Consider the following 144,179-nt stretch of genomic DNA (forward strand, 5'->3'; position numbering starts at 1 on the left):
TATGACAACACATAAAACTCCATAGCCAGTTACGTCTCTGAGAAAAATATACATGAATTCAAAACAAAAACTTTGGGTAGGGCTCAATAAAATGAAGGAAGAAATATTACTTTGCATTCCTGCAGCAGTTTGGTCAATATACTCCGGTAGCTCGGCTTCTGAAACGGATCGTTCCTGGCAATACAACTATATTAGGTGTATCGTACTTACAGGCTACTTCTGTGCTATACACCCGAGGTTGTAGATCCCCAGTTGGTCAGTTGCTTTTCGTTTTTTTGTTTTTTTTGTTAGTTTTTTTAAAACCACAGAATCATTTCATAAAAATACTCAGAATTATGCCAAAAAGGTCATACTTGCTTGATCATTTATTGAAAATCCACAACAAGCCAAGACCAGTAGGGATACCACCATAAACCACACTGGATGTTACCATTAGTCTCCTCACCAAACTAAACCACCAGGGATGTTTTCTTTATCCCCTTTACCACCCTAGACCACCAGGGTTATTGCCATTAACCCCTTTAGCACCTAAGGGTATGTGCACACGTGAACTGTCTTTTACGTCTGAAAAGACAGACTGTTTTCAGGAGAAAACAGCTGCGTCGTTTCAGACGTAAAAGCTCCTCCTCGCATTATGCGCGGCGTCTGTTACGCTGTCAAACGACGACGCGTAAATGACAGGTTGTCTGCACAGTACGTCGGCAAACCCATTCAAATGAATGGGCAGATGTTTGCCAACGTATTGTAGCCCTATTTTCAGACGTAAATCGAGGCATAATACGCCTCGTTTACGCCTGAAAATAGGTCGTGTGAACCCAGCCTTAGACTTTTAGGGAGGTCTCCATTAACCGTTTCACTACCCTAGATCACCAAACGGTATTGCCATTGACTTCAATATTCTAAAACCACCTGGGATTAAAATAATCCTAAAACTACTCAGTATTATGTAGTGGTGTATATTATTTGGGCACTATGTGGTGATATTATGTGGGCACTGAATGGTGATATTATGTGGGTAATACATGGTAATATTATTTGGACACTATGGCAGTATTATTTGAACAATGAACGGCAGTATTTTTTGGGCACTGAATGTCAGTATTGTATGGGCATCGTATGGGAGTATTATTTAGAATTTTATGTTTGTATGTGGGTATAAACATACATGGAAAACGTGCATATAGAATTGAAACTTTATTATTTCCTGTCACTTGTATAGTTCCAAAATATTCTGCAGTGCGGTTACAGAATGCCACCATTCACATCTGTCCCTTTCCCCAGTGGGGCTCACAATTGAATTGCCCTTACTCAAACACACAAATATACACTAGGCCCAATGTCAAAGTAAAATAATTAACCTATCATTGTTTTTGGAGTGTGGAAGGCAATAGAAGTACCTGGAGGAAACCCAGGCAAACATGGGGAGAACATACAAACTCAATGCCACCCCAGGACCATAAATAAAAAGTCTGGTTTCTGCATGAGTGCTGAGGAAAGAACTGTAACACAGGGTCATTCAAGTGAAAAGTGCCAAATTGCATTTCACGTACAGCACAGCATTGGTGTAAGGCGGATATATTTATATCGGTGTACACTGAAATGCATTGACATTGATCTTAAAGCTGGTACTAAAGATGTACTATTCCTAAAAGACTAAGCTAGAATACACCTGCTCCACAGTTCTGACGACATAAATGACTACAGGGTAAGGCGAGATCGTCTTACTCCGGTCTCTGTTTGTCCAGCTGAAACTTACTCAAGACCTGGGATATTCCATTTTTCTTGCTAGACATATTTTAAACAGGGGATCTCTTCTTTACCTTACCGAGTAGCTTGTGGACTCCTGGCAGGCCAATACAGACAGTAAATATTGACCTCAGGATGTCGAGTCTGGAAGACCGTACCAATCTCTCCCCCGTGAAGATACCGGGTTCCATGTTGACTAAGACTATACAGGAGATGGTTGTAGAGGTTCTAATATGCATTGAATTAGACATATTGTTTCAAGCACCCTCAACACAAAAATAAAAATGGGATAATTAAATATAATGCACATGTAGATCATGATGAAGTTCATCTGTCTCCTTTTCCTCTAGGAGAATGTGCTAAAGGTGACCATATACATTAGATATACAATGGCCAAATCCCACAGTTTCAGTGAAACTGGCTGACAATCTAATGTGTATGGGGGTGCCTCGATTCTCCCCCGAGAGCAAATGTCAAGGAGACAGGGATCCGACAACGATCGGGCATGTTTGATTCAATAAGCCTGATATTTTATTGTCACGGGAGATAAGCCAAAGGTGTTTGGCAGTGGCTTAATCCCATAAGTGTTTGGTGGAGGTCAAGAGGAATAGCTGTCAGTCGAACGAGCATTCGGCCGACACACCTTAAAAAAAGGTATGGCCGAATTTATACTGTGACCACTTACATCATAAGTGTCGAACTGGAATAAACAATAAAGACTTAAAAATATAGTAAGCAATTGCATCAATGAATACACCTAATTGTTTAGTTATCTGTACACAACCTCAAGAGAATCACATTAGTAACTGCTCAAACACAAGGATGGTACATTTTCTGCAGGATATAGATTTCATTTTGAAAGACGTTTACTCTGGAAAGATGCTTAGTGCTCTACATGGGTTCATAAGTAACACACGGGAAACCTGAAGCGTCTCCATCTTTCATAATTTATAAATGGTTTAACAGAAGTGGCTAGCATACTTATCAATTGTGAGACTTGGATCATTACTATAATTATAGCATGCGTGCGATCTTCCTTGGTATTGATAATATATTTTACCATTGCTCATACTGTAATATGATGTAAGGTAAGTTATTTGGAATTGGATAAATACTTCATGGATATTCATGGACTGGAATAAGATTCTTACATGGTATCTGTAGCTATTGGGCTTATGGTTCTTTCGATATGTCTTGACTAGTGATTGGCCATAAATTGGTGGTAGACACGAAATGTGAGGGGCACTATTGTTACTTTACAAAAAGGGATTTGTGCAACCGAGTCAGGGGTCCTTGGGTAGAAAGTTCCATTTTTTTTATCCAAGGAATGGTATGTTTATATTCAGCTTCTTTTAAATGATGCTTGGCATGGTGTCACGATGCGGGGTGTGGACCCACTGGGCCGTACCGTGTAGGGGGATGGCAACTGGCCAAACAGGTATAGTACAGAGTCTAGTCCAGAAAGGGTACCTGTGGCAACTCGGACAGTAGCAAGGCAGGCTTGGCTAGGACCAGGCTTCAGGTAGACGTCAGGCGTGGAGTAGCAGAACACGACAACAGCTTCAGCACGGCACTTGGCCAGGACAGCACGGGATACAGGATACAGGAAACACTTGGGAACTGGAAGACACTAGACGACCATTTGCAAGACAAACTTTGGGTAACGAACAACGCTCAGGCAAAGAACAAGAGGACAGAGCCCTTTTTATAGTCCAGTAGCATTCTGGGCTTGATTGCAGACTTCCTGCAATTATACGCGCACTGGCCCTTTAAGATCGTGCGCACGCGCCCTCCGGAGACAGTCTCGATTCCAGGAAGTGAGTGCCGGCGCCTCACAGGAGGACGACGCTGCAGGGAACTCACATGTCCATGGCCGCGGCCGTCGAGGGGTATGTCAGAATGACGGACCGCGGCCATAGACGTTACACATGGGTTGGATAAAAACGTCTACGAGCTTGAACCATTTAATATTTTCCATGCCCTTAATTTGACTGGCTATGAGATAAGTGAGGTAAACATTATGGTAAATTTGGCCCAATATTCTGATGTACTGTAGGAAGGAGTATGAGTAGTGTATTCTCTATAATGGGGTTTGAAGTGTGTATGATAGTGGTGGAAAACATTTTTTAAGGAGTTCCCTTATGGTAAAAAAGGTTGGGAGATACTGGTATAACTTCAAAATCAATGAGCCCAGGGAGGGCTTATGGATCTCCATTTGGTGGTCTGTCTAATGTGTCAATATTTTACTTGTGCATGATATGCAATGAGGGGGCAGCAGCAGATATAGTTAGGGAGTTGGGGGGGGGGGGGCTATAATGTGTTCTATAGTTTTCTTTTACATAGTGTCCTTTAGTTTTTTCAGAGTGCAAATTATTACCAATCCGACATGTCATAAAATTCTGATGGGTGGAGGCTCGGCAGCTGAGACACCCGTGGACCCCGAATGGGCTGGTCCTGGTGACAATCATTAATTTGAGATGTGGACAGATATGTACAACCCATTGATATAATAATTAGGTTGTTTTATGAAAATCTCAGACTGCTCCCACTTATCAGATTTATAATGACATTTATGAATGGCATGTCATAAAAATCTTTTTGGATCAACCTAATGTTTTAATAAGAGTAAATATCATTATTTTACTTTAAAACACAATTCCCCTCAAAGGGATTGCTCATATAGAAAACACCTTTTCATATTGAAGTCAGCCTGGTAATCAGCTGATTAAGAAACCCCCCTGTCTAACTGAGTGGGGTCCTTAGCACGGAACCCATTCTATTATGCCCACATGCCCTAAAAGGGTACCTGGAAAAGGGTTGTCTTCATGAGACACTCCTTTAATATAATGATCTTTTTCAAAACGCCATGTCTAATATCATAACATTGGTATCAATTTACCCTCAGGTGAAGGTAACATTTGCAACTTTATGATTTAGCACTTAAAGGGTAAAAGTTTGCATATGCTCTGTGAATGAGAAGGAGACTGACAATTTTATGCCAAGCTGTAATGAGCAACCAGGTTTCACAATTAGAATTGTAGAGGAAAAGGTCAGCCCGAGAGGAGAGCTCTGACTATGTTGTCACCTGACAGCTCTTATGGTTCAGTTTAACAGACTGTGACAGCGCTGTTAATAAATCGCAGTGCCTGGAGCTTGCTTTCCGCTTGGTAACAGCTCTCAGAAGACTAGTGATGGAAGAATAAATCTCTTGTGCTTGCTAAATACATCCAGTCTCGGCTTGGAAGCCTCGACCATGCTGGCAACTAGGATGTAGCACATGTACATTTCACATTGCAAAAACACTGGGACTTCATTTTAGTAAGGCCTTAAGCACAGAATAGGTCTTTTTTTAATTTAATCTAGACATTTGTTATTGTATTTAATTAACTAAAGTGGTTTCCACATAACCAACCAAAAAGCAGAAAAAAGACATGAATTAAAACCCAATGCCCAAGACTTGAATTCAAGAACTGGGAAATAATTAGTTAACACAGTGTATGGCTCATCCATTTATGTGGTACCTGCAGATTTATTGAGTGCAAACATTATCGTCAATGGAGAAATGTATATAAAGGACTTCTTTAGCTTCGGGTGACGTATTAGGGTGTCAGACAGGAAAATATTGTGGTCACATTATATTGACGATGTAAACTCCCATAGAAGACCTATTCTTAGTGAGCGCATCAGTGCCTCCTTTCTGCTGACAGGTGACATCAGACCTTTACTGATTATGTATTGATGGCTTATATGGATAGGCCATCAGTGTTATATTCTGGAAAATCCCTTTAAACCAGAACACATATATTATTATGCATTGATCAAAGTTAGGGGAGGTCTCTCATATCAATAAAAGAGCTAGTATGTTATTCCAATCCCACAAAGTATGTTTTCTATCCATTGGGAGCGCATTTAGATCCAGCCTTGTTTGACAAGTTTGTTTTAGCATATTTACTTTTAGCTTAATGTGCTCAAAAGCAGACTCTCTGGATTAGGAGTATTAAATCATTGTAGCAAGTTCTCATTTTCCCTCGTCCTCACTTTGTTTACTCTCTCAAAATAAAACGTCTGCATTGGATTAAGAAAGAAGCACCTGCAACTTGGAGAAATCATCAATGGTGGAGTTTAAAGTAGGGAATAATTAAAAACCTATCCTAGGGATTCTCAACTACATCATATATCAGACCTTCTTATGTTTAACAGTGTTTTCCATATATCATCTATTAGATAAAAGTTCTGTGCCATCAAGACAGTCAGAATATAATACTGGCAGCGGTCCAGGCTCATTGCCATGACTCGACATCGCCACGACGAGAGGTTTACATAAATTTACTCAATAGTTTTTTTGATCTCGTCCCCTGCATTACAGGTTAAGATTAATGGAAAACTCCAACAAGAACCATAGGCGTTTGGGTGGATTTAACAGCTATGGGGTACCAGTCATTCAAGGAGTTGGTAGCGATACCACATTACAGGCCTCCTCCAATATTCTGAAGTATCCTAATGGCATGATATAAGGTTGATTAATGTGGAATTTCCTTTAACTTGCAATATATGTTAAGTATCTCTCAAAGAATTAAAAAATAAAAATAAATAATAGATATTTCTATGCCAAATGTACTAAAAAAATATTTCAATATTTCACAATTTCACCTATAGCCCTCCCTTTCTTAAGATTTCAGTTAAAGTCGAGGTACTTGAGCGTGCATGGGGCGGCGGCAGCCTGAAAATGAATTTTATTGCATGCCAATTGCTCATTTAATAAAAAATAAAAAAAAGCTGATGGGTACGTCTTGCTGCTAGAACCAGAGAATAGTCTAGTGCCAACTATCAATGGAGAAGTGACCATGCCTATGTGGTCATTCACCATTGAAATGAACAGGAGTTACAAAAAGTGTGCGCTCTTATTTGGAGGCTATCCCAACTCCCACTCTTTACAATGGAGGGGAACCAATGAAGCGTAGTCACTTCTCCTTATTGTTGTTTGCACAGGCCTGTTGTATGGATCAGGAAAGCCAGCTCAATCCATACGATCACATATACATTTTTAGGGCAACCCCTTTAAACCTGACCTGCAATGTTTCAGAAGACTCCCCACCACATTCAGTCCCTAAAGTTCAGCATGATAGCTGTCTGATGGAAAATCATTCATTTAATTGTCCTCTGTTATGGCTTTTACACCAAATCCCTATCCCCACCACTGATTGGTAAAACATTTAATAGGGCAGAATATTGACTTTTTTAATCCATAAATTGGGTACACTTCTAAATGACGCCTTAGGCATTGGGGCATTGGGGCATTGAAAACCTTATTCACATATATTGTATGTGGATCTGCGGTGTGGAAATATAAACATATTTGCTCCCAGACCAATATGTGATTGTTTATTTAGCTGTATGGTTAGGATTGTAATATTTTTATAAACATATATTGTAAATCAAGTTCATATTGGACTTGGAGAAATGTTGAATCGCAATAAAACTTGGAAAGAACTCCGCAGCAATACAACAGTCATTACTGGACTATAACTTATCCACATCACTTGCATGTCACATGCTACCGGTATGTTGTTGTGAATATTGACTTGTCTATTGCTCCTAACGTGAGTTAAAGAAGCTCTCGTTGTACTGTTAATCTGCTCCTTCTCTTCTACCAAAACATCTTACTGTGTATATTCAGTATTAATAGCACTTGTTAAGCCATTCCAAAACCCATGATACTTGGGCTGCATTCTATGCCCCTGCTGCGTTCTGCGGACTCAGTAACAGGCTGTGTAGTGTTTTCTAACTTTGATTTTAGCTACTGAAGCCATAAGACTTTCCTAAAAAAAAACAAAAAATAAAAAACTGGCTTTAGGAGGTTGGTCTGCTTGAGGAAAAACCCTTTCCAGAAGTCCTATTGGGACTCGCTAAGCTAATAGAAGAGGTACCTTGCTTGAAACACAATTTTTCCGTTTTAGAGGTTCCGCAATGCCTATTAAATAAAAATATACATCAATTAATTTTCATGGGCATCATGCTAGGTTTCAATTTCCCTGTAGGAGGATGCAGGGGAAATAAGCAATTACAAAGAGGTTCCTTCACCAAAAGACCTCATGCAATAAGCGGTTGTTTGGTGGACCTGCAAATGGCCTTATCCAAATGGGACAGCCCTCTTTAAGGTATTCAAAGTAATGACAATTTCTTGCACTTGCCTAAAAGCACTGCTTGACTAGTTGGAGAGGTTTCCATACATAAATTGTGCAAATGGGGTACCAAAAGCGGACATCCCATTAACCCCTTTTAAGTATATGTTCTTAATAATTTAGATGTGCCATATTGCTTGAATTTCTAGATCACTATGTCTCAATGAAAGGAAAATCCAGAAAGTAGTACATCAGTTTGTAAGCTATGTCGCAGGATTTCCTATGGGGTGGTTCGACCTTATAGGTGTCTGCCCTGGGGGGGTCTATAGGGTGTGTGTGGCCATGAGGTTAATTACCGACTGAATCTGGTGGAGCTAAACCTAGAATTTTGTGCTAGTAGTATGTTTATTTATTTATTTCAGTTACTTATATAGCGCCAACATATTACGCAGCGCTGTACAGAGGTCCTCTTTTATTTACTGTCCCCATTGGGGCTCATAATCTAAATTCCCTATTTGTATTTTTTTTTTGTTGTTTTTTTTTGGGGTGTGGGAGGAAACCGGAGTACCCGGAGGAAACCCACGCAAACACGGGGAGAACATACAAACTCCATGCAGATGTTGTCCTTGGTTGGATTTGAACCCAGGACCCCAGCGCTGCAAGGCAATAGTGCTATGTTGGGACGAAGCATGGGTAGACACTAGATCACAGACAGGTCTCCTTAAAGGCGTTTTTCCATAATCAATATTTATCATCTATCCACAAAATAGGTGATAAATATCTGATCGGGGTGGTCCGACCGCTGGGACCCCAACGGATCTCGTGAACGGGCTCACCGTGGCGTTCCTTGGTGCTCCATAAGAATGGAACAGTAGTACGCTTGCTGGACCACCACTCCATTCATTTCTATGGGGCTGTCGAGCGCTATCTTCGGCAGCCCCATCGAAATGAATGCAGCGGTTGCCAAGCATGAGCACTACCACTCCATTCCTATGGGGCTCCCAGGAATGGCAATGTAAGCCCCAGTGTTGGAACTCCCACCAATCAGTTATTTATCACCTATCCTTATGGGAAAACCCTTTAAAGGGGTATTCCGGAACTAAAAAATTACATTTATTTAAATAAAACAATGAAAAAGATATAACTTTCCAATGTACTTACGTTTCATCAGATGGCTGTAGCGTCGTATATCCTCCTCCGTCGCCGTCCCCTTAGCAATGCAAAATCTGCACTTCCTGTGCAGACCCGTCCATTTGGTCTTCTGCCTTGCTTCCGGTTTCCGGCTTACACACTGTACGGTTACGTCAAAAATGACGTAACCGTACCACGTGCTTCTTTATTGAATTAGAGCATGCGTGGTGAACACACTCCACCGCGCATGCTCTGTGAAATTATGTGGCTGCGTCTTCAGCGGCCGTGTATATTACACTGCGCATGCGCAAGGTTGAAGGTGTGTAGCGGTGTGTATACGAAGTTGCAGGAATAACGGCCGTTTCGGCCGTCTTCCCGACAGGTGCAGGAGCTGTGACAGCTGCTGTCTCGTACAGCAGCTGCCGCAGCTCCTACAGCGGGGACCGATCGCTGTGTCCCCGCTGTCTAACCCCTTAAAAGCCGCGTTCTATAGAGATCGCGGGTTTTTAGGGGTTAAGTTACCATCGCCGGCCTGCTACACGATAGCGGCCGGCGATGGTTACTATGGCAACCGGACACCAAACAAAAGGCGTCCGGCTATGCCATCGACGGAAGCCTAGTGGGTCCTGACAAAGTCAGGACCCACTATGCTTGCTGTCAGTGAATAGCTGACAGTTCTAATACACTGCACTACGGATGTAGTGCAGTGTATTAGAATAGCGATCAGGGCCTCCTGCCCTCAAGTCCCCTAGTGGGACAAAGTAATAAAGTAAAAAAAAAAGTTAAAAAAGATGTGTAAAAATAAGAAATTAAAAGTTAAAAAAATCCCCCTTTTTTTCCCTTATCAGTCCTTTTTTATTAATAAAAATATATAAATAAACGATACATAATTGGTATCGCCGCGTCCGTAACGGCCTGAACTACAAAATTATTTCGTTATTTATCCCGCGCGGTGAACGCCGTAAAAGAAAATAATAATAAACCGTACCACAATCACAATTGTTTGGTCACTTCACCTCCCAAAAAATGTATTAAAAATAGATCAAAAAGTTGCATTTACCGAAAAATGGTACTGATGGAAACTACAGTTCGTTACGCAAAAAATAAGTCCTCGCACGGCTTTATTGATGGAAAAATTATAAAGTTCTGGCTCTTAGAATAAGGTAACAAAAAGTGAATGATTTTTTACAAAACGTATTTTATTGTGCAAACGCCATAAGACATAAAAAAACTATAAACATCTGGTGTCACCGTAAGGCCGAGTTTACACGAGCGTGTGCGTTTTGTGCAAGCAAAAAGCGCGGCGTTTTGCGTGCGCAAAAAGCACTTAACAGCTCCGTGTGTCAGCCCTTTATGATGCGCGGCTGCGTGCTTTTCGCGCAGCCGCCATCATTATGACACTCCGTTTGGATGTTTGTAAACAGAAAAGAACGTGGTGCTTTTCTGTTTTCATTCATCCTTTACAGTGCTGTTGCGTGAATCACGCGCGTCCCACGGAATTGCTTCCGTGCGACATGCGTGGTTTTCACACACCCATTGACTTCAATGGGTGCGTGATGCGCGAACAGCGCACAAATATAGGACGTCGTGCGTTTCACGCAGCGGACATACGCTGCGTGAAAATCACGTACCTGTCTGCACGGCCCCATAGAGTAACATAGGTCCCTGCGACGCGCGTTGCAAAAACGTATAATACGCTCGTGTAAATGAGCCCTAATCGTATCGCCCCATAGAATAAAGTGAATATGTCATTTATAGCGCACGGTGAACGCTGTAACAAAAATAGAATTAAAAAACAATAGAATTGCTGTTTATTAGTCACCGCGCCACTTAAAAATAGAATAAAAACTGATCAAAAAGCTGCATGCACCCCAAGAAAACTACAATGTATTCCTCAAGGGGTCTAGTTTCCAAAATGGGATCACCTTTTGGGGGTTTCCACTATTTTGGTACCACAAGACCTATTCAAACCGGACATGGTGCCTAATAAAAAGGCGGCCTCAAAATCCTCTGGGTGCTCCTTTGCTTCTGAGGCCGGTGCTTCAGTCCATTACCGCCCGAGGGCCACATGTGGGATATTTCTACTGCAGAATCTGGACAATAAGTATTGAGTTGCGTTTCTCTGGTAAAACATTTTGTGCATAAACTTTCTAAATGCTGTTGTGAATACTTTGAGGGGTCTAGTTTCTAAAATGTCGTGTTTCATAGGGGTGTCTAATATATAGGCCCCTCAAAGCCACTTCAGAACTGAACTGGAAGCCCAAAAAAAATAATTAGGCAATACTTCGCTTCTATACGAACTAGTTAGCGATTCACAGTGTGATGAAGTAAGGGGAAGCAGCGCTTATACGAGCGGTGCACCCCCTTCAAACAGCCGATGACTTTTCAGTTCACAGGTAGCAGAGTTACATGATGGGGAATTTGTTTTCCTGTTGTGTAACTCTGCTACCTGTCAATGGAAAAATCAGCTGCCAGAGTGAAAAATGTTTCCACACAGAGGAGTACCGCAAAGAAACACCTGGGAATCAGACATGATGGACTAACATTTTTCCCTGTGGTGGATGACTTTTCAGTTGACAGGTAGCAGAGTTACATGAAGGGGAATTATTTTTCATCGATGGCTAGTTAGGAGCGCTGCTTCCCTTTAGTTTTTTCTTGCTCACTGTGAATCTCCGACACAGGATGCAGCGGCGATCCACAGGTATTGCTCCTTTTATCCCAATTCACATGTTAGAATTCAATTTTTTTTATTTTATATATATATATATAAAATACAGTATTTAAAACTAAGACTGTATAAACAGTTAATATACATTTAGAAAACGTATAATTATAAAGACCAAACTTTACGTATCATCATATAGGGTCAGTGTTGTTTAAAAACGCAGATATCCAGTGATTTCAGCTTGTGCTAGCAGTAATAGAATGAGAGCACCAAAATGAAGACTGGGATTGCAGAAGTTAGTAGAGCTGGGTGTAGTAGGCGGAGCAAGTGCACTGCTGCATGCACATTGCATGCTGGGACTAGAGCAGTGCATGCAGGGAGGAGAAACACAGGAAGAGAAGAGGAATGAACTTACTGAGCAAAACAAACCTCTCCAGGTAAACAATAGGGAGTAATGTTACTAAAACCATTTATTATCAAGAAAAAGCTAGACAGAGTGCACTAATATCTTAATAGAGGAACATTGCATTGATTTAAGAAATAAAAAAAAGTATTGGAAAACCCCTTTAAGCTTCGGTAATGACAGATTGGCAGGTCCTGGCTTGGAGTATTAGTGAGGACGTGCAATAGAACGTATCCGTGTGAGCACTTTATTGTGTGCAAAATTAGACTTAATATAAATGCATATATCAAGATAATGATACAAGATTTATAAGGCTGCAAAAAGCGATAGAAAAAAAAAGCTGTGCACGCTGCAAAATACATTCTGCTGCTTTATTTTCAAATAGCCGAAATGTTGATAAAATCACCGCTTTTGACTTAGAAACCCATAATTATCTCCCAGCCAGTTCAGCGATAAGAAATAAGAAACCAAATGACTGCCTGCATGGCTCAGACAGCAACCAGAGAAAAGGGAGGCGAGAAGAAAAATGAAGTGAGAAAACAGCAGAAGCAGTCGTGAGTGGGAAAGAAGTGGCATTCAGTAGATAATGTGTTGCTGTACTGACACACGACAGACGCTCAGATCCCTGCACTGCGTGGGAGGCTGCACAAGTCTTGTAGGCCTCCCTCTCTTTTCCCAGGCAGGAAGCACACAGCCTACAATAGAAGCAGTCATTCTGCTCTGGTGGCCAGCCAGAACCTAACTCCCTCAATTTCCTCCTAGCAACACATGCTCTATGCCCCTCAGGTCTCTTCTAGATTAACCCCTTCACACAGGCTTCACATAACTCAGCTATGTGCAGGAATGCAAAGCGCACAGAAATAATAGACAATGACTCCTATTACAGAATGTAATATTCCTAAAGTGGCGTACATAGACAGGACGGGGATTAAATTGGGCCCTCATTTTAGTGCCGGGATTGTCACCCAAGATGTTGATTTCCCACTCCATGCCCTTTCCATGACCCTTGGGCCAATTGCTTGCTCCTGTGGACAAGGGAGTCCTGCACTGGTTCTCGACACCCAATAACGAGGGTTGTGCCCCCTCTGTCCAAAGGCCTCATAGCAGCCACATGGTCTGCGTCTATGGTACCTACATCCTTGTATTCCTATAATGCATCTGTGATTATGAATTAGCAAGTGGCATTGTGGTCCTCTTTAGATATTAAAGATCAAGATTATGATAAGCATTTTGTTTTATTTTCTATGTACAAAGCAGGGGTTATAGAATGAGGCACAGGAGTGTAAAAAAGAAATAAAATAGTGGGGTCCCGTTCACTTCATTCATGGACTAACTGATGCAGAAAGTATATTAAGTGCATGCAGTCTCCATGCAAGGAACAATCTGACAACATATTTATTCCATCCGCAATACCATGCATTTAGCCATATGATCTAAACATCTGCGCAGTCCCCCAAAACACAATATTTGGCGGCTTCCCCAAAAGGCTTCAAAACATTCAAAATGCAGTTTACTAAACAACCAGATATTCAGAATTTCTAAGAAATCATTGTCCAACTCCAAAACGTAATGGGAATAGACCGACTAGATACGGAGAGACAAACAGTAGGAGGACCCGACCGCTTGAAGTGGAGAAAATTCATTATTACCCACTTAAATTGTAGGGAGATTATTGACCGTTTCCCATTCCAACAAACATCTTCGTATAATAAGGAGAACCTGAGAGGTTCTCTCTGTCTACTCAGAGTATGACAAATCCCAGAGACAGGGAGAAGGAATGGGGTATAAGTAGTCGCACTCTCACATGCTTCTATGTAATAGTCATATCTCCAATGAACTCCTGGACAACCCGGGACGTCCACTAGAACTTGAATTATATCAGGAAATATAAAAGTGAAGTGCTTGGTGCTTTTGTAACACCAATTTGCTCAATATTGTACCTTAGTTTTTGTAATGGGCCGTATCACAAAATAAATGTTTGATTTTGTGTTTTTATATATACTCCGATTTTGCTGTTGTGTAATGGCAAAGACCTATTAAAAACAGGATATAAAAAAAAAGACCATGACTTGTCTAATCCCTCAAAGAATCCTTTGGAGATAGGCAAACCAATAGATTTTATTAATTTTCCTGCTAATTAAATCAAAGGAATATATTCGAAGCTACAATTGTTTCAAACGTAAAAATTTTTTGAAAAATGCTCTAAGATTCTATAATTTTAGAAACACATTTCAGACGGAGGATCCACCTCTCATTTCTATAATGAAGACCTTGTATGGAATTTAGGCAATTTTGTGTGTACTAGTTGTCACACCCATGGCCACGGGCAGGCGGGATTACTCACCTCCCGACGGCCACAGCCATGGATCTGTGAGCACTGGCCCACATCTCCTCCTCAGGAGATGCCAGCACTCACTTTTGCTTCATTCTGCTGTGTCCCGTAGGGGGCGCGCATGCACGCTCGTGCCCGGTCTTAAAGGGCCAGCGCACGCACGTGAATTTAATATGTAATTAGCCCATACTTACCCTGGACTATAAGAAGGGCCCTGCCCCTTCCCTCATTGCCTGAGCATTGTTGTGTTTACCCGTGTTAGTCTTAGCAAACGGTCCCTTAGTATTCCCGTACCTGCTACCTGTATCCCGTGCTACCTTGTTCCTGTGCCATAGAGAGTTGGAGTCGTGTTACACTGTGCAAGGTCCCATCCAGGCCTACCATCGCTACTCTCTGAATTACCACAAGTACCTTTATCTCATATCCTGTATCCTGTATCCTGTACAGCGGTACGGCCCAGTGGGTCCACATACCCACAGATCGTGACAGTAGTCCTTCTCAATGAATTTGAATATCATCAAAACGTTAATTTCAGTAATTCAATTCAAAAAGTGAAACTCATTATATAGATTCATTGCACACAGAGGGATCTATTTCCGGCATTTTTTTCTTTTAATGTTGAAGGTTATGGCTAACCGTTAATGAAAACCTAAACTTTAGTGTCTCAGAAAATTTGAGTATTATATAAGCCCAATTTAAAAAATGATTTTGAATACCGAAATGTTGCCCTACTGAAAAGTCTGTACAGTATATGCCCTCAATACTTGGTTGGGGCTCCTTTTGCAGGAATTACTGCATCCATGCGGCGTGGCATGGAGGCGATCAGCCGGTGGCACTGCTGAGGTGTTATCAATGCGGCGTGGCATGGGGGTGATCAGCCTGTGGCACTGCTGAGGTGTTATCAATGCGGCGTGGCATGGGGGCGATCAGCCTGTGGCACTGCTAAGGTGTTATGGAAGCCCAGGTTGCTTTGAGAGTGGCCTTCAGCTCGTCTGCATTGTTGGGTCTGGTGTCTCTCATCTTCCTCTTGACAATACCCTATATATTCTCTATGGGGTTTAGGTCAGGCGAGTTTGCTGGCCAATCAAGCGCAGTGATATTGTGGTCATTAAACCAGGTATTGGTACTTTTGTCAGTGCGGGCAGGTGCCACGTCCTGCTGGAAAATGTAATCAGCATCTCCATAAAGCTTGACAGCAGAGGGAAGCATGAAGTGCTCGAAAATGTCCTGCTAGACGCTGCGTGGACTCTAGACTAGATATAACACAGTGGACTAACACCAGCAGATGACAAGGCCCCCAAACCATCACTGACTGTGGAAACTCCACATTGGACCACAAGCAACTTGGATTGAGCCTCTCCACTCTTCCTCCAGACTCTGAGACCTTGATTTCCAAATGAAATGCAAAATTTACTTTCATCTGGAAACAGGACTTTGGACACGGAGCAGCAGTGTTGGTCCACTGAGACACTAAATTTTGGGTTTTCATTAACGGTCAGCCATAAATCATCAACATTAAAATAAAAAATGCTGGAAATAGATCACTCTGTGTGTAATGAATCTATATTATATAGGAGTTTCACTTTTTGAATTGAATTACTGAAATAAACTTTTTGATGATATTCTAATTCATTGAGAAGGACTAGTATATATGGGGACATTCATGTATTTGGTGATACTAGGTTTACCTGGGTTGTTATAGAACTTGACTTAGTGTATCTCATTATTGCCTTTAACCTGTTGAAGAATAACAGTACAGGGCAGAATAATCCTACAAATGCAGATGTCCATGTCTTATCACTTATCAGTGTCCGCATATAATAAACGTATTGTCGCTGCGTAAATTTCTAATCCGGGAAATCTCACAAGTCAGAATCATGAGTCATTATCAGAAGCTCTGCGGTAAGTTCTACTTGATAAAAAGGAACCAGGACTTTCCTTGACCTCATTTTCTAAGATGACATCAGTTAATGTGGCTCACTCACGAAATACCAGACAAGTTGAGGAGAATGTCCTAGTTATTTAAAAATTAAGCAGGAACAACTTCCTCATAGCTAAATAAATCAAGCAAAACTATGACGAATGACAGATCTTTTAATCAGTGCTCCTTAACATTCTGGCCAGCATGGAGCTCCACTTCCCACATTGACTCCTATCTGGTAGCGATACGTGAGCTCCATTTGGATCTTGCACTTCTTCATATCATAGAGGCCATGGGTTTAAATCCGAATCCAACAAGGTCAACATCTTAACATATTTTACTTAAAACGGATGTCCACTTTGGATCATCTCTGTTTGGTAGAAGGGTCCTCCAACGAAAAGCGGATCACAGGGTTCTAGGTTCATCAGCGATCAGCAGTAATCTGCACAGGAACCTGACAAGTGTTCAGTGTCCCTGCTGCACCACCAGGGGCAAATGAAGCATTACACAGTTCTCATTAAAATTAGATATATAATATATGGACAAGCCAGGTCCTCCAGAATGACATGCTCTTTGTAGCCACTCAGTACTCTGGCTAACAGATGAGGGTCTTGAATTGGGGACTTTCCTCTATTAACCCAAAATTACCTAAATGGGCATTTGAAAATTGAGTTTTCTAAACCAGACAAGCCCTTTACCGTTAGTTGTACCATTGAAGAACACTAAACTCTGCTTCCTGGCTCCAGTCAAAGATTAGCGACCGAGCTGCAGTACTGCAGCTCTGCCCCTATTCAAGTGAATAGGAGCAGAGGCGCAGTTCCGCCAAACGGCCGCTATGCAGTGGTCGGAGCCATCAAGTTCCGGCTCCAACTACTGCATCCCATTCAAAACATGTGGTGCCCAGAGACAGCAGGATCAGCTGATCGGTGCGGGGTCCGGGTGTTGGACCTGCACCAATCATATACTGATGACCTATCTGGTGGATAGGTCATCAGCTATCAGAACGTGGAAAACCCCTTTGAAACAATGCTGTACAAAAAATATCATAAATTACTAGACTCCTATAGAGAGAGAGAGAAACCGCAGCACACTAATGTATGAAACACTCTTGACTCCTATTTGACTTTCATACGCATGGCAACCATCTATGGCGTATATCATAGGTCCTGTGCCATTTCTCTTTTTTGCCTTGCCCTCTTGGTGCATTTTCTGAGAACCGATCTGACTAATACAGGCAAGAGGGAACTATACTATAAATGAGATAATGTATTAGATAACTAGATGTTATAATAATTTGCACATTTGCCAAGTAGGGCAGCCATGCAATTTCAGCATGAGTTAAATGATTCATACAAGAACGAATGCCAAAGTAGAACATTTATAGGGAGGAACATGTTTAGTAACATCACAGTATAAAAAGCATTGTTCTGAGGTCATCATGTCTGCAGAGGAGTATCGGTGTGATATGTACTGTAAGAATTAAGGAGATCAGCTGACGTTCGACTTTAATATTTATAAAAACCTGCACATGATCTAATTCTAATTCATAGGGGTAGAACAGCTGGTGAACATTGGATGGACACAGACAAAAGACGGCCTCCATGCCAGAACAGTATATGGCCCCGACTATAGAGTAGCACAGGTTACACATATTGCATGTCCGCCCCTGCTGGTGTGTCTATACCTAATCCACATATCCACCCTCCGCCCCAATCTTATAACACCATAAGCATCATATCCTTTGAATTAGCTTCTCCTTAAATTGTCACCATGTAATGATAGAACATGCTGACAAATAAATGGCACTTCCAATAGGGCTGAACTTCTGCTTGTCACATATGAATAGAAAATTGTATCTCTCTGTAAATACAACATTACCACCAAATTGGTCCACTGCTCAAACGTCTGCTTTACCAACATGTACACGTTTACATTTTGGGTAACAACCCTATTTCAAGGCCTCTTCAAGAACCGAAGCACTCAAGATCATCAAGAGATTTTCCAAGATGTTGGAAAAATCTCTTTGCAACCTGTGTAGCTGGTTCAGATACACAGGGGCCCGAGGAGAGAGTGGGGTGCTAATGTAAGGACTGCAGAATACCGCATGGGACCTGGACATCAGAAGTAAGATGCAGGGAGTGGGCTCAGCAGGATTTGCCCATGAAAAAGTGGAGGGAGCTGCTCTACAATGTCACATTAGTACGGTCATGTTAGAAATTTTAGCTTTGGTTTCATGTCCCTTTAAGAGTAGTGAGGTCTTACTGTATATTTTAGGCGGTATATATTCTTTCCTCTACATCTGGCTGTAGACAGCAGAGTACATGGTTCTGTAGCCTATATGCTGTAATTGTTCCCGAAATCTCCTGTGTCAGCAGGAGAATTGTGTCGTGTATTTTTCCAGCCAGATGTGAATTCCACACCTGCTCTCGTGCTATCCAAGAAGGTGAGAGCCGTGCTTGGATTCTACTGCTTGGGATTTATTCCTCTTTTTTTTTTGTAATATGTATGCACCCATATAAATCTGTTTTTCGGTTCTATCATCATGAGCCTCAAAAAAAAATGTACAAAAATTTCTTTTTTAAAGGAACATTCTTTAAATGGTGTTCTTTGATGGGTCCAATTTATTCCAATTGGAGGCAAACTGATGCAATAATGTATCAATTTGTATCAATTCTGACAGGAGGTTTTTACACAGCATGCTGCATTTTTACGTTCTGTGATTAAGATTTTATGAAAAATTTTGGATCATTTGCAACAAAAAGACAAGTCTGTGAACTTTACTGTGTTTAGTCTTCACCACCAGACTGACAACTTCTTCTCTTTTTGAAGCCGGTTGGATCGCTGCAAAGAAAGGGGCTTTGTATTTAATTTTAAACGGTAGTTTCCAAATTTGTAAACTGCATATGGATTAAAATAACAAATAATGACTTACTCACTTCTCAAATCCCCCTCCACATCATTGGTTTCATGGTCCGGCACAGTGCTGGTTTACAACATTGCAGCAATGACCGACATGTGATGACAGTAGCCAATCACTGGCATCAGTGGTGATGTATAAACTTTATTGAATCGCCACTGCGGCCAGCGATTGGCTGCCACGGTCATGTGTTGGGACAACTCGTCATCATTGCAGCGATACAAGCAAAGATCATCCGGGGACAGCACAAGAAAGTCGAGTAAATCGTTTTTTGTCATTCTAACTCATATCCAGGTTATTTGAACGTTTTTTAGAGCCTTTAAAAACCCTTTAAGATTATAGTGAATATTGCTTGAAGTGGAAACACCTCAGTCATTTTATAGACTTGTTTTCTTCATGTTCTATGTAACTTTTATTTTATATGCAGTGGTTTATACATTTAAAACCAGTAAAAGGTAGTGCAAGTGATGGATACTGCTCAAAAGAAGCCAATAAGTAAGAGCATATCATTGTTACTAGAATGCACTAAGAACATTGTATGGCTGAGTTCATATGTGTCAATTCTGTTTTTTCTAAACCATCATAAGAGCAGAAAAACGAAATGACGGAGTGCCGGATCTGTTGCACGTCAGACTCCAACGGTGCCCGACGAAGTGACGGAGCCTCTAGAGCAGATATAAACACAGCATATGTTATATTTCATCCTCATCTTTTTATTTACATATTTAGCCTAAGGGCCTGTTCACATCAGCGCTGGCTTCCGTTCATGGGTTCCGTTCGACCATTCCGTCAGATGAACCGAAGAACGGAAAGCCAAACGAAAACCATAGCTTCCATCTGCATTACCATTGATTACAATTAGTTTACATTTGTTTACGTTGCGTAAGGTTTTCGGTTTTCTTTAAAAAACAATAGCGTAGTCGACTACAGAAGCTATGGTTTTCATTTGGCTTTGCATTCATCGGTTGCTTTGACGGAAATATCGAACGGAACCAATGAACGGCAACTGGTGTGAACAGGCCATTATTGACATGTTTTCAGCGCTTCTAATCGAATAGGGTAAATTTAGACATACTGAATGTCACTGGGGTAACATCTGCAGCAAAATGTTGTATTGTAGTTAATGGGACTTTAATACCTCTAATGCAGCAGAAAGTTATATGTATCAAAATGTACTAACAGATTAGACTTCAATGGGGGAAAAAAACACATGTATGTAGAGTTTTTTTGGTGTGGAAGTGGCGTGGGTACCACTTTCAGTACTTGCGGACGAATCCAACCATTGTAAAAAAAAAAAAGGAAGAAGGAGGCCTACAAATATAACATGATGGATTTTCCATGTCCTACTTGAGATGCAGCCAGTCTCGGTGTTATGTTGCTAGGACACTATACTGATTAGTAATGTACTGTGAGTCTGGTTTCCGGATGCTTGGATAGGTGATTATTTGGGTTGCATAATGGCACATTGCCCTGTAGGTATCAGCAGTATAATTAGATGTACATATGGAATATATAGAGGAACTGGGGCTAGACTAACTGGGCAATGTGACCCGCAATGTCAAAATGGGTTGTCCAAACCAGATAACCGAATTGATATGTTGAGGATATTAGAGGATTGATTTAGAATGAAGCCAGGATTTGACATATTGGATTGCCCGTTTTAATCTAGAAGAGTTTTTCTCATTACAACCAGGACGAAATATTACTGATAAAACTGCTCTATTCCATTTACAATTTGTGGCTATATTATAAAAGGGTATTACACCTTAATGTCCATCATCCATAGCCCTTCCAGATCCAATAAATAGACTTCTGAATCTATACAACTATAGTAATGATAACACTCCAGCTTCTGGTTGTTGTCCAAAAGTTTGGCTATGTAGGATCTATAGGAGTTAACCTGGTTGTTTTTGATGCATTTTGCATGCAATTCATCATCATGTCTCTCTTCTTAATGAAGGAAAAAAAACTTAGCATAACTCCCACCGAGTCATTGCCAGTGAGGTAAATAGACTTATGGGTCCTTCTAGTGATGTAATAATACACCTCCACCTCCTGCTTTTGGTCCAAAGCATTGCTATCCCATCCACAGACTTGTTAATTGTTGAAACTCCGTTTCTGCAATAAAGGATTATTCTACTCTTTTTAGACTGCTATTAGAGAGAAGATATATTATCTGCATCTGCTCAATAACCAGGTGTGAAGACTACGCAGAGTGCATGCTCCTGGCACGACCTGTCCTTTCTGCCGTTGATGCCAGCAGTGGTAAGATTTATGGCTTCATATACATAAGGTGCATTGGAGTGGGATGCACCAACTATGCATTTTCCCTTTATTAATACAAACTCCCTAATATTTTATCATAGATGATTAACTGTACTGTATTGACATCAGATCCATATAGTATTTAAATTACTCTTTTCATTTTCCATATTTCCTATGTATAAGGTCTCGCATTAATCATGGTCCTGTATGTATATAGGTTCTTTAACACTACACATTTATATCCACAACTAAGAATACATGTATTTTGTTTACGTGGCAAGCTGTAATATTCTTCTTATTAGCATGCTGCACATTGGGACAGGCTTGGGAGGATAGCAACCTTGGAGACACTATGGTTACTCTTCATTGATCTGATGCCTTTTCATCCCTTTCTAATATATTTTTAAAGGTTACGGTGATCCTATAATTAAAATTTTTATATTTCAACGCTACAGGCTGTGAGAAGCGCATCTAGTTTTCATTTCTTTTTTTGTTTCCTTTGTGTTGTAGCTGTAGACTAGTGCCAAATCTTCCATATGATACTGCTCTGTATTCCTCCAGAGAATGGCAACGTCAGCCAATGCTAGACACATAAATAGTTGGAAATATCGATTGTAGGTGGTTTACATATTTGTTTTGCTTGTAGTCCTGTATAAGGAATCTAATCACATTGTTTCATGTCCTCAGTATGGCTGAACTTCAAGTATGTCTGTGGTTTAGCAATAGAGGCAGCAGTGGTACCAACTGCGCCAGTGCCCAGAGGTTCTGGAGGACCTCACTGTAACTACCAGTTATGAGAAATGTTCTTGATGAGAAGCGGCTTTGGGTGATATCAGGGCCGATTTTATCTATTTAGTGAGAAGTGCAAATTTATTTAACTTTATATAGTGTCAACATATTCTGCAGCAGTTCATGGATCGTATTCAGCAGTGGTCTCTGCCACCACTGGTCTCCTTATGCCAAGCTTATCTCCGTATTGCAAATACAAGCATAACAAGACCATAACGCATCATGGAAAGAGTGGGTACCACTGAGCAATAGTGCTGGTTATTGTTTTCACTACATAATAAGGAATGACTATACTATTTTCTCTGTTTCAATGTCAAAGACATTGGGGCTCATTTATAGATTGAGACTAAATGCTAGGCCAGAAATGTAGCCCTTCCACTACAAGTAGTAGAGCAGCATGGCTTAAACCTTGCGGGCAGAACTAGATGACCTCATGGAAGGTATATTTAATTTTATTAAAAGAAGGAACTTTTTTACCAAAATCGATTAGTGGCCGTTGCAGAGGCTCTTTTAGAATGGGACATTTGCCCCAAAGTTTCTATCCATCACATCCCCTTCCATGCCGATGAAACACAAGATTCTTCAAGAACAAGCCTTCGTCATATGCCCTTTTGGCTGAAAAGTTTATGTTTTACCCAACTCAGATGAGTCAGGGGTAATATTAGAGACTCATCTTTGAACAGAATCATATAGAGGGCTCACGCCAGAGAAAGTAAAACTAAAAATTGCCTATCCTAGGATTTAGGAGATCTTTGCCTGATGGTGCCTTTCTAAAGAAATTAATGTCGAAGCTCCTTCAATAGATGATAATCTAGATTTCCCCCAGAATGTTTCAAGACCGAGCACACTCATACTTCAGGTAAGAAGTTTGCTTTCTTCTGGCTATAAATATCTACTAAGACTAGGGGAGCTCTATGCTCTATATTCATGGACCCATATCTATCCTTTGGGGAAAAGGTTCTCCTGAAACAGATTGGGTTTCCTACCCAAAGTTCCTATCTTTCAGCATAGAACATAGATTTTTTTTTCCAGTTTTCTATCCTCAACTTTCTGTAACGGATGTAAAACCTTGAATGTGGTTAGATGTCTTTTAATTTATATCTCTAGAACTAAGAATTTCGGGCTTGATGAAAATTTACAAATTTCTTTCTTTAGTAAAGCCTAAAGGAAGGACAACTTCCAGGACATCAATCCCTAAATGGATTAAAGTGGATTCTGCCTACAATCCTTTAGGTTAGGATCCACCAGGCTTGGTCGAAACTCACTCTACCGGAGCGGTGTTAGTTTCTTGGGTTGAATGTGCCGCTGTACTTTTATACCAGATTTGCTTTGTTGCTTCTCTGGCTTCTCCCTATACATTTATTAAAAATTACAAGCTAGATGTTTGAGCTTTGGAAGAGGATTTGCCTTCTACATCTCCATACGATGTGCTGCTAGAGGACGTAAGGGAAGTTTGGATTAAGAATGTGAATCGGTTTCCCTTAGTCCTGACAGCAGAACAAAGTTTCCTTCCATCGCAAAGTCAATTCAATTCTCTGTAATACTCAAAGGGGTTGGAGAACATGGGGGTTCATATCAGTTGGGTTTAATTTCATCAAAATTTCCACCTGTCTTGTCAGTGCACAGAGGAGTGGAACTCATTTCTTGCGCAACTGATGAGACTAGGATATCAGATTTACAATAGAAATCTACATTATGCTATATCTTCATTTAAGATCATTACATCTAGCACAGGGGCAGGCAAATTATGCCAAATCACCCTCATGACATTTCTGACATTTTGTGCCTATGAGCCATTTTGGATATTATGTCTTCTAAACCAAATCTGTTTATCTCAAGCCAAATACTAGATGCAACAATATACAGACCCAAAGGCAACTAACAGCCATTTAGACAGGGGCACAAATATTTAATTTGGTGTGTTGAAGTAAAACGCGACATCTCAGTTGAGATAATGACTCTTACTAGAGTTCAGCAACTAAAATTGCCCATGGCCAAGATGTGGCTCTCTAAACTCTTTGTGCCTTGCAATTTCTCTAAAATTGTCAGAATCTGTAGGCCGACAATTTGTGAATAGTTTTCTGATCAGTCTCATGCATGCCTAAAGACAGGCTATGCCATTGCTATAAGAAAAATGGTTGGTTATGGGGAACCTTGCTCTTTCTGAAGGTCACCAACTTGATGATGAAGGATGTGCCTGCTGTGTACTCAGCATTTTGTACTAAATTCTGGCCCTGCTTTTAATACAATGTCCAATACTGAAATAGGAGATAGATTTGTTTTTTAATAAAGTTCTGGCCTACTCCCCTGCCCCACCACTTATCTAAAAGCCAGAAGCATAGCTAGGTTCTCCAGCTCCCAAGGCAAAAGGTTCAGTTCGGCGCCCCCCCCCCCCAACTCCTTTCCCGACATCTCCTTACCCCTCACAATGTTTGCTTTCTCTACCAATCAATGAGATGTAATATTTTGTTTTCATCTTTTTTTTTTTTATGTAACTCGAACATAAAACCATTTATACATTGCTCGTTCCCGATAATTGCCCCGTGTAAACAGGGCAACGATCAGTAGATGAACCAGCAAACGCTTGATCATCATCTTATCGTATAGCTTTAAATGTCCAAAGTACTATCTTTGTCGGCAGCACATCTCTCTGTGTAAATGTATGGGCACGAGCGATCGGAGTAACGAGCGCTTGTCCCTACACATAGCTCCTTGTGAAAAAGGAGCAAACGAGCACCAATAAATGAGCCGTCTCGTTGATCGGCGCTAGTTTACATGGCCCAGGTCGGGCCATTTAATACCAGCTTTAGGTAGTTAACATTACAATAAATTAAATGAAAATAAATTAAAGAGGTCAGTGTGCCTGACTAAATAGATTGTATAACTGAGGCTAATGAAACTATATGGTGACATACTGAAGAGCCTCCCCTTGTAGATAGTGCCACACAAACCCTCCTGTAGATAGCACTACACCCCCCCCCCCCTCCCTGTACATAGCGCGATTGGGGCTCCCTAGAGAAGCTCCTGACTTCACTGTCCATATATGTATAGTGACGTCAGGAGCTTCTCCAGGAGTAGAATCCCCGGGCAGAGAAATGCTCTGGAAGGGGATTCCGCTCCAGGAGGAGCTCATGACGTCACTGTGCATAAAAGGACATGGCTCAGGGGCTCCCTCTAGGAGTGGAATACCCGACCAGAGCGTCGACAATGCTCTGGTCGGGGATTCTGTTCCAGGGGGAGCGAATGGCAGGGTAGGGAACGGATAGTTTCCTGCTCTGCCAGAACATTCAATTGCATCTGTGCCCAGCGCCCCCCCCCCCTAAATTCTCTCCTAGATGCGCCCCTGTAAAAGCCATTAAGTATATGCATTGAGAAAGTTTAAGAGCTTAATATTTTATACCATATCGGCTCAAGGTTTCTGAAAGCCTAATCATTCAAAAGAAAACCTTCAATGTATTGTACATAGGAGAAAAAAAGAAAAAAGTATCTGGTCCACTTCAAGTGTTTGACTCAAAGAATGTCATAAAAAGACGCATGACATAAGCAGAAATAGTAATAAAGTTATTTATTTGTAAGTGATAATGATCTTGTGAATAGTAGTTTTCGTAATAGACGCAAATGGAGAGAAAACTACAGATTTTAAAATGCTCTGAAAGAGGTTACAGAGTTAGTGGATGATTCCTATATTCATATCCATAGATCGTAAGGGAAGAATGCATTAATGATGCACTGGAGTGTCTAGAGGATCATGTGGAAACACTTGGAGTATCTGGAAAACTACTTACAATGCAGCTTGAATCCATCCAGCATGTTCTCAGATGGAGCTCCAGTAGAGAAGAGAAAAACACAGCAGCCTCGGAATACCCATTCACCGCCAAATATAGAGAATTCACATGTAGGGTTACCTTTATCACACAGGTAACTTGCACCCGCCTGCAACATTGTTACATGTGTTTCATTAAGGTTTAATAAAAGCCCCAATTGTCATCATATCCAGCAGGATCTGGGATTTGTCATAACTAGAGGCATTTTATCTAGGGCTTTATTGTTTGGGAAGCCCAATATTTGATGACCACATTTCTGTACTTACAGGACAGAATGTCTTCACCACATGAATGGAGCAGCCTTGCATGATGGGGATGTGGCTGCTCATGAGTATTTCTGGGCATTGTTCTAGAGTTATTAGATGCACATCTGTTATATAATGGATTTCTACATCTATAATGGCTTCTGCATATCAGTGCATTTCTTGTTGTGAACTAAAAGTCCAATCATGGACACTACTAAAAGTTACAAATATTTTCAAGCCTAAAAATTGCACATGCAATTTTAATGCATATATACAGTATCTTCTATATAAACTATTGCTCAGCAGAGAGTTTTGATACTAAAAAGTTGTCCCAGCACCTCAGGGCAGCATATACTATACCAAGATACACATGTTGTAAATGCAAGCCTAGATTGTATACAACTCATGATAAAGGCCCTTATAGTACAGAGGGAATTATACTACTATATTTATTCTGCATTATATAAAAGGTTAGAACTGATACAGATATCCTTCAAGCATTGCCTCCCAGAATGCCACCATTATAGGGCATGCATTAGAGCAGTGGTCCCCAACCAGTGGCTCGGGAGCCACATGTGGCTCACAACCCCCTACTGTGTTGCTTGCCATAGGATCCCTAAGTTATAACCATATGCTCTTGCTAGAATATGACATCCACATAACAATAACAATCTGGGTGGTTGAATATCAGTGTGTTAAATTTCAAACTGAAATAGTTACCTGCAAATTTATATTTCATTATTTAGATTTTTTCTACATTTCATATGTTAACATAGGATTCTATAGCGCTGGTGGCCGTTCGGCACACGGGAGCCGGAGACGAGGCGGATGCTCCCTTAAACTGCAGAGTTATGAGCCTCTGGCAGCACGGACTACACACAGTTCATGTTGCTGCTAAAACCAGAAGTTATTTAGAAAAACGATTATTGTACACACTCCTGCCCTATAAAAGTTTGTCAGTGAAAGTGGAGGTACACAAGGTATAAAAAGTTGGGGACCGCTGCATTAGAGCAGGTCACAATGTTTTTTTAATCATTCACGTGGAATCTGAGTAAAAATCTCCTTGCGCACCGTAGGTGCCCATAGAATTCAATGGGCACCTTATTCAGGATCCCAGTATCATAGATCACAAATACAGCCAAGAGGCCATAGACATTAGATTTCTGTAGGCAGATCAGGCTAATTTCAGTGGGAACCATCAATGTACTAGCATATGCTACTTTGGCGATCAAGGATGGTGAAAATTATTGGATCTCTGATCAGTTTAGGGGGCAAATTGACATGTATGGACAACTTCAGTTTGTTGGAGTACGTTAGGCAGTAAAAGCATTGGTGTATTAAATCCTATAACCAAGGACTACAATGTACGCTGTAGAGATGAACCAACCGCAAATCTTATACTCGGTGAAACCTATTCTACCATCTCTTGTGGGCTGTGCCGAAACGTTGTCACTCATTTTTATTTCGAGTAACAATGGCTTGCATCGATGGTGTGAGATTTTCTACATACGTATTTCCTAATAGGAGTTGCGTTATTGATAAATTATTAATAACATTTCTGCTGAGTTATATGTGAAGACCAAGGACCACTTGTTAGTTATTGGTTTTACACAGACAGCCTGGGGTTAATGTAACCAGCTGTGCTTTGTTCGTGTACCAGGCACACTCCTGAGGGCTGCGGCCAAGTTCCGAAGAGTTGAAAATCCCACACTGCTTGACAGAAAATAACTTACATTGCAGATTTTGGGCGGGGCTGAGTAAAATGTGCCTCTGTATTCACTGTGCCGTGGCCTCAGGGTGCATATTTTTGTAATTAGTCCCTTTCTGCTCAGCAGTTTTGCAGCTGTGATGACATTTGGGTGTCGCCCCCTTGTTTCTCACGCTTTTCTTGCCAAGCCGTCTAGCCGCTGGTCAACAGCCAAGGGTGAGGTCTGTGAGCCCCCACTCCTTGTGTACATGGGGAAGTGAGCCACGGTTTCCCTTGACGGTTTCCCTGACAAGGTCGTCACAGCAGACTAAGCCCTCCCTGCTCATATGGACAGAAGTAAAAGAGATTAGAAAGGAGAGGAAGGAAAAGAGGCACGTTGTATTCCCGCACACCAGTTTTATCCAATTTCACTCAATTGGAATAACAGCATGGGGAAAATCTGGAAGTGTGCAAAATAGATTTGAAGTAATATTCACCAAATCCATGTAAAGATGAACCTTATTTTACCTTTGGGTTCATTTCATTACTCTAATTTTTGGTTTTAAGGCAGATAAGTTTTACATATACATGGCTAAACAGCGTGCAATATAAAAGGTCAACAAGCAGGGAAGTTAACACAGCTACGTTCTATTCCCCATAATAAAGGGCATATTATCCATTGACCTATGGGGCACATGGAGGCAGGCCCCAGCCCCATCCTTTTCTCTATGAATAATATAAACCTGTGACACAGACACCTCAATACTAGCAAGTTAGGAGGGATGCATTCCAAAAGGTCACTCTATAAGACCCTTCGCGACAGGATGGAAGATGGGTCAAGTGGTGGGCTTTCATGCCCTAGATTTGGTAAAGCGTGTTATGATGGTATGAACCAGCGCCAAAATTACATGGCTTATGACCTGACTGCTTGTTCTTCCAATGCTGCAGCGCTTCAAGCTACCTTACTCGATTGATGAGTAAAAGAGGTAAAGTGTGAACGATCTGCTCTCCTTCTGGTCGGATAGTAAGTATCTGAGAATTCATGACATTGAATGAGCCTCACAGAGCATTAGTACTGGCCCTTTCACATACAAAAAAAATAAATAAAAAAGGATGATTGGTCTTGTAATTGACCTCTGTCTCGGACAGACATCTTTACATTACATGTAAGATCCCCTTATTTAGGTAAACTAGTAAGTGCAATTTCACCCAATGAAGGGCCACTAAGAAGGCTACCACCGGTCCTGATGATTGAACTGTAATATTGCAAGTATGGATGTTCAGAAAAATGAACCTTTAGTTATTGCCTGGGGAAAAAAGTTTCCCACATGTTTGAAAACAACAATGTATAATGATAGAAAGCAAAATTTAAATTTCAGTTAATCTGGTCCAAATGGATAGAAAAGTACAACCTAATGGGTTAAATCCCTTAAAAACACATGAATAGGGGAGATCTTCTTAAAACAAACTATTTTTTTCCACCTTTTTCTCCTCTCTCCTCATGGGTGGTAAGGGTTGGGGGTGGTTTCAGAAAGAGAGAATTGCTTAAGAAAGCAAGATGTAATTTTGTATGTACAATTTTCTATTTTGTCTATAAAAAAAAAGAAAAAAGGACATTACAAATACTAATGATCACTCATGGTCACCCACTTGGCCGTTCAGAAGCAGCAAGAGGGATCACTTGATACACGCCAAATGTTTCTCGTGCCCCAGAACGTGATTCCTTGATAACCATCTGATGGGGTCGGAAAACCATCACATGCGCTGAAGAGCATACATAGTTTGCTCTTCTAGGCCCCCAGTTCAGCAAGTGCAGATTTTAGTGGGTGCACTCAGTAGTTTACCATTACGAGATGCCCTCTGTCCTGAAGACAATTCCCTTTAAGTCTTTGTCCTCTTTGCAGTACCGGATGGTCAGCCATAAAACAGATTTCCCCCTTGACGAGCAGGTGAATTGATCTATTTTATTTGGTTGGTTGTTTTCTGATATTTTTTCCATACAGTCTAATCATAGTGAATGGAGGGTAACGATAGTAACAGAATTGAAGGATACTTGATGAGATAACTGATACATTCTGATCTAGATGCATATCCTTGCTCGGTTTTCATGAGCATGTTCCTGCTATCTCGCCTCCTCCCTTCCAGTTTTTCTCTCTCGCCTCCTTGCTCACACTCCAACATGTTGTTCACAGAACTGCTAAATTAAAGCAGGGAGGCCTTGACACTTGAGATGCTTCCTACATCATAGAAGGTGCTGACCCCCCCTTCACTCCCACCCTGCTTCCTCCCAAAGGTTCCTCTTGCAGAATTTAATGACGTTCAGAGATTAAAGTCCCCCCTCACAGATCCAGCACACCCTCCGCACACCTTCCTCTTACTGCCTCAGCTGCAGGCCCGGAAACAGCACTCCAGCTGCTGCTTATTACAGGAGGAATGTGTCTGGGGAAAGTGGGAGCTCTGCCAGATATCACTCAGAGCAACTAACTGTACGGGTGGATTTTATGTGTATCAATGCCAACTATGTGTGCAGTGCTTTCCAAAAGAGACTAAACAGAGTGTTATAACGCCGTGTGATGCAAACAGGAAAATAAGTAATGTGCACTATAAACCCACAGAGCTTACTATCTATACGGTCTAAGGCCTTGTTCACTTCTGCGTTGGAGGCTCCATTAGTGGCCTCCGTCGCTGATCTGGCTTAGAATACCAGAAAGTGCAGTATGCTGCGCTATGGTTTCCGGTAAAACCACGGACACCCAGACGAAAACAAAACTCAATGGGTTCATACAACGAAACCGACGCTCCTCTGACGGAGCAGAACAACAGAAAGCCGAATGCAGGTGCGATCCCAGCCATAGAGATCGTTACGATTGCGGAGAAAAAGTGCAATGGCACATGAATCCTGTAAACATAAATCAAAAAGTAATAGCTTACGTTACAATATAGCCGCCCGGTCAATCAACTGATCTGCAAGGGTTCAGCTTTTTTTAAGGGTATGTTCAGACATTATTTGTGAATAAAGTTGTTTCTGCAGCACGTGCATGGATTTTTACAAACCCCATAGGGATATATGGAACAGTCACCGAAATTTCTGCAACAAATCTTCCACATGTGAACACAGATGTAGCAGATAGGACTTTGCCATTTTATTAATCTCCCATTGCTTATCAAGCGGAAACACTTCTCTAGAACGCTGTTCTGCAGGTTCTTGAACGCCATAATACAGCATCACATAGGCCATATCCTATGAATTCCTGACAGCACTGCATTGTGTATATTTGGTCTGTATGAGAACAAGCATCGCGATATACAAAGTCATGAAGTCATGCAAATAATGATAGTTAGAGAAATAATCCACAAACCTTTGGTAATGAACTATTCCCTGGTGCTGATCGCCTGCTGGGCTAGTCTGTGCATATAATGCTTACACAGATAGAAAGATAAAATGTTCAATGTCCTTGACCTACTGCAGTGGTACCTTAAAGAGGCTCTGTCACCAGATTTTGCAACCCCTATCTGCTATTGCAGCAGATAGGCGCTGCAATGTAGATTACAGTAACGTTTTTATTTTTAAAAAACGAGCATTTTTGGCCAAGTTATGACCATTTTTGTAGTTATGCAAATGAGGCTTGCAAAAATCCAAGTGGGTGTGTTTAAAAGTAAAAGTCCAAGTGGGTGTGTATTATGTGCGTACATCGGGGCGTTTTTAATACTTTTACTAGCTGGGCGCTCTGAAGAGAAGTAACATCCTCTTCTCTTCAGAACGCCCAGCTTCTGACAGTGCAGATCTGTGACGTGACGGCCACATCGGCACCAGAGGCTACAGTTGATTCTGCAGCAGCATCAGCGTTTGCAGGTAAGTCGATCTTACCTGCAAACGCTGATGCTGCTGCAGAATCAACTGTAGCCTCTGCTGCCGATGTGGCCGTCACGATGCAGGACCTGTGAGTGACGTCACAGATCTGCACTGTCAGAAGCTGGGCGTTCTGAAGAGAAGAGGATGTTACTTCTCTTCAGAGCGCCCAGCTAGTGAAAGTATTAAAAACGCCCCGATGTACGCACATAATACACGCCCACTTGGACTTTTACTTTTAAACACACCCACTTGGACTTTTGTAAGCCTCATTTGCATAATTACAAAAATGGTCATAACTTGGCCAAAAATGCTCGTTTTTTAAAAATAAAAACGTTACTGTAATCTACATTGCAGCGCCTATCTGCTGCAATAGCAGATAGGGGTTGCAAAATCTGGTGACAGAGCCTCTTTAAGGGCTCATTCATAGGAGCGTGAATCTCGTCCATGTGCTGTGCATTAAAACAACGCACAGCACACAGACCCATTGATTTCAGTGGGGCTATTCACACATGCGTGAGTTTTCCCGCAGCGAGTGTCCGTAGCGTGAAACTCACTGCATGTCCTATATTGCTGCGATTTCACGTGTGCGTGAAAATTACGGACAGCACAGGGACACATCCGTGTACTGTCTGCGTTTCTCGCATCAATTAAATTGAAAAAAAAAGTGCTTGCGAGTGCGTGAAAAACACATGCCACATGCAAAGCACGCGGATACAAAAGCGCAACGCACATGGACAGATTTACTCGCGTTTCTTACACGTGTAAATCTGTCATGTTCGTGTGAATGTAGCCAAACTTTTTTGATTCAGGGTAGCCCAAACCAGCTAGGGACCCCACTGAGAAACCCCAACTTTTTTTATTCTCTTTTTTGTATTTCTTGGTAGTTTTTGTAAAAAAAATGTAAGCTGTATATCTTTGGTAGAAAAAACGGCCTCAGCGCCAGCCACTACACATACAAGAGATCACCATCACAAAACGGGGCCTGAATGGGCCAGGTGATGGAGTGTATAAGCAGCTCTCATGGTCACATGGGTAACCAGGACATAGGCTGTTCACGCCATAAGAACACTACTGTTAGATGCTGCGGCTTCCTAACTGTGTATGGTCAACCAGGGCTTGAGATGGAGTTGTGCAGCATCTGACAGCTTCAAGCTCTGTTCTTTTAATTACACCGCCATGAACGGGAAGAAAACCCCCAAATACAGAACCCCTGGGTTTAATGGAATGCACTTTGGGAATCACTGTACTATTTCACTGGAAAACAGGTAGTTACTTAGTATCTTTGGTCAGTTTTATGGGTAATCTCAAACTGTTCCTTCCCTTATTGGATAAATAACCCACGACCCATGAGGTAATCTTTTCAAAAACACCCCTAGAATTTTTGAATTTAGTATGCAGAAGAGAAAACATAAATTGCACCTCGTGTGATATTTGCTTTAACTTTATCATAAATGGTCACTAATAATTAATGCTGTAATGGAATACTGACCTGTACCCTTCATTTCATATAGCGAGCGACTAAACAAAAGCTTTTTACATGAAGCCATGTCCACCTAGTAATTTCCTCCAGTTCCCCAACTGCTTGGCCTTTCTTTTTCTCCTACCATTAAATTTTCCTTTATTATAGACAAGCCACTTCCAGGAACATAGTGACATTAATGGAGATTTATTCAAAACCAGTGCCAGGGAGTGATGTGGGCAGCTACGATATCAGACTTCAATGATTAAAATTAGTGGGGCCTGGACTGGAGGTGGAAAAAGGACATTTTGATGGAAAAGTATTGATGAATATCAGCATGACTATTTGCCTCTTCTAGGTTGAGACCGAATCAGTGAGATTTACACAAGGTATACATATATTATTTTGACTACAGCGGATACCTGAGAGTGTGTTGCCGATTAACTCTTAACCCATTAGTACAGAAGTTGCAAGGGCAACATATGCCAAAAAAAATCATAAATACACAAAACAGCTGAAAAGAGAAACAGTCATGAAATCAATAAGCAAAAGGCGTGAAAAAATACAATATACAGCATTAATATATATATAAAAAAATGTACAATTGTCCAAATACAACATTTCTGATGGCCATAGACAGGTAGACATGTTATTAACCCCCGACAGTAGGTAAAATATCTTCCTTTGCTCAATCACCCTAAGTAATGAGCACAACACTTCTCTATTTCTCACTTCCATAGTACCATTGCACTATATATATATATATATATATATATATATATATATATATATATATATATATATGTTGGCATGTGTGGAGCAAGCTCTCTTGGTGCCCAACGCAGGGCAAAAATGCACCTCACTACCCTCATTGCCTAAAGTTCAGCCTCCTCTCAATGTCGCCCTAGACGGCTGCCTAATCCTTGCCTGGCCCTGTTATCGATATTATTGGTCTTAATTCTATAGTATAATGACCTCTTTTTGTGTAACATAAACTAGTCAGATCATATTTGGATGGTTTTTATATATACGTATCTAATAAATTAAGTCCTATATTATAAGCTGCTAGAAGCTGAAAAATGAACGCTCACTATGTTGCTAGTGGTAGGTATGGGTTTCAGAAAGGACTAGTATCTAAACAGATGGTTGGACCATCTAATGATCCCAATAAGGACTAATGGGCTTGGCTGTGATCCACCCATAGGTCATGGCAATCAGCTTCAACTGTACCTATGCCAAGCAATGGTAAATGACATTTATATATCCCTTGCCAATGAATCTCTTGGACCAAACTCACAAAGAGGGACTGGGACTACCAGCTGTGCAGGGGACGATGACTTTGGATAATAGAGGAGCGTTTAAATGCTTATTTACACTTTTTTTGCTTAGGAAACAGATTAGTGACGATCGTCTGTGTAATTGGTATAGCAGGAATAAGTAATTATCATTATGAACAGTTTCAGATCTTAGTGATAAGCACTATGTGTAAAAAAGCCTTAGCAGCTTCATCTAGCAAAAGTCTTTTTCTGCATACTTGAGGATGAAGTTTGTATCTAAATATGGATTTCTAAAATCTTTTCGTTTTACCCAGCAGAAACTGGTTGAAAATACGTGAAGACATTGCAGAAAACTTTGCATCACAAAGTGTAATTTGCTGTAACTAAATAATAAAGTCACCAGCGACTTAACCTGAAGATCTTGGGTCCAAATGAAATCTGTAACAGAGCCCTCCAGCTGCTATGCACCATTTATAATACTGGTGTCTTCCTATCTAGCTGAGGGGCCTTTGGGCCCCCTCAGGAACGGAGCCTGGATGCAACTTCTACCTCTGCATCCCCCAGAACTACACCCCCGGAATTCATTAACTGTTTGCTGCCGAGATGTAACAATAGGGGATGCAGAGGTCGCTGTTGCACCTGGCTCTGGATTCTAAGCGGGCCCACAAGGTCCCTCTGCCCCATATGAGGAGACCAGTACTATAAATTACACTTGATAGTTGCGAGGCCCTGTTCAAGATTTTTTAATTATTTAAAAGTTTAAGAATACAGATATTTGTGTGTTTTTGCAGTAGAATAAAATACTTACGTTCCTGGGGGGGGGGGGGGGAACAGTTTCTTAAGCTGCTTGCTCGTGGGTAGGTTTCCCAAAACATAAATGGCCATTTGTGCAAGCAAAACTGCTACTAGTCGTGGTACTCATATTAGGCATCCATGATTCTAGGCGGGCTCTGTTGTACTTTTCTGCAGCATGCAATCGGATTCTTAGCCATTATAAAGCAAAGGAGAAGAGAAGAGGATTGCCTCTATATTTAGTGGTCAATAGTCTATATAGTGTCCACGTCCTAGTGATCAAGAAATATATTACCGATTACCTGGTGGGTAGGGACTACAGATGTATGGAGGCTATCACCTAATGGTCCAATGGTACACAGTATATATGAGCTGGTGGTCAGGTATGTTACAACTTATATTCACCAGGGGCCAGCTAAGGATGCAGACTCCGGAGGATACGTAATCCGCTCTTCGGTGGTCACTGGTGTATCATGCAGCTTTCTTTTTATGATGGATTGGAAATATTATAATAGTATTCATTATTAATGCAATATTTGGTAGGAATCACATCCTATATCTCTAGATCTATTGTTCAGCAGAAAATGTCATATAGTCATGATCGGCGCCATGCACTTACAGGTTGTACTCAGTGTAATACATAACTAAGATTAAAAGGTGGTTTCAGAAATGACAATATGAACTTGTAACCTCAAAGAGAGAGTGATTCGCAAATCAAAAGGTCTTTGTCTGTAAAATGCTGTCAGCTTAAATAGGACAATAAAGCTTTTTCTACAATCATGACGTACATCACTACTGCCACAATGTGAGCGGAGCTTTATTTCTGGACAGGCTGCATTCCTATCTCTCTTGCTTCTCCATTAATTTGTATCATGAGAAAACCCGAAGGTATAACCAAGCCTAGTTTACTGAGTAGAGTATGGATTTAGCCATCATGGAAGCGGTCATATACAGTACACTGGAGTAGTCTCCAACTGTCAATAGTCAAAGGAAAGTTCACACTTCATGAGACTTGCCTAGAATACGGTAAAAATGAAAATCGACAATCAAAGTATAGGTAGAACGTTAAGGAATTAAAGGCATGTGGATGCAAAAGATGGGAGTTCCCCTCTATTGACTGGAGAGACGCTGCAAAGAACACCTTTCAATGACTTATCTTTGCAGTACAAGGATGGCCCATTGATTTCCATGAGAACCATCAGGGGTGGACATAGACGACTGAGGGCCCTTGTAAAAAATATAAAGCGTGTGGGACTCCTTTCGCCAACATATCAACAACTTACATCTTTTCACATTTAAAATAATGACTGAAAATATATGGCTGTTACTTTCTAAAAAAAAATGGACAGATAGGTTTAATTTCCCCTTCATTGATAGGTAACATGTCTGGTGGTTTGGGGCAGTTAAAGGGCTAATGATAACATCCATGGTGGGCTAGGGCAGTGAACATGTTAACTCCCTACACAGAGTTTAAATTCTTGTAGTAAAGGGTACAGGACTCTCCTCTGGTTCTTCCTGGGGTTAATAAAAGCATGCATGGTGGGGGTAGAACAGTAAAAGAATTCATGATAACATCCATGATCGGCTAGGGCAGTGAATACGTTCACTACAAAACGTTAACCCCTGTGCGGGGAGTCAAGGCTGCAGGACTCCTTTCTCCGGTTCTGCAGACTTCTCAGACACACAAATAATGCATCATCAGCGATCATCCAATCACAGAGCAGCTCAGACAGTAATAGTAGATTGCTGATTGCGATTAGCTGCCCTGGATGACGCAGTATACAGGCTCTGCCCGCCCCTGAGCACCAGCCCCAGTAATGATAAATTTTCTCTGCAATGTCGCTGAGGTCTCTGTCCACTTACCACAGTGACAACAGTCATACCCACTACCATAAGCTCAGTGATTGGGCCTGTTATGTTGTAAGGAGTCCAACCTGCACTGACCCAGTAGCTAGTGGCTAAGACAAGGGGCGGCCTTTACGGTGCAGGATATAACCATCAGTAAATCTACTTTTGCATCTTCCAACTTCTTCCATCACAGTCTTGTCAGTAGTAGCTACAAGAGCCTTTAGGAGCCTGTCGGAGTAATCAAGTAAAAACACACTATCTCCTTTACTATTCAGACTATAAGCAATGAAATAAAGGCTAATTGGCTAATGCAGTCCCATAAATGTATATTTATTATACTGACCTTTCCTTCCAATATGTAAAGATCTATCATCTCGCAATATTACTAGTGTCACAATGGCTCTTGCGCATGATATATACTTGTTTTGAAGATATTTCACGTATGCTATCTGAATCACTATTACAGCCCCTGTGCGAGGGTAATGAGGCATTTGCCAGATCTGTTAATCATTGCTCGCACAGGGCTCGATCCATCTTCTTACCTACTACATGAACCAACTAAAAGGCAGCTGCTTATGACAACTGTACTAGACATGGCAGAGAATTAGCATTTTAATTATGTAATAATGGCAATTAGCTTCATCATGCAATTTCACACCAAATTTTCATTCTCATTTTTAGGCATACCTTATATATCGTAGAGACAGGGCTTTGCGGATGTGTTAGATAAGGCGACTTCGTTGGGTGTCACTAGACTTGGTTGACAAATACCTGAAACTACATGTAGATATACTTTACAATTTAGTGGAAAAAAAATTAAAAAAAGTCTTCTTCATCTGTTCAACACAGTTTTGTTTAATACAGCACTAGATAAAGGAGTTCTAGAGAGTAACACACATTTTACTTAAATTTTTAATTCTATGTCTCCACCACAACATCTAATAGATCAAGCAGAACATCATATCTCCTGTTTAGCTTGGTCTATATAGAACTGCCACTATGTTGTGATGCTACTATTGGCATGTGTGTTTTGATTGCCTAACAGGGTTGGATTGGCCACCAGAGGATCCTCCAATGGGCCCATGCTCGGACACTGTAATGCACGCCCCAAAGGTTCAGCAGACGACAACCTCAATTTTGTAACCAATAACTTACCACTAGGCTTTCTTTCCGATGTGTTGATTCACAAAAAAATCTACTTGTTCTTATGAATAGGTAATTCATATGCAATGAGAACAACAAAGTTTATGATGCAATTAAAAGTTGACATGCACATGTTCTGTATAGATGAAGGATGGGGAAGCTCAAAATAAAACGCTAGTGACAAAAAAAAACTGACCTACATTAGAAAGCAGAGGCCTATATCCTAAAAAAGCAGTTTTTGCATTAAAAGAACCAATGAAGTTTATGCAGTCTATGGGATCAGGAGGATTCAGATGCCATGGAGCAAATGTTCCATGTGCCCTTTTTCTTATTTCATTTATTTGTTTATTCATTCAGCAAATGGTTGGGGCTACAGAACCAGGCTGCCATTGCCCTCCTAATAGATTATAAAATGAAAAAAAAATACAAAATAATCAAAATAATAATAATAAAAAATTAATGTTACATCTGTATTATTTTCTAGAGAGAAAACAAACCAAAAAAAGGATCACAATGTACAGCGCTTTTTAAAAGGCAACTGGTCTAGACTGTCAAGAACATTAACAATGTGCATCTCCAGGCATGTGATATCTGGGTACATACAATATTATGAATAAAGGCTATATTGATAAGAAATATCTAGTGGTGAGAGCCAATAGTGGTGGCTAAGTACATTCATGTAAAGGGCTTGTATACCCTGGAGTCACCCCATCTATGTAACAGTGACCCTTTCTAATTATAGTGAATAGTAACAGTCTGACCCTTCTCTCTACAGCATCATTCAACTCTGGACTAGTACCGAGCTCTAATATGGCCGTGTTGATGAAGCCTATAGAATTGTCCAAACCAGTATTAGGATTGGTACCTATAGTCAATTATAGTTATTATAAGCCAAATGGATCAGTGTGAACTTGTAGATTTTGATCAAGTAATCAAACACACAGTGTTAATGTTCCCTTATAGTTGTCACAAATTGACAGATTGTGAAAGAAATGGCCAATGTTTTTCCTAAAGGATTTCAGTTGATTGTATCCGATTGCCTTTGTAAAATGAATATAATGATCATCATTATCACTTGTGTCTTGTAAAATAAGTTAAATCTGTGGCCAGCTTAGGCTTTGTTCACATACATCTGCGCTAGGGCTCCGTTCTGACGTTCCGTCTGAGTTTTCCGTTGGAACGAAGCCCTGACAGACACAAACGGAAACCACAGGTTTCCATCACCATTGATTTCTCCGGTGCCAATGGTTTCCATTTGTGCAAGGGTTCCATCATTTTGACGGAATTACGACTGAACACTTGCACAATGGAAACCACTGGCACCGGATCCGTCTCCATTGAAATCAATGGTGATGGAAACGGAAACCGTTTGTCAAGGCTCCTCTCTGACGGAAAGCTGACGGAGCCCTAGCGCAGATGTGAACGAAGCCTTAGACTAAGGCCCCATGCACACGAACGTGTTTTTGCGGCTGAAATTCACCCGCAAATCTGCGGGTGAATTGCGGACCCATTCATTTCTATGGGCCCATGCACAAAACCGTGGTTTTCACGGTCCATGCATTGACCAGAAACCCAGACTGCAAAAAGATAGAACAAATCATTATACGGCCAGGGTTTGTGGTCCGGGCTAATTTAAATTAATGTGTGCACCATCCGTGATTTGATGGCGGCCCGCGGTTGACACTCCGTAGCCGTCCGTGCCGCAATCATGGGACGTGCACACGGCTACGGTCGTGTGCATTAAGCCTTCAGGTCTTATTACACGGCCAGATATGGGCCGTGAAAATGAGCGACGAGCAACGAGACAGCTAGATGCAATGATTGGTTATGTAAGGGGATGAGCGATCGCTCGGCACCGTGCATTTCCATCATGTCGGCAGCACATCTCTCTGTTTACACAGGGACATGTGCTGCCGACAACAATAATATTTATTGCTGCATAAACGATACAATCACCTGATGAATGAGCGTTTGCTCATTGATCGGTTGATGGTTGCCCTGTTTACACAGGACAATGATCGGGTCCTCGTTTGCCCAATCATTGGCCTGTGTAATAGGGCCTTACAATATTTATCTACAATTTAGAATATTATGGACAGTTGTTATAATTTCTGACTATAGTTCTTATGAGGAACCACTGGTGTTTGGAAGGGTAATATATTCTAGAAGAGGTTCCTGCCTTAGGAATGAATAATGAAGTTTGGGTCTACAGGTAGATCATTTCTCTCAGATTAACATATTATAGACTGCAGACAAGGACACCATCTACTTATACGACAATTTATAGCAACTTATTTTCTAACATTCCTTCAACAGGAAATACATAAAATGGAAGTAGGTGCAAGAAGTTTGTATGACCGGCAATATAGTTTACATGAAAAGAAGCATTACGTGACAAGCTTTAAACATATAAGGATTTGGTAACCTGAGTCTAGTGCACAATATGCCATTCAATAAAGATTTGGAGAAAATTGGTCACGTTTGTGAAGCTTTATGATAAAAATATAGTGTTCACCAAATTCTCAGCCTGAAATAACTGCACAGTGAGTATCCAGAGCTCAGAGAAAAGGGGTGGAGGAGTTCCTGGCCTTATTTCCTTTATTTAGACAAGAGTAACGCCGTTGCTTGTAGCACAGGACGGCCGGAGTCAGGCGAATAAGTGAAGGAGGTGGAGAATAGGGTGGATGACAAAGAAACTTCCATGCAATTATCTCTGTGTAAAATTGGCACTCTGAACAAGCCACAATGTAGGACAAAAGTTGACAGGGTTGGTGGCTCAGCTGGGAGTAAAGATAGCACAGCTGTGGCCAATGCCAACACAATCCTTTTCAATATGGAGTGACCCAAGTTCCCTTGCAACCTGCTGATCTAGACAACCTCCTGTCTCACAAACAAAAGCCGGGTAAAACAAGCGTTTTGTCTCCCATCTCTTCTTCCCACCACTCTCTCGAAAGTGACGTTCTGCTCCGTCCACACTGGTGACACCTGTAACTCCTAACCCCCATCCTGAATGGTTACAACTATCAGGTTTCTTTAATTAAACCACATGAAGGTATCAGGGAAATAAAAACGTGACATAACACATGGGATTGGAAATTGTGGAAGTTAATATTTTATGTAGGTTGATGTCTCACTTTAGTGTTTCATTAGAATCTGTATTAGTATCACAGTCAATTATGCCAATCAATTGGCACAAGTGGTTAAAAGTGCCATATTATAGAGAAACACTGAAAAAATATTATACAATAAGGACTGAAGGTTAACTAAAAGGAATAATAATAATAATAATACAATAGTAGAAAATGTCATGTATATTATTATTGTATTACTGTCTGCCTGAGATCAGATGATTGCCAAGGGATAGATGTTATAGCAGCAATGAAGAACTTAAGGGCATCCATTGGTTTTGTCACGTTGGGTATGTGGACCCACTGGGCCATACCGCCTTAACGGTATGGCAGTTGGCCAACAGGACACAGTCTATAGTTTGTATAGGTGTACCTGTGGTAGCTCAGACAGTAGCAAGACAGGCTCGGCTGGGACTAGGCAGCAGGCAGGCACCAGGCGTGGTGTAGCAGGACAGGCGTGGTACTCAGCGCAGCATGATTCCAACTCAATACGGCACTTGGACCAGGATAGCATGGGATACAGGTTACAGGTAGCAGGAACAAGAAACACTGGGAACTGGAAAATAATTAGGAGACCATTTGCAAAGACAGACTAGGGTAATGACAACAAAGCTCAGGCAATGCAGGGAGGGGCAGAGCCCTTCTTATAGGGTGATCTGGGAGCAATCAGCTCAATCTCATACATGTGTGCACTCTGGCTCCTTAAGGCTGGACTGAGCTTGTGAGCGCACCCTAGTGGTGGCTGCGGAACAGGACGGCCACATGTGCAGACATCTCTGGAGAGAAGGGCATTGACAGGACGGGAGGAGTTTGTGGTGAGCGACCACGGACGTTACAGGTTTCCATAGACACTTGCGATCCTCGAGAACTAGATTAGATGAAGATCTTGACTCTAGCTAATAGAAAAAATCCCCAGCAACATATAATGATGCCATATAAATAACTGATAAACATAGCATGCCCTAATAGAGCAGATATAAAAGGGGTTTTAAAAGAATAAACTATTTCATCCTACTACAAGCATTTATACTGGAGCTTTGATCAATACTGTATGTGGTTGTTAGTATGGAGCCAGTTAAGCTTCTCATTGGCTGAAAAAAGTAACTAAAAGGCAATATGAACACACAAAAGGCTGGACAAAGAATGGGTGGTTTGAGGCAGATGAGCTGGACACTACTGATGCAATATATAAGCATGAAACAGATACATTGGGACCGGTGTGAACATTATGGGCATGGACATGTAGCCAATATGATCTCATGCATTGCACGTTGCTTAGCTTTTCAACCAGGCCACAGATTAAGTTCACTGCCCTAGTCTTGTACTGTATCTAAATATCCTGGACAAGGTAGAGTTGCTTCTTGGTGCCCTTTGGACATCCAGAACCAGGGCCCAGCTTGCCGTCCCTAGTTTTGCCACTTGATTGTAAGCAAAGAGCTCCCTACAGATAAAAGGTGACATTAACTACTTGGATACCAGGACTTCTCTTGCTGACACCCAGTGCAGATATACCAACACTTCTCACAACCCTCAGACGTCTTTATCAATGACTAACGTGAACCGTAGAAGTGTAGAAATATCTTACAATTACTTCTAGCACACGACACCAGATGTGGCGCTCGTGTAAGTAAAACGAAAACTAGGAGAAAACATTCCAATGGCTTTTTTAAGCCGTTTCAAGACAACAGGTGATGTCATACAGCACAAAGTACATTATGTGAAAGGTAATACATGAGCAGCTCAATCATATCCAAGGACTGATTAATCCATCTCACCAACGTCTTCAATCATTAAACCCACAAAGTCCTTTCCATTCTTGAACAAACATGCAGAGTAATATGAAGCGTGGTTTTACCTTTGGTGAACCTATCATCTTATGGTAAGCATGCGTCTTAAAGAGGATCGGTCACCTCTCCTGACACGTCTGTTTTAGTAAATACTTGTATTCCACATAATATAACAATGCTGTAGCACCTCTTCCTTGAGCTCTGCATTGTGCAGTTCCTCTGTTATTCCTCATAGAAATTTATGAATATATTGACATCTGGGTGTTACCAGTTGGGGAATGACGCTACGCAGACTGACACTGTCCAATCAATGCTGACAGTGCCAGACTGTAGGGACACGCCCTTGTGACAAAAGGAATGGCAACGCCCACTTTTCAATTTATTCATACATTTCTAGGAGTAATAGAGGAACAGCGTAGCGCAGAGTTTTTAGAAAATATGCTCCAAAATTATTATTTTATGGGGAATAAAAGATTTTTCTAAAACATGTCAGGAAAGATGACAGGTCCGCTTTAATATCTTTATATTATTGTAAACTCTCCCTCCATAAGCGCAAGTCATACAATATTGAAGCAAATTTACAGCTCTTCCCTTCATCCAGCTTGCAGACATGAGATTATCATATTTAAAAAGACTTTCACCCTAAAAGATTCAAGGGAAATAAACCTCCTTGTGAACAGGATTGTACATATGAGGTGAAGGGGCCCCCCACTACCACCCCTCCCCCTAACCACCTGGGCCTGGAGAACTTTGTGCTGGTTTGTGCTATTGACTTTCCATGATTCTTGGATTAATTTCTCACACTTTTTTGTAGGATCTTTGGAGAAGGCGATCCATGCATATATCCTCACAACCCATTAAAATAAGGAATAGGGCCAATCCTCTATTCAGGGGCCCCACAGCAGTCGAATGGTCTGCCTCTTCGGTACGCAAAACTGTATGGAGTTGTTTTTTTCTGTAAGGTTTTTAAAAATTCTACTCAACTTTGTTTCTTATCTGTTTTTTGAGAAAGCTGGATGACAACCAATATTTCCACCATCATAGCTGCCACAAGGGTTGTCCCACCCATAGGGTTTGTCGCTGGCAGTCTTTTTTTTTTTTTGTGGAGGTAATCCCGTTATAGGAGAGATACAATGAGGATAATCCACACCTGGTTAAAAAAGGTAATTACATCTTGGTCAATAATAACAATACAGGGTAATTTCTTGTGACAAATTTTTTAGGGACAAATCCTTAAAAACTTGGACTAATTTATATAGTGGTGTACCTCAACGCTAGAATTGCACTGAGAAGCAGATTTTTAGGAGGAGCTCTAATAAAATGATGTTCTTTGCAGATGTATAAAACTTTGTGCAAAGTAAAACTAAAATAGTTATACACGGCATCCAATCAGAGCCCCAGCCTTCCGTTTTCTAACACAGACTGAAAATTAAAGCAGCTACGTGATTGGTTGCGTTGAGTATTCCCTTTCACTACATTTTATACATCTACCCCAGTGTTTTGAGAAAATTCTGCTCTAAATATTTCTCCTTTATATCAATGTCAGCTTTAAGCTCTGATCAATGCCCTCCTTAAGAAACCCTGTTCATATTCTGTGCCGCTAAGCATTTTTCACCCTTTAAATATGTAATCTCCCTGAGACGTGACCTACTTTTATCAGCGGTGCCCATTTCAATGATCCCACGTGACAAAGAGACCTTGTTAGAAATATTAAACACTTCTCAATATCTCCTCTAAGTGGAGTCACAGATCACTAGCGCTCGCAAAAGGGGGAATATCTTTCTTTAGACCCGGCTTTAAACAAATGAAGTGGCACAAAAGGGATGTTGATTGTTTCACTGGCCTGATTTATACACTGCTTTAAAAGACCTAATGAATAATTCACAGTTATCATTTAGACAGGATTCAGAGTTTTGTGATGTTTTCCTGGAGCCTTTCATAACGTTCCAGGTCGTCCCATTGATGAGGGATCTCGGATGAAGAGGCCTGAATGAGAGGCAAAGCAAAGAAAAACACACAACAAGGGAGGTGGATCTACGCTCCTCCGCTGTCAGATTGATAAATATAATGTGTCACCAATTAAAACCTCATTGCCATTCACTAATTCACTCATCGCCTTGTTAACGATTACTTAGTGGGGTGGCTCCCAGGAGTTTCGCTCATCATTGTTACCCTAACAGGGGAGGCCTTTTCCCATCAGATACAATTTCAGGCGGCTGCATTTGCATGCAAATAAGTTATTCACTGCACATCACTATCTCATAGAAAAATGACCTGAAAATGCTTTCATTTTTTTTCTCCCATTTGCGGTCAGTGGAAATCAATTATATCAATAGTTGAATTTTTTTTCACTCACTACTTTTGAAAAACTTTTGTGCATTCTTATGGAAATGACTGGTGTGTGGGAAGTAAGCAATGACCTCTGGATTTAGCCAAAAGAAGGGTATGGTCATGTGATGACATGAATCTACACTTTTGTTCTTAAATCTGTTACATTTACCATAATAAACAGTATTTATTGGAGTCAATTATATGGAGGGTTTCTCATAGAGACACTTTATTCACTCAAAATCGTCAATTCATGATGATATTTATTTTGAAATAATTTTAACTTCTAAAAACCCAAATGAACATGATTGTAGTTAAAATGGAACCTTATTTAAGAAGTGTGATGGGTTGTTTTTTTTTGGTGATGTTCACAGATTTTAATTTTACAGTCCATTACATTATACAATCCAATCTACAGGACATTTCCATTCTACAAGTTTTTCTTCAAGTCTGCTGTCTTTTTATGCTGCATTTATTCATTAGATCTTATTTATGAAATGTGTGTACAATGATGATAAAGTTTACAATGCAATTAAAAGTGGGCCTCACTTGCCCTGTGTGGATTGATGGGCATCCAACCAAATAGGGAGTGATTGTAAGGTGCATGTTTACAAGGGGTTTTATTAGTGGGGTAGCTGCAGTGTTGGTTAAGTATTTCCCTCCTACCTTTCCCTCATAGGCTAGTGGTAATGGTAGCAACCTTTCACATATTTCCCTCCCCCACAGTGTTCTATAACAGGTATTGGTTCTGGCCACAATCGGCCAATAGAGTAATGTTCTGCCCACAATCGGCCAATAGGGTAATGTTCTTCCCACAATCGGCCAATAGGGTAATGTTCTGCCCACAATCGGCCAATAGGGTAATGTTCTGCCCACAATCGGCCAATAGGGTAATGTTCTGCCCACAATCGGCCAATAGGGTAATGTTCTGCCCACAATCGGCCAATAGGGTAATGTTCTGCCCACAATCGGCCAATAGGGTAATGTTCTGCCCACAATCGGCCAATAGGTTAATGTTCTGCCCACAATCGGCCAATAGGGTAATGTTCTGCCCACAATCGGCCAATAGGGTAATGTTCTGCCCACAATCGGCCAATAGGATAATGCTCTGCCCACAATCGGCCAATAGGGTAATGTTCTGCCCACAATCGGCCAATAGGGTAATGTTCTGCACAGAATCGGCCAATAGGGTAATGTTCTGCACACAATCGGCCAATAGGGTAATGTTCTGCCCCTCGCCACTAACAACTGCTTAAATAGTAGGCTCATACTGGGTTTCTTCCTCTTCCTGCAAGGTCCTTGAGATAAGTTTCCCACCCTCCTTCCTTTAATTTTGCTTACAAAAATAGTTTATATTTATTTTTTATTATATACTTAAAATAATAAAGTAACCTTCATCTCTGGTTCAAACTGCACATTAAAGTATTGTGTTCTTACTATGTATGTTTTATATGTTGTCAATTTGCTTTACTTTAAAGTCACACCTGGAGGTCTTTGAGACTTCGGTGGTGTGAGGAGGAGCTACGAGTGTGGACTTGCCCGTCAGAAGTCTGGCGGACGACATAATAATTCAAAGCTATGCTGAAAATATGATTTTTCTCCTCTAGGCGGTTTGTTTTGAGATTTAACTAAAAGCGGTGGCCGATCACCATCCAGCAAAAGAATACTTTGTGTCCTGGCATTTATTTTTGTTATTATGCAAAGCTGCCCTTAGGCGGAGTTCACATGGGGTGGATACGCTGCGTATCCGCCCCAGTGGCCGCAGGGAATTTGCGGGCGAAAAATCGCACTAAACTGTGCAGTTCTTCGCCCGGAATATCTGCTGCAGAAAACAGGGCGGATGGGCCCTCAGAATTCCTCTGGGGGACTATACGCCACAGTGACCTCCAAGTTTATAGAATGGAAATGAATGCACATATCTAAAAAAATATTAAAAAATAATCAGGATTGCCATTTGTGATCTGGTCAACACAAGTGAAGTTAAGAGTATGGAACAGAGATCTGTGCGTACTGAGGGCATGAATACAGTGAATTACACAGTACAACATTTTACATAGGGATTATTTTATGATAGCCGCCCGGCCACAAAAGTACCGTTTCTTATGGACACGTGGACTTGTAACTAGAAACATATTAGCAGTTATATCATTGACGGAATTCACAGCCTTTGTTAGTTTTGCAGGGCTGAGACTGTTTAGATGAAAACTTAACAGGAATCAATGATCCCTATAGAAGCATTCACAGATCTCATGCGGAAAAGAGCGCAGGGACCATTAATCATCCATTCCTGTGGGATCATTCTCACAATCAGTCGCAAGACACAGTGCAGATCAAGAATGTTGCATGTAACATTTTGGCCCTTAATATGTTTTTTTTTGCAAATGTCAATTTGGATGCTTTCATAGGGATCAATGATTAATGATCCCCATTTCCTGCTCCATGTCAGGTCAGGTTCCAGTGGTGCAACTGAACTAACATACAGCATACACAGCAGTGTGAATAGGCCTCAAGGGAAGAAACATTCTGCGATGTTCCATAGCGGGACCTGGCTGGAATGTGAGTGAAAGAACCACAAATGGTACCATGGTGCTGCTTCAACAGAAATGCATATATTATATAGCCCATAGATATATTTCATGTTCTATTCATTAAATGGATATTCAAAACGCTAAAGTTGGCAGAGGCATTTAAATAAACCAGGCCGCTCTCGTAAATATATTCCAAACAAAACCCCTTTTATTTTCATTCATTACTTATCATTATGTGCAGGATTTACCATAGAAGATGAAATCCTCTGTTTGCTACACAACGCATGACTGTGACACAAGCCGGGCTTCAAAAGTTTTTACAAATTTGCATCAAAGATGGCATTTACAGCAGTTGTAGGAGCATGCGTAGTAGAATGGGCGGGGCTTAAAAATTTCCCGTATTTTGTGATTCAAAATGTTAGTATAATGGGGCAGATTTACTATTCAAAATGCACCATATTTATTGACGGTTTTAGACACTTTTTACAGCTCGCCCGACAAGGAGGCATGGCTTAAATGGGCCGACATGCTTCAAAATTGCACCAAAATTTTGGCACAATAAACGTTCCTAAACTAAGCCAGCCATGGAGGTGGTACGAGAAAAATGTCTAACGCGTCTAGCTAGACGTGCCAGATTTATCCTACGCTGTATGATAAATTTTTCTTCTAGTTGATCAGCGCTCATTTTTACGGCCCATATTGGCCGGTGTAAAAGGACCCTTAGTGATAGGCAGGGTTCCTTATTTGTCAACGGATTGGCTAAGAAACTTTTGTTCACATGGCCAGTCAGTACCTTTGGAGCCACCAAACCCCCAGCATGCCATTATGCAGAAGGGGTTTAGTGTTTCAAACCTGCCTGTGTCTAAAACAGACGTTTAGGGAATAATTAGTAAACTAAGTTAGAATTTACCGAAAGAAGACCAGGAAGGGGTCCGATGACATCAGGCACATGCGCATTGAACATATGAAGCAGAGAACAGTACACGGCACATGCACAGCAAAGCCAGATGTGATGTCCTCTGTTTCATGTGCGCAATGCGCCCGATGTCGCCGGACCCCTTACGGATAGTTCTAACTTACTTTACAAATTATTTCTTAAACGGCCGGTTTAGAGGTAGGCATTTTTAGAGATTTAGGAGATAAAGGCATTGTGTTAGCCCGGCTCAGGTGTAGTATAACTATGGTGGTTGGCACACGACTCACGACCATTAAAGTCTACTCTCAGTTTGCCTCAGCGCAGTGAACACTTGGTTTTACATATAGTACACCGCAATATACTCAGCAGTGAGCCAACTCTGTTTACAACTGGCTGATTTTCACGCGTATTTCGGCGTGGAAACCACATGTATTCAAAACAGAATTAGGGATAAAAAAAAATGAATTTAGTGGGAAACAACCCTGTTTATACGGATCGGAATTGTAAACCGCTTCACAGAAAAAAAAAAAAAGTAAGTGACAGCCCAATGCACACGACCGTAATTTTGATCCGCAATTACATATCCGGATCTATGGCCCACGGACACCCTCACCTATATTTATGGGAAAGTGTCTAGGCTGTAGAAAGGATCCACAAAAAATAGGACGTCGTATTTTTTTAATTTACAGACCGTGTTCCTATACTTTATAATGGGAGCACGAATCGCAAATGCGGGTGACTATACGCGGCCGTCTGTGCCCGTAAACACGGACCGTGAGTAAGGCTACGGCTGTGTGCAGGGGGCCTTATCACAGTTTCCACGCAAAAACCGCATTGGGTTGCCACAAGAAGAATAGTCCCATTGAATGAGGCTAATCTGAATGCCGATCTGCAACAGATGAAACTGCAAATCTATGGCAGGGAACCAAGAGTCAGCCTCAGATTTCTGCCGCGGACTAACAGCCAATTCAACTGCAGTTTTCTACTTAAAAAATCTGCCATGTGAACATAGCCTAAGGCTGCCCTATGAAATCTGAAACATTGCTTATGTGAATGAGGTCAGGGGTTGTCCAGTCTCTAAAAATTGATAGCCTATCCTCAGGATAGGCCATCAATATCTGATCAGTTGGGTTCTGACTGCCGGGACCTATTTTGAAGGGGCCACAGCACTCTTATAAGTGACGCTTCCCCTTCATTTCCCTTACTACTCACACGGGATCGCCGACATAGCAGTAGCAACGGCTCACAGTATTATAACCGTCTTCCATTGAAGTGAATGGGAGAAGGCTGTAATACTGTGAACCAACACTACAAGCATGTTGGTGATTCACTGTGAGAGTAGTAAGGGAAACGAAGGGGAAGCATCACTCGTACGAGCCCTGTGGGCCTTTCAAAACAGCTGATCGGCAGGCGGACCCCGAATGATCAGATTTTGATGGCGTATCCTAAGGATAGGCTATACGTTTTTAGGGACTGGACAACCCCTTTAACACAAGGCGCATGACTGATATTTGTCACTGGTTGGAGGAATAGAAAGTCCACTGTAGGAAATACAGATTCATCTCCTCGTATCAGTGTAGGCGCAGAAATACAGATTTATTGGAAAGGATTTGAAAACATATTTCATTTTTCTTTCTCCACATGTCTTTTGTGTTGGAATTTTTTTTTGGGTAATAACAGGTGTGACACGCTTGCTGCGTTATAGACGTCTCCATCTGTTCCGTCACACACACACTGTGCTGATGCCAGGAACATGCCAGCAAAATATTGTAAAGAAATTAGAGAGCTTAATGAATAAATACTGTCATTAAATACACAATAGGAGAGCTTGTTTTTCTGTTCTTTGTGACTATTTTGCTTTGTCTATTACAAATGGAGCTATATTAGAACATGTAGTTATTAAATTACAATGTTGGAGTAGACCAGATTGTATCATTGTTTCCTAGAATATAAAGACTCCGGATTGGGATTTTCTGGTGAAAGTGGAAATAACTCTAGTATAATGGCAACAGTTGGGCAAAAAGGACGCATCCTCCTGACAAGGGGAATGGTAAAAGCCATTTGTCTATTAGTCACAGGTGACGTCTTCTCAGATTCTAGTTGTTGTTTCTCGCTTTCCTTCTCCATCCGGTCCAGACCTCATGACAATTTCTTCTGGCCACACCTATTTCGGAAGAATTTGCCACTCAGATGTCTTTGGCTCCTCACTTTTCCAACATCTCCGCCCCTATAAACGAAGATAAAATTCTCATGGTGCCACACATTATGCCCCTGAATATAATAGTACCATACACTGCGCCCCTAAGGCTGGGTTCACACGACCTATTTTCAGGCGTAAACGAGGCGTATTATTCCTCGATTTACGCCTGAAAATACGGCTCGAATACGTCGGCAAACATCTGCCCATTCATTTGAATGGGTTTGCCGACGTACTGTGCCGACGACCTGTAATATACGCGTCGTCGTTTGACAGCTGTCGAACGACGACGCGTAAAATGACTGCCTCGGCAAAGAAGTGCAGGACACTTCTTTGGACGTTTTTGGAGCCGTTTTCTCATAGACTTCAATGAAAACAGCTCCAAAAACGGATGTAAAAAACGCCGCGAAAACGCAGCGAAAAACGCAGCGAAAAACAGCTCCGTATTTTCAGAAGTTTTTGGTCACTACGTGTGCACATACCCTAAATGCAATTGTGTCAAACACTGTAAAGTAAAGCACCACACAAACACAGTGTCCCCTGTAGATAGTGCCCCCTGAAAAAAACAAACATGACATGCTCACCTGTCCCCTTTCTCGCGCCATTCTCCAGCGATGCAGACCTGGTCTCTTCTGACTGGGCCTCATTCAGCAGAATAACGCAGGCGCGATGATGTCACCGATCTGCCTACATCATTGGTAAAGTATCGAATGGTGGGGCAGGTAACTGATAGTTCCCGTGCCTCACCAGCGCTAGACTAATCAATTGCATCCGTGTCCTAAGGGGACTGGTTCTGGATCCTGCTTCACCAAACCAGCTGTAATGTTTACAACTGATTTGGGAGAACTAGGGCAAACCATCCGGATGCCATGGCCACCCTGGGAGCCTTGGGTGACTGCCCGAACGGTGATTCCACCATTGGCTATAGTCAAAATCTATCAGCATTGGAAACAATAACACTGTTGCTAGCAGTGAGTGCACTGCAACAATCAATGAACTGATGCAAAAAAAATATGTAAAACAACATAGCAGTCGAGTCAAAGACGAAAAAAAGTTGTATTTAGTGTTAAACGTCAAAGAACACAAAAAACTTGTGAAAATGATGTGGGGAAATTCATGAGAGTCATTCAACAACTACTATCACACAGACAAAGAGGCACCGGTAAACGAGCGCATGGAGAGTGATTTTGCCCACCTTTCAGATAGCTATAGTGTTCTTATAACAGAGCCAGGCATAGTGCCCCCATAATAGAGCCAGCCACAGCTCCTCCAGTACAGTAAGGCCTTATTCACACAAACGTGTCAGTTTTGCGCACGTAAATGCAGCGTTTTTCTTGCGTTGCAGTTCCGTGTGACATCCGTGTATGGTGCATTTTTTTACGCACGTATGTCATGCATTTTTTAAGTCAGCAAAAAAAATTGAGGTGTTTTTTTCCCCCCTCATTTCTTTAGCAACTGTTGTGCGAATCATGGACAGCACACGGATGACGTCCGTGTGTTATCCGTTTTTTTCACACACCCATTGACTTCAATGGGCTGCATGGTGCACAAAAATGCACCAAAATAGGACATGCAGTGGGTTTCACGCAATGGACACACGCGTTGCATGAAAAACAAGGCATGTGTGAATAGCCCCATTGATTTTCATAGGTGAGTGTGCGGTCCGTGAAAATAAACGGACAGCACACGGACGTGAAATACGCTCGTTTGAATAAGGCCTAACAGGCACAATGTCCACAGAATAACAATCCCGATACAGTGGCAGCCACTGTGACCCCCATTACAGTTCCCCACTTTAGTACCTCATAGCAGTGGCAACCACTGTGATTATATAAAATTAGCTAGCCACATACCCAATACCAGAGCTAGCCTCAATGTGCCTATTCGGCCTTGATCACACAGTGCAGATTAGCTGCAGATTTAGCATGTATTTATTTTTTTTAAACCAAAATCAGGAACAAAACCTAAAAACAGAATAAATATATAAAGGAAGACCTTATAGGTCTGCTCTTCTAGATCCAATTCTAGTTTTGGCATGCAAAATCTGCACTGTGTGGTCAAGGCCTAAGGCTGGGTTCACACGACCTATTTTCAGACGTAAACGAGGCGTATTATGCCTCGTTTTACGTCTGAAAATAAGGCTACAATACGTCGGCAAACATCTGCCCATTCATTTGAATGGGTTTGCCGACGTATTGTGCAGACGACCTGTAATTTACGCGTCGTCGTTTGACAGCTGTCAAACGACGACGCGTAAAAATACAGCCTCGTCAAAAGAAGTGCAGGACACTTATATACATTATATGCAGGACACTTATATACATTATATGCAGGACGCTTATATACATTATATGCAGGACACTTATATACATTATATGCAGGACACTTATATACATTATATGCAGGACGCTTATATACATTATATGCAGGACGCTTATATACATTATATGCAGGACGCTTATATACATTATATGCAGGACGCTTATATACATTATATGCAGGACGCTTATATACATTATATGCAGGACACTTATATACATTATATGCAGGACACTTATATACATTATATGCAGGACACTTATATACATTATATGCAGGGCACTTCTTTCAGACGTAATTTGAGCCGTACTTCATTGAACTCAATGAAGAGCAGCTCAAAATTTATGGTTGTCAGAGAAGCCTCGCAAAATGCGAGGAGGAGGAATTACGTCTGAAACGAGGCAGCTGTTTTCTCCTGAAAACAGTCTGTCATTTCAGCCGTAAAAGCCTCTCATCGTGTGCACATACCCTTACAGTCACAGCCACAGTGCCCCCATGATAGAGGTAGCAACAATGCTAGATAATTCCAGCCTTTTGGCTATATAACAGTAAAGGCTACAGTGCCACCTTAACAATGATAACCACAGTGCTCCCATAACTATGACAGGGGCAGTGCCAATATCCAGCCAAGATGCTCCAGCCAGTATTTTCAAAGCAATAAAAGCCATATAATAAACTTAAGCCAGTGCAGTCTATCGTAAAATATTCTGACTGGGTCCAATAGAACTCCAGTGTTTAAGGGGTATTGCTAGGACAAGTTCTTCAGCTCTCACCAATTATGTCCCACTTGATTGTTTGGACTTTTTTGGTCTGAAATTACACATTTATGCTACGTGGGAGCTCGGCCTTACAGTCACTTGTTCCTCACAAAGCATTAGAACAAATAACTGCAGAAGTGAGTAATATTTTATTACATTATCACCAATGTTGTCCTTACCATAGAAGTCCATGTAGCTGCTATAAAGGACCCCTGGAGAGTGGGGGCACAGCCTGAGTTGGCTGCATCCCTTATTTTAATGGGCGTGTAGAACCAGTGCAGGGAATCATTCACCCCAAAAGTTATGGGGAATGAAACCAAGAATTCTGGAATGGGCATGTAAGCCAAACAAGCAACAAATCCAATGGTTTCAGGAGTGGTATTCATAACCAGTACCAGAAGGGGGCCACATTTGAATCATTGCTTTGGCCCCCTCAGCTCTATGTACACCCGTAATTATTACACTCACCCAACAATGCTCAAGCCAACCTTTTGGAAAGCATTGGTCTTTTTGCAGTGCTTCATGTTCCATAATATCTTTATATTAGCATATCTGTGGGAATACACTTTTTTTTTTAGGTGCACATATAAAAATTTCGTTTCCAGTGGGTATTTGTAAACTTCTTACAATTTGGCGATAGGCACAGGTTGGCAATAACAGAGTCAATGCTTTATTGTTGAGGCCAGCAGTTGATCATAAATGGCAGACATTGACTGAAGTTGCCCATGGTTCGTGTCCTATTTTGCAGCAGATGAACTTAGATACAGGGGTAAAAGTTCATGGTATAAGAAGACATGAAAGGCCGAGAAGAGGAATATTTTGTCAAGGTTCATTAAGTAAACAAATCACAGCCAATAATCTGCTTATTTATGAGGCTATATACATGTACGCATTCACCGTCCACTGAAGGATTTTCTTCGGCACCTTGCGTAATTGACACAAATTATTTAGCATTTTCCATTTAACTGCCTTCATCCAACACAATCTGCCTTTATATCCTCCTTGGAAAGGGAAAGCTTGTCAAGAAGAGTTAATGTAGGGGAAGAGATGGAAATAAAAGGGGTGACTATGAAGGAAACTATAGGGGTTAGGGGGAGGTAGAAAGAAGAAGGATAGGGGGTTTATCTGTTGTAAGTCTGTCAAGCAGCATCATCCCGAAAGGTCGTGGGGACGGTCACATTAACCTATGTGGCTGCATGTGCCTCCCTACTCCATACAGAAGCACCAGGGTGTCAGTAATGTGTGAACAGAGGGTTATTCATCATGGGTATCAGACTCTGAAAAGATAATCTGGGACGAATTGAGACTTAAGAAACTCATGAGTTTTGGCCTTTTTTTCTCTTTTCATCTGACCGGGACTCATGGGAGCGAACAGACATCTTATTCCTCTTTAATTTGATGTTTTGGTTATTATTCTTTAGACAAAGTGACAGAGGCCGCAGCTTCTGTGAATGTGTGACACTCTTAACCCCCTGCTTGGTGGGCTCATGTTCCCAGAGAGACAAGGGAATATAAAGAGGGATCTCTCACGTTAACCAAATCAATGCCAAGGGCTCTTGCATCGGAATGCCGCTAATTCAATGACAAATTCTGTCAGCAAATAAACTGATGTACTTTAACCCCTTAATGACCGCCATTACGCCTTTTTATGGTGGTCATTAAGGAGCCTTATACCACAGTGCCGCCTTTTTACGGCGCTGTGGCATAAACCCAACACAAGTTTCCCGTGCTGAGTAGAGCGGGCGCCCGGATCTCTAATGACAGCCGGGCTCCTGCACTAATTTCCAGAATATTAAGAACCTCTTTAATGCCTTAGATGCCACGATCAATAGCGACAGCTGCATCTACGTGGTTTTAGAGAGAGGGGGCTCCCGCTGTCACCCTGCCAACCCCCCCAATCTGATCATGGATGGTTTCAATGGCAGCCAGAGGCCTAGTTAGTATGGCAGGGTATTATAAAAGTGTTCCACGTTCGCAAAGTAAAGTCTTAAAGTGGGATAAAAAAAAAGTAAAACATTTGATTAATGAAGTTTATAACAAAAATTTTAAAAATTGAAAGTAAAAAAAAAATGAAAACACCATTTGTTCCGATTGCAAAATACTTTATCATGAAAATAATTAGAACAATCTATACATAATTGGTATTGCCGCGTCTGTAACAACCAGAACCATAAAACTATCATGTTCTTTAACCCACACGGTGAATGAAATAAAAAAACAATGCATGATTTGCGCTTTTCTGTTATCCCGCCTTCCAAAAAATGCAATAAAAGCGATCAAAAATATGGTCTCATATAGTTACTCCAGCAGAAAATAAAAATGTTATGGCTCTTAGATAAGGATGACACAAAAATAAGAATGTATTTATTTATTTATTTTTTAAAGTGTTTTCTATTGTGCAAAAGTAGTAAAACCATTAAGGCCTCATGCATACGACCGTAGCCGTGTGCACGGCCGTGATTTTCGGGTCGGCCGGCTGCGGACTGTCAGCCGCAGGCCGCCCGCAAATCGCGGGACATGCACATGGCCGCGGCCATTGTTTTCAATGAGCCCAGACCACAGAACCGGGCCGTAATAAGACATGCCCGTTCTTTCTGCGGTCCGGGCTCCTGGGCCATGCACGGACCGCAAAAACTACGGTCGTGTGCACGGCCCCATAGAAAAGAATGGGGCCGCAATTCTCCCGTGGATTTTCGGGGGAATTGCGGCCGAAAAACACGGTCGTGTGCATGAGACCTAAAAGTTACATAAATTGGATATTGCCATAATCATACTGACCCAGGGAATTAAGTTATTAATGTCGACTGCAAGGAGCTTTGGTGGAATTGTGCCATTAAAAAATTCAACTTGTCCCGCAGAAAACATAAAAATAAAAAAGTTATGTCTCTTAGAATGCGACGATAGAAGAAAAAATGGAAAAAACTGGCCATTAAAAATAGACATGTCACTAAACGCTCAATGGTCTGCATATTTTCAGTTAAATAAAATATATAATTTTCTATAGTTATACCTCCGTTGAAATTATAAATAACGAGAAAACCAGGACGTAGTACGGGAACTCTGTAGTAATTTTTTTTCTGATTTTCCCTGATTCCGTCATGTAACACATTGGAGTTAGTACAAAGTGTTGTTGGAAGTGGATAAATGGTGCAAAATGGCCTCAACCGGGCAATGAATATACAAAAATGTCAGCTATTTTTGTATATATCTAAAAGTAAAAATAAAATAAAAAACATGGTGCACAAAGTATGAAACCTTCAAAGAGTTCCCCAGGACTAAAACATTAATGGCCTATCTTTAGGACAGCCCATCAATGTTTGATCCATCGGAGTCCGACTGCTGTACAAGGCACTTACAGATAAGCCACGGATCAAACATTGATGGCCTATTCTAAGGATATCAATATTTTAATCCTGGAAAACCCCTTTAACTAAAAGCCCTTTCTGAGAAGTGTTGATGTTGTCACTGGTCCAAAAATGTCCATACTTCAATCTGTAAATAAGATGCACGGCTCTTCATTTTAATACAACCACTTTGAATAAGACAGAAGTGACATTGTTTTATGCATGGTGCACATTGTCTCCTCATTGTAAAAATCTGTGATACATTATGCACTCTTACGTAAATATTCTATAGACCAACCAGAGAAATGCCTGTTAAATTTAGGTGACTTTACCATCTGGATCTCTAGACTCACCTGGTAACTCATAAAACAGGCTCCTTGAAGTGTGCAGCAGATGTCTCGTTGGCGGTATCGGACAACAATAATACAGATCTCTTCTTGTACCTGACAGGAAGCAACTCCTCACAGGTCCATTAAAGACTGAGCACATGGAGCTGGTTTCACATTAATATACTCCCTGCTAAACTGTGTAAGGACTCATGCACATGGACGAGAGGGACTACATGTGCTGCAACAAAATGAAACATCTGGTGCCGTATATACACAGAGCTATACTCCTCTAGAAACAGAGAATACCTTTGTACATACGCAGTCAGATGGAGCATTGGAGGAAGCCTACATGTACAGAAAGCAAAGTCAAGGCCCAATGCATCTCTATGGGTGCCCTATGACAACTCTGTACAAAACGGAGTCGTCATAATACGGCTGTGTGCATGAGGCCGAAACTTGAAATGTTGTAACAGTAATACCCAACATGGTAAATTGGCAATTGCACATTTTGCACAGTAACGATTTGAAGGTGTTGCACTATTCAATAAAGGGGTATTTCCAATTTAGACATTTATGGCATATCCAAGGGCGCAGGAAACTATGGAGAAAACCACGCACCTGTTCGGCCACCTCTCCATTTATTCTCTACCTAGATGAAGCGGCTAGCCACCGCCTCACTGGGTGGGACAGTAGTCAGAGTTAGTGTCTGATTGATGGGGTCCCAGTTCTGGGACTTGCATTTATCAGGCATTCATGGCATATCCCATAGATATGTCATAAATATCTAAAGTGAAATTAACCCTTTAATTATCAGCATGTATGGTAAATCGAATTGTAACTAATCATTTAGACATTACAATTACATAATTTTTAGATCATTAGGGTTCTCAGCTTGAATCCAACCATAGCAACATCTGCATAGAATTAGTATGTTTTTCTCGCATTCCCATGGCTTTCTTCTAGGGACTTCGGATTTCTTCCACAACTGGCTTCATATGGAATTGACATTATATATATATATATATATATATATATATATATATATATATACATACACACTACCGTTCAAAAGTTTGGGGTCACCCAGACAATTTTGTGTTTTCCATGAAAACTCACACTTATATTTACCAAATGAGTTGCAAAATGACTAGAAAATATAGTCAAGACATTGACAAGGTTAGAAATAATGATTTTTATTTGAAATAATAATTTTCTCCTTCAAACTTTGCTTTCGTCAAAGAATGCTCCATTTGCAGAAATTACAGCATTGCAGACCTTTGGCATTCTAGCTGTTAATTTGCTGAGGTAATCGGGAGAAATTTCCCCCCATGCTTCCAGAAGCCCCTCCCACAAGTTGGATTGGCTTGATGGGCACTTCTTGCGTACCATACGGTCAAGCTGCTCCCACAACAGCTCTATGGGGTTGAGATCTGGTGACTGCGCTGGCCACTCCATTACAGATAGAATACCAGCTGCCTGCTTCTTCCCTAAATAGTTCTTGCATAATTTGGAGGTGTGCTTTGGGTCATTGTCCTGTTGTAGGATGAAATTGGCTCCAATCAAGCACTGTCCACAGGCTATGGCATGGCGTTGCAAAATGGAGTGATAGCCTTCCTTATTCAAAATCCCTTTTACCTTTTACAAATCTCCCACTTTACCAGCACCAAAGCAACCCCAGACCATCACATTACCTCCACCATGCTTGACAGATGGTGTCAGGCACTCCTCCAGCATCTTTTCAGTTGTTCTGCGTCTCACAAATGTTCTTCTGTGTGATCCAAACACCTCAAACTTCGATTCGTCTGTCCATAGAAAAAATTTCCAATCTTCCTCTGTCCAATGTCTGTGTGCTTTTGTCCATATTAATCTTTTCCTTTTATTAGCCAGTCTCAGATATGGCTTTTTCTTTGCCACTCTGCCCTGAAGGCCAGCATCCCGGAGTCGCCTCTTCACTGTAGACGTTGACGCTGGCGTTTTGCGGGTACTATTTAATGAAGCTGCCAGTTGAGGACCTGTGAGGCGTCTATTTCTCAAACTAGAGACTCTAATGTACTTGTCTTGTTGCTCAGTTGTGCAGCGGGGCCTCCCATTTCTCTTTCTACTCTGGTTAGAGCCTGTTTGTGCTGTCCTCTGAAGGGAGTAGTACACACCGTTGTAGGAAATCTTCAGTTTCTTGGCAATTTCTCGCATGGAATAGCCTTCATTTCTAAGAACAAGAATAGACTGTCGAGTTTCACATGAAAGCTCTCTTTTTCTAGCCATTTTGAGAGTTTAATCGAACCCACAAATGTAATGCTCCAGATTCTCAACTAGCTCAAAGGAAGGTCAGTTTTATAGCTCCTCTAAACAGCAAAACTGTTTACAGCGGTGCTAACATATTTGCACAAGGGTTTTCAAGTGTTTTCTAATCATCCATTAGCCTTCTAACACAGTTAGCAAACACAATGTACCATTAGAACACTGGAGTGATGGTTGCTGGAAATGGGCCTCTATACACCTATGTAGATATTGCATAAAAAACCAGACGTTTGCAGCTAGAATAGTCATTTAGCACATTAACAATGTATAGAGTGCATTTCTGATTAATTTAATGTTATCTTCATTTAAAAAAAACTGTGCTTTTCTTTCAAAAATAAGGAAATTTCTAAGTGACCCTAAACTTTTGAACGGTAGTGTATATATATATATATATATATATATATATACATACATACATACTTATATACACAGTCTAGTTACATTATTATGACCGCCAGCGAATATCAAGAGTAACCGGCGTGTGCAGCACGGACAGCAGCTAGACGGGCTGGCAGTGACTCAATAAGGTGCTGGTCGGTTGTCTCAGGTATCTGGAGCCATGCTGACTGCAGTGCACCCCACATTTGCTGGAGGGTGCGTGGGGGGGATCCATAGAGCGAACAAGACGATTGAGGTCCCACAGATGCTCAATTGGGTTCAAGTCTGGTGAACTAGGGGACCAGGGAAGTACTTGGAAGTCTTGGTCGTGCTCTTCCAGTCACTGTCGGACATTTCTAGCCGTGTGACATGTCGCATTGTCTTGCTGGAAGATTCCATCTGCCCCAGGGAAGACAAACAGCATGTATGGGTGGACGTGACCTGCAACGATAGATTCATAACCAAATCGGTTCAGAGCCTTCCACATGGATGAGTGGCCCAGAGAATGCCACAAATAAATTCCCCAGACCATAACGCTGCTGCTGCTGCCACCAGCTTGTGTTCTTCCAGCAATGATTGCAGGGTGCTTGTTCTCTGTTGTTACTCGCCTGACCAGCCAACGTCCATCCATTCAATGAAGCAGAAAACGTGACTCGTTGGAGAAGGCAACACTTCCAATTCCGATAATGCCGTGCAAATTGAAGCCTTTTTTTCAGATGAACCTTTGTTAGCATAGGAGCAGTGACCATCCCTCTGCTTCGGAGCCCCATACGCAGTAGGGTTCTAACTGTTGTGTTAGACACACGTCTGGTAGACCCCTGGCTGATTTTCACAGTGAGCTGCTCCACTGTACGTGTCGTTCGGCCCTCGCGTAGCTTCGTAGCCGACGTTCACCTCTCACATCAATGGCACGTGGTGCTCCGCAGTTTCCACATCGGTTATTCCCTATGGTGCCATTTGTCCACTCACAATACACTTTCACCACAGCAGCACGCGACCAGTTCACAAACTGCGCTGTGTGAGAAATACCGCCACCCTTGATTCTAAATCCAATAATCATCCCTTTTTGCAACTCTGATAAATCGTCCCTTTTACCCATGGCAACAACGAGTGATATGTGTTCAGACAGTCTATCACACATCTTATATACCCACCAAGCCAGCCCACGACACATCACTTCCCTCATGGGCTACGCGCTGCCAACGTCGATAGTAGGAGGTGGTCATAATAATGTGACTTTACTGTGTATTTGTATACATTAAAGAGTTTAGATTGTTAGCCCTGCTCTGTGTTTCTATGAAAGGTGCACCGGTAATTTAACATCATTGAATACTTTTTTGTCTTCTATTTTTTTCTGATTATTACTCAATGCTGGGAGGTGTTATTGGAACTGTGGTCATTATACATGGCATATCATACATTTTGCATGTACAGTCCAGGCATATTCTCCCTGTGAGAATATAAATCCACTCATCAGAGTCCATTTCCTTGTATGACAAGGAGCATACTTTAAAGTTTCCAAAATTTTGCGACAAGTCCTCAGGAGAAAACTTTTGCGGGATATGTGGTCATCCAGAGTCATATCTGACTTTGGGGCCTCCTATGGTTTGTATTTCTTATTGTTTAATTATGTCACTATTAGGCTAGATTCACACAATGTGTATTTGTTGCAGATTTTGATGCAGGTTTTTGAGCCAAAGCCAAGTGGTTTCAAAAGGAATGGGAAGTATAAAGGAAGAACTTATACTTCTCCTACCTCCTAGATCCACTACTGGCTTTGGCTCAAAAATCTGTAGCAAATTCTGCAACAAATAAACAATAAGTGAATCCACCCTAAAGCCATGTTCATACAATGCAGATTTGCTGCAGATTTTGCACAGGCTTAAATGAAAGGGGGTGCAAGCCTTAGGGAACTGACCACTGTCCCTCTAGACAAAAACTAGTAAATAGGCAGCACTCACAAAGGCTTATAGTGAAAAAAGAGGGTGTTTTTTTTTACCCCAAAAGTGCACCGTTTCGGCTAACACAACCTGAGCCTTTCTCAAGTGTATATATATATGTATATATATATATATATATATATATATATATATATATATATATGTATATATATACTTAAAAATGCACGCAAAATCCGCATTGTGGGAACAAGGTCTAAGGCCGGGATCTCACGTAGAGTAAACGCTGCAGAATTTCCACAACGGAAATTTGTGCGGAAATTCCGCAGCACTTACAGTAGCAGCAAAGTGGATGAGATTAGGAAAATACGCAGCAAACGTTACGTGTGTACAAGTCCTTAGGCTCTGTTCACATCTGTGTAAGATTCCATCTGATTTGACAGAAGAAATATCTATTTTTCCTGCCAAAACGATAGACACCACGACAACCCTATTAGGGCATGACCAGACGTGTCGGAATTGCTCTGGAATTCCGCTGCGGAAATCCGCAGCGTACACGTTTCTCCATTGCTTTCCACAGCTTTTTAGTGAGGTTCGTTTACACGTTGGGGAAAACTCCGCTGCGGACCATAGGCTGCGGTGTGGAATTTGGTGTCCGCAGCATACACTGGTTGTTGCGGACGCGTAGCGGCTTTGTTGCAATGAAGTCCGCAGATGTTATGTGTGTTGCGTAGCGTATTTGTTTTACAAACATGATCTTTCTTCATTCTGGCTGGACCTATGTATTTCTAGGTCTACAGCCAGACAGAGGCCCCATGCACACTAACGTAAAAACGCCCGTAATCACGGGCCGTTATTACAGCTTGGGCAGGCCCATAGAAGTCTATGGGGCTCCCATAATTACGGGTGACTACGTGTGTGCACCCGTAATTATGGGAGCGTTGCTAGGCGACGTCAGGAGATAGTCACTGTGCAGGGTGCTGAAAGAGTTAAACGATCGGCAGTAACTGTTTCAGCACCCTGGGCAGTGACTACCGATCACAATATAGATCAACCTGTAAAAAAAGGTTATGTGCGGCATTGATGCGGACAGTGGCGGAAGAAATAAGCCACGTCTGGTCATGCCCTTAGAAGTCAACGGGATCCGTTATAAACAGAAGCCAAAATATGAGCCGAGCCTAAATTTGTTTATGATTATTTTGAGTTAATGTATTCAGAAAGTTTGGGAACGCACAATGTAAAGTATATAGAAGGTGCAGCGATAGCAGGGGGCCCCTCTGCCACATAAGACACCAGTATTATAAAGGACACATGGTAGGTAAGGGCCTTGTTACAAATTTAACATTTTGGCACAGGAGCTTTAAGGCCTTGTTCATACAGTGTGGATTTGCTGCAGATTTTGCTTGCATTTTTTAAGCCAAAACCAGAATTGGATCCAGGAGAGGAGACCTATAAGGCCTTCTTTTATATATTACTTCTGTTTAGGTTCCATTCTTAGTTATGACTTAAAAAAAATACATGCAAAATCTGCACTGTGTAACCAAGGCCTAAGTTTTGCCTATGTGTATATATAGCAAGTAAAATTTCTGACACGTTCTGCAATGATCCTTGCGCGCTGAAATCACTCTTCAAGCATTATTTGCTTTGAGCTGACAACATGTACGAGGTTCTTCTTTCACCCCATTGAGTGATGGCAGGGTGATAAATCTGTACCTCATTGAGAGGTTTATGGTTTAAGACGCTCCAGCACGCAAGGGGTTAAACCAAAGGCACAGCGCTAAGTGAAACCCTTTTAGGAATGACACCAGGTTTGATAAACAAACTAGTTATTGTGACAACCTTTTTCGGAGGGATTCCTTTCATTCAAAGCTGGTAATGAATTCAGGACTGAGGCCTGCGGAGACATTTACATCTGATTAGAGTTTAATGGGCCGGATCAGGACTACCATCTGATCTCTATGGGAACCAAGGCTTTCTCAAGATTTTAAACAGGTTGCAATGTCTTTTATTGTCTGCTTTAAATGTGCCCTCCGAGCCCAATGGGATGGGAGCTTGTATGGATCAATTTGTTTCCCTCTTAGAGACAAGCCACTGCCAAGTCATGAATATATGGAGTTTTCTCTCCTGGCCGGACAAAGGGCGATGCTGATCCGGGTGTCATGGAGACACATACTAACGAGTGAAAAGAATGGAAACATATGGTCCCCACCTGACCCTTCGAAGAGCTGCACAATAGCCGGCCACGTTACTCGCACTCATCCCTCCCCTCAGCCCAGGGGAAAGTAAACTGTACGTATACATATATTTTGGCCACTTAAGGACTCCACAAGGAAAGATTGAGTGTTGGCCATGTGAGTCTATTAGTAGAGGCCGCAGTAGCCAAATGTAATTATTTTATTCAGAAAACACTCCGGGGACTCTTTCATTTCCAATACTGGCAAATGGGCCTTTTATATATTTTATTTTGTCTTGCTTGTTTTGAGATCTATATCTGGTTTTACCATTGATCTTATACTTTGTTAAGGCCTCGATCACATCTACGTTAGGGGCCTCCGTTGCAGATCTGTCCGAGAACACTGGAAACAATAGCGCAGCATGCTGCGCTATTGTTTCCGGTAATACCACGGACACCCCGACGGAAACCCAAAGGAACCCGTTATAGTCAATGGGCTCCGTCAGCCGCCGGTTGTGTCTGTGGTTTAATGGAACCGGCGCTTCCGTTTTTTTCCATTGTTCGAATAAAAAGACCCGACGCAGGTGTGAACATAGCCGAACTCTGGCAAAAATATTACATTTTGAAACATTTTGTGCAATTGTGGAAAAGGAAAAAGGTCACGGTTTTTACCTGTGGATTTAGTGTTATTGGTTTAGTGTTATTTAGTATCATTGGTTATAGCAAAGTATATGGGCACCTGCAGATTTACAGCGTTTTTTTTTTTACTGCGTTTCTGCTGTGCAAACGCTGTAAAAACCGCAACAAAACACAACTGTTGCAGAATTTATGCTCCCACGCAGCATCTCCACACAGAACATGCAGCATAAATTGTCATGCTGCGGAATTGAAAGTCGCACCACAGAACACTTTACACACAACCTTTCTGTATTTTTTTTTGAGATTTCATTCACTTTGCTGCTAATGTAAATGCTGTGGAATTTCCACACAGAATTTCATAGTATTTACGCTGCGTGGGAACCCGGCCTAATAGTAGTAGTAATAGTCATAGTCGAATGCAAAACATACAGTAGCATTTAAAAACCATCCATGTTGTGACATACGGTAGAATAATGGGCTTTCTGGTTTTATGTAAATTAGCTTTGTATTTCAATTTCTCACAGTTCTCAAAATCTCGGTGCTTGCTTTCAGTGAATTGAAACAATAAAAACCTGTCCTGATCATGTGCGGCTCATTACAGGAGAGACAAAGCTATGATACACTGTAAGGGTGCGCTCACACGTGGTGTACTTGCAATGTATTTACGTGCAAATATATGCTGCGAAAACCTACAATGTATGCCTATGGGAAAAGTTTTCCACAGCGCATGTTTAAGCTGTGGAAATGCAATGCAAGTACGCAACGTGCTACAGTGGAGTCTGACATATTAATAGGGGCGTAAGCAATCAGGGTACAACACCTCTGCAAAGCAATGAGGATTTATATGCTATTTGGGTTCTGCGGAAAGCTGATATCCAATATCTGTCATTTACATTACATATTGTCTGTTACTGTGTCAAATAACATAGAAGTTTATAGCTAAATATTTTTAAAACGTTCCCTTTCACCTCTGCAACAGGCTGCAATGCAATAAGAGGCAGACAGGCAAATTAAGGCGTGTACATTTTGGTCCTGTGATTACATCTCAAAATCTCAAATTATGCAGCTTACTATATATATATATATATATATATATATATATATATATATATATATATATTCATGTGATGATCACACAGGTGCATGAATCTCTCTTGAAGTGATCTGTGTGATCACAATCACATGACTAGGACAGGTTTTCAACCTCTGAAGGTAAACAATGCTGGGTCTCATTGAATTAAAGCAAGCAGAGATCTTGAAAGTGGTGAGAAATTGATACTATTAGAAAGTTATGTAACTTTTCTTTACACAGTAATTAGGATTTATTTACTGAAACTGGAAAATCTCTTTAACAACACACCGGTAAATTCTGGTCACAAGTCAGCCTTGCCTAAAGCATCCAGAACATCCTCCCATTTCTCTGCCTGCATTGGGAGACCACAGGCAGTTAAGCCCTGCCCTTTAGCTAGGTCCCAACCCTTAGTTAAGCCCTGCCCCTGCCCTTTATAAAGGCCCACCCTTTAGTCAGTTAAGCCCTGCCCCTTAGCTAAGCCCTGCCCCTTTATATAGAAGGAACACTGAACACTGATTCCTTTACCAACATTCAAGTATCTTTATAGTTACTGGGTCACTTTACTTTTTTTTTAATCCAATATATTAGTTTATCACTGTAACCCTAAAATTTAAGTTCATTTTAAAGATTTTGTTTTCTCCTCCAACTTACTGGAGCCTTTATGTAATGAGGTGGTGGTTCTATGATTAATAGGAGGTCTTTGCATTAATCCTAGGGAATGTTTGTATGATCAGGGGCTCGTTAGGTGTGATACAGTAAAGAACCTGCTCAAGGCACTGGCAAAAATAGGAGGAGAGGTGAGACCAATAAAGACAGGGTAAGACAAGAGTTCTGGAACAGGTGCTGTTGCTGGATCCTGCTCCTGGTTACCAAGTAATAAGATTTGCATTCAGATTCACTAAAATACTTTTTATTGCATAGTAATTCTCACAGAAAGTCTGCATTTATTGTCTGTGGTAGTGCGGGGAGGTATATGGGGTGTGCGGACTCTGATGTGTGTCTAGTTAAGATTAAATTGTTGGAAGGAAGCCTAATAAAATAACTAAGCGATACAATGAGTGCCCGTCAGGGATACTCATAGGTTTGCAAAATGAGAAGGAGCCTCAGGGAGTAAGTAAGGAGATTTGTGACACCTCAGACCCTAAAGAACATGTACAAGACAACAGCCATATCATAAATGGCAAATGCATACCTAAAAGCCCCACTGTAACAAATGTAATCGCGGTGATAATTACATTCGGAAAGCCCCATGTTCAGAAGTCCATTATGACAATGTATAGTTAGCTATGGACTGCGGGTACAGCAAAAGACCAGCCAATCTCTTAAAATTTCTAAAGAGAACGGTAATAATATGTATTAGTAGTGAAGTGAACAGTGGAGGAATCTCATAAGTGTATAGTGTGTTGTGGGCATTGGCGCTTATAATTCTGCAAGGCTGAATGCCGACATGTCACTTCAGGGTAAACCATTAGCTTAATGAACATGGAGAATGGGAATTAGCCTTCTCAAGTGAGTCCATGAACCACTTGGGAATTGTCAGACATCTGCTTTAAACAGGGATAAAAGCCTCAGTTATGTGAACAGGGCACTTAAACAAGACAACCGCTCTCTGCTCTGTCTCAGTCTTACTCCGGCCTCGTCTCTTCCAAGCTGTCTGGTCCTGGCGGCTCACAGAGCCCTTTGTGGCCGCTTAGGTTCCTGGCAGTGTAGGCATACTCAGCTATTCATCCCTTTCAGTCTACCTCGTAATGAGCAGGGATAATTCCAGTCTATGAGAAGCATAGACAGCCCTGAGAGAGATAGGCCATTACCAGCATGGCTGAAGGGTAATTTAATTAGCATGAAGTGGTCACTCGGAGGATTCCAGTATCGTGTGATAAAATCTTGCAGAGAATAGCAATATGATTTTTGTGTGTAACCATTTCTGTTCCTTTATTAACGGTGATACATTTTCACTGGAAAGTAAAAAAAAATTATATATATATATATATATATATATATATATATATATATATATATATATATATACATACATACATACACACACAATAACACTTCTCCAAAAGACTGCCTCATACTCCCTCTTATATCTCCTATGTATATTGGATTTCTTCTTTGAGAGGACCACCCCTCTAGAAGACCATTTTTCACAGCAAACTTTGGGTGATCATCCCATATGCCAGTCTTAATTTAAAGAAAGTTGGAGGAAAATGCGCCTAATTTAATAAGAGGTGCACGCCCTTTAATAAATTAGGCGCCTCTCTGGCTGTCCATGAACCAGAAAATCAAATCTCATAGCTGGAATTTGCACTATAATTTATGCCAGTTTTCTAGCCTAAATCATAGTACATTTTTCAGGCCGCTGTGGCCCGGCTTCTCCTGCTGAGCTTTTTTGAAAGTGGAGGAGGTGGCATAAAAATAGAAAAGTTGCAACATTTTTTAGCAAAAAGCTAGTTTGTGCGCAAATTGCAGCTGTTCACTGTCAGGAAACTGGTGAAGAGGGCTTCCAAAATTCCCCCCTCTATGTTCTTGAGCTACTAGTTCCTTTAACTCAGGCTGTTAAAAATATTCTGATGTATATGGTACACATCATTATCAAGGGCAGTACTCTATAGGTGAAAACTGGCGGAACAGAAGCTCGAAAACTGATGCAAATTTGGGAAATTTACAAATCTGTGCTTATGGTACCATGGTTTTAATGAAATACCGGCTATACATGACCTCAACAGGCATGGGCATAGTTGGGCTCGGGCTCTACGTTCTGCCAACGACCTTAGATTTAAATCCTCCATAATCCGAACCTCCCACTCCCGTCTCCAGGATTTTTCTCGTGCTGCACCCGTCCTCTGGAATGTGCTACCCCATACAATCAGATTAATTCCCAATATCCACAGTTTTAAACGTGCCCTAAAAACACATCTATTTAGACCGGCCTATAACATTCCCTAATCTGACTCCTTTCCATGTCCCTCCTTTTACATTAGTCATCAGAATAAGATTCCCTCACACTCCTTCTCTTAATGTCCGTCATACACGGATACCGGCTGGTGACCGGCTCATGCAGCTTTATGTTACCACCGCATGTGTATAAAAATGGCCGGACCATTGTACAGAACAAACACTGTTACACTTTGTGTCTCCTTTATTTCCTCATAGATTGTAAGCTCTTGCGAGCAGGGTCCTCACTCCCCAGGTTTGAATTGTAAATGAACTTTGTCACTATGTAATGTCTGATATTGTTTGTTTCATGTTCCCTCTACATTGTAAAGTGCTGCGTAATATGTTGGCGCTATATAAATAAAGATTATTATTATGTAGGGTGTGCAGAGGTAGCGGACCTAAAGGCCATTCTGCCACATTCTGACACCAGTATTATAAATGGAAATGGCATATGGTAGATGGAGGGCCCCTTTTAATTGTGTTCTGTCCATTTAGCATCTGCATTCAAAAATAATACAGCAAGGTGTGGACCACATAACAAACATTATTAGTATTTCATTTTACTTCTGGAATCTACAACTGTATACAGTGAACATCACATCACACTAGTGACATCACCAGTGATGATCCATAAGGACATTTTCAGTTCAAACAGCTTGAGCAACACTAACTGAAGAGAAGCCAAAAGGCTGGAGGATGCGGCGAAACAATCCTCACTTGGCTGTGATGGCGTCAGAGGTCACATCTTCAGCATCAATACTAATTTAGAGTATTAATACATGACCGGCCCTTGACAGATAAGTAACTTAAATAGCAGCAGATCTTTCAGCCTGGAGGACACAAAAGAAATACTGAGAAGAGGTCAGTCTGGTCCTTGTGGTCGTACAACCTTGGCAAACAGGGACAATATCATAAAATTACAAGATCTATATTTACATAAGTAATGTGTGCAAAAAAACCATTTCTGTCAGCAGGATGATGGACTGCGGCTACAAACTAATTTCAATATTTAAGGGACTGGAATATGCCAGAATTTACCTGGTTGTGATTTTAAGAACAGGAACTCGTGAACTAGTCACGTCATTGATGCAATCTAGTATAAAATCTTCTGACATGTCAGGAGGAATCATTAGCGTCCATAGGTTTGATTAATTGAAGAGGCACAAACACTGTATAGAAAATCTGGCCACCTTGGAGTGGAAATGTCCAGAACAATTCTCATACTTTGATAGAATAACAGTGTGAAAATCATACGATTGCAGACGAAATGTAGTATTACATGGCGACCATCCAAACAAATGTCCACTAAAGTGAGAGAAGCTGTCACGTTGGGTGCGTGGACCCACTGGACCGTACCACCTTGATGGTATGGCAGCTGGCCAACAGGACGCAGGTCACAATCTATAGTTCGTATAGTGTACCTGTGGCAGCACGGACAGTAGCAATGACAGGCTGGGCTGCGACTTAGGCTGCAGGCAGACGTCAGGCGTGGTGTAGCAGAACAGGCGTGGAATACATCACAGCATGACTAAAGCTCAGCACGGCACTTGACTAGGTAGCACGGGATACAGGATACTGGAACGGGGAACACTGGGAACTGGAAAACTCTATGAGACCATTTGCTAGACAAACTTAGGGTACGACAACAACGCTCAGGCAAGGGAGGAAGGGGCTGAGCCCTTCTTATAGTCCAGGGTACTCATGGGCTAATTTTATCATTAACTTCAGGTGCGCGCGCTGGCCCTTTAAGAGCGGGCACGGGATCCGGCCGAGGTAAGCGGAAGTGAGCGCTGGCGTCTCCTAAGGAGGAGACTGGGGCCAGCGCTCGCAGACCCATGGCTGCGGCAGTCAGGAGGCAAGTGAGCCTGACGGCCCGTGTCCATGGACATGACAGAAGCCCCATGTTTGTCCACTATGACCCATAAAGGGAGGTCCAAGGTTGGAAACCCCCCCGCTCTATAAAGGTTTATATGCCCTAATAGGGCATATGGAAAGGAGATGTCTTAAAGAAGCACTCCAGTAATTATAATTTTTTTTGCCTATACAGTGCAGCGTAGGCTATTTAAAGAATAATGTAGAGGCTCTTGTGTATGCCTTGTGTACACCTGTTTTAATTGATGTGTTATTTATGGGGTCTGCCATCTAGGTTCCTTCTTCTCCTCTAATATGGTTCCCTTAATTCAGCCTATATTTCCCATGATTTTTCTGGCTTTGAAGTGGGAGAAGAGTCTCATCACACTGCTCTTGCTCTTCTCTGAGTCCTATCTAAGTGCAGCAAGTGATAGATCAGTTACATAGAATTCCTGTCCCCTAACTGCACAGTCTCAGTGTATTCCTATGTGATGCAGCATTAGCCTGTCTCCTCTGCCTACTGCTTGTGATAGCTTTCTCGGTCAGCTCTAACAAGCAGGAGGCAAGAAAGAGCAGTGAGAAGATACATCTCATAGAAATACACTTTGAGATTCTGCTCACATCACTAAGGGATAATATAGACAGTCAGTGTGAGTCAGGGGAGTTTTTTAACTCTGCAGCTAATCATTGTATAGACTCACCTATTATATCACTACACTCCTGGTGCGTTAGACAGGGAAGAAATAATCACTTCAGCAGCACTTTATGTATGGGGGACATACAAAGGAACAAGGAGGGTGGAGCTTGGTGGGGAGGGGTCTCAGAGCTGCCAGGAGGGATTTTATTGGTGATGATGTAATCCTGTAGTTCACAGGAAGTCGTATACACAGGAGAAACTGACCTCCTGTCTACACATGAGAGCATGGTCTATTGAGCTGACAATAAACAAATGACACTGCTGCAATATTGCTAATGAGTTAGCATTATATGTGCAGGAAAAAATGTGCTGGAGTTCTTCTTTAATGAAACAACCTCTTTAAATAAATCACTTCTGTAAAATACATTAGTGTCATTAGGTATCTGTTAGGAAATTATAGACAATCTTATTAGTAGTCTATAGCCTGAAAATGAAATTCAGAATATAGTCTGTTATCTATCGTCTGCTCAAAAGGGTTTTCCTACCATATACATTCACAGCATATCCACAGTATATGTCTTAGGCTCCATGCACACGAACGTGCTTTTGCGGCCGCACTTCCCCCGAAAATCCACGGGAGAATTGCGACCCCATTCATTTCTATGGGGCCATTCACACGACCGTAGTTTTTACGGTCCATGCATGGCCCGGGAGCCCGCACCGCAGAAAGAACGGACATGCCTTATTACAGCCGTGTTCTGCGGTCCAGGCTCATTGAAAGTGTAATTAAATGTTCGACAAACTTTTGACATGTCATAGTGACATGTCAGAAGTTTTGATTGGTGGGGGTCCGAGCACTGAGACCCCAACTAATCGCTCAAACGAAGCGGCAGAAGCGCACGTGTGAGCACTCAGCCGCTTCGTGTCTGTTTGGCTTACTCCGGAAAGCCGATGTATCGGAATACGGGCTTTCTATTGAGCCCGTACTCCAATACATTCATTTCCGGAAAAAGCCGTCTAGACACGAAGCGGCTGAGTGCTCACACGTGCGCTTCTGCTGCTTCGTTTGAGCGATTGGTGGGGGTCTCAGTGCTCGGACCCCCACCAATCAAAACTTCTGACACGTCACTATGACATGTCATAAGTTTGTCAAACATTTAGTTACACTTTAATTATGTGATAGGGGAGTGTCTCACCTATTATGATAATGGGGGTCCCCTGAAACCCGTTTCGCCTAGTGAGGTAACCGGATCCAGGTGCAGAGACAGAGAAGTGGCTGCGCATGTCCTTGTCTCTTTCCATACAAGTCTATGGTAGTTATTTCAGATGTGCAGTTAACCTTTTAGCCATATGTTTTATTATACATTATTTTAGTATGTTATACTCCTGAACAGCTCCTTTAAGGGAAAAATATTGGAATCTATTTTCTCTTCTCATTGAGTTTTAAAAAGTCATGAAGGAACTTGTATTATCCCGGCTTGTTAAGCAGCCAGAGTAAGACTTACAGCACCATCTTCCTCCTGTGATGAGCACCTCATGGAGTGATTTGTGTTTAGTCTGTGTGGTTTGCGGTAGTTTTTTTTTTAGAGTTTAATCGAGTAGTCACATTATCCTGGAACAAACACTGCCGTAGGAAATAGAGGTTACACAGCAGGCAGACGTACCACCACAAAGAGCACCACTGAGTCTACTGGCTTCAGCCTACCTGTATCTATTGGCTCTGGGCGTATACTTTAAGAAATAATTAAAATCTGATTTCTGACATTGTGGATCTTCTTCCCGAGAGGCCAACTTCATGGCAATGTGTGTTTCTGGATGATTATGAAGGAGTAGTGTCTGCTTTCCTTCATCGGAGTGTAAATACCCTCTACTGGGGAGACATTGTAATATGTGGTAACTCAACGTGGAAATTCGCAATTGCAAGTAAATTACATTTATGTGCATCTTACTACACTACTAAGATGGAAAAAGAAGTCTGCAGCATGCAATTCTATGGACAAAAGTCTTGACGTGGCCCCAGTTTTGCAGCAGTCTTACAATGAGACAGGCAGTACAGTATGTGTTATGGGTTGTAAACACTACATAATGTCATTTAGCCATTTGCTGTACAAAGCATTGAGTGGTTTAGCTTTTCCTTCAAGAAATATGACTGTAGGGTGTTGATAGACTGTGTGTTGTGTGCTGGATCCTGAAGTACAATGCAGTAAAGTGGAAGTAATGAAGTGAGTCAGTGCTGATGATAGTAGTAGTAGTACCCATCTCTTTATGGCCATCAACTCATACGTATCTCTGTAACCCTTTCAGATCACCTGTAGCTGCCTGCTCAAAGCCTTCCCTCAATATATTACTACACTCCTCTCTTCTGCAGCATTGTGCACACTTCTGTTATACATCCATCCTGTCTGCCCATCATATAGCATTTTTTTCTCATTATTTCAGTATGGTAAATTTCTCCAGGGTTACCAATCATCCCATTTTCATGGTGATTCAGTATATAGCACTGCAAAACATGAAGATGCTATACATGTAATAGATAATAAACATTTTATACATTTCGCATCCATCCATTGACAGAATACAGGAAAATAGGTGTATTGTGCGGACAGCTCCTGTAGGGCACTGGTGGGGAATTTACATATTACCTGCAAACATTCTGGATGATTGGCACGTGTCCATTTGTGCAGTGAGGAATTCTGATAATACCATTATATTATCAAATTACGGACAACACAATTCCCTAATTTTTTCTTTAAAGTGGTTCCAAGGTAGAGCTTCCCTTTAAGATATCTGGATATATTTGTACATCTATTCTAGAGGATCGGAGAGGTTCTGAACAAAGACGACCAGGTCCTATGAGACTGGATACAAGTAGGAAAGTAATATAATTGGTGTATCTAATCCTATAGCATCAACAATGATATTACAATGTACACCATTATAGGAATTCAGTAAGCCAGTCATGAAGGACTTGGAGGTTGTTTTCGACCTTGCAGCACAAGGTTAGTTTATTTGTAGTACCAAAGGACTCCAAGATAACCTTCCAAAACTACCAGTCATCATCTGTAATAACAAGAGTGCCCTGGGGACCAAATGCCCACCTGTCTCTTTGCCAGCTCTGCCTTTAATCATCGTGTGTGTGTGTGTGTGTGTGTGTGTGTGTGTGTGTGTGTGTGTGTGTGTGTGTGGTCTAATTCTATATATGGGTCTGAAGGCATCAGAAACCATGAATCTAGTCAGGATAAATGTAATTTCACAGTGATTGACGGGTCGCTGTGTATGCAGATATACAGCAGCGAGGTGTCAATCACGACTAAGAGGGGCGGGCGGTGGGAGAGAATTCCACTAATATATTCTTTGAACACTCCTACTAGCCATACAGCATAATATTTTTTGTGCCGTTTTGGCTAATAGGTGAGCGGACCTTTGTCCCAATACCATGCTGCCCGTTACATAGGACCACATAGTCTGATGACTCTCCACTCTTACAACTTTGTAAAAGTTGTTTATAAAATCAACAGATCATATAGCTTGACAGAGGGGGCAAATCCTTTGCATACGATTGTAATTTTAAACTTTAAAAGGTCACTCTTGAAACAATTGGGGAAGTTATGGGATTACCGTCAGTTCAAGCTTTATTGTGGAAATTGTAACAAGTGGACATGACAGACACAAAGTGAAGAAACCGGGAGAAAGTGACCGATTCACATGATTTGAAGAATTAAGAAGATAGAGATAATGAGTGAAAGTTCTGTCTATTGTCTGATAATAAAAATTAGGCCCTCAGTTCAACATTTCATTAGCAAAAACTCTAAGGTCAACTGGAATTTTAAACATTCTGCGTAGGAAATGGCATTGTTGTACACTAAATGAACTTCTTACAAGACGTATGAATAAACACTATGGGGTTATGGCTATAATATTCATCCAACTAAAAAGGCATCCTATAAAAAATAGTTTTTGAACAGAATACATAATTCAAACATTCCTAAACATTCTTTCTTCCTATGGCCATCAACCGATTTAAAAATAGGTTGTCTTCATGAAACATCCACCTTTATGTCACTATATGTCACCTGCACCATTATAGTAAATGGGATTTACAGAAACAGCCGAGTGAGTGCCCTGGGATGTTTCTCTATAATAAAGAATTACAGTACAAGCACAGCCACCTATCCATATGGCACCCCTGTATTCTGGACGAGTTGGGGTCCCCATGCTCAGATTATCATCGATAACACATTTATGACATAATCAATCGATTTGTCATAAATGCCTATAGTGGAAAATCCAAAAGCATATAGTACATGTTTACTGTATTACAATCGGTTAAAAAAAACACAAATATTACATACAGAGAGATAGTGAATATGATTGAGATATGAAAATATTCTGATGAGCAACATTGGATTGTTACCTAAATTAGCAAATTAACCCATAGATATTTTAACCTATATTTTGCATCCCAAAAGCAGGTTGCCATGACAGTATTACGCCGCTGGTGGTGCTCAAGACTGCAACCCCAGACAATTGCTATAACATGGGTGAAGCACGCATCAACACTGACAGAAAACAAAAGGCACAAGTAACTCACCAATAGATAAGGGGAACCAAACACTGAAGGTAATAGAAGATGGAGACGATGCATAATTGGAGTGAATGACAGATTAATAGCACGCAAGCAGTTAGACAAATAGACAGTGGACAAGAATTTATAGCACTCACTGACCCTATCTGAATACTATCCCACAGCATGGTAAGACAACAGCTAGGCAGCAGACCAAACGCACAGGAAATGCAAACCAGTGGAACTACTGATACCAGGATACACATAAAACCACTTTACAAAAACTAGATCTCTCAGATGACCAACAGGTCCCACAGCACAAACAAAGACATAGACAAGAAACAAGTCAACAACCAGAATCTGGAAAGAGTTTAGCACATGCCAGAAACAGTATAACCAGCACCTGAGTAATCCAGGCCTGAGGTATATGTATATATATATCCAAGAAATAAATCCAGTAGTCAAGATGAAAAAAGTGTAGTTTATTGTGCCAACATAGCAAGTGCAACGTTTCAGTCCCACATTAGGACCTTTCTCAAGCATAGTGATACATGATTTTATATATATACACTACCGTTCAAAAGTTTGGGGTCACCCCGACAATTTTGTGTTTTCCATGAAAACTCACACTTATATTTATCAAATGAGTTGCAAAATGACTAGAAAATATAGTCAAGAAATTGACAAGCTTAGAAATAATGATTTTTATTTGAAATAATAATTTTCTCCTTCAAACTTTGCTTTTGTCAAAGAATGCTCCATTTACAGCAATTACAGCATTGCAGACCTTTGGCATTCTAGCTGTTAATTTGCTGAGGTAATCGGGAGAAATTTCACCCCATGCTTCCAGAAGGCCATCCCACAAGTTGGATTGGCTTGATGGGCACTTCTTGCGTACCATACGGTCAAGCTGCTCCCACAACAGCTCTATGGGGTTGAGATCTGGTGACTGCGCTGGCCACTCCATTACAGATAGAATACCAGCTGCCTGCTTCTTCCCTAAATAGTTCTTGCATAATTTGGAGGTGTGCTTTGGGTCATTGTCCTGTTGTAGGATGAAATTGGCTCCAATCAAGCGCTGTCCATAGGGTATGGCATGGCGTTGCAAAATGGATAGCCTTCCTTATTCAAAATCCCTTTTACCTTGTACAAATCTCCCACTTTACCAGCACCAAAGCATCCCCAGACCATCACATTACCTCCCCCATGCTTGACAGATGGCGTCAGGCACACTTCCAGCATCTTTTCAGTTGTTCTGCGTCTCACAAATGTTCTTCTGTGTGATCCAAACACCTCAAACTTCGATTCGTCTGTCCATAACACTTTTTTCCAATCTTCCTCTGTCCAATGTCTGTGTGCTTTTGCCCATATTAATCTTTTCCTTTTATTAGCCAGTCTCAGATATGGCTTTTTCTTTGCCACTCTGCCCTGAAGGCCAACATCCCGGAGTCGCCTCTTCACTGTAGATGTTGACACTGGCGTTTTGCGTGTACTATTTAATGAAGCTGCCAGTTGAGGACCTGTGAGGCGTCTATTTCTCAAACTAGAGACTCTAATGTACTTGTCTTGTTGCTCAGTTGTGCAGCGGGGCCTCCCACTTCTCTTTCTACTCTGGTTAGAGCCTGTGTGTGCTGTCCTCTGAAGGGAGTAGTACACACCGTTGTAGGAAATCTTCCGTTTCTTGGCAATTTCTCGCATGGAATAGCCTTCATTTCTAAGAACAAGAATAGACTGTCGAGTTTCACATGAAAGCTCTCTTTTTCTAGCCATTTTGAGAGTTTAATCGAACCCACAAATGTAATGCTCCAGATTCTCAACTAGCTTAAAGGAAGGTCAGTTTTATAGCTCCTCTAAACAGCAAAACGGTTTACAGCGGTGCTAACATAATTGCACAAGGGGTTTCAAGTGTTTTCTAATCATCCATTAGCCTTCTAGCACAGTTAATAAACACAATGTACCATTAGAACACTGGAGTGATGGTTGCTGGAAATGGGCCTCTATACACCTATGTAGATATTGCATTAAAAAACAGACGTTTGCAGCTAGAATAGTCATTTAGCACATTAACAATGTATAGAGTGTATTTCTGATCAATTTAATGTTATCTTCATTGAAAAAAACTGTGCTTTTATTTCAAAAATAAGGAAATTTCTAAGTGACCCTAAACTTTTGAACGGTAGTGTATATATATATATATATATATATATATATATATATATATATATATATATATACTGTATATATAGGCCCAAGAAAAGCACTCCATCCTAATTGGCCAGGCAAAGCTAAATGTTGACCAAATGGAGACTCAAACCAAAGGTATTGCCTAGCAATGCCCAAACACAGAGATATCAGAGATCCTTGATTAGCAGCAGTCCCGCTGCTAATCTTAACAGTCTGTGTAGGTATACTAACAGCTACCAAAATCATTATTTTCTTTAATATTATTTTTCTATGCCACTAATACATTTTAAAGTAGATTAAACTCTTTTGGAAGGTCACCTATTAGAACTCACTCTCTAATTAGAAGCTCATTTAGACTCTAAGAACCATTTGGTGGAATTAAAAATGGATTAATATTTGTGTTCACAGCTTGAGGGTTGGATGTCTGTCCATTCTTCAAGCCAAAATGTACAATAGTGATAATTACTACAAAAGGTAAGTAAGAAAGTTCTTCATATAGAAATGTTTCTTTAATTTCAAAGACAAGAAGGACAAAGTTCTTAGTCGTATCCAAAAAGCATAAAGATGTTCTCCAAGGAATTACAATATCCACAGATCTTTTCCCCATCTACATGTAGTTTAAGATGTGGATTCACATTTCTGTCTTATATCTGTAGGCTCTTTATTCATATGGGGGTTCTGTCAACTGAGACACCATCAAAGTCTATAAGGTATCATGTCCTAACACTTGACATACTTTGACTTCTTCAGTGCTGCTTCTTCAGGAATTTGATCATTTGATAAAATGCTTCCAACAGGTTCCCCGTTAAGGAAAAAAAACTCCTTTAACCCTTTTCCCCTGTAGCCAACTTTCGTTTTTTCATTTTTTCTTCCCAGCCTTCCAAAAGCCATAATTTTTTTATTTTTCCGTCGACATAGACGTGTGAGGCCTTGTTTTTTGCAGGACGAGTTGTAGTTTTTCATGGCACCATTTTAAAGTACCATATAATGTACTAGGAAACTGAACAAAAATTCTTTATGGGATGAAATTGGGCAAAAAAAACTGTGATTCCGAGATTGTTTTTTGGGTTTTACTTTTAAGGGTATGTGCACACACACTAATTACGTCCGTAATTGACGGACGTATTTCGGCCGCAAGTCCCGGACCGAACACAGTGCAAGGAGCCGGGCTCCTAGCATCATACTTATGTACGACGCTAGGAGTCCTTGCCTCGCTGCAGGACAACTGTCCCGTACTGTAAACATGATTATACTACGGGACAGTTGTCCTGCAGCGAGGCAAGGACTCCTAGCGTCGTACATAAGTATGATGCTAGGAGCCCGGCTCCTTGCACTGTGTTTGGTCCGGGACTTGCGGCCGAAATACGTCCGTCAATTACGGACGTAATTAGTGTGTGTGCACATACCCTTACGGCGTTCACCGTGCTGGTAAAAAGAGCAAGTTAACTTTATTCTATGGGTTGGTAGGATTACAGTGATATCATATTTATATAGTTTTTTTTATGTTTTACCACTTTGCAAAGAAAAAAATATTTTAAAAAAAACATTGCTTTGTGTAGCCACATTCTCAATGCCATAACTTATTTGATATTTTTGGCGATTGAGGGGTATAAGGGGTTATTTTTTGCAGAGCCAGCTATAGTTCTTCTTGGTACCACTTTAGGGTACATGCAAATTTTTTTATCACTTTTTATTCAATTTTTTGGGGAGCTAAGGTGACCAAAAAACAGTAATTCTATCATTTAAAACGTTTTCTTTTACAGTGTTCACCGTGCAAATTTAATTACATTATATCGTAATAGTTCAGACTTTTACGGATAGTGATACCAATTAACATTATTTTAGGGAAAAAATGGCAAAAGGGGTGTTTTTTGAACTTTCAAATTTTTTTTTATATTAAAAAAAACTTCAATGTTTTTTGTTTTTTTATAGGGATCTTGAACCAGCGATCATTGGATACTAAAGTATTGTAGTATATCATGATTTTGGCCTCTGGCAGGGCTTAATAGAAGCATAAAGATGCTCCATAACGGGGTGCCATAACAACCATCGTCTCCCCCCCCCCCGCGATGACGTAGGGGGGTGATGAGCTGTCAGAGGGGGCCACCACCTCTTTCTAATGGCTTAAATTCCGCAGTCACTATTGACCTGCGCTTTAAGAGGTGAAGCCGGCATAATCAAAGTGATCATTGATTCCGTCCGCGACAATGAGGTGTCAAACGACGACGCGTAAAATGACTGCCTCGTTAAAGAAGTGCAGGACACTTCTTTGAAACGTAATTTGAGCCATTTTTCATTGAAGTCAATGAAGAACAGCTCAAGATTACGGGCATCAAAGACGCCTCGCATAGTGCGAGGAGGAGCAATTACGTCTGAAACGACGGAGCTGTTTTCTCCTGAAAACAGTCTGTCTTTTCAGACATAAAAGCAAGTTCTCGTGTGCACATACCCTAACACATAAGTCAGCTGTTGGTTGAATACTTGTTCATTCTTTGAACTTACCAAATCACGACAGTAACTCACCACCGTATGACGTGACACCAGCATCAATGCCATAGTGGCAGCCTCAATTGGCTATTGTGATCACATTATTTGACATCTCATGGCTGTCACAACATTATACAGGACGGTACCGGAAGCCTGGAAACGGCATAGAATTACTACGATTGGTATATTGCACTATAGCAAATTTACACTTTTTACCCATAAACTTATTTAGGCTCTGTTCACATCTGCGCTAGTAATTTGGTTATTCTGTTTCCTTATGAGAACAGAATGACGAAAATAATAGAAGCCCCGGATCCTTGGAATGATGGACACCAACGACACCCGACAGAACTCGTTGACTTAAAGGGTTCCGTCGGGTTTCCATTGTCTTGCCAGACAAATTCTGCGCTATTTTGTCCGCCAAATATGACAGACTCTGTTATGTGGGTTCCCAACAAAGCCTCTGACCCAAATGTGACCAGAGCCTAAAATACACCAGAAAATCCATCTAGAATTCACTATAAATATGTATTAAGTAAGAAATTAACAATAAAGTAAAACCTTTTCTGGACATATTCTTCTACAGAACTTTATAAATGTGTCCTTCATATTAAGTAGCAAAAGTAGTTATCTAGATGGCATACTAGCTTTTGATTATGTAAACTAATTCTGGGTCATTTAGATTAAAAAAAATTCATTTATGAACAGAGAACATTCATATCCCTGTTTTAGGGTCCATGTCTCGTGGAAAGAATTTTTACAGACCCTGATTGGGAGTTTATGATAGTAAACAGAGAGCATTCATTTTTATGTGTCCTCTATAACATTGAGGATCTACTGGTCATAAACAATATTGCCCAGCAGTAAAAACGTGTTACAGCAGTATCTATAAATCACCTTCAACAGTGGACACGTCCTTTTCCAATAGCCATACCAGCTCTCGTGGAAAAGCTGTCCCTTCCCTTTTATCCTCTTTGAGTATGTCCCCTGACAGCGTCGGCATGGATGATGGTTTGCCCATAGGGAAAGAAACTAATGCAAGATGAGGCATGACTGGGAGACATCTCAAGGGCATGGGGTGTGTGGCTAACAGTCCCTGCCATGTGCAGTCAGGACACTCGCTCCCCCTTCTGAAGACTGAAGAGAGAATTTTCCATGTCCTATGCTTGCTTCTCACGCCTTCAACTCAAAGTCAAGAAGACTTTAATAACACAAACAAATAATACTCATACACAGCGTTATGTATTTAACTCTTAGACAATGATGTGAAATAGCATTTAAAATAAGTAGCAGCATGGATGCAAAGGTCATATTTGCAAAGGGGGACCTACACCTTCTGAACACGAGGCCTACAAACTCACTTCTACATAAGAGAGCTACGGTACTACGCGTTAGTGCTACAGATGCTAGAGTGGTTTCTAAAAGGATTTAGATGATACCTGCACAATGAAGTATCCACAATAAAATAAGACTAAAGTGTTGAGTGCTGCTTTAATGGAGAAATGGCAAAGCGTTCTAGATGATGAAAAACAAGAACCCTAGACCATAGAGCGATATATTGAGACGGACCCGATGCGCTTCAGGATTTGACTATGACAGCCCGGCGGAGGGAATAAGTCTGATCCTGAAATGTGTTGTCATTGCCACCAGGGGCGTAGCTAAAGGCTCATGGGCCCCGATGCAAAAATTCTTACTGGGCCCCCCCCCCCCGCAAACTTCTCATGGCCGACGGTCCGCAGCTTTCAGCTGCATCGCTGGGTCTCCTAAGTGACCCAACAATGCAGCACTAGCAGCCGGGGGCGTCACTAAGGCTGGGTTCACACACCTTATTTACGGACGTAATTCGGGCGTTTTAGCATTGAATTACATCCGAAAATGCGGCTCAATAGCATAGGCAAACATCTGCCCATTCATTTGAATGGGTCTTACGATGTTCTGTGCCGACGGTCATTTTTTTTTACGCGCCGCTGTCAAAAGGCGGAGCGTAAAAAAGACGCCCGCGTCAAAGAAGTGCCTGTCACTTCTTCAGACGTAAATGGAGCCGTTTTCCATGGACTCCATAGAAAAACAGCTCCAATTACGTCCGTAATGGACGCAGCGAAAGACGCCTGCACATGCCATTACGGCTGAAATTACGGTGCTGTTTTCTCCTGAAAACAGCACCGTAATTTCAGCCGTAATGGACGCTGCCGTGTGAACATACCCTCAGGGCTTAAAATGTCAGGGAAATAGCCCCAATACATATGTGTCCGCCCAAAAAAAAGTGTGTATATGAGACAGCATATCTATAGCACTACGACCCTATAAACTATGGATAGGATTAGATACAGTGGCTCAGCAGACAGTATCACACATGATAGGATTAGATACAGTGGCTCAGAAGGCAGTATCACACATAATAGGATTAGATACAGTGGCCCAGCAGACAGTATCACACATGATAGGATTAGATACAGTGGCTCAGCAGACAGTATCACACATGAGAGGATTAGATACAGTGGCTCAGCAGACAGTATCACACATGATAGGATTAGATACAGTGGCTAAGCAGACAGTACCACACATGATAGGATTAGATACAGTGGCTCAGCAGACAGTACCACACATGATAGGATTAGATACAGTGGCTCAGAAGGCAGTATCACACATGATAGGATTAGATACAGTGGCCCAGCAGACAGTATCACACAAGATACGATTAGATATAGGGCCCAGCAGACAGTATCACACATGATTGTATTAGATACAGTGGCCCAGCAGACAGTATCACACAAGATACGATTAGATATAGGGCCCAGCAGACAGTATCACACATGATTGGATTAGATACACAGCTCAGCAGACAGTATCACACATGATTGGATTAGATACAGGGCCCAGCAGACAGTATCACACATGATAGGATTAGATACAGAGCCCAGCTCGCTGACATTGCGTCTCCAGCCCTGGACCCAGGATAGGTAAGAATAATAATTTTGCTTCTTTATGTGTTACTGATTATTTTTGTGTGTTTGTGTTTTTTTACAGGTTCGGTTGTTGGACTTCGGATTCGAGGACTTCAATTACGGCGTTTTTTTTATTCTCAATAAAATGGTTAATGAGGGTTGTGTTTTTTTATTTCAATAAAATATTTTTTCTATGTGCTTGTATCTTTTTAAACTTTATTATCACCGCCTTAGTAATGGCCGCTGGCTGATTGACAACCTCCATTACTAAGGCGGGGCTTAATGTTAGCCGGTGCAGAGGCCAACACTAACCCCCATTATTACCCCGGTACCCACCGCCACCAGGGGTACTGGGAAGAGCCGGGTACAAACCAGTACCCGTCCATCTGTAGTGACGGGCAGGCACCGGGGTGGCCGCAGGCTGGTAGTATTAGGCTGGGGAAGGCCAAAAACAGTGGCCCTTCCCACCCTTGTAATGCTGCCTGCTGCTGCTGTGTTGTATCTGGCTGGTTATGAAAATTGGGGGGGACCCCACATCGTTCTTTCCAATTTATTTTTATTTTTTTTAAATAACGTGGGTTCCCCCATTTTTCATTACCAGCCAGATACAATAAAGCAGCAGCAGCCTAGCATCACCAGGGTGGGAAGGGCCACTGTTTTTAGCCTTTCCCCTCCTGATAATACCAGCCTGCGGCCACCCCAGTGGCCGACCATCACTACAGATGGTCAGGTACTGGATCGTACCCGGCTCTTCCCAGCACCCCTGGTGGCGGTGGGTACCGGGGTAATAAAGGGTGTTAGTGTTAGCCTCTGCATCGGCTAACACTAAGCCCCGCCTTAGCAATGGATGCTGTCAATCAGCCGGTGGCCATTACTAAGGCGGTAGTAATATAGTTTAAAAAAAAACACAAAGACATAGAAAAAATATTTTATTGAAATAAAAAACCCCACACAGCCCTCATTAACCATTTTATTAATAAAAAAAAAGCCGTCATCGAAGTAGTCCTGGAATCCGCCGTAGTCCAACGACCGAACCTGTAAGAAAACACACAAAAAATGATTAGTAACACGTGTGTTAGGCTTAGATACAGGGCCCATGTGTGATACTGTCTGTGGGACCCTGTATCTAAGCCTACCACAACATAGGCTTAGATTCAGGGTCCAGCAGACAGTAATCTTATACAGTATAAGATTACTGTGTGCTGGGGCCCTGTATCTAAACCTACAGTGTGGTAGGCTTATATACAGGGCCCATCAGACAGGATCATGCATGGGCCATGTATCTAAGCCTACCATGTGATTGGCTTATATACAGGGCCCATCAGACAGGATCACACATGGGCCATGTATCTAAGCCTACCATGTGATTGGCTTAGATACAGGGCCCAGCAGACAGGATCACGCATGGGCCATGTATCTAAGCCTACCATGTGATTGGCTTAGATTCAGGGCCCAGCAGACAGGATCACACAATCTGTGATCCTGTCTCATGGGCCCCCTAAGCCTGCTACATCGTAGGCTTAGGGGTTGTACAGTCTCTAAACATTGATGGCCTATCCTCAGGATAGGCCATCAATAGCTGATGTGTCTCCCGGGACCCGCAGATCAGCTGTTTTGAAGGGGCCGCAGCACTCGTACGAGAGCTGCTTCCCCTTCATTTCACTACTCGCCCACACTGTGAATCGCCAAAACGGATTCACAGTGTGACCGGAATGAAGTGACAGGAATGAAGGGGAGCAGCTCTCGTACGAGTGCTGCGGCCCCTTCAAAACAGCTGATTGGCGGGTCCCGGGAGTCGGACCCCGCCAGTCAGGGCTAACCTTACCTTCCTCTTCGGCCGCGGCGGGAGTTCTGTCGTCTCGATGCTGTGCGCGGCGCATAGCGTGGTGACGTCATGCGCTGCGCACAGCGCTTTACGTCAGGACCTCCGCTGCCATCCGGAACCAGGAAGGTAAGTAAAGTATGTTACTATAGTAACAGGGGCCCGCGGCCCGAGTTACTATAGTAACTTTTTATTGATGTAGTGCGGGGGGCCGTGGGCCCCCCTGGCTTCGGGGCCCGGTCGCAATTGCGACCGCTGCGACCCCTATAGCTACGCCAGTGATTGCCACAATACATTGCTGGATTCCTCTTTTTTGTTAAAATCTGGAAGACTTCGGCTAGGTTCACACGACCTATTTTCAGACGTAAACGAGGCTTATTATGCCTCGTTTTACGTCTGAAAATACGGCTACAATACGTCGGCAAACATCTGCCCATTCATTAGAATGGGTTTGCCGACGTACTGTGCAGACAACCTGTAATTTACGCGTCGTCGTTTGACAGCTGTCAAACGACGACGCGTAAAAATACAGCCTCGTCAAAAGAAGTGCAGGACACTTTGGCGAAAAACGCGAGTTGCTCAAAAAACGTCTGAAAATCAGGGGCTGTTTTCCCTTGAAAACAGCTCCGTATTTTCAGACGTTTTTGGTCACTACGTGTGCACATACCCTTACAATTTTTCACTTCCATACAGTTGCGTAAATAATAGGGCTATACAGTGCCGCCACCACTAATTTACTGCACAGTGCCACACAATAGCTAAGTAAATACCACTATACATGCCCTTAGGCCAGCCCTATCCACAGTCTAGATAATTTACTACTACCATATCTCCCTCTCCTTGCCTTAAAGGGGTTGTCCAGTCCTCAGGTTATTCCATCAATATTCAGAGTATTACAGCATTCTCCAATTTACTTCAATGGGAGAAGGCTGTACTAATGTGAACAGCGGTCAGAAGCGTGTCGGCGATTCAGTGTGAGCAGTAAAGGAAATAAAGGGGAAGCAGCGCTCGTACGTAATTGGCGCGGGTGTCGGGAGTCGAACCCTGACTGATCAGTTATATTGATGGCCTATCCCGAGGATAGGCCATAACTTTTTTGGGACTGGACACACCGGTTGATACTCTATTTCTCTTTTTGAACTTTCTACTGTTGATCGAAAAAGAACAAGACTTGCTAAGCAAGCTATTCCTGATGGGAGCAGGGAAAGACCTTGACCTGCCTAGGTAGAGTCGTGCGTTAACCTTAGATCATCCTATCCCCCCACCCCCACTTTAGTAAAGACACGTGACACCGAGGTTGGATGTGAAATGGCCACAGCAGCCGTTTATTAATTTCACAGTTTTATAAAAACAATTTAAATCCGAAACATTCGGATAACTAATTAGGAATCCGCCATAGAATTCCTCCTAATAATTCACATGACCCAACATGGGTCAGAATCGTAAATAACAATTTAACGTTAACATTAACCCGAGCAGAGGAAGTCCTTGAAGCCCCTTCAGATGTTCCTCTTTAAGAACACACCGAATTAGCCATCTGCAAACCACCAATTACCTCCAGCCGTAAACCAGCTCGGAAGCACCGTTCACCTCTGCAGATGGCTCCAACCACTAGAAGTCCACTTCAAGGGGATAACACCCGATGAAGCCCTCAAGTGATATACCGACCACTAGAAGTCCACTTCAAAGGGATAACACCCGATGAAGCCTTCAAGTGATATACCTTCTACCAGAAGACCACTTCAAAGGGATAACACCCGATGAAGTCTTCAACCATGTACCTTTTTTGGGGGACGCATACCCCCGATGCGACCCCCCCACCATTTTGTACTGACTGGCCTCAAGGACTCCCCCCGCACAGCGAAACAGGCCTTGACCACCTTAAGCCTGTGAGTTCCTCCACACCACCACCGCCCTTTCTATGCCTTCTGCTATCGCCAAGCTCCAAAGATCAATGCCAACCTCGGTCAGATGAACCCCGTCACTCCTCCAGAAATTCCCCACTCCTGACTCCAAATCCCTATGCCTCACGCAAATGCCCCCGTTTCTTGCCACAAAACGGGACACCGCCCGGTTAACTTTAATGCGAGCCTTATTGACTCTCTCCACAGATCTAGCTAACCGCCAATGCTTTCTTGGGACTATGTCCGACCACACTATCACCAACTTGGGATAAGATACCCACAAACACAACATATCATGTTTGATATCCCGCACCAACTCACGAAAGGGGCGGACTCCTAAGTCATTCCCACCCACGTGCAACACTAAGACCTCCGGAACCCTATCAAGCCGCGCATATGTCTGGAATTCCGCCAACACCCTGCTCCATGACATACCTCTAAAACCCAGCCAATGCACAACCGCGTCCTGTCGCGGAATGCGCAACTGGCGACCATCCGGGCGGACGTCCGCCCTCAAAGCCCCCCAGTGCACGTACGAATGACCCATCAACCACACCAAACACGGAGGCGAATCTGAAACGGAAAACACAGTTAGGCACCACCATATAACATTTGTAAAGCGTAAGCAAAATTATAACATATGGGGGCGGACATAGGACTTAAACCTTTTAGACTCCCAACGACCAATACGCCTCACCCCCTCATCATCCAACCCCCAGCGCCCCGCTTCCGTTGCTGCGCCAATCCTGAAGGAATGAGATGAATATGAGCCTGCCGCAACACCAACCGCCGCCAAACATTTTTTAAATACAGCTCCAAACTGAAACCTGGACAAAAACGACCCGTCCACATGACGTAACAAAAGCAAATCTGGAGACCCCCTGTTTTTCGTAAAACCCCGCATGCACTCTACTGGGCACATGACCGACCCCGGGAGGGCGAACAAAACTATCAGTTTACCCTTCCCTACTTGGTCAGTTTTAGATCGACGCAACCATACCTCCAGCCGGTCTGCGAATAGGCTCACCTCCCCAGATCTCAGCCCCCCTGCCTGTTTGGTACTTGGCGACACCAACTCACCTATTCTAAATGCTCCAAAGAACGCTAACGAAAAAGCCAACCGAAACAAATCCATTTCGTCTGACGAACGACAGACCGATGCTAATGAACCGCCCAACGAGCTAAGCAAAGCAAACGACACCGGCCTTCTACTATCCGCCTCCACCCTACCTCGGCGCAACCCCTTCAAATCCTGCGATACCAGAAATTCCTTCGATACATCCTGAAAGCCCCGCAACTTAAACCCAAACGCCACCGCAGATATGAACCGGTTCACCTTCGCTACTGAAAACCCTGCCTCCCAGGCGTCCCCTAACCAGTACAAAAGTGCCACCAACCTGTCTCTATCCGTATTGACGTCACCCAACTCTCTTACCCACTCCTCCCACTGCCTCCAACAAGCAGCATAAGCACTCCACGTCGTGCGCGCCAAAGACCTTTGTAACAGCTGTTCTATGGGACCGATACCAGATCCCAAAGATGCTCCGGACAAGCCAAACCGAGACGTTCCGCTCCCGGTGCCAATTGCCGAAACCGGTCCCACTGCGAGCGAGAAAGAGCATCAGCGATACAATTCCGTACACCTGGGACATGCACCGCCACCACCCACGCGTTCAACGACAAACACACCAACACTAAATGTCGCAACAACTGAACTACCGGAGGAGAGGACGCCGTGATGTTATTAATGGCAAGCACCACCCCCATGTTGTCGCAGTAAAAACGGACCTTCTTATCCCTGAGCCTGTCCCCCCAAATGGTAGCCGCCACCACGATGGGAAACAGCTCGAGCAGGGCCAGATTCCGCGTGAGTCCACTGGACACCCAGCTAGCCGGCCATTGACCTGCGCACCACGGACCTCCCCCGTAAGCTCCAAAACCACCCGCCCCAGCCGCATCCGTGAAAATATTCAAATCACTCGTATCCTGCGCTGGGGCCATCCATAGCGAGCGACCATTGTACTGGCCCAAGAAGTCATCCCAAACCTGAAGATCAGCTCGGTGCTCCTCCTTGAGCCGCACAAAATGATGCGGCGCACGCACTCCCGCCGTTGCCGCCGCCAACCTCCTACCAAACACCCTCCCCATCGGCATAATCCGGCAGGCGAAATTCAACTTCCCCAGCAGCGACTGAAGCTCCCTCAGCGTCATTTTCTTCATTCTACAAGCCCGTCGAACCTCCAGCCTCAAAGCACCCAACTTATCCGCCGGGAGACGACACTCCATTGCCACCGAGTCTATTTCGATTCCCAAAAAACAAATCGTCGCTACCGGGCCCTCCGTTTTTTCCGGCGCCAAAGGAATCCCAAAATCCCTCGCCACCTTCTGTAGAGCATGAAGCAAATTACCGCAAACCGGCGAACCCCCCGGGCCAACGCACAAAAAATCATCTAAGTAATGGATCAACGAGTCGACCCCGGATACTCCCCTCGTTACCCACTCCACGAAGCTACTAAACGCCTCGAAGTATGCACAAGAAAGGGAACACCCCATCGGAAGGCACCGATCCACGTAAAAAGCCCCATTCCAAAAACAACCAAACAGCCGTTGGCTTTCTGGATGGACCGGCAACAACCTGAACGCCGCCTCGATGTCAGTTTTTGCCAGCAGCGCCCCAGGACCCGCAGCCCGCACTAACCCCACCGCCTTATCGAATGAGGTATAAACTACGGAGCACAACTCGTGATCAATCCCGTCATTTACCGACGAACCCTTGGGATACGATAAATGTTGAATCAAACGAAATTTTCCGGGCTCGCGTTTAGGGACAATACCCAAAGGGGACACAACTAAATCTTTTACCGGCGACTCAACAAACGGACCCGACATGCGGCCCAACGAAACTTCTTTTAACAACTTTTCCGACACGACTTTCGCATGCAAGTAAGCCGATTTTAAATTCCTCCGCGTAACCGGAACCTCATAAGGAGGCGGAGGAATAACAAAACCAACACGAAACCCTTCATAAAGCAACTTAGCCGCCGCCCTATCCGGATACTCATTTAGATAAGGGGCCATCTTTTCCACCCTCACCGGCGACACCCCCTTGACCAGCCGCGTGCTGGTTACCTGACCTCTTTTTTCGCAGACATTTTGCCGCCCCGTGTGATGCACCATTACACTCGGAACACACGTGCTTGAACTTGCACGTGGCCCCGAACTTGCACTGACCTTCATTAAATTGCCAGCAAAACCCCGCCTTTCCCCCGCCGCTTTGTCCAACCTGACTAGACTGGCCTCCCTGGCCGGCGCTCCCGGGAAAGGACTGCCGAACCGGAGCCGTAACCCGTAACCAGAGAGCAATATCCTTCTGGTCCCACCGAATCGCCGGCCGAACCGCCTTCCGCTGACGGAATTGCTCATCGTATCGCAGCCACGCTTGCCCCCCATACGCCCTATGAGCCTCCCCAATAGCATCAAAATAACAAAACAACGCCGAACAATTTTCCGGCGCCTTTTCCCCTATCACACTAGCCAATATGGCGAACGCCTGCGACCAATTAACGAACGTCTGCGGGATAAGCCTATACCGCCGCCGTTCCTCCTCGTCCTTTTTACTCTCATCCCGCTTGCTCTTATCCAAATTAAATTTAGCGAGCGGCAAGAGAGAAAAAATTTCAACATACTCGTCCTTCCAGATCCGCTCGCGCACCTCCTGCTTTAAATGCGCCCCCAACGGACCTTCAAAACAAACGTACACCTCCCCCCGAGCACGATCATCAATACGCACTCGATCGCCGTCCTTCTGCGCCTCGGTCTGTACCGACACCGCGACCGCCTCTCTAACCGCCGCCACCGGACGCGCCTGTAACGATCCCACGTCCCTGGGGCCTTCCCAAACTACCGCAGGGGACACTTCCGTTACTACCGGCGCCGCGGCCCTGTCCAGGCGCCCCACCAGCTCCCGTAAGCAACCCACTAAGTCTGCCAAACCCGCTCCGTCGCGTCCGCCCGCGCCACTACCGGCCCCCGATGCAATGCTAGCAGCCCCCCCGCCGACACCCGACATAAAAATCGCTGGATAAGACAATGATGGAGTTATACACTCACCGGGCTGCACAGGCGCTGTGTTCCCGTCAGCCGGACCATCCTGACCTCGACGATACACGTCCAGTTCACCTTCCTCCAATTCTTCTCTCGCCGACGACTGTCCATCCCAACGACATCTTCGGAACGGGGATGAAGACGCGCTGACCGATGGGCCGGCCACCTGCCGCCCGACCGCCGGGACCCAGACTTCCGACCGGACCTGTTGCCTCGACGTCGCTGCAGATCTAGGCGTCCGTCTAGACGATCCTGACGAAGCCTGCCCCCTGGCCGGAACATCACCATGCGGGGCGGCCGTACCTTGTACTCCACATCTTCCATCTGATGGGGGAGGGGTGACAGGGAGCCCAGCCTGCGACTCCCTGCTTACCGCCGGACCCCGTCGCGGCCTGGGATTCCTGCCAGGACGCAGGGCCTGGGAAGGGGCGGTCCTCCCAGCTGCCTGGCCTGCAGCGTTCGGGATCGGGCTCCCTCTGCGACGCCGTGTCCGCGGGACTGCCTCCGGGCTGAGGCGCTCTGGAGGTCGGGACCGCCGAGAGGGACGGGTCGACCCGGCCTGCGTCGCCGTCACCCCTGGCAACGCTCTCTGCCCGCCCAGCGCAGGAGCGGTTGTTGCCGACTCCCCCCCCCGCCGCCATAGCCATGCTCGTGAGGGGGCCGGGGGAGGGGAGCCTGTCCTTTGCAACAGACCCCGAACGCCGTACCCGACGTGGCGAAACGGCGTCCGGGATCCTCGTTATGGCAGCCACGGTCTCCTCTAGCCATCCGGGACCGTGGTGCACAGCAGCGGCACGCAGCCGCTCCAACATTAAGGCCTCTGCCATCCCTAAAAGCACTGGCAACGGGGGAGCTTACTGTTCTTGTGTTACTCCTCCCGCTGCTTCCGGCTCAATGCCGAGAAACAGCGGGAAGCGCAGAACAGCCCCCCCCCCCGTCCCCCTTAACTCCTCCCCGTCCCTCCTCCAGCTCCTACCAACTCTCCCTCACCTAATTAACCCTTTCCCTACCAGGACGGTCATGTCGGCTTCCCTTAATCCCTGCGGGCTGCGTCCAGCCTCTTCTTTCCTTTCAGCCACTGGACTTTGGGCAAATGTGCCCTGCTCTAGAGCTGGGCCTGGTGCTGACCCTTAGCTTGCCTCCAGATTAACAAAACGCCCATCTTAATACATCTTGAAAGCTGTGAATAGATCAATGACTACAGAATCCATTCTCGTAGAAGACTTTTATTCATGACAATAGGGCTCAGTTCACATCTCGTTTTCAGGCATGTTGGAGGTAAACGCCATTGAGTATTACCTGAAGTATACTCCAACGTGTCCATAGCCCCCTATGCACCCAGCGTATGTTAAAAATGTGTCCTTGTGGCATAAGCAGGGCCGCATACCTTTTTTTTCACTGTATAGAATAGAGAGGTCTACCACGCTGTTCTATGCAGTAGGGCTCAGTAAAAATGTATAACCGCACGGTATAGGTTTTTTCAATGGGAGTCACTAGCTGATGTATGCCCTACAGTGGCATATGTTAAAGGCATAAGTCGAGGGAACATTCCCAACTATTGCCTCCGATGTGCCTGAAAAAGAGATGTGAACTGAGCCTTACATGGGACTCTAAGTGTACATTGCACTAAACACGACATCTAAGGGTATGTTCACACGACAGCGCAAAATACGTCTGAAATTACGGAGCGGTTTTCAGGCGAAAACAGCTCCTGAATTTCAGATGTTTTTACTAGTGCACGCGTTTTTCACGGCATCTTTTACGGATGTAATTGGAGCTGGTTTTCATTGGAGTCAATGAAAAACTGCTCCAATTACGTCCCAAGAAGTGACATGCAGTTCTTTGAGGCGGGCGTCTTTTTACGCGCCGTCTTTTGACAGCGGCGCGTAAAAAAAAAGCCTGTCCGCACAGAACACCGTAAGATCCATAGAATTCAATGGGCAGATGTTTTCAGATGTTTTTTCGGGCGTAATTCGAGGCGTAAAACGCCTGAATTACGTCCGTAAATAGTACGTGTGAACACACCCTAAGGGTGTGTTCACACGACCAAGTTTCAGACGTAATTCGGGCATATACCCCCCGAATTACGTCTGACAAAACGGCTCCATTACGCCAACAAACATCTGCTCATTACTTTCAATGGGTTTTACGATGTACTGTGCCAACGACCTGTCATTTTACACGTCGCTGTCAAAAGACGGCGCGTAAAAAAGGCGGCTCGTCAAAAGAAGTGCAGGACACTTCTTGGGACGTAATTGGAGCCGTTTTTCATTGACTCCATTGAAAAAACAGCTCCAATTACGTCCGTAATGGACGCCGCGAAAAACGCGAGTACGAGCAATTACGTCTGAATTTCAGGAGCTGTTTTCGCCTGAAAACAGCTCCGTCATTTCAGACCTATTTTGCGCTGTCGTGTGAACATACCCTAACTGTGTATAAAACGTTGGTTTATATATAAATCATGGAGAAATAGAATAAATCCCTTACCATATACTATTTGTGGACAGTGACTGCTAAAGTGTTGCTTAAAGTAAATGTTACCATAAAGATGCACATCAAGTACAAATATCTGAAAGATGTCCGTAACCGTTTCGAGACAAAGCCATTTTTTTTTTTTCCTTTTCGTTTTTCACTCCCCGTCTTGCAAGAGCCATAACTCTTTTATTTTTCTGTCAATTGAGTGGTGTGAGGGCTTACCTTTTGCGGGAGGAGTTTTAGTTTCTATTGGTAGCATTTAAAGTACCATATAATGTACTGGGTTTCGTTTTTATGGCTTTCACCTTGCGGTAAAAACAACAAATTACCTTTATTCTGTGGCTCAATACGATTACGGTGATACCAAATTTTGATATTTTTATTTTTATTTTACTACTTTAAAAAAACAACAACTTTTTTGTTAAAAAAAATTGTTTTGTTTCCGAGAGCCATAACGTTCTTATTTGTCGATGTATTTAGCAGTGTGAGGGCTCATTTTTTGAGGGACGAGCTGTAGTTTTTATCGGTACCATACTTTGGTACGTACAAATTTTCGATAACTTTTTATAAAAAAAAATTTTTGCGCTAAGTTGACCAAAAAACAGTGATATTGGCGGTTTAAATGTTTTAATTTTTACGCCGTTCACCGTACACATTAAATAACGCTATATTTGTAATAGTTCAGAATTTTACGGACGCAGCAGTACCAATTTTGTTAACTTTTTTTTATTTTTTACATTACTTTAGAGGAAAAATGGGAAAATTATTATTTTTTTACTTTTAATATTTTTTATTTTTTTTGGAACATTAAAAAAAAAACTTTATTCAACTGTTTTTTACTTTTTTTATTAGTCCCCCTAGGGGACCTGAACAAGCGATTGTTGGATCGCTTGCATGATATACTGCAATACTAATGTATTGTAGTATATCGTGATATTGACAGTCCCCTTTGAAGCCCTACCAGAGGCCCCCTGTCAATACCTGACCGCTATTTTAACTATATAATGCTCACTATACTAAAAACACTGCGAAAAAAGCGTAAGGCCAGCGTGGGTGCTGAACTCCTTTGTTTAGGGAAAACCAGGAAATTATCCCAAAAAAGGAAACATATTATGCTCTATTCGCAATCCATTCCAGTGCTGTAAAAGGGCTGTTAAAAAAGCACTGGACCGGTGCTGTATTTCAAACTTACCCGGTGCTGTATTTCACAGGTAGCTGCTCTGTTCCGGGCCACTGCTATGCCACGTGATTTTCAATCGGACTCCCTGAATCCTACAGCGTCTGCCTTAGGCACTGGAGGTCAGCGTCTCAATGCAATACTATGAGATTCACATCAAGGCTCTCATAGTCTTGCATTGAGACACTGACCATCGGTTTCTACAGTAGACGCTGTAGGATTCAGGGAGTCATTGTGAAGATCACGTGACACAGCGGCGGCCCGGAACGGAGCAGCTAAATACAGCACCGGGTAAGTTGACACACAATATTACACTACATGTCACCACATACTAAAACAGGGAGGGGGTGGAATATTACTCTGGAGTGCTTCTTTAAAAGAGTTGTCTATGATTTAGGAAAAAGGGTCTACTTTTTTCCAGAAACAGTGCCACTCTAGTTCATTGGCTGTGTCTGGTATTGAAACTCAAGTAAATGAATTGCGCTGTTTCTAGTAATAAAAAAAAACAACAAAAAAACCTTCTTTCTATTCTCAGACAATCCCTTTAAGGAAATAATTTTTCCTTTTAAAATCAAATGTGAAGACCAAACAGGAAATTGTCAAGGATGAGATCAACTGATATTGATAGGATGTCCATAAGAGTTTATCACAGGCATCTATGTTCAGCATTGCACCTGTGACTGCAGTAATGTGTGGGTGGTGCTGTCACGCACCCTCCAGCTGCTCCCACACTTATCAGGATGTAAGGAATGTAGATTGAAGAAACCCCGGCCTGAGCTGCAGGTCACTCTGTGATTTGTAATACCAGTTTTTCCTGACATCTGCTTTTTGCCCTGAGCTCACCCTTCCTGTGTTCAAAGTATTCAGTGATTTGTGCCTGCGCTGTCATCCGTTATCTTAGCACAGACTGCAGGTAGAGTTTCAGGGTATCTTTATATATCTTTACATATACAACCTCCAGTTATTGTCACAGATCTGCCTCTGACAATGGAAAACAGAAATTGATGGTCCTGGAGCCAGTCCTCTGATAAAATCCTGCATGAAAGAACACATAGACCCCGGTGTTATATAGGAGACAGCCAAAAAGACCTATACAAAATGCATGGCATTCCGAAATAAATCACTAATCAAGAGGGTACGGGGTCCTAGGCCAATAGTGAAACATTGGTTCCTGTTTAGGGTGCCCTTTTGAGGGCGATCAACCTAATTTTATCTTAGGTCCAGTTATTGCAAGGAGCAACCTTAAGGCATAATAAAGCACATTGTGACAAGAGATTTATTAAGCCCCATATGTTTCTGCGAAATACGCATGGTCTGCTTACATCATGACATCTTAGGCTATTTGTCTATAAGCAAAATAAAATGTACATTTCCCATTATTAAAAAAATTGAAATAAAAATCCAATTGTGTTTTAATATTTGATTTACCTTTTAGGCATTCTTTGTTATATGGGTCTCTTACATGGATACCAGATGTTGGCAATAACCCCTAATGGCTGCCATGGCAGTGACCAGAGGGCTTGTGGATATGTTTAGGGCTCCTGGCCATGTTTTTTGGGAAGTCATACAAGATCCACAGGTTTATACATTAGATGGTTCCAGATTTGCAATGTGCGCAATGTACAAAAACATACAAGACCAGCATTATAGGCTCTGTACACACAAGCATCATGGCTTCCATTTATAACGGAGCAATGACAGCTATGCCGGACCCATTTTCAAACAGATATTGGTGAATCCTGATGGACCCCACTGACTTTATTTGGGGTCCATCGGAGTTCCGATATTTTTGACAGCAAGATCAGCACTGCAGACTGATATATTCTTGCTTTCAATAATACTGGAGAACCAAATGAAAACCCAAAATGGACCCCATTAAGACCAGATTCACACAAGCGTGTTCGGTCCGTGATATAAGGTCCACATGTCGGCCGCCATTTCCAGGACCGAACACACTGCAGGGAGCCGGGCTCCTAGCGTCATAGTTATGTACGACGCTAGGAGTCCCTGCCTCGCTGCGGGAAAACTGTCCCATACTGTGATCATGTTTTCAGTACGGGACAGTTGTCCTGCAGCGAGGCAGGGACTCCTAGCGTCGTACATAACTATGACGCTAGGAGCCCGGCTCCCTGCACTGTGTTCGGTCCGGGAAATGCGGCCAACATGCGGACCTTATATCACGGACCGAACACGCTTGTGTGAATCCGGCCTAATGCTAATGTGAACAAAACTGTATTTAGAGAGGCTATTTTTATTTTCTCCAGTCCTGGATACAGGTGGCTATCTTCCCTTGAAAAGATGGCCGCCTGTACCCACATCTGGAGAGAATTAACGGTAATTGTTGCTCTTGATGCATCATTAATATTACTCTCCACCAGCAGTTCTGCAGGGAGACAACACCGTAATAATAATCGAAAAACAATGCGTTAGTAAGGCCATGTTCACACAACATCTTTTCAAGTATATTTTGGAGTGTAAAGCACTAGTATTATGCCCCTAAACACACCTGAAATACGCCTGCAAATAGCTTCCCGTTGATTTCAATGGGAAATACGCTGTGTAGTTCATATGAAGTGTATTTTACACTGCTGAATTTAAAAAAATCCTCATAAAAATATGCTTCATAAACTAGAACTGACATGTCGTCTGCTTTCTGATGCACCTGTTGCTAGGCAATGGTATGGTGTCGCAAAAAGAGCAAATAAAAATACTCATTAGGGTGCTAAAGAACTTTTTACCAAATACGGGGATGGAATTTGAAAAGTTCTCAGGTCATGGCAAATGTGATGTACCCGAGTATGGAGAAGGTAATGTGGCAAAAATATATATTGGGGAAAAAAAACAAAACTCTTAAAGGGCAATGCACAGGCGGGTGTTACCTGGGATTTTTATAAAGAGACTACTGATCTCCATGGAGAAACTCTTTCCTGTCAATGATTAGTCCCGTGCTATCTGATAACTGTCAGATGTGCTGCACTGCCATCCCTCCGTAGAGATCAATCACGTCTATGTAAATATCTGTCTCCCCCACTCTGCCGTCTACCATTCCAAATGAAATAGAGCAGATACAGATGAAAAAGATGTCTGTGTGCACATAGCGTGATGTTTCCACAACACTGAACCTTATAGTAGTGCATGGGTATGTCATGGACGCAAAAATGTTCATGTGATTACCTGTCAACCCTCATACACTCAAGTTCATGCTATGCCTAGAGATTGTAATAATTCCTCCAGTGTTAAAGGGGTAGAGATACCACAAGTGCATAGCTGTGGCATCCTAAGCCCTGCCCTATCCAAGGTTTCTACTGCCTAACAGGGCACAATACGTCATTGCTCCGCTACGTATAGTATCATTTAGTTATGCTTTCACAATGGGGTAAAGCAAGATTGAAATGCCTTCTGTGCCAGTGAAAAGCTGCCTCTTAAAGGGGTTGGCCGAGATATAATGACTTTGTGTTAATGCTTGTAATATATTCATGTAAATACATTTGTAATATACTTACATTTTCCAAATTGGCCCCGTTTCCAGATGCTGCCGTAGGGAACTTGACAGCTGATGTCACTCTCTGGCCGCTGTGTTGATCTTCAATTCTTTTCCGTGTATAGGACATGTTACTTGTGACATGCCGTATATAGACTGTTCTGTTGTACAGCCCGTAACGCGCATGCGCGGTACCTGCTGTTCCCGTGGTCCCTGCTGCTCTCGCAATAACAGCAGGGACCACGCATGCGCGTTACAACAGAACAGCCCATACACGAAAAGTCACAAGTGACGTGTCGTATACCCGGAAAATAATTGAAGATCGACACCGCGGCCAGAGAGTCACGTCACCCGTCAAGTTCCTCACGGCAGCATCTGGAAACAGGGCCAATTTGGAAAATGTAAGTATATTACAAATATATTTACATTAATAAATTACAAGCATTAACACAAAGTCATTACATCTTGGAAAACCCCTTTAACCTCTCCTATCTGTAGGCCCGTTGTGTAGTTGGGATTTACTTCACCTTAGTTTAATGTCCTTACTCTGTACCAAAATACCCTGGTGAAGATAAAATGGCTTGTGGCACCAGAACATATGTGCAACCTACTCCCCTCCCCAGCTACGCCTTTGCCTAATGATAAATGTGACCATGGCTAGAGATGGTAATAGACATGAATGTGCATGTCAATGGGAGAGTCTGAGATAAAAACCCATGTTGGATCACCCCTTGGCTATTTAAAGAGGCTCTGTCACCAGATTTTGCAACCCCTATCTCCTATTGCAGCAGATAGGCGCTGCAATGTAGATTACAGTAACGTTTTTTGTTTTTTTAAACGAGCATTTTTGGCCAAGTTATGACCATTTTTATATTTATGCAAATGAGCCTTTCTTAAGTACAACTGGGCGTGTTTAAAGTTATGTACAACTGGGCGTGTATTATGTGTGTTACATCTGGGCGTGTTTACTTCTTTTACTAGCTGGGCGTTGTGAATAGAAGTGTATGATGCTGACGAATCAGCATCATCCACTTCTCTTCGTTAACGCCCAGCTTCTGGCAGTGCACAGACACAGCGTGTTCTCGAGAGATCACGCTGTGACGTCACTCACTTCCTGCCCCAGGTCCTGCATCGTGTCGGACCAGCGAGGACACATCGGCACCAGAGGCTACAGTTGATTCTGCAGCAGCATCGGCGTTTGAAGGTAAGTCGATGTAGCTACTTACCTGCAAACGCCGATGCTGCTGCAGAATCAAATGTAGCCTCTGGTGCCGATGTGTCCTCGCTCGTCCGACACGATGCAGGACCTGGGGCAGGAAGTGAGTGACGTCACAGCGTGATCTCTCGAGAACATGCTGTGTGTCTGCACTGCCAGGAGCTGGGTGTTAACGAAGAGAAGTGGATGATGCTGATTCGTCAGCATCATACACTCCCATTCACAACGCCCAGCTAGTAAAAGAAGTAAAAACGCCCAGATGTAACGAACACAATACACGCCCAGTTGTACTTTAGAAAGCCTCATTTGCATAAATATAAAAATGGTCATAACTTGGCCAAAAATGCTCGTTTAAAAAAAACAAAAAAACGTTACTCTTATCTACATTGCAGCGCCGATCTGCTGCAATAGGAGATAGGGGTTGCAAAATCTGGTGACAGAGCCTCTTTAATTTTGCCATATACCCAAAGTTTGACTGAGCGGTTTAAGCCATAGTTGGGCCAAACATGTACAGCACACTCAAGAGAATTTATTAAGGGATGTGCGCCAGCATTGTGGAAGAAAAATGTAGCACACTTTGGCGCCTTCTTTATTTCCACAAAAATGTATATCTTTTTCCGTCACTCTCAACACTTTTCTAGTGGGTGGGGCTTAGCGGAAGACGACGGGGGCTTCCGCAGCCCGACAAATTTATTATAATTTACAACAGAAATCGGCATAAATCATAGTTCAAATCTACACCTGCTCATAGCTGGTGTTGGTTTAACTTTCTGGCACACGGACGGCACATCTGACTCCAGTGACTAGCGTATGAAATGCCAGTCTTAATAAATTCCCCACAATTGTATATATGGCTGGCATTAGATCATTGCTCCTAATCGTCGCACACTTCCGTTCTTCCTAAATGTATGGGCATGAACACTTTCCTAAAGTTAAGCAACCATATTTGATGCAATGTCTCCTTAAGTAGTTGGTACTCCCTGTCTGCCTGGTAATTCTCCTTTCCCTTATGTATATTCTCAAAAGGGACATGATTTATTTTCTACAACAGACTGAATATTCAAGATGTCCGTGTGAGGCGCATGTCCGCCTGTAATCTAATTCTGGAGGAATTATTAGCACATGTGTATTCTTGATGCCGGCTTTAGAAATGGGTGACAGCTGTTTGCTCCTAGATCACTCTCCACAAACAGGTCAGAGGTACGTCCATCATGGGTGTGACAGTCCTGGCGTATGCCGTGTGATGGCTCTGTGGGTGTAAGAGACATGCTTCATTCTGACGTCTATCAGCTGAGAAGGGTTAAGAAACATGACTCATGGTTCAGGAAGACTGTCACGAGATACAGTATATGTAGATGAATGTTTTTTCAAACTGATAGCAAAAGTCCCTATCTTGGGAACACATAATTATACGGGTTTTATACTGAGGAGCGGGTATTTCAATTATGTGGTTTTTGGAGTCATTGACCCGAGAACAAACTGATGTGAAGTCACTGAAATCAGTTTTGTGATCAAATGTAACATAAAAAAGATCCCTTATCAATCAATAATGATGGTGTAATGAATGAAAGTACAGGTGATTATTGCAATAAAGTCTGTCTATGCTACAGGAACAATAGATAGGGTGGAGGCGGCCAATAAAGCTGGCCCGTTTTTTCCTAATTGGCATTGTGAGCGTGCACATTCAAACTGGTCACGCTCTTTATATAATCTTCCCCTCTGTAAATTTTACAGCCCCATAGATCTAAATTTAAAATAATAGCGTCCGATGTGACAGCTCAAAATGACGATCAGACAAATAATGAGCGCTCAAAACCATTGCAACGGGCCAATTCCCAGCAGTCCTGCATATGTATGCTCAGAACGCGCTTGCTGCTTAGGGAAGCAATTCCAATAATAACCCTGTATTAGGGAAACGTTGAGTAAGCTACACAGGACATCCTGCAACATGACGACACCATTGCATGAGGAAGCAGCGAGATACAATTTCGGTCATTGGTTGATAATCACATTCACAAGTCTTTGTCAATTGAGTCCGAAGGTGTTTAATGGGGTTGAGTTAATGGAAAAACCACTTTAACTAAATTCAAAGTAATTCTCTAGATTGTCATTGTATGCTGCAGCATTAAAGGAGTTGCCTGAGATTACCAAAAACAGCATGATCCCTGGCTGAGCCTGGTATTGTAGTGAAGCCCCATTGAAATAAATGTGATTGAGCTGCAATACCATAATTAGCCCATGGACAGCAGTGGCAGTGTTTGGGGAAATAGAAAGAAGCAGATATTTTTTTTCTAATCTTGGACAACTTCTTTTAGTGTTCTCTTAACTTGAAACTAGTTCAACAGCCCCAGACCATTATTCCTTCTCCACCAAACCTTATAATACACATTTGGTCAGGAATGGTCCTCCTGGCATCTTCCAGATGCAGTTTCAACCTCCAGATGGTGAAGTGTGATTCATTATTTCGGAGAATGGTCCCGCTGCCTCACAGTCCAGGGGCAGAATATTTTGCTCTACTCCAGCCAATGTTTGCTATTAAGCATTGTTCTCTTAAATGGAGATCCCAGCCGTGAAACTCAAACTTGTGTTACATGTGGATTTGGATGCGGATATCCAGTGAACTTACTGTGTACTTTACCCTTTAGGCCTCATGCACACGACCGTGTTTTTGCGTCCGCAATTCCCCCGCAAATCCACGGGAGAATTGCGGACCCATTCATTTCTATGGGCCCATACACACTATCCGTGTTTTCACGGGTCTCCGCATGTCCGCACATCCGTGCCGCAGAAACTCCGGACATGTCCTATTATGGGCCGCAAATGCGGTGCGGACATGCCAATAGAAGTCAATGGGCCCGTGGAAATTGCGGATACACCGCCGTGTGTCATCCGCAGTTTGCGGATTTGCGGAAGTGTTGCTAGGCGACGACCGGAAATGACTTCTGTCGTCGTGAAGTCTGGAGACAGTGCATGAGAGCAGCAGAGAGCAGCAGAGAGCAGCATGGCTTCAATAAACGTAGAGAAACTAATCATCCTGGTCCAGCACAAGCCCTGTCTGTGGAATAAGCGGGTGGAAGAATATGCAGACAGGAATATGAAAGATCTTGCCTGGCAGGAGGTCTGCAGTGAGGTGCATCCTGAGTGGGAGAAGGCAACTAAAGTGCAAAAGAAGCGCATGGGTAAGTTTCACACCTTGATGCGGTTTCTGAGTACTCCTGTCATGTCATAATGACATGCCTGACGTTTTGATTGGTGGCGGTTGGATCACTGAAACACCCACCAATCGCTGAAATGAAGCTGCAGAAGTGCACGTGAGATTGTGGGGGTCTCATGGCTCTGAACAGCACCGATGAAAACGTGACATGTCACTATGAGGGTATGTTCCCACACACTAATTACGGACGTAATTAGTGGGTGTTTGACCTCTATTACGCACGCTAAATACGCTGCAATAGCGTTGACAAACATCTGCCCAGTGAAAGCAATGGGCTGATGTTTGTGTGTTCAAGCGGCGTGTATATTTACGCGTCAATAGACGCCCGCGTCAAAGAAGTGACCTGTCACTTCTTGTGCCATAATTGGAGCCGTTATTCATGGGCTCCTATGAAAATCATTTACGTCCGTAAAGGACGCTGCGTTAAAGCGCCAGCACATGCCTTTACGTCTGAAATTACGGGTGATGTTTTCTCCTGAAACCAGCAACGTCATTTCAGCCGTTACGGACGCTGTCGTGTGGGCACATGGAAAACGTGGCAAGTCTGCTGTAGTTTCTGCAACGTCGGAATTACCTGTCAAATATGCAAATGTAGGTGCAGATTTGTTTGCGGCATCATTTTAATATAATAAACCACATTTCCTAATATCTAGTAATGTACTCTTCTAAAATGTTGATCTGTGATTGGTTTATTTTATATCATAGTCGAAAACGTCAAAACACGCTGGAACACGTGCCGAGACCAATTCAAGCGTGAGATAAATGACAAGGGGAAGAGCGGAGACGGACGTCTGAAAAAAAAGCCATACATGTACACCAAGCAACTTTCGTTTCTTCTTGATGTAATGCAGGTTGGCCCGTAAGTATTGCTTATATACTTTGACCATTGTAGTCTGCCCATGTAGCCAGTTGTGTAAGTACCGCTGTAGCAGCCCTAGCGACTAATTTTTGGGAGATGTGCAGACGACAGAACTTAAGGGGACTTTCAGTCCCCCCTTCACCCTATCGCTGCCAGCGATAAGGCATGTATTTGTAGGACACACTATAGGTGGCATTTGTCCGGGGGGCGGGTAGGGGGGCCTGTATGGCGTTAGCGGCATACATCCCCCTCACTAGATAACGCCGTACAGTCCCCCTATAGATAACGCCATATAGTACCCCGGTAGATAATGCCATACAGTGTACAGTGTGGGGCTGTATGGCGTTATCTACAGGGGTGGGGGCAGCAAAAAAGGCACTATCTACAAGGGGGGGGGGTTACACCCAGTGGAGGGATGGCCCCAGTCAAAAGTTTGCTATGCGGCCCTGTCTTTCCTAGTTAGGGCTCTGCATGTAGTGATGCATACATAGTGTATTTGCCCAGCTGTAGACATGACGTTAAATTACTTCAAAAATTCCCTAACATTATGTTTTCATTTTCAAACAGAACCAAGGATAATCTTGAGGAAGAAGAAGACTCTGATGAGACTCAAATTGAAGAGCCTGACGTAGCTTTGGGGACTGCTAGGTCCACTTCCACTCCTGTGACAGCGGAACCAACAACAGTGGATAATCCAGTCTGTGCCGCGGAGGAAGAAATTATCCCCCGAGGTAAACGTCGACGTTCTGCCAAAGGTCCAACACGCACAGAGCCAAGGCAGGAAGTCGACTTGCGTGTATTAGAGCACTTAGAGAAAAGAGCTACCGAAACTGAAGAGGGCACCTTCTGTCGCGCTCTCTCTAATATTCTTAAAAGAGTGCCAATTTCCAGACAGATAAGGTGCCAAACAGCACTAATGGAAGTCGTGGAAATATTTGCGACACACCCTGACCCACGTGCAATGCATCAGGCCATCGAGTTTCATAGACGGGGGTGTGATGCAAGCACCTTCAACTCTGTCCCTCCAGCACCTGCAGCAACCGCGCAAGGCATCCAGCATCCGTCATATGTAGACTCAATGCCGCTATTCAGTGACGATCGTTCAGTTTATGGCATGCCAGGACCTTCTCAGCAACAGTATGGGCACATGCAGCAGGGGGAGTCAGTTCCACGACCACATCGTGAACCTGCACCTTCGCAATCCTTCTACAATTTATAATTTACTTATATAACATAGTTTTGTTTATGTTTGTTGACACTATTTTATGCAAGAAATAAAATACGTTTATAGTTAATTATGTGTTTGTCTTTATTATTATTGCAACACATAATGAGGTATTGGTCTGCATTTCTGCCAAATGCAAATAATCGCTTTTTTTTTTTTTTTAATTAATAAAGAATTAAAAAAAAAAAAACAGAAATACATTAGCTCGCAACCCGCGTCAAGGGTCCTCATTCTCTTGCGAGTCCCTACTCTACTACTGCAACTTTAACTACTAACATTTGTAACATAAACCGGAAATACAACAGTCCCTCTCAAATTTTAATTTGGCAGACAAAGCACATCCCTTTGCCAAGGAACTGCTCCCTCAGGTGATACAAAATAGTCTGTATACAAATTACGGACTGCCAGTCCAGACACTCCAGGTCTTCTATGTGGTGTGTAGTCCAAAGGGATGTAATTAGTAGAGAAATGGTTCAGCTCTGCGTCCACTGCCGACTCATGAATCCTCAGAAAATTGTGGAGGACAACACAGGCTTGGATAACCTTTGTCACATTTTCAGGATTCATCTGAATGGAGCTCTGGAACACACGCCACTTGCTGCTTAGAATTCCGAAGGCGCACTCCACATACCGTCTTGCACGTGTAAGGCGGTAGTTAAAAATGCGCCTCTGTTCTTCTAAGCCACGCCTAGGGAATGGACGCATCAGGTGAGGGGACAGTCCGAAACCTTCATCACCCACAATGACAAAGGGTGCTGGTGGTCCTGTAGATCCTGGAAGCTGTCTAGGTTCCGGAAGGTCGAGCTGGTTAGATGCTAGCCGTTCACCCATTCTGGAAGCCCTGAAGATGCCAGCATCCGCAGAGCTTCCATAGGCCCCAATATCGACAATTATAAACCGATAGTCACTGTCAGCCAAGGCCAACAGCACCACCGAGAAAAACTGCTTATAATTAAAATACTGAGACCCTGAGTGAGCAGGCTTTTTTACGCGGATGTGCTTACCATCCAGCGCACCAACACAGTTGGGAAACTGTGCTGATTGGAAGAAGCCATCGGCAATCCGAATCCAGTCCTCTGGCTTGGGCTTTGGCATAACTGCTGCTCGAAGTCGCTGCCAGATGACTTCGCAGGTAAGCCTGACAATCTTCGAAATAGTGGAGCACCCCAGCAGAAACTGGAAATGTAGCGAGGCAAAGGAGTTGCCGGTAGCAAGAAATCTGTAAAAAAAAACAAAAACATATATATAAAAATATGCACAGACAGGAAAAATATCTGCAACACGGTGGCAAGGCGGCAATATGAACAGGGGACAAGTATACTAATATTGTTTGCAGGGTAGAGACATGTCGTAGAAGGGGATTTAGGTTTTCTTACCTCAGAGTGACGATCAGGCGTTCCTCTGGAGAAATGCAACGTCTCATGGTGGTGTCCTGGAAGATCAGTCCAGGACGAAGGTCCGCCAGCAGACAGTCAAAAGTTTGCACGGACATACGGCAGTAGCTGAGGAACTTGTCCGGGTGCTGCCGCAGGTCTGAGTACAGCATGTTAAAATGCCCCTTCCTAAGCCGTTGTGAGATAATGGAGTGAACCCAATATCTCCTCCTCCTCCTCGGTTCTTCGTCCAGCATTGGTGGTTGCTGTCCAAATCGCCTGGAGAGGAGCCAGTGCAGGAGTACATCATCCACATCATCAGAAGACATGTTCGCAGTGAGTAAAACTGACAAAAACCACAGCTATATCAGCAGCGCAATCTCACTGAACTCGCACAAAGCAAAGATCAGGTAAAATGCAGCAGGAAATGGCTCCAGAGCGATCATGTGACCTTCTTAGGGGGTTTGACCAAGCTTTTGGCATCCTGTTTAAAAGGCCTTTTTTTTTTTTTTTTTTTTTTTCATCCGCATTTTTGCGGATTATATACGGATGAACTGCGGACTACATACGGATGAACTGCGGATGACATTCCACGGAACACGGTCCTGGAAATTGCGGACCAGAATAACACCACGGTCGTGTGCATGAGGCCTGTGCAGGCGGAAGTCTCTGCTGCAGGTGCAAGGATTTCTGAAAGTTCCATTTACATGAATAAAACAGACGCTCAGTCGCAGAAAATTTCTGCAACAAAATCTGCCGCGTGTGACTGCACACTAAGGCTGGGCTCCCGTGGGTCAGATTGTACTTGTACACATCGTATCCGACCTAATACCCAAAGGGAATTCTGTCCGAAAAACCGCACCAAACTGTGGTACAGTTTTTCGGATAGAAATCAGTACTCGGGGGGGGGGGGGGGGATTCTATACTTACACCCAGCTGTTGTCATGGCGACGTGTCTATCTGTCCTCTGTGCAGTCCGGCACCCTGGGATGACATTGCAGCCCATGTGACCGCTGCAGCCTGTGATTGGCTGCAGCAGTCACGTGGGATGAAATATCATCCTACGCGGCCGGCCTGGACGGGGAACAGAAGAAAACGTCGCTATGACAACAGTCAAGCTTTAAGCATTAACTTTTTTATTCATTTTGCACAAAAAAAAAATCAGTTTTTTTTCGTATTTGCCATTTTTGCCATGGAATAGCAGCATTCCATTCGCAACACTTGTCTATTTGTAGTGGGTTTTACATCTCCATTGAATTCAATGGAGAAAACCTGCAACAGAAGGGTAAGGAATCCGCAGCATAAATTGACATGGTGCAGATTTAAATTCCGAGCCGCAGGTCAATGTATGAATGTTTTTGCTGCAGGTTTTTCCGTAGTGTGTGCATAAGATTTGTTCAAATTTCATTAACTTTGTTGCTACTGAAAAAGCTGCAGAATTTCCGCGCAGAATTCCGTTGCAGTAAATTCCACAGCGTTTACGCAACGTGGGAACCCAGCCTTCGGGTGAAATCCGTATTTAAATCTGTGGCAAATCTGCATGTAACATATGTGGATTTTGCGGCCAGATCATGTGTCGATCTAGCTTAAAGCTCTTGACAGTTCTTGTTTGTTTCATGGTGATTTTTTTTTTATGCATTGAAGGTAATAGGGAAAAAAAGTGATCCAAAAATTCCAAATACAAAAACTCAAGGAATAAGGCAAGTAGCGTCTTTTTTTTTTAAAAAAACACCGCACTCCCTAAAACAGCGTAGATTTCACCCCCATTGTGTGAATACCATTTTCTAAGATGTGATTCTTCACTAAAATGTTATATCAAAGTAACGCAGAGCAAACAATACGTGTGAACGTCCCCTCATGGAGAGTGTATATTTCCCACCCAAATACAATAAATCGCTTTTGGCCAGTAAAGGGCTGAGACAAGCACCAGGTAAGGCCCCATGCACACGACCGTAAAATCGCCTCTAATTACAGGCCCATTCAGTTTTATGGCCGACGGACACCTTCCCGTAGGTCTATAGAAACTTGTCGAAAAAAATAGGTCATGTCCTATTTTTTTTTATTTTACGGACCGTGCTCCTATATTTTATAATGGGAGCACGGCTCGTAAAAACGGCCGGCCGTGCCGGTAATTACGGGTTGTAATTACCGGCAGGGTCGTGTGCATGAGGCCTAAGTGTGTAGATGGGTTGACATTTCCACAGTACTCGTGTCATGTAGTGTCAGAGGTTATGTGTCATTGAGTCTCCCTCCCTGTTTCCTTGTAATGAATCTAGTGACACACAGCCAGTGTCAGGTTTCCAGCGGGAGGAGGCCTCTGCTGGCAGCTGTCACAGCGCACGCTTCACACCAGAAGCCGCAGCTGTGTCACTTCCCTGGACTGACTTGTGGCCTGTGTTACAGAGACGTTGCGGCACACCCTGTCTGACAGCCCTAACAGGATACCTTCCTGTGACTGAAATAACAGAGCCGGGGAATGACGTTACAGAACCCCCAGGGCCTGTTCACAAGATGATACTTTCCCAGAACTGTGCAGGTCTTTACTTGTGAAGCAGCCGTCAGCTGACCTTCCTCCTCACTGCCCTGATGTCCCTCCCTAACCAGGCCTGTCTGGAATCTATCCTCTAACCCGAAATAGCTCACTTAGTGTATGAACCATCCCTGTATGAACTGTGGGATAATATCAGCTAATTTACTTATGAGTCTGGCTGCGGACAGGCCTACGATGTGACATGTTCTGTGGAAATCCTAGTTTTTTATTTATACAGTACAAATATGGAGACGTCTTGCGATAAAAAAAACTTGACTATGTTAAAATAAGATGCATTCAGGGGCGGACTGAGAATGATCTGGGCCCCCTAAACCAATCATGGTCATGGGCCCCTAATAACCAAAGTTATAATATACTTGAGCCGGGTTAACACAATGCCTTTGAGCAGAATTGATCTCTTAATGCATCTGACTCTGGGGCGGAGAGCCTCTTCTGGCATGGGCCCTGGTGCACTGCTCTAATGCCCAATTGGTCAGTTTACTTCTGGATAAATGTCATCATGATATCATCACACAAGAGAATATATTTATTTATGAAAAAAATAAGAGTGGGAGAATCAAGTGACAACTTCTCTCAGTTCTTTACTGGCTCAGAAAAGTGGTTGTCACTTTTTTGTTCACACGGAGTATTTTGGGGGAGGAATATCTGCCTCAAAATTCAGTTTGGAACTTGAGGCAGATTTTCCTCTCCCTGCACGCAGATTTTCGCGCCGTTTTTCGCCCGCGGCCATTGAGCGCCGCAGGCATAAAACAGCGCGAAATACGCTTTATCTGCCTCCCATTGAAGTCAATGGGAGGTCAGAGGCAGAAGCGCCTGAAGATAGGGCATGTCGCTTCTTTTTCCCGCGAGGCAGTTTTACTGCTCGCGGGAAAAAGACGCCGACGCCTCCCATTGAAATCAATGGGAGGCGTTCTCGGGCCGTTTTTGCCGAGTTTTGCGATGCGGTTTCTGCGTCAAAAAACTCGGCAAAATACTCCGTGTGAACATAGCCTTAGGGTGTGTTCAGACATGGCAGAATTCTGTTGCAAAGATGTCTGCAACAGAAATCTGTCACGTATATCTGAATGGGGTTTATGAGACTCATATGCACATCCTGCAGTAGAAACCCCACTTGGAACATATATAGGTTTTCTTTTAAGGTAAAAGGAGACATACCAGATTAAATTTACATTTTAAGGCTGACAATATGACAACACTATAAGCTGATTTAGCCATTAACAAGACAAAATAAAGTGAATATCTTGACTTCACCAGTAAGATGTTACAATAATGCACCACAAAGACAAGAATATCTTATAAAGTGGACAGGGGAAGTAATATTAACTCACTAATGAAAGTGAAATTAAATTTTTCCACGTTACAGATGAAACCTTACTACAAACGTTATATATGGGATTGCTATTACGTCATGCTTAATGAAAAAATTCAAGACACTTCCCACTTCCTTCCATAGGACTGCACCCTTTATTCCACAAGGAGATTGCACCCTATAATAAGATATAATTTACCTGCCGATCTTGTGGAGCAAACAAGGATGTGAAACTGTGCTAGGTAATTAGGAATATTTTACACGCTAAGATTCAACTTATGATCCAGTCTTACAATGAATTGCAAAAGATTGTACAATTAATGTTTACCAAAGTGAATTTTCAATGCGATGCAAATCATTCCTTTGTAAGGCTGGGTTCACACGACCATGTTACGTCCGTAATGGACGGAACGTATTTCGGCCGGAAGTCCAGGACCAAACACAGTGCAGGGAGCCGGGCTCCTAGTATCATAGTTATGCACGACGCTAGGAGTCCCTGCCTCGCTGCGGGACAACTGTCCTGTACTGAAAACATGATTACAGTTGTCCCGCAGCGAGGCAGGGACTCCTAGCATCATACATAACTATGATGCTAGGAGCCCGGCTCCCTGCAGAGTGTTCGGTCCGGGACTTGCGGCCGAAATACGTTCCGTCCATTACGGACGTAACATGCTCGTGTGAACCCAGCCTAAGGGTATGTGCACACACACTAATTACGTCCGTATTTGACGGACGTATTTCGGCCGCAAGTCCCGGACCGAACACACTGCAGGGAGCCGGGCTCCTAGCATCATACTTATGTACGATGCTAGGAGTCCCTGCCCCGCTGCAGGACAACTGTCCCGTACTGTAATCATGTTTTCAGTACGGGACAGTTGTCCTGCAGCGAGGCAGGGACTCCTAGCATCGTACATAAGTATGACGCTAGGAGGCCGGCTCCCTGCACTGTGTTCGGTCCGGGACTTGCGTCCGAAATACGTCCGTCAATTACGGACGTAATTAGTGTGTGTGCACATACCCTAACAGTAATGTAGTCTGGAGTCCGATAATCAGGGCTGAACTGAGAATTCGGGCAGTGCCCGGGGCCTATGAGCAGAAGTCAGATGCTGCACTATAAGGCTCAATGCACACGATACGTATTACGTGCGGTTTTGTCAGAACAGCACCAGCGTAGCCTGAAAGATTCCAGGAAATCTCATGTACACGCTGCAGTATTTTTTGGGACAGAAATGGACCTGCGGTGCGTATTTTAAAATTTGCATCATGTCAATTTATCTTGCGTTTCCGCTTGCGAATTGTATCTGCCTAGTGCTGTGGAAAATCGCATCAAAAGGTAAAAACCCCTCCGAGAAACACAACAATTAGGTGCGGTTTTTACCTGTGAATTTCCTGCGTATTGCTGCGATTTTAGTGCGTATTTTCTGCAGCAAAATACGCAACGTGTGCATGTAGCCTAAAGCTTAAATTTAGATCCTGAACAGAAAACAAAAGTAGGTAATTGAGATAACTGCTGCTCAAACACAATGCATTAAAAAGGTTGTCCCATGAAGTCAACCCCTTTCCATGTGCCTATTAGGGTATGTTCACACGCTTACTAAAAAACGTCTGAAAATATGGAGCTGTTTTCAAGGGAAAACAGCTCCTGATTTTCAGACATTTTTTAAGCCACTCACGTTTTTCGCAGCATTTTTTATGGCCGTTTTTCTATAGAGTCAATGAAAAATGGCTCCAAAAACGCCTTAAAAGAAGTGCATGGCACTTCTTTTTCGAGGCCGTTTTTTTACACGGCTTTTTTTCAAAACGGCCGCATAAAAAAACGGCCGCATAAAAAAACGACCTGTCGGAACAGAATGCCGTTTTTCCCATTTAAATCAATGAGCAGATGTTCGGAGGCATTTTGCTTCTGATTTTTCGGCCCGAAAAATGGCTGAAAATAAGCCGTGTGAACATACCCTTAAGGAAGATGTCAACGAGAGGGGTCTGCTGCTTGGGACCCCCCTCTATGAGCCAGAACGGGGAGCTGTTCTATAAGAGCAGCTCCTGTTCTGGTAGACCCGCCCGTTTATGCAATACATGGATGGAGGCTGCCATAAACATCAACCTGTATACTGCCGATAAGGTAAAATTCCCCAAACTCAGCATATGTACAATTCCAATAATAATACTACACTAAGGAACTTAGGCCCGATGCACACAAACGTAAAAATGCCCGTAATTACGGCACATTTTTACGGGCCCATGGACTTCTTTGGTCACGGGTACCTCCCCGTATGCTTATGGGAAGGTGCCCGTGCCGTTGAAAAATATAGAACATGTCCTATTTCAGGCCGTAATTACGGCACGAGCAGGCCCATAGAAGTCTATGGGGCTCCCGTAATTACGGGAGCGTTGCTAGGCGACGTCAGGGGATAGTCACTGTCCAGGGTGCTGAAAGAGTTAGACGATCGGCAGTAACTGTTTCAGCACCCTGGACAGTGACTTCCGATCAAAATATAGACCTGTAAAAAAAAAAAAAGACGTTCATACTTACCCAGAACTCCCTGCTTCTTCCTCCGGTCACATGGACTGCCGCGCCATCCAGGGAGGTCGGACTGGATGTCAAGTGAGGGACGCGTCACCAAGACAACGGCCGGGTAAGTATGAATTTCTTTTACTTTTTCTGCGGAAAGGGCTGTCCCTTCTCTCTATCCTGCACTGATAGAGAGAAGGGCTGCCGATTACTGCAGTGCAATTTTGCAGCAAAAATGTGCCCGTAAATACGGGTGGAATACTGGTGACACCGGACCCGTATTTACGGGCATGGGTCCGTAAATACTGGTGCAATACGGGTCGAATACGTGTGACCAAGGACCCGTATTTACGGGAGGACAAAAATACGGTCGTGTGCATGGGGCCTAACATTTAAAGGGTTTGTCCAGGCAAGAAGTGTTTTTTCAGTGATGACCTATCCTGTAGAATAGCAGCAGTAGGTTGGAGCCATGTGCTTCCGACACCAACCACTGCAAAACTTCCAATTGCCTTAGGCAGCCTGAACATCGGTGCGGGGGCCGGATGACGGGCCTCCACCGATCATGTACTGATGACCTATCCTGTAGATAGGTCGTCAGTATGAAAAACCGCTCCATGCCTGGACAACCCCTTTAAGCAATTTCCTTATATGATTGAATAGGTTGATCAAAGTTTAAGCTACCTCAAATGGTCATTCTTGTGATATTACAGCTGGACTGCCAGAAAAGTAGTGGTCTGGAGGGTCTCATCACACAAGATGGAGACTACCCACCATAAAGTAAAGTAAAATCTGCAGCAATAAGTGGTAGCATTGGTGAAGAAAGAATGAAAAGTATTTTCCTTTGACATTAACATTCTTCAGTCTAAACAAATACATACCTGGAGTAATGTTGAATTTCATGTTCATTTTCAGGGCTGCAATGGAAAAAATGCTTATAAAATCTTATGAATATAATGGCAATAAAAATGTGGCTTGTTCATTCAAATTTACTAGCAAGAATTTGTTGAAGGAAGGAATCATTAGGCCTTGTTCACACCGGATGATGGCGACCGTTAGGCACGTGCGATTTGTACATGTGATTGTCCTATTGTGGCGCTTCTCTATGGAGCATGCTGAGATTTACAAAAACAAAGAATTTTTTTTAGATTCCTGGTCCATATGACAAGTGTAAAAAAATACTATATGTTTTATTGAAGAATCTTGCAAAAGTTTCACATTAATAAAAAAGATGATGCTGTGACACAACGTACGGTTAATGTTCTATCTATTCAGTTCTTCACTTTATGAGACATTACGACATTTGCATGTGTGCAAGACAAACAGAAACCCAATATAATAAAAATGACATTTCCACTGAAGTTCTCATAATTCTGCTTGTAACTTCATGGTGAAGGGTTCTTTGAAATATTTGAACAGTATGTTTATGGTGAATAAATCCGGTATGTTGACTGTCGATCAAATATGTTTCTCCTGTGTTTGCAAAACATTTATCATTGTCACAATTTACTAAACAGTCCATCCTGCCAGTCCAGGACGCGCCGCAGGTCTAAGTACTGATAGAAACGTTTTAAGCAAGGTGCCATGGGAAGTTAAAGACTGAAATGAATAACTAAATATGAGCAAGTGAGTCTCCCGCTATGTCCACGCTAAAACGACAGAAAAATCAATCCAGTAAAAGGCAGGAATATTGCAGTTTGGTGACCCAGCACAACCTACACTAATTTATCAACGCGCAAAAATTATAAACGAGGAGCAGCCCTGCAACGTCAGCGTCATCCAACCTACCTGAATATCATGGAGCAAATCTGCCAAGAATGGGTGACAAACACCATAAAACCAAGTACAAAGCTGGTAGAAACGTACCCTAATTGACTCACACATTCGTGCCGAAACCCACCCTCTATTGAATTCAATTGGATGTCTCTGTGCAGATGTGGTGGAAATTTTCCTTTAGATCTTCGCATTGAATAGGGCTAAACAACATCAGATATGACTGCACATTTTCAGTAGAAACCCAAGATAAGCATTGGATTTCTGACACGGCATCAGCAGTTAATACATGTCTTAGGATATAATAAAGAGAACCTTTCACCTGCCCATACATGTGCAGCTGAGTGGAGCTGAGTTATGGGCAGGGCTGCACAAAACCTTGTACTTGTCTGCCGAACTGGCAAGGGGGCATGTAATGGCAAGAGGGCGCGTCACTGCTACGGACAGTGCAAGAGCTGGAGAGAGGAGAGTGCGCTAAGGTAATCAGTCCCACGATTGTGGGCCCGGCCGGCCGCTGACAGCTGCAGGCCGTAGCTTGCATTTGCAGCCCGTTCTCCTATACAAAGCATGGGAGCACAGCCCGTAAAAAGCAAAAGATACACACCTAGTTCCACTTTGGCTCATGTCACTGTTCTCCCTAAACTGGGCTGGGATCCTCAATTATGTTCCAGTTATCAACCCATTTCATTGCTCAATGTGGACCTCAAAATTTACACCAAATTGCTAGCTAACAGATTGAATAAACACCTACCCACCCTGATTCACCCAGACCAGGTGGGATTCATGCCCGGTCAGGAGGCACGCGACAATGCTCTTAAAACTATGGATATTATTCATCATGCTCAGACTCAAGGCACACCTCTCGTGATCCTGTCCTTAGATGCTGAGAAGGCGTTTGACAGAATATCATGGCCCTCTCTTCATCACACACTTCAACAAATAGGGCTAGGACCTTCCCTCATTAATAAAATTATGGCCCTCTACCATTCTCCCTCCGCCCAGATAAAAATTAATGGCTCCTTCTCTGCTCCATTTACTATTCATAATGGCAAAAGGGAGGGCTGTCCGCTATCCCCATTGTTATACGTTCTTGTTATGGAGCATCTCATGGCCTCCATTCGGGACAGTCCGGATATTAGTGGTGTTCTTATTGGCGGGACGGAATATAAGTGCTCTGCATTTGCGGATGATTTACTAGTTTATCTCATTAACCCGCATGTGTCTCTTCCCTCGTTGATGTCCAAGCTGTCCTGGTTTGGGTCATGGTCCAATTTTAAGATCAACCTCTCTAAGTCAGAGGCTCTGAATGTATCCATTTCGTCCTCAACCGTATCACTTCTTAAAAGTAATTTCCCCTTGTCTCGGCCCTCTAGGGACATAACGTATCTGGGCACGTGTATAAGTAATGACCTTTCACAACTGTTTGTCAATAATTTCATTCCCCTACTGGCCAAATTTCGTACGGACTTTGATTCCTGGAATAATAAAGAATTCTCTTGGTTTGGCCGTATTAATATTATAAAAATGTCACTCCTCCCCAGATAGTTGTACCTCATGCAGACGATCGCCATCTCCATCCCATCCTCTTTTTGGTTACGGAACCAGCTATGCTTTGGATCATTCATCTGGCCATCATGTCGTCCCCGAATAGGCAGGACAATTCTTATTCGGCTCAGAGATGCAGGTGGGGTTGGTTTGCCAGACTGTTGTCTCTATTACCTGGCGTCAACTCACGCTCGTGTTCTTGACTTTTTTCACAACCATGACTCAAAAGTTTGGGTTAGTTTAGCCCAAGAACTATGCACCCGTACCCTGTCCACCTTACCGTGGACCCTGTCTGGGAGCAGATCGACTCAAGCCTCATTTGTTGTTTCCCAGACTCTCCTGGCATTACGTTCTTCTGGGGTGGGAGATTCACTCATAGACCCACTGGGTCCATTAACCCCTGTTACGGATAACCCAGCATTTCCTGCAGGTGAGGCTTGACTCTCATTCTTAGGCAGGACATCAACTAATCCCATGCTCTGTACTCAAGTCCTTTCCAATTCCTCTCTACTCCCGTTACACACAATCTCCCCAACTGATGCACACTCAACACGCCACATGTTTGAATATGCACAACTACAAAATTTTTATAGTGTAACCAATCGTCATGCACACCTCCATCACACGCTAACTGAATTTGAATGCTTATGTGTTTCCACCCTGCCCCCTACACACACGATCTCTGCATTATACAAACTACTGCTCTCCCAACGATGTGAATACCTTCCACCTTTCTGCAAGGCTTGGGAAAGGGACTTGGACAAAACGTTCACTGACGTACAATGGAAACTGTGTTTTATCCTCTCCAAAACTAGTTATAAAATAGTCAATATATATGCTCCAGTAGCATTAGTACTGTGGGCTAGGTACGTTTCACAGAAAGAGAAAGGTCCCCACCATAAATTATCAAATAGGCAACTCCAAAATATATATCAACAACACAAAAAAGAGTTTATAGCCAAACATATATATAAATAATAAATATTTTTATTAACATATATTTACAAACAATTAAAAGATATGAAAAGAAGGACAAGACCTTAGTAAAAAGGATTGGGAGCGGTTGCTGATATTTCTAGTAGAAACATGGGAAATCGCAATGCTGTCCACTAGTTCTGATCAATACAAAAAATCCCCTTTTAAAATATGAACAAGTGAGCTAGATAGAAATGCTATATAGCTCAAAACCATCAAATACAGGTGAACATTAAGTGATCGGGGAAAGTTCATAGTAAAGTGCCAGTGCAATTAGTTACCAGAAACAGGTGATAGCAGCTTACCCATAATGAAGGTAGTGAGAATCAGTATTCGCTCCGACACATTAGCCCCAACGCGCGTTTCGCTATTAAGTTGCTTCCTCAGGGGGAGATGTGCATATGTCTGTACCGTGTCTAGCTACCCTTTTATATTGTGATACATCTCGGAATAACTAGCAATGATTATCGGCGCATGCGCCGTGACCGGAAGCGAGGACTGCCCCACTTCCGCCTCCAGGCGCTGGAGCGGACATCCGGATTCCCGACGCGTAACGGGAGGCGGAAGTGGGGCAGTCCTCGCTTCCGGTCGTGTCACGGCGCATGCGCCGATAATCATTGCTAGTTATTCCGAGATGTATCACAATATAAAAGGGTAGCTAGACACGGTACAGACATATGCACATCTCCCCCTGAGGAAGCAACTTAATAGCGAAACGCGCGTTGGGGCTAATGTGTCGGAGCGAATACTGCTTCTCACTACCTTCATTATGGGTAAGCTGCTATCACCTGTTTCTGGTAACTAATTGCACTGGCACTTTACTATGAACTTTCCCCGATCACTTAATGTTCACCTGTATTTGATGGTTTTGAGCTATATAGCATTTCTATCTAGCTCACTTGTTCATATTTTAAAAGGGGATTTTTTGTATTGATCAGAACTAGTGGACAGCATTGCGATTTCCCATGTTTCTACTAGAAATATCAGCAACCGCTCCCAATCCTTTTTACTAGGGTCTTGTCCTTCTTTTCATATATTTTAATTGTTTGTAAATATATGTTAATAAAAATATTTATTATTTATATATATGTTTGGCTATAAACTCTTTTTTTGTGTTGTTGATAGTTATAAAATAGTGTCAAAGTGGTATCGGGTCTCTACTGCCCTTCATAACTGGTACCCGTCTGTGCCAGACAATTGTTGGCACTGTGGAGCTGCGGGTGGTTCTATGTCTCACATTTGGTGGAGTTGCCCCTCCTTGCGGAGCTTTTTGGACACGGTACTTAGTATCATATCAGAAGTCACCGGGGTCTTGGTCCTCAATTCTCCTGAGGCGGCTCTACTATTCATGTTCCCTATGCCGCTACCCGTTTATAAACTATTCCTAACTAGACACCTACTTCAGGCTGCAAAATCGATTATCCCACACAAGTGGAAAACGGTGGTCCCCCAACGCTGGACGAGTGGTTCCAGGAGGTTGCTCTGATACAGAGAATGGAACAGCTTCTGGCACATTCTCCAGCCGCTTCTACACGATACACGTCAACATGGTCTCAATGGGTTACATTCCTCTCTTCTCCCACATATTTGAACGTTGTGACCTGAAACCTAATTCCCCCTCCCCTGCCTATCTGCTTTCACCTGAGGTGGTAGCACTTGAGGTTCTGTGTGGTTTTTGCGCTCTCCAACCATCTCTCTACCAGGTGCATAGCTGCTCGCGCTGCTTCTTTCTCATAAGGGTATGTGCACACGACCTCTTTTCCGACGTAATGGAGGCGTTTTTTACGGCTCGAATTACACCTGAAAAGACGGCTCCAATACGTCGGCAAACACCTGCCCATTGCCTGCAATGGGTCTTACGATGTTCTGTGCAGACGAGCTGTCATTTTACGCATCGCTGTCAAAATACGGCGCATAAAATTACGGCTCGTCAAAAGAAGTGCAGGACACTTCTTGGGACGTTTTTGGAGCCGTTTTCTCATACACTCTATTGAAAACAGCTCCAAAAACGGTCGTAAAAAACGCAGCGAAAACACCGTGAAAAGCGCAGCGAAATATGCGAGTTGCTCAAAAAACTACTGAAAATCAGGGGCTGTTTTCCCTTGAAAACAGCTCCGTATTTTGAGACATTTTTTACTCAGCGTGTGAACATACACTAATAGTCCGGAGATTGAGTCCAGGCTCGCCATGACTTGTGCCTTACCATATCCCTACTTTGCCCCTGTTTGTCTCCCTTCTATCTCTCCCTTCTCTTGTGTAAGTGTGTGGGGTGCCTCGCTCCCTGTGATAACGCTCAGGGTATGTGCACACGCTAGCTGTCATTTACGGCTGAAATGACAGACTGTTTTCAGAAGAAAACAGCTGCGTCGTTTCAGCAGTAAATGCTCCTCCTCGTAATATACGAGGCGTCTGTGACGCCTGTAATCTTGAGCTGCTCTTCATTGAGTTCAATGAAGAACGGCTCAAATTACGTTGCAAAGAAGTGCCCTGCACTTCTTTGCCGAGGCAGTCAATTTACGCGTCGTCGTTTGACAGCTGTCAAACGACGACGCGTAAATTACAGGTCGTCTGCACAGTACATCGGCAAACCCATTCAAATGAATGGGCAGATGTTTGCCGACGTATTGTAGCCCTATTTTCAGGCGTAAAATGAGGCATAATACGCCTCGTTTACGCCTGAAAATAGGTCGTGTGAACCCAGCCTCATAGGATGCAGTTATACTTTATGTTATGTTATGTTGGAGACATAAATATTCTGTCTCATATTTATGCAATGCTCCTGTTCACTATGTTTACACTTGCTGCTGATGTATACCGTCGTTAATCATGGGATGTGATGTCCACCCTCTTGTTTGGGCTTTGCCCTTGTTGTTATTTTATTTTAATTTTCACTTTGTGGAGGCCCTCCCTCCAAATGTGGTTTATACTTGTTTGTTTCAAAACCAATAAAAACTTTGAAAAAAAAAACAAAAGATAGGACATGTCCTATCTTTTGCGGTACACTTCTGTGGCACGGACATCTATCTATAGCAAAACGGAAAGGTGTCCGCGGCCAATAGAAGCGAATGGATCCATAATTGGTCCGCAATTACGGATAATTTTTAAGGTCGTGTACATGGGGCCTTAAACTGTGATTGCCGCAAAAGGTGGTTCTACCAAGTACGTAAGGGGTTGAATACTTATGCATGCAATAATTCTTTGTTTTATGTTAAGAAATCTGCGAACAAATAATGAATTTTGACTTTCAGACAACTCTTGACTTTTTGGGGTGTTGAATACTTTTACAAGGCATGGTGTATAGTCCTAACATAGACTGAAGATATGGACATGTGAATGTAATGTATTTGTAGCAGAGGCAGAAGAAATATGATGTCATTAGCCACATAGTAGGTTGTTCTGACCAGGGCTACATGGAGTTTTATGACATTATATCCATTGAAAGAAGGTCACGTGCTACACTACTGGTAAATGTATATATAAGTTATACGTCCCTATAACAATGGGCTCTAAAGATATGAATGCGAACCAATATAAAAATGTACAGCATAGGCATCAATTACCTTACTGATGAAAGTACATGAAGCTTTGAAGTGGGTGAAGACAAGCTGAAGGATGGGAAGACTTGAATCTGGCAGCTAATTATTTCACTCTCCTGAGCACTGAATGCTAGAAGCAATGGCAGCTTCACACTATAATCCTGCCCTGCGCTAGAAATGAGAGAACGATGACCCCCAATTCATTCTTTCTACAGCTGTCAGCGAAATCTTTCATAGAACATGCTACTTCTCCAGCAACGATACATCAAGTGATCTCAGCCCGTCAGACGCGTATATGGACGATACCGACTATATCAGGACCTAGAATGAAGATTGGGATATGTGTTCCTGGAGAAATCAGATGTGCTGAAGAGAGTAGGAGGTGTTGTTGCATACTCATATTTAGGGTGTATTCAGACGTTGCGGGTTTTTATCACAAACGCATCGAAAAACGCACCAAATCCCGATAAAAATGCAGCAGTTTTTGGAAGCGTTTTCTTTTATGTGATTTTAAACGCGCCTCAACCACAATGTCTGAATATACCCGAGAGTTATGTACACATGGGTCGGATTTGACCCAGATACCACACGGAATTCAGAAAGTCTGCACCAAATCATGTTTCATTTGGTGGAGATTTTCGGATTGATTTGCCACTGCAGAGAACAAGAGGAAAGAAAAAAGGGAATTTAAAAAAAAAAAAAAAGGTCATACTCACCTTCCCTGCCATTCCCATAGTGACTCGCTTCTGCTCCTCCGTCTGGTCTGTTTTGAGCCGCCCTCCTGCGATGATGTTGCGTCCCATGTGCCCACTGCAGTCTGTGACTGGAGACGTTACATGGGATGAAACATCATCCCAGGAAGCCGGCAGCACAGAGGCATCACTATGGGTAGTCCAGGGAAGGGGAGTATGGGATTTCTTTTATTTTAAAGTGGAAATAGGGCTTCTTTTAATTTCCTATTTGCGATTCTTAATGAGGATTGTCAGCATTTTCCGTAGCAAAAATCGCAAGAGTTAGTATTTGTTGCAGATTTTTACTACCCCATTGCGCTCAATAGGGAAAATTCGCAAAAAATAAAAATATGCACAACTATTCAGCAGCCTGAACGGACATGCTGCAGATCAAAAAAAAAAATCTGCAAAGCAAGTCAATTTCTGCACAGAAAGTTTCCGCAGCATGTGGATGAGAGTTGTCAAATTGAATCCACTTTGCTGCTACTGTAAACGCTGCGGGTTTTCCGTTCGCAAATCCGTACAAAAAAATCTGCAGCAATACCGCTACGTGTGACTATAGTCTAAAGTGATTTTCCAATAGATTCATTACGAAGATGGAGACCTGTAATCAGAAAACATAAGGGGATTGTTATTTATGCAATTATGTGATATCTATCTATCGATCTATCTATCGATCTATGGGCATATTCACGCATTGCGTTTAAAACCACATTCATTATTATGGCAATTTGATGCGTTTGTGTGGCTGCGAGTTTTACCACAACTGCATTGAAAAACACATCGAATCGCAATAAAAACGCATGCGATTTTTGGATGCTGTTTTTACTGCACCTTATGCCTGATTCAGACGAACGTGGCGTTTTTGCGCACGCAAAACAGGCTGCGTTTTGCCTGCGCAAAAGCCACTTGACAGCTCCGTGAGGCAGCATCATATGATGCGTGGCTGCGTGGTTTTCGCGCATCCGCCATCATTATGACATGCCATTTGGATGTTTGTAAACAGAAAAGCACGTGGTGCTTTTCTGCTTACATTCATCCTTTTGACAGCTGGTGCGCGAAACAGCCAGTTCGCACGGAAGTGCTTCCGTGCGGCATGCGTGGTTTTCACGCACCCATTGACTTCAATGGGTGCGTGATGCGCGAAAAACGCTGAGATATTGAACATGTCGCGCTTTTTACGCAGCAGACAAACGCTGCGCAAAAAGCACGGACTGTCTGTACTGCCCCATATACTTCTATTGGTCCATGGGAGCCGCGTGAAAACCACGCGGCCTGCAGGGACGCAATTCACGTTCGTGTGAATCGGCCCTTATGGTGTAGGTTCACAAATCATAAAAATCATGGTAGAAATCAATGACCCGTATTGTGCAATCTATGCACCAGGGATGCCAAGTAGCCCATGCTAGAGTCACACGACACCAGTGTCACCTGGTTACAGCAGACATCATAATAAAGTCACTACATACAAAGCACATCTGCCGTCTGTAAGACTAAATTCGCACCACGTATAGACCAACCATAGATTGTGTTCCAATGGCTTTGTGCAACGTATGCGCTGGGAAAGCTGCTGAGGCATAAGCGAAACGTATACCCGATATAAACGTATAAACCCGACGTAGGTCAATAGAGCGCATGCGTGGGCATATCTGTTCCTATTAGACTGGATTCACACGAGCATGTTCGGTCCGTAATGGACGGAACGTATTTCGGCCACAAGTCCCGGACCAAACACACTGCAGGGAGCCGGGCTCCTAGCATCATAGTTATGTACGACGCTAGGAGTCCCTGCCGGCCAACTGTCCCGTACTGGAAACATGATTACAGTACGGGACAGTTCTCCCGCAGCGAGGCAGGGACTCCTAGCATCGTACATAACTATGATCCTAGGAGCCCGGCTCCCTGCAGTGTGTTCAGTCCGGTATTTGCGGATGATATACGTTCCATCCTTTACATGCTCGTGCGAATCCAGCCTTACCTGTATGTAATAGCGTTGTCAATTGTGCTATTCCATAGAGAGGTATCCAGTAAAAAAACATGTTTTGTGCGACATCATTTTTTTCTTTTTACAATGGAACCCTATAAGCGACATATGGAAGACCTAGGTAACTGTATAGGCCCCATGAACACGACTGTTAAAAATCGTCCGTAATTGTGGACCAAAATTATGGTCCGCAATTACGGACCCATTCACTTCTATTGTCCACGGACACCTTCCCGTTTATTTACGGGAAGATGTCCGGGCTGTAGAAGTGTACTGCAAAAGATAGGACATATCCTATCTTTTGATTGATACAGACTTTGCTCCGATACTTTGTATGGGAGCATGGGCCGAAAATGCGGGCGGCTATCTGTGGCCGTAATCGCAGCCCCTGATTACGGGCACGGCCGTGTGCATGGGGCCTATAGGCATACATAACTAGACCAAAGATAACAACACCTATACACACGCGGGTGCAGATGCCATGCACATAACTAGTAATAGTGTATATGATCTGCATTGGCGGCTACTCTCACAATATTACTCAAAACCATAAGGCTGGGTTCACACGACCTATTTTCAGACGTAAACGAGGCGTATTATGCCTCGTTTTACGTCTGAAAATAGGGCTCCAATACGTCGGCAAACATCTGCCCATTCATCTGAATGGGTTTGCCGACGTATTGTGCAGACGACCTGTCATTTACGCGTCGTCGTTTGAAACGACGACGCGTAAAAATACAGCCTCGTCCAAAGAAGTGCAGGACGCTTCTATACACCTTATACGCGGGACGCTTCTATACACCTTATACGCGGGACGCTTCTATACACCTTATACGCGGGACGCTTCTATACACCTTATACGCGGGACGCTTCTATACACCTTATACGCGGGACGCTTCTATACACCTTATACGCGGGACGCTTCTATACACCTTATACGCGGGACGCTTCTATACACCTTATACGCGGGACGCTTCTATACACCTTATACGCGGGACGCTTCTATACACCTTATACGCGGGACGCTTCTATACACGGGACGCTTCTATACACCTTATACGCGGGACGCTTCTATACACCTTATACGCGGGACGCTTCTATACACGGGACGCTTCTATACACCTTATACGCGGGACGCTTCTATACACCTTATACGCGGGACGCTTCTATACACCTTATACGCGGGACGCTTCTATACACCTTATACGCGGGACGCTTCTATACACCTTATACGCGGGACGCTTCTATACACCTTATACGCGGGACGCTTCTATACACCTTATACGCGGGACGCTTCTATACACCTTATACGCGGGACGCTTCTATACACATTATACGCGGGACGCTTCTATACATTATACGCGGGACGCTTCTATACATTATACGCGGGACGCTTCTATACATTATACGCGGGACGCTTCTATACATTATACGCGGGACACTTCTATACATTATACGCGGGACACTTCTATACATTATACGCGGGACACTTCTATACATTATACGCGGGACACTTCTATACATTATACGCGGGACACTTCTATACATTATACGCGGGACACATATACATTATACGCAGGACACATATACATTATACGCGGGACACATACATTATATGCGGGACGCTTCTATACATTATACGCGGGACACTTCTATACATTATACGCGGGACACTTCTATACATTATACGCGGGACACTTCTATACATTATACGCGGGACACTTCTATACATTATACGCGGGACACTTCTATACATTATATGCAGGACACATACATTATATGCAGGACACTTATATACATTATATGCAGGACACTTATATACATTATATGCAGGACACTTATATACATTATATGCAGGACACTTATATACATTATATGCAGGACACTTATATACATTATATGCAGGACACTTATATACATTATATGCAGGACACTTATATACATTATATGCAGGACACTTATATACATTATATGCAGGACACTTATATACATTATATGCAGGACACTTATATACATTATATGCAGGACACTTCTTTCAGACGTAATTTGAGCCGTTCTTCATTGAACTCAATGAAGAGCAGCTCAAAGTTTACGGCTGTCAGAGAAGCCTCGCAAAATGCGAGGAGGAGCAATTACGACTGAAACGAGGCAGCTGTTTTCTCCATTTCAGCCGTAAAAGCCTGCTATCGTGTGCACATACCCTAAAAGAACAAACAGGCGCTAAATAGCCAAGAAATGACACGAATAATATAAACATTTTTATTAGATGCATTAAAAGAAAGTAAAAATGAGTCCCACAATCACAACAGGGACGCCAAGAATTGGTTGTAACTGTACAGAGGTGGGATGTATGAAGCAATCTACGGCAGTTTTCTAGGATTGAAAAGTCGCAATTTGTGCAAAAATTAGCTTTTTACTGAAAAATGGAACGATGTTTCTATTTTTAGGCCACCACCGGCACTTTTCAAAAAGTGGGTGTGGCTTGGTAAAAGGGGTGTGGTCATTGTGGCCTGATAATTGGAGTAAAAATTATAGCACAAATCTATGACCGCTTTCAATTGGACGGATGCCCATCCGCCACCTGTAGACTCGTAAAACAAAACAAACAAACAAAAAAAAAAAAAGTATACCGTGTCGTGTTTTTTTTTTTGCAGGATCCCTCAGGATGGAATTGTCCACTAAGTGATTTTGTCTTTCACAAAAAGGTATACAACGTTTACATGCCCAATGCAGAGCAAACTGGCACTCCTTTGTTCTCGGACAGGTTTATGGAGCCCTATGGACACGTTTATCAGGTACATTGAGAGCTTTCCTGACGTACACGATAATCGTAGAGCAATAAAGGCTTCAAAAACTGCATAGAAAAAACTGAGCAAATCCTGTACATGTAAGGGGACGTAGGCCCTGTTCACACAGAGTTTTTTTGCCGCGGATAACGTGTCGGAAAACGCAGCAAAAAACTGCCGTAATCGCCACGCATTGATTTCAATGGGAGGCGGAGGCGTTTTTTTTCCGCAAGCGGAAAAATACGTTCACGGGAAAAAGAGATATGCCCTTTCTTTGGGCGTTTCCATCTATGACCTCCCATTGACATCAATGGGAGGCAGAGAAAGAGTTTTTGGCGGCGTTTCTTGCCTGCGGTGCTCAATTCCTTCAGGAGGCAGATTTTGACCTGCCTGCACTTACCTTGCCGCGTTTTGCGGCCCCCGTTTCCACATGAAAAACAGCGCCAAAAAAACGGTGTGAACTGGACCTTACCATCAAGTTGCAATTTTTTTTAAAAGAAACAAAAGCGCAACAAACTACAACATGCAACACTGTCATATATACATTTCTATACTTATAAAAAATAACAATTACAGACAAGAGTCCTGATGAGAGGGTTTTGATAAGCAGCAGCACGGGTCCGTATCAGTGACCTGCAGACCGCACAGTGCACCGCAAACCAGGGATGCGCGCCCCCGCGTCCGGATAAGTACTGCGCGCCGCCGGGTTCGATAAGCGTTGCGCGCAACTCGTCCGCTGAGTCCAGGCATCAAGTTGAGTGTTGCACGCTCCCTTGTCCGGATGAGTGTTGCGCGTTCCCACGTCTGGATGAGTGGTGCACGCTCCCGTGTCCGGATGAGTGTTGCGCGCCCCCGCTGAGTGAGACAAGGTGCAGTCCTGCCAGGAAGGGATTATCCTCCTGGCGCCGGGCCCGGCCGCAGGCAGCAGGGTTCGGTGTGTTCTCACGACCTCTGCACACAGGCGGCCCCGGGGAGGAGAGCAGTGCGGGAGGCCCGGCCGCGGCATCACACGTGTCCTGCACACACTCACATATAACACGTGTGCCGAAGACTTTCCCACAGCCCGGATCCGGGGGATGCACTGCGCTCTAAACATCCTGTCACTGCGCCGGCTGCGTGCGACACTTCTCTCTGAGATGACGCATAACACACAACAATGATGAGAAGGATGTGCTGGAGAAGTCACAGACCGCTTGTTACAGGGGCTTCACCCAGAGATATTTATGGCACTATAATATAATCAAAGTATGATACAATATGTCTTATCTCCGGTTCTTGGCCCTGAACACAAGGAGCATCACAGTCACTTCCCATTATAGAGAACGAAAAGTACAAAAACTTCCCAACTTTCAGCAAAGAAGGACAATCAACCACCCTCTAACCCTGCCCCTACACACCCGCTTCAGCCCACACCGTATCATGCTCCCATAGTGCCTCCCCACTCGGTATAATGCCACTATAGCTGCCCCCGCACAGTATAATGCACCCATACAGTATAAAGCCAACACAGTTGGCCCCATACAGTATAATGCCCCATAGCTGCCCCATACAGTACAATGCCCCATACAGTATAATGCCCCATACAGTACAATGCCCCCAAACAGTATAATGCCCCATAGTGTCACAATGCCCCTGTAGATAGTGCCAAAGTGCCCACATAGATGGTACCACCACACTGCCCACATACTAAGTGCCAGTGCCCACATATAAAGTGCCAGTGCCCATGTAGATGGTGCCTAGTTAGTGCCACAGTACCTATGTAGATAGTGCCACAGTGCCCACATATTAAGTGCCAGTGCCAACATAAAATACCAGTGCCCACATATAAAGTACCAGGAGGAGCCCTTGACGTCACTGTCTATATATGGATAGTGACGCCAGGGGCTTCTCCAGGAGTGGAATTCCCGGCCACAGCTTTGCCGGGGATTCAGCTTGAGGAAGATCTGCTGACACTGTCCATCTATGGACATTAACGCCAGGGGCTCCCTCAGGAGTGGAACATCCACTGATGTCACTGTCCATATATGGACATTAACGCCAGGGGCTCCCTCAGGAGTGGAAGTCCCGGCCAGAGCGTCGGCAACGCTCTGGCCGGGGATGGAGACCCTGACGTCATTGTCTATGTATGGACAGTGATGTTAAGGGTTTAAGATGTCGGAATCCCCGGCCAGTGTCGGCAACGCCCTGGCCAGGGATTCCGCTCTAGGAGGAACCACTGATGTCACTGTCCATATATGGACAGTGACATCAAGGGCTTTTCCAAGACAGGAGTCCCCGGCCAGAGAGCTTGTGCTGCTCTAACCTGGGTCTCCATAGTTGAATGCTAAAGCAGGGAGATTAGGGTTCCCTGCTTCAGCATTGGATGCAACTATATCTGAGGACTGTCCCGCTGAATCCGGGACTGTTGAGAGGTATGAAGATACTACCGAATGAGCGCCCAACACCCCGACCCCTCTCGGTTCTGCTGAACCAAAATTAGATCCACAAAGAGTTCTAAGGTGGTCTTAATTTGGATCAGTAGAACTGGCGGGTGTTGGGGTAATAATATGAACACTAAAAAGTAGCCATATTATGGCTGTATGGGATTTCATATTCAGCCGCTTTATTGGGGTTGGACTGAGACCCTCTAAATCTCAGGACCACGAGAAAAGAGAAAAAAAAAACCGGGGGTACGTCATGAACAAGCATCTGTATGAATAAATCTGTAAGGACCATTCAACAAAGTGTCGGACTCTTACCAGACACATCACTATAGATAGTCACATACAGGTTCGAAGACGTTCCCAAGAAGATGCCAGTCTACGGATTCATTGGTCATACCACAGGCAAGAAAAAGGAAGAGCTCCGAGTGTGTGACTAATGGTAAGTAAAAGAATAGAGGTAAGTATAGCAGTGCTCTCACCTTAGGGTGCCTTTACACCTAGCGGATTTGTTGCAGATTTTCCATCTGGATCAATGGGCGATAGATTGTTGCAGGCAAATGCATGCTGCTGAATATATTTTAATGAATAAGGGGTGAAATCCACTGCAGAATCCACATAACACTTACAGACTATGCTGCGGAATAATTGCTACGTGAGTGGGTATCCCTAAGCGTCGCTCTGACGGTGAAACACATATAGAGATGCATCAATTTATCCACCTCAGGATTGGCAGGATTCCTCTTATTATGAGTGAGAACGTGTTTCGAGGTGTTGTTCAGATCAATATGACATAAGTAATACAAACAAATGGCAAGTTTTAATGTGGTTCCTATTATAAATCACAGAAAGGGTATGTGCACACGTAGTGACCAAAAACTTCTGAAAATACAGAGCTGTTTTCAAGGGAAAACAGCCCCTGATTTTCAGACGTTTTTTGAGCAACTCGCGTTTTTCACGTCCGTTTTTGGAGCTGTTTTCATTGGAGTCTATGAGAAAACAGCTCCAAAAACATCCAAAGAAGTGTCCTGCATATAATGTATAGAAGTGTCCTGCATATAATGTATATAAGTGTCCTGCATATAATGTATAGAAGTGTCCTGCATATAATGTATAGAAGTGTCCTGCACTTCTTTTGACGAGGCTGTATTTTTACGCGTCGTCGTTTGACAGCTGTCAAACGACGACGCGTAAATGACAGGTCGTCTGCACAGTACGTCGGCAAACCCATTCAAATGAATGGGCAGATGTTTGCCGACGTATTGTAGCCCTATTTTCAGACGTAAAACGAGGCATAATACGCCTCGTTTACGTCTGAAAATAGGTTGTGTGAACCCAGCCTTAGTGATACAAAGGCCGGATACAACACGAGTTCCCAGCAGGATGCAGACAAGCCACGATGTGATATGAGGAGGAAGCACAGGTGTCGCCCCTTCATTTTACTTGTCGACAGGAGTCCCAGAGGTTGGACCCCCACGATCAAACATTTGGACCCCCACGATCAAACATTGATTGACTATCCAAAGTATAGGCCATCAATGTTGAAGTCCCAGAGAACCTCTTTAGGTCAGGATCACACGTGCAATTTTTGGCTTAGTTTTTTTTAGCCAAAATCGGTAGTGGATTCAAAAGGAAGGAAAGGTATAAAGAAAAGACTGATGCATCTCCTTTCTTTTGAGTCACCTCCTGTGTTTGGCTCAAAAAACTGAGACCAGAACTGAATGTTATCCTGGCCATAAAGGTGTCTGTCCTGGTGACCGGCTTCCATTAAGGATTCAGGATTTTAGGGTGTTGTGGTCTCCAGAGTTCCCCACCTAGCCCGAAGTCCCCCCCCCCCCCTCCATGGAATCTTAAGAGCACCGGTAGAATAAACTGATTTCAGCTCTGGGGATGGTATTTGGTTTTGTGTTTGATCACAACCTACAGGAAGCGTTAAGGTCAAGTGGTTGAGGATATGATCTTGTATACACATGTCTGTGGTTTCAAAACGAAACTCAAGTCGAGTTTCGTGCACTGAGGTTATTTGGTAAATCAGATCACACAATCGCAGATTATACTCCGAGTCTGACACAAGGAGGTTATGTGCGAACATGCAGAGAGCACCTTACTAGTTCATGACATCCGTCACCTATTACTGGCAAAATGCTACATTTAATAGGAACTACTTGGATCTCTATATCACAATAGAAGAATCTAAGGAGCCTAAAAAATGGGAAAAGTATCAAAACTGTCTCAGCGACCTTCATTTTCCCAGCGCAGTAAGGGCAGAGCTGTGTTCACAGAGCCTGTATTGCAGTGTATAGAGACCGGCTCCTTAGTACAGAAATGCACGGCCTCTGTGTGCCGCCACCAGGTGCGTTGCTTCCAGGGGAGAATACCTTTGTACATACAGAATCGGATGGAGCACGTCACGATTTTTTTTCTTTTGCATTCATGTGGAATCGGAGGCATAAGGAGGTATAGTAAGAACCCTTACTCTTGTATGGGCACCATATTTTGGCTCCATACAAGTTAAGCTTCGTTCACATCTGCGTCAGGGCTCCGTTCAGGCGTTCCGTCAGAGCTTCCTGCCAGAACGGAACCCTGACTGAATGATTTCAATGGTGATGGATCCAGTGCAAATGGTTTCTGTTTGTCTCCGTTGTGCAAGGGTTCTGTCGTTTTGACGGAATTAATACCGTCGTACGCTAGTCATTCCCTCAAAACGACAAGCCTTGAGACAAACCTAGTGGAAACCTATGCTTTTCGTTTGTTTCGGTCACGGTTCCGCTCTGAACCCTGACGCAGATGTGAACGAAGCCTCAGTTGTACATAGCCGTAATACAACTGTGTTCATGAGCCCTTAAACGGGTTCTCTTAGGCCCCATTCACATAGCGTTTGTGCTATCCACCGAGCGTACACGTTTTTAAACACTAAAAAAGTATTGAAACGTATAGCTTGGCGTCTACATACACTATAATGGGTCAAACGGAGACCAAAATAGCATCCGTTTGGTCTATTTTTGTCATGGTTTACGTTGGGTTACTGTTTTTGAAAGTACTAAAAAGCATAGTCTGCTACACTATTCTGTACTTCAAAAAAGGTATTCGCGACGTAACGTTTTTGTTTTTTTATCATTGATCTCAATGGACGATGTATGCAAACGTAATGCTATATGTTTGTATCTGTTTACATACAGTAAATCTAACCATGTTTTTTATTTTTTCTTACTAACTGTTCACAAAAATATATAACGTATACGTTTTTTAGGTAAAAAACAGACAGAAACTTATACCGACGTACATGCTATAAAAAACAAACGTAAACAGAAAATGTTACACGTTTGTATACGTTTTCAATGGTCCGCGTTTTTATAGAAGAAAACGTATAAGCTCAGCAGATAGCACAAACGTGATGAGAATGGGGCCTTATAATCATCATTTATCACCTATCAACAGGATAGGTAATAAATATATGATCGGTAAGGGTCTGACTGCTGGGACCCCACCAGACCCCAGAACCCTAAGATCCCTAAGTGCCCTATGTGAATGGAGCCGTACTGTGCATGCTTGGCCACCACTATTTACTTTCTATGCGGCTGCCAGAGATAGCACTTGGGGACCCTCATTCTTGGGATCGGTTGGTGTCCCAGTGGTTGGACCTCCATCGACCAGACATTTATCAAATTTTTTGTGGCTAGGTGATAAATGATGATTATGTAAAAAAATCTGTTCTCGCGGTCGATGGGAGTCCCAGCGATCGGACAATTATAACCTATTCTCATAGACTTTCTATTGAGCCCGTACACCACGACATCGATTTCCGGAAAAAGCTGAACAGAAACGAAGCGGCTCAGCGCTTATAAGTGCGCTTCTGCTGCTTCGTTTTTTAGCGATTGGTGGGGGTCTCAGTCCTCGGACCCCCAACAATTAAAACTTCTGACATGTCACTATGATATGTCAGAAGTTTGTTGAACGTTTAGTTACCCTTTAACGTACCACATAATGTACTGGGAAACTTGAGAAAAGGTTATTTGTGGGATGGATTAGGGGAGAAAACTGATTCTTCTATTGTTTTTGGGTTAAGTTTTTTACAGCGTTCACCATGCGAAAAAAAACCTGACATGTTAACTTTATTCTGCTTTAGCAAATTTATATAGTTTTTTTTTAAGTTTTACTGGATCAAATGTTGGGAAGGGGTCAAAGAAGGTTCTCCGGGACTTTTATATTAATGGCCTATCCTTAGGATAGGTCATCAATAGCCGATCGGTGGGTTTCCGAGTCCTGCCACCCCACAGATCAGCTGTCTGAAGGGGCCGCGGCGACGGACGCTGTGGCCTCTTCATAGTTTACCACGCACAGTGCTGTACACTTCCATCGCGGCTGTGCCTGGGATTACAGTTTTCTGCAGTTCGCTCCCATTCACTTTAGTGTGACCGAAACTGCAATCCTAGGAAAGTCTGCTATGGATGTGTATGGCAATATGCCTAGTAAGCTATGAAGAAGCCGCTGTGTTTTACCCCGCGTCCCCATCAGACAGCTGATCGGTGGGGGTGCTAGGGAGTCGGACCCCCACTGATCTGATTTTGATGACCTATCCTAAGGATAGGCCATCATCATAAAAGTCCCAGAGTATCCCCTTAAAGAATAGCTCCAAATATCCTTCTTCCCCAGTCATGCTTCTAGGGGTCAAGAATCAGAGATTTTGTCTGACGCGTTGCAGGTTCCTTGCTATAAAGCAAAAGCTGCCCCTGTGTCTGCCTGTGATGAATTTCTGTTACTAAGGCCGAATTCACATGACCTATCACGACATTTCTGGACACGGCCACCATGATCTTAAAGAGGTTGTCTATGGAGATCTTTTTAGGTGGAGTCTTCATAAAATAAATTGTGACATGTCTGAGGTTTCCAGAAGTACTCTTTTCAGTGCTTCTAGTGGAAAACTTGGCCTGATATGCAGCCCCCCACATGGAGCTTCGGCCCGCAATAGGGTATTGTCTTTCACACCATGTTATGGGCTAAAATGACCATGGTCTTGTGCATGAAGCCTAACATATTGTTGTATCGCGATCCCAAGACCTCCCAACCAATAAACTGCTGTCTCTTTGACATGTCAGACATAAATTGGAGCTACCCTGTAATAATCCTTTGCTGCAGTTTGGGCTTTGTAATGTGTGCCTGCTGCTTTGGAAACAAAAATGCAAAAGGTTGTTATTGTTTTATTTTCTCCTGTATACAGCTTTTAGGCCCCATGCACAGAAACGTGCTTTTGCAGCCACAATTCTCCCGAAAATCCACGGGTGAATTGCAGCCCCATTCATTTCTATGGGCCCATGCACGCGACCATGGTTTCCACGGTCCATGCATGGCCCAGGAGCCTGGACCGCAAAAAGAACGGACAAGTCTTATTACGGCCGTGTTCTGCGGTCCGGGTTCATAGACATTAATGCACGCGGCCATGTGCACGGCCCGTGATTTGCGGGCGGCCCGCGGGTGACACTCCGTGGCCATCCAACCCGAAAATCACGGCCATGCACATGGCTACAGTCATGTGCTTGAGGCATTAAAATTGCATAACCCAATGTTTCCACTAACCTTGTATACAAGTAACAATGCAGAATTTTTTAGAAATGGCTACTAATAAAATCGAGTTTGTTTATGTCATGGATGTAGCATTTTAGCCTCTTGGGCTTTTTACAGGGTTAGGGCGGATTTACACGAGCGCGTGCGTCTTGCGCATGCAAAAAATGCAGCGTTTTGCGTGCACAAAAGGCACTTAACAGCTCCGTGTGTCAGCCCCTTATGATGCGCGGCTGCGTGATTTTCGCGCAGCCGCCATCATTATGGCACTCCGTTTGGATGTTTGTAAACAGAAAAGCATGTGGTGCTTTTCTGTTTTCATTCATAGTTTGACAGCTGTTGCGCGAATCACGCTCGTCCCACGGAAGTGCTTCCGTGTGGCATGCGTGATTTTCACGCACCCATTGACTTCAATGGGTGCGTGATGTGCGAACAACGCAGAAATATAGGACATGTCGTGAGTTTTACGCAACGGACTCACATTGCGCAAATATCACGGACTGTCTGCACGGCCCTATAGACTAACATAGGTCCGTACGACACGCGTGAAACTCATGCGCGTTGCACGGACGTATATCACGTTCGTGTTTATAAGCCCTTAGTAAAATGTTTTTCTTGTAAAAGTAAAAACAATTATTAAAAACTTTATGGAAGATATTTTATTAAAGTGCATATCCTCTAAAAATAAAAAAATCTAATAAGTAACTGCGTTTTCCTCTTATGTCAAGTTGTTAAAATTTCTATTCAGTTGTTTCCTACCCCTGATATTTCTGGGAAAGCTGGTGACAACCGATATAGCTGCCGTCACATGGGATGAACGCAACTTTCCTAGAGTCCTGAATGGCAGATCTGTCAAGGTGTGCAGTGATATAGGCCTTAGGGGAGTGTTACCTGTCCCTGCTCAAGTAAGCGCATTTCCTGTATCTACTAATGACCTAACCCCCGAGGCTTGCAACCAAATATCTTAACGTTGTAAAGCACTGTTATTATATTACTTCATGCATGTAACTGTTTGATAACTGTTTGGTACTAGTTGAGCACTGAATGGTGGTATTCCATTTCGGGGGGAGTGCATGTAAGGTTGGCTCTGGGTGTAGTCTTTCATAAAATACATATTTCCCACGTATCTAGAAATCTGTAGATTAAACTTGTCCACCTTTCTTAGAAACGAATAAAACATTTTTTAAAATAGACCAAATACTTCTCAAAGCTGGGAGGTAGATAATGTATTTAGCCTAGACAATCCTCTGAGTTTAGTAGCATAAATAGCCACTAACTTTCAAACTATTTATGCTAATCTAATAGTATACCTGATATATATCAACTTTGTAATTTACGTACTGTTAAAATTTAGTTGTTTCATCCATGCAAATTCTGTGTGAAGTTACTGATATGTTGTTGGAAAGCAAAATCTGTCCCTAGTTACAGGCGAGCTGCAGAAATGGGGGGGGGGGGGGTGTCTCTACTGCCTGCTATGGAGAGGGGGAAGCAAGAGGAGGGTGTGGAGTGATAGACACGCTACTGCCCATTGAAGTCTATGCATATGGGGGAGCATGGAGAAAAAGACATACACGCTGCCCATAGAAGTCTATGGAGAGGAGGAGGGCAGGAGGAGGAAGCAGGGAGAGAGGAGGGGGAACAGGAGAAGAGAAAGACACAGACGCTACTCTCCATAGAAGTCTATGAATATGGGGGAGCACGGAGAAAAAGACAGACACACTGTCCATAGAAGTCTATGGAGAGGAGTAGGGCAGGAGGAGCAAGCAGGGAGAGAGTGGAGAGAGGAGGGGGAGCAGGAGAAGAGACAGATACAGACGCTACTGTCCATAGAAGTCTATGGAGAGGGAAGGGGAGATCAGGAGAAGTGAGCAAGGAGATAAAGACACAGACACGCTGCCCATAGAAGTCTATGGATAGGGGAGGGACAGGAGGAGGGAGCAGAAGAAGAGAAAAACATACACGCTGTCCATAGAAGCCTACAGAGAAAAGAGGGGAGCAGGAGAAGGGAGAGACAGATGCTACTTCCCATAAAAGTCTGTAGAGAAGGGAGGAGAGCAGGGAGGGACACAGACACACGGCCCGTAGAAGTCTATGAAGAGGGAAGGGGAGAGAAAGACTAAGACACGTTGCCCATAGAAGTCTGGAGGGGGGAGCAGGGAAAGAGACACAAACACGCTGCCTATAGAAGTCTAAGGAGATGGAAGGAGAGAGCAGTAGGAGGGATCAGGGAGATAAAGACACAGACATGCTGCCCATAAAAGTTTTTTTATGAGGGGAGGGGGAGCAGAGACACAGATGCTGCTGCCCATAGAAGAGAGGAGGGGAGCAGAAGAGAGGAGGGGAGCAGAAGGAGGGCGCAGAGACAAAGACACTGCTGCCCATAAGACTCTATGGTGAGGAGGGAGCAGATTGAGAGACAGACGCTGGTTATATGTGACCCCAGTGCTGGATTAACAGCTACACTGTTCCTTACTTCTGTATAATCTCCTCTGACTGGTGCGTATAGAAGACATGATAGCAGCTAGGCTCCAGCCACTAGGTCATGGAAAACTGAGAATTAAAGATCGAGCCTGCAGAGAGAAAAACTGCTAAACAATGCTGAATACAAGTCATATATTGGCCAGAAACAGTGTTATTCCTTATGTACACACATATTGCAGATTATTCTGAAAAGTCACCTGAAAAGTTAGGTACTCTTTAAGGCTCTATTACATGGGCTGATGATTGGGGGGACAAAACACTGATTTCAATCATCAGCTCGTGTAAAAGGGCACAGTGGTCAGCTGAGAAAAGTGCAAAAACTGGTTCATCGGCGAATCACATTTTTTATGCAGCAGGCTTCACACTATGCGTTTTTGTTGCATTTTTAACATGTGTTTTATTGTTTTGGTAGATAAAAAACCCATGTCTCTAAATGGGAGTTCATCAACTAAAACAAAAAATGCGTGTTAAAAACGCAGTGTGAACCTACTCTCAAAATCATCGTTGTCATCAGCACGTTTCCCTGTGTAAATGTGATGTGTTGGCGACAATGATATAAACTTAATGGGTGCTAATAATCTCGTTCGTCCATACAGTACAATTATTGCTCCATGTAAATGGAGGTAAACGAGCGCTGATCAACGTGCTATATCGCCGCTCCTTTGCCGGTAGAAATGTGCTGCTGTAAAATTCCAGGCTGATACATCTTATCTACACTGATGCATTGTAGCAAACAGGAGAGATTTGTACTTCTGAAGCTCGCAGATGATATTCTAGACTTGATACAAGTGTAGCAAATGCTCATCTGTGAGAAGTATTACGTCTGAATAGATTTTTAGGCTATATTCTCACGACAGTGAATTTTTTTTAATTAAAAACTGATCAACTGTCAGTTTTTCATGGCCGTTTTGCATCAGTGTCTCTAAATTTTCATCCATTTCCAGTCCGTTTTCAATGGCCGTTTGACATCCGTTTTGCATCAGTTTTTCATGGGCGTTAAAAAAACTGATGTATTTCATTGGTCAGGCTTTTTTTGTCCCAACCGCCTGCAAACATCCAAAGGAAGGCCGCATGTTCACCTAGACATTATTTACAGCCTTCCTGTATATGATGCCACACACCTCCTGTATATGATGCCACACAGCCCCCTGTATATGATGCCACACAGTCCCCTGTATATGATGCCACACACCTCCCTGTATATGATGCCACACACCTCCCTGTATATGATGCCAAACACCTCCCTGTATATGATGCCACACACCTCCCTGTATATGATGCCACGCACCTCCCTGTATATGATGCCACACACCTCCTGTATATGATGCCACACACCTCCCTGTATATGATGCCACACAGTCCCCTGTATATGATGCCACACACCTCCCTGTATATGATGCCACACACCTCCCTGTATATGATGCCAAACACCTCCCTGTATATGATGCCACACAGTCCCCTGTATATGATGCCACACACCTCCATGTATATGATGCCACACTCCTCCCTGTATATGATGCCACACAGCCTCCCTGTATATGATGCCACGCACCTCCCTGTATATGATGCCACACAGCCTCCCTGTATATGATGCCACACAGCCTCCCTGTATATGATGCCACACAGCCCCCTGTATATGATGCAACACAGCCCCCTGTATATGATGCCACACAGCCCCCTGTATATGATGCCACACAGCCCCCTGTATTTGATGCCACACGCCTCCCTGTATATGATGCAACACAGCCCCCTGTATATGATGCCACACAGCCCCCTGTATATGATGCCACATAGCCTCCCTGTATATGATTCCACACACCTCCGTGTATATGATGCCACATAGCCTCCCTGTATATGATTCCACACACCTCCCTGTATATAATTGCCACACACCTCCCTGTATATGATGCCCCACACCTCCATGTATATGATGCCACACTCCTCCCTGTATATGATGCCACACTCCTCCCTGTATATGATGCCACACAGCCTCCCTGTATATGATGCCGCACAGCCCCCTGTATATGATGCCACACAGCCCCCTGTATTTGATGCCACACAGCCCCCTGTATATGATACCACATAGCCTCCCTGTATATGATTCCACACACCTCCCTGTATATGATGCCACACACCTCCGTGTATATGATGCCACACACCTCCCTGTAGATGATGCCACACACCTCCCTGTATATGATGCCACACACCTCCCTGTATATGATGCCACGCACCTCCGTGTATATGATGCCACACAGCCACCCCTGTATATGATGCCACACAGCCACCCCTGTATATGATGCCACACAGCCTCCCTGTATATGCCACACATCCTCCCTGTATATGCCACACAGCCTCCCTGTATATGCCACACAGCCTCCCTGTATATGCCACACAGCCTCCCTGTATATGATGCCACACAACCCTCCTGTATATGATGCCACACATTGCGTCGCCTTCGCAGTACCCGTGAAGACGTGAGACCACACCTGAACAGGTCGTTGCTGCATCGGTGAGTATGTCATTGAGCCGCCAATCCCCATGTCAGATCAGTTTTTAACGGTTGTTACATGTATTGACAGCCCTTAAAAACTGATCCATTGACTTCTATGGGAGCCGTCAGGCCGTTAAAATGGGCCAAAATAGGACATGTCCTATTTTTTGACAGCCATTATTCATGGGCCGTTAAAAAAACGCCCATGTGAATACACCCATAGAACATCATTGCTCTGAAAACTGCCGTTCGACGGCCGTTAAAAGAACGGCCGTTTTTCACTGTCATGTGAATAAGGCCTTAGACTCTTAATTGACAGCAAATATATATTAAAAATGATAAGGCATTGAACGCACAAAGGGTAGTGGAAATTTGCAGAACAATGATAATTGTAATTGCCAATTTTGTTCAGAGGGAACAAGCCTTGTGGGTCTTGATACAGATGAGCTGCATTAGGCCCCATGCACACGACCGTAAAAAAAACTCCATAATACGGTCCGCAATTTCAGGCCCACCCGATTCTATTGGCCGCGGACACCTTTCCGTAGCGCTACCGAAAGGTGTCCGTGCTGGGAAATATGGAGCATGTCCTACTTTTAGTATTTTTACGGGCCGTGCTCCCATACTTTGTATGGGAGCACGGAAATGCGGCCCGCGGGCGGGCTGTGATTACGAGCGCGGCTGTGTGCATGAGGCCTTAGCATGGCTCCACTGTGGATAGGTGAAAATTGTTAAATCATTAAAAGAACCTGTCTACTGGATTCATGCTATGGTAACTTTCTTACTGATTTATTTGTCATACACACAGTTTAAGTCAGGGCCGTCTTGCTACAAAAAGTAGGTCTGTGTGTAAGAAGGTACCTATCAGTTGTGGCAAAGATAAAGGGCTTTTCTGGGATTTTCGCTGCAATTGATCCATAGATTGTTCACGCTTAGGATCCACATCTAGCAACTTTGTTGTGTTTTTAGGAACATCCATGGGAAAACGCTGCAGGAAAAATTACTATTTTTGGCCTAACCTCATGACAGAAGCAAAAAATGCAATAAAAAGAAATGAAACCTGTAAGGCCCTGTTCACACTTTTTGACAAGATTTTTGGCGCGGAAACCGCTCCGCAAAACTCATCAAAAACCACCCAAAAATGCCTCCCATTTATTTCAATGGGAGGCGGACGAGTTTTTTTACCGCAAGCGGAAAAACCGCGTCACGGTACAAAGAAGCAACATGACCCATCTTGAGGCGATTTCCGCCTCCAAAACCCTATTTCAATCAGTCAGAAACGGGAAAAAAACGCCTCGACGAGTGTTTTGAAGAGTTTTTGTCAAACCACTGTGCAAAAAACGTCTGGAGCAGTTTTTGCAGGAGGAATTTTCCTCCTGCAAAAAACTCTGTGTGAACACAGCCTAATATATAAACCCCTTCCCTCCGCAGCCATTTTTAATTTTCTTTTTATTTTCTCCACTCTTCCAAAAGTCATAACTTTTGTATTTTTCCGTCGATTGAGTAGTGTGAACAATTTTGGGGTACATAAGACTTTTTGATCTCTTTTTATTGAATTTTTTGTTGGAGATTAGGTGACTTAAAAAACGATTCTAGCACTTTATTTACTTATTTTTTTATTGCGTTCAGCGTGCAATTTAAATAATATATTATACTGTAATAGTTCAGACTTTTACGTATGCGGCAATATCAGTAATGTTAATTTTTTTAATTTTATTTTTACATGAGACAATGGCAAAGTAATGGGAGTTTTTTTTTTTTTTACTTCTGACAGGGCTTACTAGAAGCACAAAGATGGCAGACCTGGGGGTCTTCATTGGCTCGATGGGACATCAGAGTGGACGCGCCCCCCTGTTTCTAACGGCTTGGATGCCGCTGCCTCTATTGATCGTTGCAGTGAAGTGTCGGCTGTAACATACAGCCGACATGCTCAACTTATGGAGTGAGCATGCCAGGAGCCCGCTTCATACTTCTTCCCCACCCCCCGACCTCCGCCGTATATATGTGGCGGATGTCTGGAAATGGTTAATTTATGTGAACCAAAAAACCCCCTGATCTACTTGTGCTTAACCACTTGCGGACCTCCCATTGACTATAAACGTCTGGGCGGTCCACAATTAACTCTGCAGGGCCGTTCCAGAACGTCCTGCAGATATGCACTGTTTTCCGCTCTGTAGCGGCATTTAGCTCCGTGATACAGCTGTCTCTAGAAAGCTGACATCACAGAGCTCTGCCCAGAGACCAATCAGTGAGGTCTCTGGGCATGTGATCATTGTGACAACTATCACTATACTTTCCCTGTCATCGGTGCTTCCCCATCCTCGCAGCACCCCCACATCCCTTGCAGCGGTCCCCCCTCGCAACACCCCGCCCCCCCTCGCGGCACCCTCCACCCTGTAACTTCTCCCTCTCCTGGCAGGCTGTCGGAGGGAGAACAGTGCTTAAAAAAACAATAAATATATTCCATATATCCTATCTAGCTATCTAATTATATCTATCTGTCTGTCTATGTAATATCTGTCTATGTAATATCTATCTATCTATCTATCTATCTATCTATCTATCTATCTATCTATCTATCTATCTATCTATCTATCGGTTTAGGGTCAATGCACACGATGTGTATTACGTGCATATTTGCGTGTGGCAAAACCGCAGCGTAATACAGTACCAGCATAGACAATGAGACTCCAGGTAATCTCATATTTTTCGGGACGTAAATTGACCCGCGGTGCGTATTTTCGAAAACAGTAGCATGTCAGTTTATCTCATGATTCCGCTTGCGTATTCTATCCCTGTAATTCTACAGAGATCTGCAGTAAAACCCACAGCATGAATATGCAGTAATTTACGCAGCAAATCGTAAAAATCGCACCGAAAACTGCATTAAAAAACGCACCTTCAGGTGCTTTTTTTTCCTACAACTTTTTTTGCTGCATATGTTTCACAGCAAAATACGCAACGTGTGCATGTAGTCTTAGGCTGAGGCTACACGGCCACTTTGGCCGTGACACAAGTTGCACGGCCAAAGATCACTATGTTCCGTAGCCTACATGGCAAGTAATGACAATGAAAGTGGTCGCAGTAATTTTACTTACGATGTTGGCTACTGGACAAAGCGATTTGTGGTCATGAGACCTGTGTCGTGGCCAAAGTCTTTGTGTAGCTCCAGCCTAGAAATATACTATATATCAATATATATGAGATAGATAGATAGATAGATAGATATGAGATAGATAGATAGATAGATAGATAGATAGATAGATAGATAGATAGATAGATAGATAGATAGATAGATAATGAGATGATAGATAGATAGATAGATACGAGATAGATAGATAGATAGATATAGATAGATAGATTTAAATAGCAAATTTTTTTTTGTGTTATACAAATAAAGATTATTATTATTTCTATCTATCTTTCATATCAAGTAGAAAGCAGCAGCACTCACGCCGTGCAAAATGAATGGGTGCCTAGCAAGTAGTCCCGATCCATGGACTAAATACTATAGAAAAACTCTTTACTGGAGTGCTGCAAGATCTTCTTTTTCTATCTTTCATGTCATATATATTGATGTATTGTACAGTTTTAGGCTGGGGCTACACGGCGACTTTTGCTTCGACACATGCACAAAGATCGCTTTGAAACCAGCTTTGGAAAATTTGCTGTCCAAAAGCCAGTTTGCGCACCATTCATTGTAAGCGCCACCTTGCGCCCAGCGTGTAAGACATACACACATATTTGGTATAGTTAAAGTCGGCAGAAGTTGCCCAATATGTATTTAGGTGTGTATACCCAGCGGCATGCACCAGATGTCAAAAAACATCACCTAAAATTACATATGCACATTTTTATTTTTTTATTTCCATTTTTCCTTTTACATTTTTTAACAAGTAAGATATATCTATTATTTTTTCATACAATATGGAAGCCGAACATATTCTGAGAAAAATAAGACCCAAATACATGTAGGTTGGAAGAGTAATAGAAGAACAATTTGCTTTTAAAGTGTAGCTAAACGTTTGACAAACTTCTGACATGTCATAGAGACATGTCAGAAGTTTGGATTGGTGGGGGTCCGAGCACTGAGACCCCCACCAATCGCTAGAACGAAGCAGCTGAAGTCCTCGTGTGAGCGCTCAGCCGCTTCGTGTCTGTTCGGCTTTTTCCGGAAAGCCAATGTATCGGAGTACGGGCTCAGACTTTCTATTGTGTCCGTACACGATACATTTATTTCATAACAGCCCGAACAGACACGAATCGGCTGAGCGCTCACACGAGCACTTCAGCTGCTTCGTTCTAGCGATTGGTGGGGGTCTCAGTGCTCAGACCCCACCAATCCAAACTTCTAACAGGTCACTATGACATGTCAGAAGTTTGACAAACGTTTAGCTACAATTTAAATTGGCACATGGCTAAAACTTGAAAATGGGTCTGGTCAGGAAGTGGTTCATTAAAGATGGCCATACATATTAAAGAGGCTGTCACCAGATTCTCAAATCCCTATCTCCTATTGCATGTGATCGGCGCTGCAATGTAGAGAACAGTAACGTGTGTTTT

General features: G+C 43.1%; 1 protein-coding gene across 4 annotated transcripts; it reads left to right on the forward strand.

Annotated features, from left to right (window-relative positions):
• Nucleotides 1-12,019: 12,019 nt before the first annotated feature.
• Nucleotides 12,020-105,622, forward strand: LOC142662745 (uncharacterized). Of its 4 annotated transcripts, XR_012850967.1 has the most exons (5): nt 12,020-12,101; nt 12,509-12,621; nt 44,149-44,259; nt 44,347-44,497; nt 45,233-46,771. XR_012850967.1 is itself a non-coding variant. In XM_075840970.1 (4 exons), the coding sequence occupies exons 1-4, from the start codon at nt 12,070-12,072 to the stop codon at nt 105,588-105,590; spliced, it is 954 nt and encodes a 317-aa protein (XP_075697085.1). In that variant the 5' UTR covers nt 12,045-12,069; the 3' UTR covers nt 105,591-105,622. The 4 variants fall into 4 exon arrangements, 1 of the variants encoding a protein (XP_075697085.1); XR_012850966.1 differs by having other exon boundaries at nt 44,149-44,497; XM_075840970.1 differs by lacking the exons at nt 12,509-12,621; nt 44,149-44,259; nt 44,347-44,497; nt 45,233-46,771 and adding exons at nt 21,387-21,502; nt 104,218-104,371; nt 104,939-105,622 and having other exon boundaries at nt 12,045-12,101.
• Nucleotides 105,623-144,179: the final 38,557 nt, after the last annotated feature.

This window comes from Rhinoderma darwinii, chromosome 10 (assembly GCF_050947455.1).
Source record: "Rhinoderma darwinii isolate aRhiDar2 chromosome 10, aRhiDar2.hap1, whole genome shotgun sequence".
Taxonomy (NCBI): Eukaryota; Metazoa; Chordata; class Amphibia; order Anura; family Rhinodermatidae; genus Rhinoderma; species Rhinoderma darwinii.

Bases quoted from the DNA above. Each gene is read 5' to 3' on its own strand.
- LOC142662745 (XM_075840970.1), top strand. From the start codon at position 12,070: ATGAACTTACTGAGCAAAACAAACCTCTCCAG. The intron at 21,503-104,217 runs GTAAGATTTATG...TTTATATCATAG, and splicing joins TGCCGTTGATGCCAGCAGTG to TCGAAAACGTCAAAACACGC. The intron at 104,372-104,938 runs GTAAGTATTGCT...ATTTTCAAACAG, and splicing joins GATGTAATGCAGGTTGGCCC to AACCAAGGATAATCTTGAGG.